General features: G+C 38.2%; 11 protein-coding genes and 2 long non-coding RNA genes across 15 annotated transcripts in view; 12 read left to right on the top strand and 1 right to left on the bottom strand.

Moving 5' to 3' along the window:
- Window positions 1-6,629: 6,629 nt before the first annotated feature.
- LOC122968155 (chemokine-like receptor 1) lies at window positions 6,630-12,751 on the top strand. The gene is made up of 3 exons (XM_044333160.1): window positions 6,630-7,373; window positions 9,323-10,098; window positions 12,610-12,751. Exons 1-2 carry the CDS (start codon window positions 6,865-6,867, stop codon window positions 10,020-10,022), a joined length of 1,209 nt encoding a protein of 402 aa, XP_044189095.1. The 5' UTR covers window positions 6,630-6,864; the 3' UTR covers window positions 10,023-10,098; window positions 12,610-12,751.
- Window positions 12,752-14,612: 1,861 nt separating this feature from the next.
- LOC122968162 (chemokine-like receptor 1) lies at window positions 14,613-17,777 on the top strand. Its single transcript, XM_044333167.1, has 2 exons — window positions 14,613-14,689; window positions 16,575-17,777. Exon 2 carries the CDS (start codon window positions 16,586-16,588, stop codon window positions 17,696-17,698), a length of 1,113 nt encoding a protein of 370 aa, XP_044189102.1. The 5' UTR covers window positions 14,613-14,689; window positions 16,575-16,585; the 3' UTR covers window positions 17,699-17,777.
- Window positions 17,778-26,895: 9,118 nt separating this feature from the next.
- LOC122968163 (chemokine-like receptor 1) lies at window positions 26,896-48,743 on the top strand. Its single transcript, XM_044333168.1, has 3 exons — window positions 26,896-26,972; window positions 28,855-30,082; window positions 47,802-48,743. Exon 2 carries the CDS (start codon window positions 28,866-28,868, stop codon window positions 29,967-29,969), a length of 1,104 nt encoding a protein of 367 aa, XP_044189103.1. The 5' UTR covers window positions 26,896-26,972; window positions 28,855-28,865; the 3' UTR covers window positions 29,970-30,082; window positions 47,802-48,743.
- Window positions 36,878-38,009, top strand: LOC122968974 (chemokine-like receptor 1). The gene has a single exon (XM_044334525.1). It carries the CDS (start codon window positions 36,878-36,880, stop codon window positions 37,979-37,981), a length of 1,104 nt encoding a protein of 367 aa, XP_044190460.1. The 3' UTR covers window positions 37,982-38,009.
- LOC122968973 (chemokine-like receptor 1) lies at window positions 46,573-47,803 on the top strand. Its single transcript, XM_044334524.1, has one exon. It carries the CDS (start codon window positions 46,573-46,575, stop codon window positions 47,686-47,688), a length of 1,116 nt encoding a protein of 371 aa, XP_044190459.1. The 3' UTR covers window positions 47,689-47,803.
- Window positions 48,744-52,828: 4,085 nt separating the features above from the next.
- On the top strand, window positions 52,829-56,955 carry LOC122968160 (chemokine-like receptor 1). The gene is made up of 2 exons (XM_044333164.1): window positions 52,829-52,905; window positions 55,647-56,955. Exon 2 carries the CDS (start codon window positions 55,658-55,660, stop codon window positions 56,771-56,773), a length of 1,116 nt encoding a protein of 371 aa, XP_044189099.1. The 5' UTR covers window positions 52,829-52,905; window positions 55,647-55,657; the 3' UTR covers window positions 56,774-56,955.
- A 3,219-nt stretch (window positions 56,956-60,174) lies between these two features.
- Window positions 60,175-81,611, top strand: LOC122968172 (plancitoxin-1-like). Its single transcript, XM_044333179.1, has 5 exons — window positions 60,175-60,180; window positions 78,927-78,971; window positions 79,161-79,343; window positions 79,428-79,637; window positions 80,958-81,611. The coding sequence occupies exons 3-5, from the start codon at window positions 79,169-79,171 to the stop codon at window positions 81,290-81,292; spliced, it is 720 nt and encodes a 239-aa protein (XP_044189114.1). The 5' UTR covers window positions 60,175-60,180; window positions 78,927-78,971; window positions 79,161-79,168; the 3' UTR covers window positions 81,293-81,611.
- Window positions 60,447-65,891, top strand: LOC122968161 (chemokine-like receptor 1). Its single transcript, XM_044333165.1, has 2 exons — window positions 60,447-60,491; window positions 64,689-65,891. Exon 2 carries the CDS (start codon window positions 64,700-64,702, stop codon window positions 65,810-65,812), a length of 1,113 nt encoding a protein of 370 aa, XP_044189100.1. The 5' UTR covers window positions 60,447-60,491; window positions 64,689-64,699; the 3' UTR covers window positions 65,813-65,891.
- LOC122968192 lies at window positions 75,410-78,245 on the top strand. The gene is made up of 3 exons (XR_006398769.1): window positions 75,410-75,510; window positions 77,221-77,318; window positions 78,068-78,245. It is a non-coding gene; the product is annotated as an uncharacterized LOC122968192 (long non-coding RNA).
- Window positions 81,612-96,565: 14,954 nt separating the features above from the next.
- LOC122968972 (deoxyribonuclease-2-alpha-like) lies at window positions 96,566-122,161 on the top strand. Its single transcript, XM_044334523.1, has 4 exons — window positions 96,566-96,811; window positions 97,924-98,021; window positions 120,878-121,061; window positions 121,922-122,161. The coding sequence occupies exons 2-4, from the start codon at window positions 97,930-97,932 to the stop codon at window positions 122,159-122,161; spliced, it is 516 nt and encodes a 171-aa protein (XP_044190458.1). The 5' UTR covers window positions 96,566-96,811; window positions 97,924-97,929.
- LOC122968193 lies at window positions 99,735-100,311 on the top strand. Its single transcript, XR_006398770.1, has 3 exons — window positions 99,735-99,761; window positions 99,951-100,115; window positions 100,201-100,311. It is a non-coding gene; the product is annotated as an uncharacterized LOC122968193 (long non-coding RNA).
- Window positions 122,162-122,184: 23 nt separating the features above from the next.
- On the top strand, window positions 122,185-124,668 carry LOC122968171 (plancitoxin-1-like). Its single transcript, XM_044333177.1, has 3 exons — window positions 122,185-122,385; window positions 122,471-122,683; window positions 124,236-124,668. The coding sequence occupies exons 1-3, from the start codon at window positions 122,193-122,195 to the stop codon at window positions 124,571-124,573; spliced, it is 744 nt and encodes a 247-aa protein (XP_044189112.1). The 5' UTR covers window positions 122,185-122,192; the 3' UTR covers window positions 124,574-124,668.
- A 5,149-nt stretch (window positions 124,669-129,817) lies between these two features.
- Window positions 129,818-144,179, bottom strand: part of LOC122968144 (serine/threonine-protein phosphatase 2B catalytic subunit gamma isoform-like) — a 33,349-nt gene continuing 18,987 nt past the window's right edge. The window contains exons 9-14 of one of the 3 annotated variants that reach the window (XM_044333146.1): window positions 143,936-144,061; window positions 141,855-141,932; window positions 137,495-137,579; window positions 134,824-134,921; window positions 133,303-133,329; window positions 129,818-131,904 (exon numbers count right to left, since the gene is read on the bottom strand). In XM_044333146.1, coding sequence (XP_044189081.1) covers window positions 131,723-131,904; window positions 133,303-133,329; window positions 134,824-134,921; window positions 137,495-137,579; window positions 141,855-141,932; window positions 143,936-144,061 — 596 coding nt within the window. In that variant the 3' untranslated portion in view covers window positions 129,818-131,722. Of the gene's footprint in view, window positions 131,914-133,302; window positions 133,330-134,823; window positions 134,922-137,494; window positions 137,580-141,854; window positions 141,933-143,935; window positions 144,062-144,179 lie in introns of all 3 variants that reach the window. The other 2 variants (XM_044333145.1, XM_044333147.1) reach the window with 2 other exon arrangements.

Genomic DNA, 144,179 nt, shown 5'->3' with positions numbered 1-144,179 from the left:
CTAGCTAACTGTATATAAAGTAGTGTAAACTAGCTCCACCTCCAGCAGCTACAACAGTAACATGCTGCTCTAACACTGATGCTTCACTATTAATAATCTAATGATGTCATATATAATAATATATCAGTCAGAGGGACCAAACCACTACTTTTACTGCAATACTTTAACTACATCAAGCTCATAATACTTATGTACTTTTACTGCAATACTTTAACTACATCAAGTTCATAATACTTATGTACTTTTACTGCAATACTTTAACTACATCAAGTTCATAATACTTATGTACTTTTACTGCAATACTTTAACTACATCAAGCTCATAATACTTATGTACTTTTACTGCAATACTTTAACTACATCAAGTTCATAATACTTATGTACTTTTACTGTAGGAGGATTTTTCATGCAGGACTTTTACTTGTAATGGAGTATTTGTACTTTGCTGTATTGCTACTTTTACTGCAGTAAAGTATCTGAGTACTTCTTCCATCACTGTTGGCCTTTGCATTGATACATCAAATAAAACGTGTATTCATGAATTGTAATGCAGGTTAATGAAGAGTGATGCAGATGCATCATAGAAAAAAATGAAAGTGTGTCCATAAAGACATAATATGAAGTATTTTAAACAGAGAACAAGAATAAATGTGATGACATCATGAGATTTTGTTTTTTAACCAGTAATATTGATAATTAAAGCTGCAAGCAGCGTTGGTCGGGACCTCGCACTCTGGCTCGTTGGGATCAGATCATTTTGCTTTTTAAAAATGAGGGATATTTCTTTCAAGTGTGGTGTGCTTTTATTTTGAAAGTTTGATTGAGAGGATGAGAATTTTCTGCTGTTTCATCAAAATCATGCAAGTTTTGGGCTCATTCACTTGAATTTCAATTAGTAAATTGAAAACTCTTGATGAGTTTGTGTGTAAAACAAATTAATTTCCTAATTTTCATCAAGTCTATTTTTAGTCAGGTGTGTAGAGACAATAAGTAACTGCAGCTGGACACAGAAAAATACTCATATATTTGAATGGAGAGTGTGAGCGAACCCACACCTTTTTGAACATTTACTGCTTCCACATAGTTTTAGATACAGACTTCATTTGAACTTTAGATGAGTCACAAGACTTTGACCTACAAATCTTGAATTTACATATTTTTTCTATCTTTTATTGTTTTTGAGATATTAGAGTGTGAGTTTTAAAGTCTTTTCTTGCTCCTCCTGTGATTTTATAATGAGTGTGTATTGTGGAATGTTTCACAGCACTGAGGGAGTGACATCACCAGGAGCAGTTGGAGAGGAGGATTTTAGAGTACGCTTCTTGTGAAATCTCCTCATAAATCCCATGACTTTGGCCAAATCTTACATTAAAAATCATACTTTTTTGTAGGAAATTTTGTTTGACATAAAGTTCATGCCCACATATTGCCTCCTCATTGTTTTACATTGTAAGGGTGATGTGGCAATGCAACTTTCGGGGGTTATGAAATCCAAACCGTTCCAGTTATTACAAAGTTTTTCACAACTTTTTTTCAGCACAGTGTCATAAGTCATGTATTAAAGTTTAAAACCGATACCATTAACGCCCTCAAAGGAGATAGCATTTGTTCAGGGTCCAAAATTGGGTCAAAGTCTTATTTTGAAATTGAGATTGAAGACTTCCTGTTGGATTTAGGTCAGGGGTGTCAGCATATGATTTGTAGGTCTTAATGAGATGAATAATTGAGTTTTGGTTTGATCTCTCTACGACATTCCTACGGGCTGTGGCAGCCATATTAGTTACCTTGGTGGCGCTCTAGAGCACATTTTGGCACTTTAGGATTAATATTTACATTTTATCAAATTTTTTACCAGACCTGATGTGCGTATTAAATTTGGTGAGTTTTTGAGCATGTTTAGGGTGTCAAATTAAGGTCTGATGTCCCGTAATAAGCCCTTTGGGCTCAGGCCCTAACAACAGGGTCCTTGCCCTGTTTGGACTGTCACCAGAGTAACTTGCTACAACTTTGCATAGTCAAGTCAAATCTTTGTGAACACCATCTTCATAGACTATTTTTGAGAGCTGAATGCATTTTCAAGTGTGTGTTGAAATATATATACACAGATAGATACAGGGGGAAACAACATTTATACTTCCTCTTACCATTGCAGATCTCAAGACAATGATTGACATGACTGCTACACCTTCCAATCACACCAATACAACAGGTGTGGATACACCTTCCCATTAAGTTGAATGAGAAAGTACGTCCAAACTTTTGACTGGTACTGTATCAAATTCCTTTTTTATTTCTTTTATTGTCTTTATAAAAGGACTTAGATTCCCAAATTGAAATATTGGAACCTGTTGAAGTTTGATTAATGTCAGTTTTATGATTAGCAAGCTGATTAGGTCAAGCAAAGTGTACTAGATCTTAACTCCACTTACAGTATTAACAATCTGGTTGAAGGGACTGATGGTAATATTGTACAATAAGGTAGCAGCTTCATAGTTAACTTGGGTTAGGTGTCCATTATTCCTTAACCTCAAGACAATATAAAACCACAGAAAAATGGAATGGCCCATTTATTTTATGTATGGCTGTGGATATGAATATTGTGACATGTACCATGAACCATGAATGATTGTTATTGCAATACTTGCTCATCATTATTTTTACATTGTCAAAATATTATTTTTGACTTGACTTGGCTTGTTTTACTGTATTTATGTGGTGGATTCATTTAACGTATTTGACTGATAATAAAGTGCTGCCATTTCGTGCATGCTTAAAACTTGCGTAACTGTCACCAGAGGCATTGTGAAATTTCTGAAGTAGTCTTATTGAAAGAGGAATAGAAATATTTGCCAATCTAGACCTATGCAATACCTTCAATAGTATATAAACTCTAAAACTATGTTAGAAAAGATATATCCTAGCTTCAGATCAGTTTTGCTTGCAGGGATACAGAGACACCACAGTTTGTGTCCAGCTTCAAGTGGACATCGGCAAGAATGGAGTTGTCTTCTATTTTAAATAGTATAAAGGGTACAGTTAGGGTATAATGTAGTACTATAGTGTATCCACGTAGTTCATCTATCAGTTAAGACACTGTAGGGTTTAAAAATTTTGAAAAATTTCATCAATCACAATGAAACAAGTTTGTTTTATTACCACATGATTAGACTGGTGGAATTAATATCAGTATAGATGGAATAGCTGTAACAATACATCACATACAACACTACTGCAAACATAAAGGACATAAGTGCAAAAGAAGAAACATACAGTAGCTTACACAGCTCCACATACCGTACAATACAATTAGACCAACTTTTGTGTATTCATCAACTGTACGGCTTTGGGGAAGAAGCTCCGGTTAAGGCGTTCTGTCCTGTCTCCTTGTGATCTGCAGGGTTGCAGTCAACCAAAGAAAATCTTGGTCGTCTGAAATCGTACATAATCTTCAACTAATTGATTAGTCGCGGGTGGGTTGGGGGGGGGGGGGGGTTTCACAGGTAATTTGTTAGTCTGTCCCTCCCGCCGCAGGAAATAATGGATTGATCCTGGAAGGCTACTGATGTAGCACTTTTCTTCTTATGAAAGTAACACGGAGATTATTCGACCAATGAGAATTTAGTCGGACGAGAGCATATCAACCAACTAGTCGACCAGGAGACTACAGCCCTAGTGATCTGTACTACATTGCCTCACACTTTTACTGTGTTGGTGCTCTTGTGTTGACCATTTTAATCAACATTTGGATGTAGGTTACATAATACATTATGTTGCAAGAAAGTCCGAGCAGCATCTGACAATCATTTAGGGTTGCCAAAGAGTTTTATGAAATGGAAGGCAACTCCCTTTCTTCCGCTATCCACTTGAAGCTGCACACAAACTGTGGTGCCTCTGTAAATCTGTCCCTGCAAACAAAAACAGATCTGAAGCAGGATTACATTTTTTCTAACATGTTTTTAGATGTAATATTACTACTGAAAGTATTGCACAGGCCTTGGTTGGCATATGTACCGATTGCTCTTTCAATCAGATTTCCTCAAAAATTTCAAAACACATGGGGTCCCCCCCCACCCCCTCTTGTCTTGCCTGTTTGTTTTTCATTTCCTTTTGAGGTATTTGCATTCTATATCTGCCGCCTCAGGTTTTACATACATTTTATCGTACTCAATACTAGGTAGATGTCAAGGCAGCTGAAAACTTTGTAAAGAAGTTGATGAACAGTGAAATTGCATCAAAGTTGTACTGTACTCATGGAATACTGAGGTAAAAATGAAAAAAAAAACAACAACTATGAGTTGTAAAACAACTGCTATGTCAATTACAATACAGTCAAAATCTTGATTAATCAATGTGTATGGTCAGGAAAGGTGTACTGGTCCAATTTTTACACAGCCATAATCCAGAGGATCCTGTTACTATCGATTACTGTCTAGTACGGAAACACATATAAGCACATATTAAAGAAAATGGATAGAATTATCACCAGAGCATCAAAGATAGGTGATAGGTTGTAACTCCGCACACTGGACTCCATATACGCACAGCATACCATCTCACAAGCTATCAAGATCACAGATGACCCTCTCCACCCAGCTCACCATCTGTTTCAGTATCTCCCTTCTGGCTGTGTAAAAATTGGACCAGTACACCTTTCCTGACCATACACACTGATTAATCAGGATTTTGACTGTATTGTAATTGACATAGCAGTTGTTTTACTACTCATAGTTGTTTTTTTTTTCATTTTTACCTCAGTATTCCATGAGTACAGTACAACTTTGATGCAATTTCACTGCTCATCAACTTCTTTACAAAGTTTTCAGCTGCCTTGACATCTACCTAGTATTGAGTACGATAAAATGTATGTAAAACCTGAGGCGGCAGATATAGAATGCAAATACCTCAAAAGGAAATGAAAAACAAACAGGCAAGACAAGAGGGGGGGTGGGGGGGGGACCCCATGTGTTCTGAAATTTTTGAGGAAATCTGATTGAAAGACCAATCGGTACATATGCCAACCAAGGCCTGTGCAATACTTTCAGTAGTAATATTACATCTAAAAACATGTTAGAAAAAATGTAATCCTGCTTCAGATCTGTTTTTGTTTGCAGGGACAGATTTACAGAGGCACCACAGTTTGTGTGCAGCTTCAAGTGGATAGTGGAAGAAAGGGAGTTGCCTTCCATTTCATAAAACTCTTTGGCAACCCTAAATTATTGTCAGATGCTGCTCGGACTTTCTTGCAACATAATGTATTATGTAACCTACATCCAAATGTTGATTAAAATGGTCAACACAAGAGCACCAACACAGTAAAAGTGTGAGGTAATGTAGTGCTATACTGTATCTACAGCACATATACATTATGTATCTCATCTATGAATGAAGACAATGTATGGTTTTAGAAAATGTGACAAAACTTATTTTAATCACAATGCATAAACAGCCAAAGTTTATGCAAAAGAGTTTATGGGCTTCTAAAGATAGAAGTGCATGCTGCTTGTGTCCCCGCCTCGATGACAAAACACATTTGTCCTCCACACATTAAGCTTTATTAACCTGTCAGGGTTTGATCAGAGTTATTTCTGCTGCAGACACATCCTCACCTGACTGGAGAGCTTTGAGAAAGGTACCTTTGTGTCTGTACCTTTGTTATTCTCAGAGTTTCATATTTGTAGCATAACATGAATCCACAAGGAAGAAATAAGACAATCAAAACATGAGATTTGGATAGAAAAAGAATACACCACTACATAAATAGTGAGCAGAACAGGGCCCAAAAGTGATGCCTGCGGCACACCCTTGGTAATAGGCAGTAATAGAGATTTGGGTGTGTCGGCCTTAATAAGAATACCAGTGAAATAACATAAAAATTGGTATGCTGTTGTTACGACCCAGCCTAGGAGAAACCCTGGAACAACATGAAAATTGTGAGACTCCCCTCTTCCCAACTCCCAAGAACCATCAGCCACAAGGAATTTGCAGCCCTTTAAGTTTTTTATTCAGAATGCCTTAAGCTTCAGGGTGGGCTAACAGCAAAATAACAAACAGAGGTAACTAAAGCTGAGGAGCCTAAACTTACCTACTCAAACAGAAGAAGAACAAAAAGACAAGCCACTAACCTAACTTCTAACCTAACAAAAACAGGAGAAAAATAGGATTAAACAAAATTGCTATCCACCCCTACGAAACCTGGGCTGGTATTTCACATGAGAAAAAAAACTACATACAACATCAGAACATGTTGGCTGGAAGTGGAGAGAGATGAGCCCCACAGAAGCTGGAAGGAGCTGGCCTTAAAACTGCAAGCCTGGAGGCTGGAACCAATCAGCTTCCTGGAACAACCCACAAACTCACACAGTCACAATCATTCAATTAGCCCCTGCACACCTGCATCCCAACACATACACACTTCAGCAGGAACCCTAGAGAGAGAGAGAGAGAGAGAGAGAGAGCAAGAGAGAGAGAGAGAGAGAGAGAGAGAGAGAGAGAGAGAGAGAGAGAGAGAGAGAGAGAGAGAGAGAGAGAGATCCACAACAAAGCACAAAATTAAAGCACATACAAAAGACACAGCAGAAAAATGCTCAAATGACCTCTGGGTCATAACACTGTTTGTATGTGGCTTTTCACTGTAGATTGTTGATTATGTTCAACTAAGTTGAGACTTGGAAGGAAAGTTAAGAAACATTACTCACCTTTTCTCCAAACACTTTGTTGGTTAACATGAAAATAGGATTAATGAAATAATAATAATAAATAATGAAGTAACCATTTGGACTGTCGACAGAGGAACTCGCTACGACTTTGCATAGTTCAAGTCAAATCTTTGTGAAAAGCATCGTCATAGGCTATTTTTGGGAGCTAAATGCATTTTCAATTGTGTGTTGAAATATGTATAGATAGATACATACAGGGGGAAATTACATTTATTCTTCCTTTTACCATTGCAGATCTCAAGACAATAATGGATATGACTGCTACACCTTCCTATTGCACCAATACAACAGGTGTAGATGAAGAAAATGGCTCTTCTGATGGCACCTATGCTGATCTGACAAGGTCTCTCAACATCATGTCTGTCGTTATCTACTCCCTGGATTTCATTCTGGGAGTGCTCGGAAATGGAGTGGTTATCTGGGTGACTGGGTTCAAGATGAAGAAAACAGTGAACACAGTTTGGATCCTCAACCTTGCTGTTGCTGACTTCCTCTTCACAGCATTTCTTCCTTTTAGTGTGATATACACAGCTCTGGATTTCCACTGGCCTTTCGGCAAGTTCATGTGCAAAGTGGACAACACAGTAAGGTTTCTGAACATGTTTGTCAGCGTCTACATTCTGGTAGTGATCAGTGTGGACAGATATGTGTCTGTGGTGTGGCCTGTCTGTCTGTGTCCCCGCCTCAATGTGTGCATTTATATAACACATTTGTCCACACATTAAGCTATATTAACCTGTTAGGGTTTGATCTGAGTTATTTCTGCTGCAGACACATCCTTACCTGACTGGAGAGCTTTGAGAAAGGTACTGTACCTTTGTTATTCTCAGAGTTTCATATTTGTAGCATGATATGAATCCACAAGGAGGAAATAAGATGATAAAAATATCAGATTTTGGATGGATGAAGTATAAGAATGGTGATATTAATTATTTAATCTATTTTGTTAAATAAGTTTGGCTGATGCTCTTTTGCAGTAATGCACTGTTAAAAGGTTGATAGAATAATAGAGGTATAATAACAAGGACAGACTGAGTCAATAAATGGACAGAAAACTGACAAGGTTTAGATTTAGTGGAAACAACCACAGGCAGGCAGAGAACCGTTAATAAGAACGGTTGTAGAGTTACAGAAAGGTAAAATATTTTTAGATGGCATTGCAGATTTTTCCATGAGATCGCTGCACTAACAGTAAAGGCAGTTTTTACCAGATCAGGTCTGGTTCGGGGCTCATGGAGCATCAAACAGTCACTGAAGCTGATTAAATATGGTCCACAGTGCCACAACAGTGGAAATGAGACATAAAATGAAGTTTTGCCTATGAGGATTTAGTAGAAATAAGTACTAGTGGTTACTATGTCTCTATGACAGGGAAGCCCAACCAATTTTATCATATTGTATGCAGTGATGAGTGTTGTAATTATCACTAGAGATGAACCTGTGGTCCCCAGAGGCAGCAGCATGTGGATATATGACATCCCCAAAATCCATAAATGAGAGAAAAACCTCAATCCTCTTTTACTACCCAAAGGGAAGCTGCTGTTTCTGTACAAGTCAAGCTTCAGTCACAGTTTATCAACAAAGTACATGATATTGAATTGTAAATATATCATCAAGCTAGATGGCAAGATACTTGTATTCTGTGACCAGATCATCGCTGCCATTATCACTGCTTTTTTCCTGTGCTGGGCTCCATATTACACCCAGAGTGGAGTATGTACTGTATATTATAGTAATTACTGTATGTCTTTGGATCTGGAGAAAAGGATTCATTTTGTTTTTGCCAGTAGTGTTTGTAGGAATGTTTTCTACATGATTAAATTTGTTTCGTAACTCATGAATAATGCGCCAAAATATGTTTCGTAATTTCTGAAGAAATCTGATAAAGAGTAAAAAACAGGATGCTGACAAAAAGAACATTTGACAACATAGACCTGTGAAATACTAGTAGTACTATACTATATATACAAATGCATTGAAAGATATTTTGCTGCAATGCCCTGTTAAGAGTTTAGTAGAATAATAAAACAAGGACGGACGGAGTCAATAAAGTGGAGAGGAAATAGAAAAGGCTCAGGTTCAGTGGCAGCAGTCACCAGCAGACAGAAAACCTTTAATGTGAATGGTGTTAAAGTTACACAAAGGTAAAGTGTTGTGGATTTTAGTTGACATTGCAGATTATTACATGAGACCAATGCACTAGCAGGAAAGGCAGTTTTTAATCAGTTCTGGTTTGGGACTCATGGAGCAACAGACAATCACTGGAGCTGATTAAGTATGGGCCAGAGCACTACAAATGGCAGAAATGAGAAAATGGCACTTTACCAACAAGGGCAATCTCATTTACATAAATAGTGAGCAGAACAGGCCGAAAAAGAGATGCCTGCAGCACACCCTTGGTAGCAGGCAGGAATAGAGGTTTGATCGTTCCCGCCTTAATAAAAATACTAATGAAATAACACAAAAATTGGTAGCTGTTTGTATGCATGTTTGTATTCAGTAAGTTCTATTAGATCCTCCAGATTATCCTCTATACATGATTGTACTATACCATTTGGTTGCACTGCATTTGGACAGTCAGCTTTCTCTGTGAAAGCCACAATTCAGTGGAATGTCTTGGGCCCAGAACCACCGAAATATATGCAAGGCGTCCTGTGTGGGTCTGGGCGTTTGGGTACTGGGTCTGATACTCAGCCTTCCATACTTCATTTTCAGGGACACTGGGCCATCATCTGATGATGAAACAATCATCAACTGCTACGACAACTATGCCTTTTCTGATGACTTCAATACACCATCTGTGAATCAGTTAGGACTGCTTCGTTTTAAGGCCATGACCATCATCCGCTTCCTTCTGGGTTTTGTTGTCCCCTTCACTGTCATCGTCTCCTGTTATGCTGTGATAATCCATCGTCTCAGGAGGAACCACACCAGGGCCAGCCGCTCAAGTCGCCCCTTTAAGATCATCGCTGCCATTATCACTGTTTTTTTCCTGTGCTGGGCTCCCTTTTACATCATGACTCTAATTGAGTTATGGTCTTACATTGATAATACGTCAAGTGGAGTAATAGAACTTGTCATCACTATCGGGGTCCCTTTAGCTACCAGCCTGGCCTATCTTAACAGTTGCCTGAATCCACTGCTGAATGTCTTCATGGGCCAAGATTTCAAGGATAAAGTCCGCAAATCCATCCTGAATGTATTTGAGACTGCTTTCCGGGAGGAGGTTTCCCGTTTGCACACTGACACAAAGTCAGTGGACACCAGTCAGAGCCTTGACATGTCAGTTCTTAATACTCAAGTATAAGGCTGTGACATGAGTAAACAAATACTGAAACTGCACATTAAAAAATAATTCTGACACAAATGTAAATGTACACACAGTACTGGTCAAAAGATTGGACATACTTTCCTATTCAACTGAATGGGAACGTGTGTCCAAACTTTTGACTGATACTGTATCAAATTCCTTTTTTATTAGGGCCTGACCCCAAAGGGGCGAAGACCCTCTTGTAATTGTCCCGTTTGTTTCTTCTTTCTTCTTTATTATTCCACCACTTAAACCCTAAATTTTCACCCCTAAACATGCTCAAAAACTCACCAAATTTGGCACGCACATCAGGTCTGGTGAAAAATTTGATAAAATGTAAAAATTTACCCCCAAAGTGCCAAAATGTGCTCGAGAGCGCCACCTATGTTACTAAAATGGCTGCCACGGCCCGTAGGAATGTCGTAGAGAGATCGAATCAAAACTCAATTATTTGTCTCATCAAGACCTACAAATCTGACATCCCTGACCTAAATCAAACAGGAAGTCCACAACAAGCCCATCAAAGTACCACCTTTCCCCAATTTTGGCCCCTGAATAAACGCTATCTCCTCCTTGGGCGTTAATGGTATCGGCTTCAAACTTTTATACATGACTTATGACACTGTGCTGAACAAAAGTTGTTTTGTACTAACTCGAACGGTTTGGATTTTATAAGCCCTGAAAGTTGTAGTGCCGCATCGCACCAATGTAAACCAATGGGAAGGCAATCTCTGGGCATGGACTTTGTGTCAAACTGATGCTTCTGATGTCTAAACTATTAGTCTGACCACTTTCAAACCTGTGTCAATGGATTCGCGACGAAATATCCTACAAACAGATGTGATTTTTAATAAAAGATTTGGCCAAAGTCATGGGATTTATGAGGATATTTCACAAGAAGAGGCCTCTAAAATTCTGCTCTCCAACTGAGAGGGAGAAGGAGGGAAGAAAGGGGGGGGGGGGGGTAAAGTCAGACCTATCAGCCCAGGTCTGACAACATCTACATGCTTGTGACAGAAACCATTGGACTGTGCCACGCCCCGAACAGTAAAGGATAGAAAACACATGTAAATTCAAGATTTGCAGGTCAAAGTCTCGTGACTCATTTAAAGTTCAAATTAAGTTTGTATCTAAAATTATGTGGAAGCAGTAAATGTTCAAAAAAGTGTGGGTTCGCTCACACTCTCCATTCAAATATATGAGTATTTTTCTGTGTCCAGCTGCAGTTACTTATTGTCTCTACACACCTGACAGTACACATGTCAATCAAACTTTGACCAGGTCATGTGGGTTAAAAGTCTTTATTTTCCTTAAAATAGATTTGATGAAAATTAGGAAGTTAATTTCTTTTACAAACAAACTCATCAAAAGATTTCAATTTATTTATTGAAATTAAAGTGAATGGGCCCAAAACTTGCATAATTTTGATGACACAGGTGTGAGCAAGACAGACATGTCTCACCCTGCAGAAAATTGACATCCTCACACCATTGAGATTTGATGTTTCACCATGACACAGGAAATTGCCATAACTTTATTGTAAATGCTCCAGTCTGCACCAAACTTTACATGTTTGTAAAGTCAGACCTGGCAGCCCAGGTCTGGAGACATCTACATGCCCGTGACAGAAGCCCTTGGACTGCACCGCGCCCTGACGTGCGCAAGGGTGCGAAGGCCCATTCAACACTGCTTGCAGCTTTAATTTCTTTTATTGTCTTTATAAAAGGACTTAGATTCCCAAATTGGAATATTGGAACCTGTTGAAGTTTGATTAATGTCAGTTTTATGATTAGCAAAATATTATTTTTGACTTGACTTGGCTTGTTTTACTGTATTTATGTGGTGGATTAATTTAACGTATTTGACTGATAATACAGTGCTGCCATTTCGTGCATGCTTAAAACTTGCGTAACTGTCACCAGAGGAGTTGTGAAATTTCTGAAGTAGTCTTATTGAAAGAGGAATAGAAATATTTGCCAATCTAGACCTATGCAATACCTTCAACACTATATTAAAAAAATAAACCTCAAGTGTTTGTTGTAGTGATAGGGCCAAGGTTAAAGAGGAAATCATGGTTGTGGTTTATCTTTCACTTTTAGATCTGGGGCACTGTGCTCAAGGTTTCCTCCCTTTTTCATCTCATGATAATTTATTGTAATTACAATGTTGTCAATCATAAGATATACTTTTTGTTGGTGATGGTCTCTTTCATTTTATGTTAGACTTTCTTCACAATATAAATTGACCAGCACAGGGAACTGTTTTACATTTCAGATCAAGGACATAGATGTAGATGAAGGACAGCAATCTTCAGACTTCTTAAGTGTATTCCAGTCATCATCAGTCATTTGTGATTATGTATAAATATGTTGAGTAGCTCTATTACTCTTTTACTATGATAATCTCAGTTGGATAACATTCATGATGAATTTGTTCATTTTATTTATAAAATAGTTTGGGCATCAAAGTAAATTTATAATAACTTGTTTTAGAATGAATTTCAATTTCAAACAAGATCCTTTAACAATATAATTTAAATAGTTTACACAAAGTATATTTGTATCCCTCTGTAACTGCATATCAGCTTTATGTTGTGTTTGAATTAAAAAGAGAAGTCAACTAGAACTGTGAGTGGATTGTGGAAACATTTTTGCCTTTACTGTATAGTGTATGTTTTACTGTATTCATGTGGTGGATTCATTTAACGTATTTGACTGATAATAAAGTGCTGCCATTTCGTGCATGCTCAAACCTTGTGTAACTGTCACCAGAGGAGTTGTGAAATTTCTTACTGAAAGAGGAATAGAAATATTTGCCAATCTAGACCTATACAATACCTTCAATACTATATTAACTCTAAAACTATGTTAGAAAAGATATATTCTAGCTTCAGATCAGTTTTACTTGCAGGGATACAGAGACACCACAGTTTGTGTCCAGCTTCAAGTGGACATTGGCAAGAATGGAGTTATCTTCTATTTTTATAAAACTCTCTGGAAATATGTAACTTACATTCAGATGTTGATTCAAACAGTCAACACCAGAACACCACTGAAAACATGAGAGGTGCTACAAAGGGTGTAATGTAATATAAATAGTATAAAGGGTACAGTTAGGGTATAATGTAGTACTATAGTGTATCCACGTAGTTCATCTATCAGTTAAGACACTGTATGGTTTTTAAAAATTGTAAAAATCAAGTTTGTTTTATTACCACATGATTAGACTGGTGGAATTAATGTCAGTACAGATGGAATAGCTGTAAAAATACATAACATACAACACTACTGCAAACAGTAGCTTACACAGCTCTACATACTGTACAATACAATTAGACCAACTTTTGTGTATTCATCAACTGTACGGCTTTGGGGAAGAAGCTCCGGTTAAGGCGTTCTGTCCTGTCTCCTTGTGATCTGTTCCTTCTGCCAGAAGGGAGATACTGAAACAGATGGTGAGCTGGGTGGAGAGGGTCATCAGTGATCTTGATAGCTTGTGAGATGGTATGCTGTGTGTATATATGGAGTCCAGTGTGCGGAGTTACAACCTATCACCTATCTTTGATGCTCTGGTGATAATTCTATCCATTTTCTTAAATATGTGCTTATATGTGTTTCCGTACTAGACAGTAATCGATAGTGACAGGATCCTCTGGATTATGGCTGTGTAAAAATTGGACCAGTAGACCTTTCCTGACCATACACACTGATTAATCAGGATTTTGACTGTATTGTAATTGACATAGCAGTTGTTTTACTACTCATAGTTGTTTTTTTTTTTTTCATTTTTACCTCAGTATTCCATGCGTACAGTACAACTTTGCAATTTCACTGCTCATCAACTTCTTTACAAAGTTTTCAGCTGCCTTGACATCTACCTAGTATTGAGTACGATAAAATGTATGTAAAACCTGAGGCGGCAGATATAGAATGCAAATACCTCAAAAGGAAATGAAAAACAAACAGGCAAGACAAGAGGGGGTGGGGGGGGACCCCATGTGTTTTGAAATTTTTGAGGAAATCTGATTGAAAGAGCAATCGGTACATATGCCAACCAAGGCCTGTGCAATACTTTCAGTAGTAATATTACATCTAAAAACATGTTAGAAAAAATGTAATCCTGCTTCAGATCTGTTTTTGTTTGCAGGGACAGATTTACAGAGGCACCAGAGTTTGTGTGCAGCTTCAAGTGGATAGCGGAAGAAAGGGAGTTGCCTTCCATTTCATAAAACTCTTTGGCAACCCTAAATGATTGTCAGATGCTGCTCGGACTTTCTTGCGACATAATGTATTATGTAACCTACATCCAAATGTTGATTAAAATGGTCAACACAAGAGCACCAACACAGTAAAAGTGTGAGGTAATGTAGTGCTATACTGTATCTACAGCACATATACATTATGTATCTCATCTATGAATGAAGACAATGTATGGTTTTAGAAAATGTGACAAAACTTATTTTAATCACAATGCATAAACAGCCAAAGTTTATGCAAAAGGGTTTATGGGCTTCAAAAGATAGAAGTGCATGCTGCTTGTGTCCCCGCCTCGATGACAAAACACATTTGTCCTCCACACATTAAGCTATATTAACCTGTCAGGGTTTGATCAGAGTTATTTCTGCTGCAGACACATCCTCACCTGACTGGAGAGCTTTGAGAAAGGTACTGTACCTTTGTTATTCTCAGAGTTTCATATTTGTAGCATGATATGAATCCACAAGGTAGAAATACGACGATAAAAATATCCGATTTTGGATGGATGAAGTATAAGAATGATAATGTTATAATTTATTTAACGTGTTTTGTTCAATAAGGTTGGCTGATGCTCTTTTGCAGTAACACACTGTTAAGAGTTTGGTAGAATAATAGAGGTATAATAACAAGGACGGACTGAGTCAATAAATGGACAGAAAACTGACATGGTTCACATTCAGTGGAAGCAATCACCAGCAGACAGAGAACTCTTAATAAGAATGGTGTTAAAGTTATAGAGAGGTAAAATATTTTGATTTTTAGATGGCATTGCACATTTTTCCATGAGATCACTGCTTTATTACAGTAAAGGCGGTTTTTACTAAATCAGGTCTGGTTTGGGGCTCATGGAGCATCAAATAGTCACAGTAACTGCAGCGCCACAACAGCGGAAATGAGATATAAATTGGAGTTTTGCCTACAAGGGCTTTGTAGAAATAAGTACTTGTGGTTACTATGTCTCTATGACAGGGAAGCCCAACCAATTTTATCATATTGTATGCAGTGGTGAGTGCTGTAATTATCACTAGAGATGAACCTGAGGGCCCCAGAGGCAGCAGCATGTGGATATATGACATCCCCAAAATCCATAACTGAGAGAAAAACCTCAATCCTCTTTTACTACCCAAAGGGAAGCTGCTGTTTCTGTACAAGTCAAGCTTCAGTCACAGTTTATCAATAAGATACATGATATTGAATTGTAACAATATTAAACCCAGAGTGGAGTATGTACTGTATATTATAGTAATTACTGTATGTCTTTGGATCTGGAGAAAAGGATTAATTTTGTTTTCGCCAGTAGTGTTTGTGGGAATGTTTTCTACATGCTTAAATTTGTTTCATTAGTCATGACTAACATGCCAAAAAGTGTTTCGTAATTTCTAAAGAAATCTGATAAAGAGTAAAAAACAGGAAGCTGATAAAAAGAACTTTTGCGATCATAGACTTGTGAAATGCCAGTAGTACTGGTAGTAATCTTTTGCAGCAACACCCTGTTTAGAGTTTAGTGGAATAATAAAACAAGGAAGGAGTCAATAAAATGGACAGGAAATAGAAGAGGTTCAGGTTCAGAGAAAGCAATCACCAGCAGACAGAGAACTCTTAATAAGAATGGTGTTAAAGTTATAGAGAGGTAAAATATTTTGATTTTTAGATGGCATTGCACATTTTTCCACATTTTTTACTAAATCAGGTCTGGTTTGGGGCTCATGGAGCATCAAACAATCACTGGAGCTAATTAAGTATGGGCCAGAGCACTACAAATGGCAGGAATGAGAAAATGGCATTTTACCAACAAGGACAATCTCATTTACATATATAGTGAGCAGAACAGGCCCCAAAAGTGATGCCTGCGGACACCATTGATAATAGTCAGGAACTGAGATTTGGGCATTCCTGCCTTAATAAAAATATTAATGAAATTAAATAAAAATTGGTATGCTGTTTGTAGGTGGATTTTCACTGTAGACTAATGATTATGTTGAACTAAGTTGAGACTTGCACAGAAAGTTGAGAATCATTCTTCACCTTTTCTTCAAACACTTTGTTGGAACAAGAAAATAGGTTTAATGAAATAATAATAATAAATAATGAAGTAACCATTTGGACTGTCAACAGAGGAATTTCCTACAACTTTGCATAGTTGGAGTCAAATCTTTGTGAAAAGCAGATTCATAGGTTATTTTTAAGAGCTAAATTCATTTTGAAGTGTGGGTTGAGATAGATAGATACATAGCTAGTTACATAGATATAGATAAGGGGGAAATTACATTTATTCTTCCTTTTACTGTTGCAGGTCTCAAGACAATGATGGACATGACTGCTACACCTTCCAATCACACCAATACATCAGGTGTATGTGAAGAAAATGGCTCTTTTAATGACACCGATGCTGGTCTGAAAAGGTCTCTCAACATCATGTCTGTCGTTATCTACTCCCTGGATTTCATTCTGGGAGTGCTCGGAAATGGAGTGGTTATCTGGGTGACTGGGTTCAAGATGAAGAAAACAGTGAACACAGTTTGGATCCTCAACCTTGCTGTTGCTGACTTCCTCTTCACAGCATTCCTTCCTTTTAGTGTGATATACACAGCTTTGGAGTTCCACTGGCTTTTCGGCAAGTTCATGTGCAAACTGGACAACACAGTAAGGTTTCTGAACATGTTTGTCAGCGTCTACATTCTGGTAGTGATCAGTGTGGACAGATATGTGTCTGTGGTGTGGCCTGTCTGGGCCCAGAACCACCGAAGTGTATGCAAGGCGTCCTGTGTGAGTCTGGGTGTTTGGGTACTGGGTCTGATACTCAGCCTTCCATCTTTCATTTTCAGGGACATTGGGCCATCATATGATGATAAAAATATCTTAAACTGCTACGACAACTATGCCTTTTCTGATGGCTGTGAAACACAATCTGAGAAAGAGTTAGGACTGCTTCGTTTTAAGGCCATGACCATCATCCACTTCCTTCTGGGTTTTGTTGTCCCCTTCACTGTCATTGTCTCCTGTTATGCTGTGATAATCCATCGTCTCAGGAGGAACCGCACCAGGGCCAGCCGCTCAAGTCGCCCCTTTAAGATCATCGTTGCCGTTATCACTGTTTTTTTCCTGTGCTGGGCTCCCTTTTACATCATGAATCTAATTGAGTTGCGGTATCACATTGATAATATGTCAAGTGGAGTATTAGAAACTGTCCTCATTATCGGGGTCCCTTTAGCCACCAGCCTGGCCTATCTTAACAGTTGCCTGAATCCACTGCTGTATGTCTTCATGGTCCAAGATTTCAAGGACAAAGTTCGCAAATCCATCCTGAATGTATTTGAGACTGCTTTCCAGGAGGAGGTTTCCCACTCGCACACTGACACAACGTCAGTGGACACCAGTCAGAGACTTGACGAGTCAGTTCTTAATACTCAAGTATAAGGTTGTGACATGAATAAACAATTACTGAAACAATAATATTGACATAAGTGTAAATGTATATACAGTACTAGTCAAAAGTTTGGACATACTTCCTCATTCAACTGAATAGGAAGGTGCATCCAAACTTTTGACTGGTACTGTATCAAATTCCTTTTTTATTTCTTTTATTGTCTTTATAAAAGGACTTAGATTCCCAAATTGAAATATTGGAACCTGTTGAAGTTTGATTAATGTCAATTTTATGATTAGCAAGCTGATTAGGTCAAGCAAAGTGTACTAGATCTTAACTCCACTTACAGTATTAACAATCTGATTGAAGGGACTGATGGTAATATTGTACAATAAGGTAGCAGCTTCATAGTTAACTTGGGTTAGGTGTCCATTATTCCTTAACCTCAAGACAATATAAAACCACAGAAAAATGGAATGGCCCATTTATTTTATGTATGGCTGTGGATATGAATATTGTGACATGTACCATGAACCATGAATAATTGTTATTGCAATACTTGCTCATCATTATTTTTACATTTTCAAAATAATATTTTTGACTTGGCTTGTGCCTGGAATCTCTTTCTCTAGTATTGTACACTGATATATATGGTGGATACAGATATTATAACCGATGCCACTCATCTGATGCAACACCTCATGACGATTTAAAAAAAACCTATGCAATACCTTCAATACTATATTAAAAAAATAAACCTCAAGTGTTTGTTGTAGTTATAGGGCCAAGGTTAAAGAGGAAATCATGGTTGTGGTTTATCTTTCACCTTTAGATCAGGGGCACTGTGCTCAAGCTTTCTTCCCTTTTTCACCTCATGATAATTTACCATAACTACCGAGCTGTCAATCATAAGACATACTTTTTGTTGTTGATTGTTCTTTTTCATTTTATGTTAGACTTTCTTCATAATATTAATTGACCAGCAGAGGGAACTGTTTTACATTGCAGGTGCCTCTTAGATCATGGACATAGATGTAGATCAAGCACAGCAAGCATCAGACTTCTGAAGTGTTTTCCAGTCATCACTCATTAGTGATTATGTATAAATATGTTGGGTAGTTCTTTTGTCTCAACGTCAGTTATTATCAGTAGCTTTTATATCATGTGCTATTACTCTGATAAGCTCAGTTGGATAACATTCATGATGAATTTGTTCATTTTATTTGGAAAATAATTTAGACATCAAAGTAAATTTATAATAAAAGTTTTCAAAATGAAAAACAAGATCCTTTAACAATATAATTTTACACAAAGTCTATTTGTAATCCTCTGTAACTGCATATCAGCTTTATGTTGTGTTTGAATTAAAGAGAGAAGTCAACTAGAACTGTGAGTGGATTGTGGAAACATTTTTGCTTAGGCAACATTGTGGAAGTGGATTCAATTAGATAGATGATTAGATAGATTGCTTGGTGTTCTTGTCTGTAAGGCTGCCTCCCCAGCACACTGCAGAAAAAAAGAGTGCACTGGCCACCACCGTGTGCTAGAACATGGTCATCATTTCCACACACACATCAAAGGACCTCAGTGTCCGCAGAAAGAACAGGCGGCTCTGCCCCTTCCTGTAGAGGGCATCGGTGTTAGAGGACCAATCCAGCTTGTCATCCACAAGGACCCCTAGATATTTGTAGGTGTGCACCACTTCAATGTGATTTTCACTGGCTCCAGAGGGGGCTTAGACCTGTGGAAATCCACGATCATTTCCTTTGTTTTTGAGGTGTTCAGTTGAAGGCGGTTTTTTCGACTCCAGTCAATGAAGGCTGTTATTAGATCCCTGTATTCGCATTCCTGTCCATTCCTGATACACGCTACAATAGCAGTGTCATCCGAGTATTTCTGGATGTGGCAGGACTCAAAGTTGTATTTGAAGTCTGAGGTATACAATGTGAACAGGAATGGAGCCAGTACAGTCCCCTGTGGAGCCCCCGTGCTGCTCATTACTGTCCCAGAAACACAGTTCCCCAACCTGACAAACTGTGGCCTCTCTGTCAGGTAATCAGTGATCCAGGAAACAAAGGAGGGATCAACTCCCATCTCTCTGAGCTTGTCTTTGAGTATGATGGGTTCATATTTCAGAGTTTCATATTTGTAGCATGATATGAATCCACAAGGTAGAAATAAGACCATAAAAATATCAGATTTTGGATGGATGAAGTATAAGAATGATAATGTTATAATTTATTTAACGTGTTTTGTTCAATAAGGTTGGCTGATGCTCTTTTGCAGTAATGCACTGTTAAAAGGTTGATAGAATAATAGAGGTATACTAACAAGGACAGACTGAGTCAATAAATGGACAGAAAACTGACAAGGTTTAGATTTAGTGGAAACAACCACAGGCAGGCAGAGAACCGTTAATAAGAACGGTTGTAGAGTTACAGAAAGGTAAAATATTTTTAGATGGCACTGCAGATTTTTCCATGAGATCGCTGCACTAACAGCAAAAGCAGTTTTTACCAGATCAGGTCTGGTTCGGGGCTCATGGAGCATCAAACAGTCACTGAAGCTGATTAAATATGGTCCACAGCGCCACAACAGCGGAAATGAGACATAAAATGAAGTTTTGCCTATGAGGATTTAGTAGAAATAAGTACTAGTGGTTACTATGTCTCTATGACAGGGAAGCCCAACCAATTTTATCATATTGTATGCAGTGATGAGTGTTGTAATTATCACTAGAGATGAACCTGTGGTCCCCAGAGGCAGCAGCATGCGGATATATGACATCCCCAAAATCCATAACTGAGAGAAAAACCTCAATCCTCTTTTACTACCCAAAGGGAAGCTGCTATTTCTGTACAAGTCAAGCTTCAGTCACAGTTTATCAATAAGGTACATGATATTGAATTGTAAATATATCATCAAGCCAGATGCCAAGATATTTGTATTCTGTGACCAGATCATCGCTGCCATTATCACTGCTTTTTTCCTGTGCTGGGCTCCCTATTACACCATGACTCTAATTGAGTTATGGTCTTACATTGATAATACGTCAAGTGGAGTAATAGAACTTGTTTTCACTATGGGGGTCCCTTTAGCCACCGGCCTGGCCTATCTTAACAGTTGCCTGAATCCACTGCTGTATGTCTTCATGGGCCAAGATTTCAAGGATAAAGTTCGCAAATCCATCCTGAATGTATGTGAGACTGCTTTCCGGGAGGTTTCCCGTTTGCACACTGACACAAAGTCAGTGGACACCAGTCAGAGCCTTGACATGTCAGTTCTTAATACTCAAGTATAAGGCTGTGACATGAATAAACAAATGCTGAAACTGCACATTAAAAAATAATTCTGACACAAATGTAAATGTACACACAGTAGTAGTCAAAAGATTGGACATACTTTCCTATTCAACCAAATGGGAACGTGTGTCCAAACTTTTGACTGATACTGTATCAAATTCCTTTTTTATTAGGGCCTGAGCCCCAAAGGGGCGAAGACCCTCTTGTAATTGTCCCGTTTGTTTCTTCTTTCTTCTTTATTATTCTGCCACTTAAACCCTAAATTTGAACCCCTAAACATGCTCAAAAACTCACCAAATTTGGCACGCACATCAGGTCTGGTGAAAAATTTGATAAAATGTAAAAATTTACCCCCAAAGTGCCAAAATGTGCTCGAGAGCGCCACCTATGTTACTAAAATGGCTGCCACGGCCCGTAGGAATGTCGTAGAGAGATCGAACCAAAACTCAATTATTTGTCTAATCAAGACCTACAAATCATATGCTGACATCCCTGACCTAAATCAAACAGGAAGTCCACAATAAGCCCATCAAAGTACCACCTTTCCCCAATTTTGGACCCAGAAGAAACGCTATCTCCTCCTTGGGCATTAATGGTATCGGCTTCAAACTTTTATACATGACTTATGACACTGTGCTGAACAAAAGTTGCTTTGTAATAACTCGAACGGTTTGGATTTTATAAGCCCTGAAAGTTGTAGTGCCGCATCGCATCTTACAATGTAAACCAATGGGAAGGCAATCTCTGGGCATGGACTTTGTGTCAAACTGATGCTTCTGATGTCTAAACTATTAGTCTGACCACTTTCAAACCTGTGTCAATGGATTCGCGACGAAATATCCTACAAACAGATGTGATTTTTAATAAAAGATTTGGCCAAAGTCATGGGATTTATGAGGATATTTCACAAGAAGAGGCCTCTAAAATCCTGCTCTCCAACTGAGAGGGAGAAGGAGGGAAGAAAGGGGGGGGGGGGGGGGGTAAAGTCAGACCTATCAGCCCAGGTCTGACAACATCTACATGCTTGTGACAGAAACCATTGGACTGTGCCACGCCCCGAACAGTAAAGGATAGAAAACACATGTAAATTCAAGATTTGCAGGTCAAAGTCTCGTGACTCATTTAAAGTTCAAATTAAGTTTGTATCTAAAATTATGTGGAAGCAGTAAATGTTCAAAAAAGTGTGGGTTCGCTCACACTCTCCATTCAAATATATGAGTATTTTTCTGTGTCCAGCTGCAGTTACTTATTGTCTCTACACACCTGACAGTACACATGTCAATCAAACTTTGACCAGGTCATGTGGGTTAAAAGTCTTTATTTTCCTTAAAATAGATTTGATGAAAATTAGGAAGTTAATTTCTTTTACAAACAAACTCATCAAAAGATTTCAATTTATTTATTGAAATTAAAGTGAATGGGCCCAAAACTTGCATAATTTTGATGACACAGGTGTGAGCAAGACAGACATGTCTCACCCTGCAGAAAATTGACATCCTCACACCATTGAGATTTGATGTTTCACCATGACACAGGAAATTGCCATAACTTTATTGTAAATGCTCCAGTCTGCACCAAACTTTACATGTTTGTAAAGTCAGACCTGGCAGCCCAGGTCTGGAGACATCTACATGCCCGTGACAGAAGCCCTTGGACTGCACCGCACCCTGACGTGCGCAAAGGTGCGAAGGCCCGTTCAACGCTGCTTGCAGCTTTCATTTCTTTTATTGTCTTTATAAAAGGACTTAGATTCCCAAATTGAAATATTGGAACCTGTTGAAGTTTGATTAATGTCAGTTTTATGATTAGCAAGCTGATTAGGTCAAGCAAAGTGTACTAGATCTTAACTCCACTTACAGTATTAACAATCTGATTGAAGGGACTGATGGTAATATTGTACAATAAGGTGGCAGCTTCATTGTTAACTTGGGTTAGGTGTCCATTATTCCTTAACCTCAAGACAATATAAAACCACAGATAAATGGAATGGCCCATTTATTTTATGTATGGTTGTGGATATGAATAAATAATATTATTTATATATAAATAATTCAATATATATATATTTTTTTTAATTAAATATTAATTTTGACTTGGTTTGTTTTACTGTATTTATGTGGTGGATTCATTCAACGTATTTAACTGATAATAAAGTGCTGCCATTTTGTGCATGGTCAAAACTTGCGTAACTGTCACCAGAGGCATTGTGAAATTTCTGAAGTAGTCTTATTGAAAGAGGAATAGAAATATTTGCCAATCTAGACCTATGCAATACCTTCAATACTATATTAACTCTAAAACTATGTTAGAAAAGATATATCCTACCTTCAGATCAGTTTTGCTTGCAGGGATACAGAGACACCACAGTTTGTGTCCAGCTTCAAGTGGACATTGGCAAGAATGGAGTTGTCTTCTATTTTTATAAAACTCTCTGGAAATATGTAACTCACATTCAGATGTTGATTCAAACAGTCAACACCAGAACACCACTGAAAACATGAGAGGTGCTGCAAAGGGTGTAATGTAATATAAATAGTATAAAGGGTACAGTTAGGGTATAATGTAGTACTATAGTGTATCCACGTAGTTCATCTATCAGTTAAGACACTGTATGGTTTTAAAAAATTGTGAAAAATTTGATCAATCACAATGAATCAAGTTTGTTTTATTACCACATGATCAGACTGGTGGAATTAATCTCAGTATAGATGGAACAGCTGTAACAATACATCACATACAACACTACTGCAAACATAAAGGACAAAAGTGCAAAAGAAGAAACATACAGTAGCTTACACAGCTCTACATACCGTACAATACAATTAGACCAACTTTTGTGTATTCATCAACTGTATGGCTTTGGGGAAGAAGCTCCGGTTAAGGCGTTCTGTCCTGTCTCCTTGTGATCTGTTCCTTCTGCCAGAAGGGAGATACTGAAACAGATGGTGAGCTGGGTGGAGAGGGTCATCCGTGATCTTGATAGCTTGTGAGATGGTATGCTGTGTGTATATGGAGTCCAGTGTGCGGAGTTGCAACCTATCACCTATCTTTGATGCTCTGGTGATAATTCTATCCATTTTCTTAAATATGTGCTTATATGTGTTTCCGTACTAGACAGTAATCGATAGTGACAGGATCCCCTGGATTATGGCTGTGTAAAAATTGGACCAGTACACCTTTCCTGACCATACACATTGATTAATCAGGATTTTGACTGTATTGTAATTGACATAGCAGTTGTTTTACAACTCATAGTTGTTGTTTTTTCATTTTTACCTCAATGTTCCATGAGTACAGTACAACTTTGCAATTTCACTGTTCATCAACTTCTTTACAAAGTTTTCAGCTGCCTTGACATCTACCTAGTTTTAAGTACAATAAAATGTATGTAAAACCTGAGGCGGCAGGTATAAAATGCAAATACCTCAAAAGGAAATGAAAAACAAACAGGCAAGACAAAAGGGGGGGGGGGGGGGGGGGGACCCCATGTGTTTTGAAATTTTTGAGGAAATCTGATTGAAAGAGCAATCGGTACATATGCCAACCAAGGCCTGTGCAATACTTTCAGTAGTAATATTACATCTAAAAACATGTTAGAAAAAAAAATGTAATCCTGCTTCAGATCTGTTTTTGTTTGCAGGGACAGATTTACAGAGGCACCAGAGTTTGTGTGCAGTTTCAAGTGGATAGCGGAAGAAAGGGAGTTGCCTTCCATTTCATAAAACTCTTTGGCAACCCTAAATTATCAATAAATGGACAGAAAACTGACAAGGTTCACATTCAGTGGAAGCAATCACCAGCAGACAGAGAACTCTTAATAAGAAGAGTTTGGGAAGCCCAACCAATTTTATCATATTGTATGCAGTGGTGAGTGCTGTAATTATCACTAGAGATGAACCTGAGGGCCCCAGAGGCAGCAGCATGTGGATATATATCAATCAATCAATCAATCTTTATTTATATAGCGCCATATCACAACAGAAGTCATCTCAAGGCACTTTTCACATAGAGCAGGTCAAGACCGTACTCTTTAATTTACAGAGACCCAACAGTTCCCCCATGAGCAAGCACTTGGCGACAGCGGTAAGGAAAAACTCCCCTTTAACGGGTAGAAACCTCAAGCAGACCCCGGCTCTTGGTGGGCGGCCATCTGCTTTGACCGGTTGGGTTGAGAGAGAGAAAGAGAGAGGGAAAGGGGGAGGGGGGACAGAAGAAAAACAACGACAACAACAAACAACAACAAGCACAAGCAGCAACAGCCAGGGAAGGATGCCATCAGGACTGTGAAGGACCGCGAAGGTTCGGCCCGGGAGTCAGGTTTTTCTGTGAGATGAGAAAGCACAAAAAACTCCGGGGAAGAAGCAAAGTTAGTAACATCCCCAAAATCCATAACTGAGAGAAAAACCTCAATCCTCTTTTACTACCCAAAGGGAAGCTGCTGTTTCTGTACAAGTCAAGCTTCAGTCACAGTTTATCAATAAGGTACATGATAATGAATTGTAACAAACCCAGAGTGGAGTATGTACTGTATATTATAGTAATTACTGTATGTCTTTGGATCTGGAGAAAAGGATTAATTTTGTTTTTGCCAGTAGTGTTTGTGGGAATGTTTTCTACATGCTTAAATTTGTTTCATTAATCATGACTAACATGCCAAAAAGTGTTTCGTAATTTCCAAAGAAATCTGATAAAGAGTAAAAAACAGGAAGCTGATATAAAGAACATTTGCGATCATAGACCTGTGAAATGCTAGTAGTACTATACTATATCTACAAAAGCACTGAAACATCTTTTGCAGCAACACCCTGTTTAGAGTTTAGTGGAATAATAAAACAAGGAAGGAGTCAATGAAATGGACAGGAAATAGAAAAGGTTCAGGTTCAGAGGAAGCAATCACCAGCAGACAGAGAACTCTTAATAAGAATGGTGTTAAAGTTATAGAGAGGTCAAAAATTTTGATTTTTCCACATTTTTTACTAAATTAGGTCTGGTTTGGGGCTCATGGAGCATCAGACAATCACTGGAGCTAATTAAGTATGGGCCAGAGCACTACAAATGGCAGGAATGAGAAAATGGCACTTTACCAACAAGGACAATCTCATTTACATATATAGTGAGCAGAACAGGCCCCAAAAGTGATGCCTGCGGACACCCTTGGTAATAGTCAGGAACTGAGATTTGGGCATTCCTGCCTTAATAAAAATATTAATGAAATTAAATAAAAATTGGTATGCTGTTTGTAGGTGGATTTTCACTGTAGACTAATGATTATGTTGAACTAAGTTGAGACTTGCACAGAAAGTTGAGAATCATTCTTCACCCTTTCTTCAAACACTTTGTTGGAACAAGAAAATAGGTTTAATGAAATAATAATAATAAATAATGAAGTAACCATTTGGACTGTCAACAGAGGAATTTCCTACAACTTTGCATAGTTGAAGTCAAATCTTTGTGAAAAGCAGATTCATAGGTTATTTTTAAGAGCTAAATACATTTTGAAGTGTGGGTTGAGATAGATAGATACATAGCTAGTTACATAGATATAGATAAGGGGGAAATTACATTTATACTTCCTTTTACTTAAAAAACTCTTTGGCAACCCTAAATTATTGTCAGATGCTGCTCGGACTTTCTTGCGACATAATGTATTATGTAACCTACATCCAAATGTTGATTAAAATGGTCAACACAAGAGCACCAACACAGTAAAAGTGTGAGGTAATGTAGTGCTATACTGTATCTACAGCACATATACATTATGTATCTCATCTATGAATGAAGACAATGTATGGTTTTAGAAAATGTGACAAAACTTATTTTAATCACAATGCATAAACAGCCAAAGTTTATGCAAAAGGGTTTATGGGCTTCTAAATAGAGAAGTGCATGCTGCTTGTGTCCCCGCCTCGATGACAAAACACATTTGTCCTCCAAACATTAAGCTATATTAACCTGTCAGGGTTTGATCAGAGTTATTTCTGCTGCAGACACATCCTCACCTGACTGGAGAGCTTTGAGAAAGGTACTGTACCTTTGTTATTCTCAGAGTTTCATATTTGTAGCATGATATGAATCCACAAGGTAGAAATAAGACGATAAAAATATCAGATTTTGGATGGATGAAGTATAAGAATGATTATGTTATTATTTATTTAATGTGTTTTGTTCAATAAGGTTGGCTGATGCTCTTTTGCAGTAACACACTGTTAAGAGTTTGGTAGAATAATAGAGGTATAATAACAAGGACGGACTGAGTCAATAAATGGACAGAAAACTGACAAGGTTCACATTCAATGGAAGCAATCACCAGCAGACAGAGAACTCTTAATAAGAATGGTCTTAAAGTTATAGAGAGGTAAAATATTTTGATTTTTAGATGGCATTGCACATTTTTCCATGAGATCACTGCTTTACTACAGTAAAGGCGGTTTTTACTAAATCAGGTCTGGTTTGGGGCTCATGGAGCATCAAATAGTCACAGGAGCTGCAGCGCCACAACAGCGGAAATGAGATATAAAATGGAGTTTTGCCTACAAGGGCTTTGTACAAATAAGTACTAGTGGTTACTATGTCTCTATGACAGGGAAGCCCAACCAATTTTATCATATTGTATGCAGTGGTGAGTGCTGTAATTATCACTAGAGATGAACCTGAGGGCCCCAGAGGCAGCAGCATGTGGATATATGACATCCCCAAAATCCATAACTGAGAGAAAAACCTCAATCCTCTTTTACTACCCAAAGGGAAGCTGCTGTTTCTGTACAAGTCAAGCTTCAGTCACAGTTTATCAATAAGATACATGATATTGAATTGTAACAATATTAAACCCAGAGTGGAGTATGTACTGTATATTATAGTAATTACTGTATGTCTTTGGATCTGGAGAAAAGGATTAATTTTGTTTTTGCCAGTAGTGTTTGTGGGAATGTTTTCTACATGCTTAAATTTGTTTCATTAGTCATGACTAACATGCCAAAAAGTGTTTCGTAATTTCCAAAGAAATCTGATAAAGAGTAAAAAACAGGAAGCTGATATAAAGAACATTTGCGATCATAGACCTGTGAAATGCTAGTAGTACTATACTATATCTACAAAAGCACTGAAACATCTTTTGCAGCAACACCCTGTTTAGAGTTTAGTGGAATAATAAAACAAGGAAGGAGTCAATAAAATGGACAGGAAATAGAAGAGGTTCAGGTTCAGAGAAAGCAATCACCAGCAGACAGAGAACTCTTAATAAGAATGGTGTTAAAGTTATAGAGAGGTCAAAAATTTTTCCACATTTTTTACTAAATCAGGTCTGGTTTGGGGCTCATGGAGCATCAGACAATCACTGGAGCTAATTAAGTATGGGCCAGAGCACTACAAATGGCAGGAATGAGAAAATGGCACTTTACCAACAGGGACAATCTCATTTACATATATAGTGAGCAGAACAGGCCCCAAAAGTGATGCCTGCGGACACCCTTGGTAATAGTCTGGAACTGAGATTCGGGCATTCCTGCCTTAATAAAAATATTAATGAAATTAAATAAAAATTGGTATGCTGTTTGTAGGTGGATTTTCACTGTAGACTAATGATTATGTTGAACTAAGTTGAGACTTGCACAGAAAGTTGAGAATCATTCTTCACCTTTTCTTCAAACACTTTGTTGGAACAAGAAAATAGGTTTAATGAAATAATAATAATAATAAATAATGAAGTAACCATTTGGACTGTCAACAGAGGAATTTCCTACAACTTTGCATAGTTGAAGTCAAATCTTTGTGAAAAGCAGATTCATAGGTTATTTTTAAGAGCTAAATACATTTTGAAGTGTGGGTTGAGATAGATAGATAAATAGCTAGTTACATAGATATAGATAAGGGGGAAATTACATTTATTCTTCCTTTTACTGTTGCAGGTCTCAAGACAATGATGGACATGACTGCTACACCTTCCAATGACACCAATACATCAAGTGAATGTGAAGAAAATGGCTCTTCTGATGACATCTATGCTGATCTGAGAAGATCTCTCAACATCATGGCTGCTGTTATCTACTCCCTGGATTTCATTCTGGGAGTGCTCGGAAATGGAGTGGTTATCTGGGTGACTGGGTTCAAGATGAAGAAAACAGTGAACACAGTTTGGATCCTCAACCTTGCTGTTGCTGACTTCCTCTTCACAGCATTCCTTCCTTTTAGCGTGATATACACAGCTTTGGATTTCCACTGGCCTTTCGGCAAGTTCATGTGCAAACTGGACAACACAGTAAGGTTTCTGAACATGTTTGTCAGCGTCTACATTCTGGTAGTGATCAGTGTGGACAGATATGTGTCTGTGGTGTGGCCTGTCTGGGCCCAGAACCACCGAAGTGTATGCAAGGCGTCCTGTGTGAGTCTGGGTGTTTGGGTACTGGGTCTGATACTCAGCCTTCCATCTTTCATTTTCAGGGACATTGGGCCATCATTTGATAATGAAAAAATCATCAACTGCTACGACAACTATGACTTTTCTGATAGCTGTGAAACACCATCTGAGTTAGGACTGCTTCGTTTTAAGGCCATGACCATCATCCACTTCCTTCTGGGTTTTGTTGTCCCCTTCACTGTCATTGTCTCCTGTTATGCTGTGATAATCCATCGTCTCAGGAGGAACCGCACCATGACCAGCCGCTCAAGTCGCCCCTTAAAGATCATCGCTGCCGTTATCACTGTTTTTTTTCTGTGCTGGGCTCCCTTTTACATCATGACTCTAATTGAGTTGTGGTATCACATTGATAATATGTCAAGTGTATTAGAACTTGTCGTCACTATCGGGGTCCCTTTAGCCACCAGCCTGGCCTATCTTAACAGTTGCCTGAATCCACTGCTGTATGTCTTCATGGTCCAAGATTTCAAGGATAAAGTTCGCAAATCCATCCTGAATGTATTTGAGACTGCTTTCCGGGAGGAGGTTTCCCACTCGCACACTGACACAATGTCAGTGGACACCAGTCAGAGACTTGACGAGTCAGTTCTTAATACTCAAGTATAAGGTTGTGACATGAATAAACAATTACTGAAACAATAATATTGACATAAGTGTAAATGTATATACAGTACTAGTCAAAAGTTTGGACATACTTCCTCATTCAACTGAATAGGAAGGTGTAACTCCACTTACAGTATTAACAATCTGGTTGAAGGGACTGATGGTAATATTGTACAATAAGGTTGCAGCTTCATAGTTAACTTGGGTTAGGTGTCCATTATTCCTTAACCTCAAGACAATATAAAACCACAGAAAAATGGAATGGCCCATTTATTTTATGTATGGCTGTGGATATGAATATTGTGACATGTACCATGAACCATGAATGATTGTTATTGCAATACTTGCTCATCATTATTTTTACATTTTCAAAATAATATTTTTGACTTGGCTTGTGCCTGGAATCTCTTTCTCTAGTATTGTACACTGATATATATGGTGGATGCAGATATTATAACCGATGCCACTCATCTGATGCAACACCTCATGACGATTTTTAAAAAATAAACTTCAAGTGTTTGTTGTAGTGATAGGGCCAAGGTTAAAGAGGAAATCATGGTTGTGGTTTATCTTTCACCTTTAGATCAGGGGCACTGTGCTCAAGCTTTCTTCCCTTTTTCACCTCATGATAATTTACAATAACTACCGAGCTGTCAATCATAAGACATACTTTTTGTTGTTGATTGTTCTTTTTCATTTTATGTTAGACTTTATTCATAATATTAATTGACCAGCAGAGGGAACTGTTTTACATTGCAGGTGCCTCTTAGATCATGGACATAGATGTATATCAAGCACAGCAAGCATCAGACTTCTGAAGTGTTTTCCAGTCATCACTCATTTGTGATTATGTATAAATATGTTGGGTAGTTCTTTTATCTCAAAGTCGGTTATTATCACTAGCTTTTATATCATGTGCTATTACTCTGATAAGCTCAGTTGGATAACATTCATGATGAATTTGTTCATTTTATTTGTAAAATAATTTAGACATCAAAGTAAATTTATAATAAAAGTTTTCAAAATGAAAAACAAGATCCTTTAACAATATAATTTTACACAAAGTATATTTGTAATCCTCTGTAACTGCATATCAGCTTTATGTTGTGTTTGAATTAAAGAGAGAAGTCAACTAGAACTGTGAGTGGATTGTGGAAACATTTTTGCCTAGGCAACACTGTGGAAGTGGATTCAATTAGATAGATAGATAGATAGATAGATGGATGGATGGATGGATGGATGGATGGATGGATGGATAGATGGATGGATGGATAGATGGATGGATGGATAGATAGATAGATAGATAGATAGATAGATAGATAGATAGATAGATAGATAGATAGATAGATAGATAGATAGATAGATAGATAGATAGATAGATGGATGGATAGATAGATCATTTCCACACACACATCAAAGGACCTCAGTGTCCGCAGAAAGAACAGGCGGCTCTGCCCCTTCCTGTAGAGGGCATCGGTGTTAGAGGACCAGTCCAGCTTGTCATCCACAAGGACCCCTAGATATTTGTAGGTGTGCACCACTTCAATGTGATTTTCACTGGCTCCAGAGGGGGCTTAGACCTGCAGAAATCCACGATCATTTCCTTTGTTTTTGAGGTGTTCAGTTGAAGGCGTTTTTTTCGACTCCAGTCACTGAAGGCTGTTATTAGATCCCTGTATTCGCATTCCTGTCCATTCCTGATACACGCTACAATAGCAGTGTCATCCGAGTATTTCTGGACGTGGCAGGACTCAAAGTTGTATTTGAAGTCTGAGGTATACAATGTGAACAGGAATGGGGCCAGTACAGCCCCCTGTGGAGCCCCTGTGCTGCTCATTACTGTCCCAGAAACACAGTTCCCCAACCTGACAAACTGTGGCCTCTCTGTCAGGTAATCAGTGATCCAGGAAACAAAGGAGGGATCAACTCCCATCTCTCTGAGCTTGTCTTTGAGTATGATGGGTTGGATGGAGTTGAATACACTTAAAAATCAAAGAACATGATTCTTACATAAGTGCCTGATTCCTCCACATGAGAGAGGGCATGGTGGAGCATGTAAAGGACAGCATCATCCACTCCAATGTGTTCTTTGTATGCAAAGTGCAGGGGATCTGGTTTGTCTTTGACCTCAAGCCTCAGTAGGCGTAGAAGCAGACACTCCAGGGTTTTCATGATGTGCGACGTAAGGGCCACCGGTCTGTAGTCGTTTAGTTCAGCCGGACATTTTATTTTTGGTATCGGTACAATACAAGATGTTTTCCACAAAGCCGGGACCCACCCCAACTGTAGACTCAGGTTGAAGATCTTCTGGAGAGGTTGACACAGTAGGGCAGCACAGTCCTTAAGTAGCCTTGGACACACATCATCTGGGCCAGCAGCCTTCCCAGAGCAAAGTCTCCTGAGCTCCAACTTCACCCCCATCTCAGTGACAGACAAGGGTGGAGGCACAGGTGTGACAACTGGAGTAGCTGCAGCAGTAGAGATGGACACATGTGTAGGAGGAGGAGAAGGAGGAGCTGTGGTGGAGAAACACACATGTGGAGGAGAAGAAGGAGCTGCGGGTGAGATGCATCTATGTGGAGGAGAAGGAGCAGCAGTGGAAGCGGGTGTGGCCACAGTGTCAAATCTGTTGAACTGGTTAAGTTCATTGGCTCTGTCCACATCACCCACTATTGGCTGTCTTTTCTTTTTGTTGTAGCCAGAGATGGTGTTGATTCCTCTCCACAACTCCCGGATGTTGCTGTGTTGTAAATTTCTTTCAGTTTTCTTTTTGTATTCCACCTTTGCCATCTTCAATCTCCTCTTCAACTCATGTTGCACCTGTTTGAGCTGTTCTTTGTCACCGTCTCTAAAAGCTTCCTTTTTCTGGTTGAGGATTGCTTTTATGTCACTTGTGATCCAGGGTTTGTTATTGGGGAAACATCACACAGTCTTTGTAGGTATGACTGTATCTCTACAGAAGTTGATATACTCAGTAAAACAATCAACCTGACTGTCAATGTCCATACTGTTCCCACCTGTTTCCAGCAGCATATTCCAATCTGTGCATTCAAAGCAGTCCTTTAGAGCCTCACTAGCCTCAGGTGTCTATTTCCTGACTGTGAGGGTAGTTGTAGGCTGACTCAGCACACAGGGCTTGTAGCAGGTCTGCAGAAAAACCAGGTTGTGATCTGACCGGCCCAGTGGTGGTAAGACAGTAGCTCTGTAAGCTTCTTTGACTTCGGCATATAGCAGATCAAGTGTTTTACTCTCTCTGGTAGGACAATTAACAAACTATGAAAATCCAGTCAGGTGGGAAGACAGTTTCACATGGTTGAAATCTCCAGATATTAATACAAGTGCCTCAGGATGTTTAGTCTGTATCCTGGCAACAGTTTCATTTGAGAACTTCACATGGAACTTCAGCAGTTGCCTTGGGAGGAATGTACACAAGTATTGTTATGATATGACTGAATTCTCTTGGTACATAGTATGGTCTCATACCAACTGCGAATAATTCAATATCTGGACAGCACATCTTCTCCTTGACAGTAATATGCGAAGGATTACACCATCTCTGATTCACAAATAAAGCCAGTCCTCCTCCTTTCTTCTTTCCACTAGCTTCAGTGTCTCTGTCCATCCGTATGAGAGTGAAACCAGGTAGTTCCACACAGGAATCAGAGATGTTTTGATTCAACCAGGTTTCAGTAAAACACATGAGGCTGCACTCATCATATACTTTCTGAGTCTTCACCAATATCTCCAGCTCGTCAGTTTTGTTGGGCAGAGAGTTGACATTTCCCATGATAACCGATGGTAGAAAGGGCTTATATCTCCATTTCCTGGCCTTCACCTTTGCACCAGCACGGCAACAACGAAAACACCTCTCTATCTCTATAATAGGGTGGTATCCTCCAGATTTGCCCCGCCTCAAAGAAAGAAGCTCTTCCCTGGAGTAAACTCTTCTCCCCACAGAAACATCCATCCCATCCTAACCCACAACAAAAATAAAGCAAAATTCAGCAAAAACTGAGAGCTCCTAGACTTTGCTGCTTGTTGAAGCGCATGTTCTAGAAAGCAGTTATTCACTCTAATAATAAAGAATAAACCCACCTTTAACGGTTGCTTTGTCATTAAATAATGATGTGGTTTATTTGTCAGTTAAAATCTGATGCATGCTCATCTTCCATGGGGTCACGTAACAAAACAAAGAGTTAAACATTAGGCATACAGGGACATTTTACTGTATACTGTATGTTTTACTGTCTGTATGTTGTGGATTCATTTGATGTATTTGACTGATAATAAAGTGCTGCCATTTCGTGCATGCTCAAAACTCCCACCGTCACCACAGATGTTGTGAATTTTCTGAAGAAATCTTATTGAAAGAGCAATAGAAATATTTGCCACTCTTGACCTATGCAATACCTTCAATACTATATTAATTTTAGAAAAGATATATCCTAGCTTCAAATCAGTTTTGCTTGCAGGGATACAGAGACACCACAGTTTGTGTCCAGCTTCAAGTGGACATTGGCAAGAATGGAGTTGTCTTCAATTTCATAAAACTCTCTGGCAATATGTAACTTACATTCAGATGTTGATTCAAACAGTCAACACCAGAAAACCACTGAAAACATGAGAGGTGCTGCAAAGGGTGTAATGTAATATATATAGTATAAAACGGTATAATAAGGTTATAATGTAGTTCTATACTGTATCTACAGTTCATATACATTATGTAGCTCATCTATCAATGAAGACAATGTATGATTTTAGAAAATGTGACAATATTTTTTAACCACAATGCATAAACAGCCAAAGTTTATGCAAAAGGGTTTATGGGCTTCTAAAGATAGAAGTGCATGCTGCTTGTGTCCCCGCCTCAATGTGTGTGATGACAAAACACATTTGTCCTCCACACATTAAGCTATATTAACCTGTCAGGGTTTGATCAGAGTTATTTCTGCTGCAGACACATCCTCACCTGACCGGAGAGCTTTGAGAAAGGTACTGTACCTTTGTTATTCTCAGAGTTTCATATTTGTAGCATGATATGAATCCACAAGGTAGAAATAAGACGATAAAAATATCAGATTTTGGATGGATGAAGTATAAGAATGATAATGTTATTATTTATTTAACGTGTTTTGTTCAATAAGGTTGGCTGATGCTCTTTTGCAGTAGCACACTGTTAAGAGTTTGGTAGAATAATAGAGGTATAATAACAAGGATGGACTGAGTCAATAAATGGACAGAAAACTGACAAGGTTCACATTCAGTGGAAGCAATCACCAGCAGACAGAGAACTCTTAATAAGAATGGTCTTAAAGTAATAGAGAGGTAAAATATTTTGATTTTTAGATGGCATTGCACATTTTTCCATGAGATCACTGCTTTACTACAGTAAAGGCGGTTTTTACTAAATCAGGTCTGGTTTGGGGCTCATGGAGCATCAAATAGTCACAGGAGCTGCAGCGCCACAACAGCGGAAATGAGATATAAAATGGAGTTTTGCCTACAAGGGCTTTGTAAAAATAAGTACTAGTGGTTACTATGTCTCTATGACAGGGAAGCCCAACCAATTTTATCATATTGTATGCAGTGGTGAGTGCTGTAATTATCACTAGAGATGAACCTGAGGGCCCCAGAGGCAGCAGCATGTGAATATATGACATCCCCAAAATCCATAACTGAGAGAAAAACCTCAATCCTCTTTTACTACCCAAAGGGAAGCTGCTGTTTCTGTACAAGTCAAGCTTCAGTCACAGTTTATCAATAAGGTACATGATAATGAATTGTAACAAACCCAGAGTGGAGTATGTACTGTATATTATAGTAATTACTGTATGTCTTTGGATCTGGAGAAAAGGATTAATTTTGTTTTTGCCAGTAGTGTTTGTGGGAATGTTTTCTACATGCTTAAATTTGTTTCATTAGTCATGACTAACATGCCAAAAAGTGTTTCGTAATTTCCAAAGAAATCTGATAAAGAGTAAAAAACAGGAAGCTGATAAAAAGAACATTTGCGATCATAGACCTGTGAAATGCTAGTAGTACTATACTATATCTACAAAAGCACTGAAAGATCTTTTGCAGCAACACCCTGTTTAGAGTTTAGTGGAATAATAAAACAAGGAAGGAGTCAATAAAATGGACAGGAAATAGAAAAGGTTCATGTTCAGAGGAAGCAATCACCAGCAGACAGAGAACTCTTAATAAGAATGGTGTTAAAATTATAGAGAGGTCAAATATTTTGATTTTTAGATGGCATTGCACATTTTTCCACATTTTTTACTAAATCAGGTCTGGTTTGGGGCTCATGGAGCATCAGACAATCACTGGAGCTAATTAAGTATGGGCCAGAGCACTACAAATGGCAGGAATGAGAAAATGGCACTTTACCAACAAGGACAATCTCATTTACATAAATAGTGAGCAGAACAGGCCCCAAAAGTGATGCCTGCGGACACCATTGATAATAGTCAGGAACTGAGATTTGGGCATTCCTGCCTTAATAAAAATATCAATGAAATTAAATAAAAATTGGTATGCTGTTTGTAGGTGGATTTTCACTGTAGACTAATGATTATGTTGAACTAAGTTGAGACTTGCACAGAAAGTTGAGAATCATTCTTCACCTTTTCTTCAAACACTTTGTTGGAACAAGAAAATAGGTTTAATGAAATAATAATAATAAATAATGAAGTAACCATTTGGACTGTCAACAGAGGAATTTCCTACAACTTTGCATAGTTGAAGTCAAATCTTTGTGAAAAGCAGATTCATAGGCTATTTTTAAGAGCTAAATACATTTTGAAGTGTGGGTTGAGATAGATAGATAAATAGCTAGTTACATAGATATAGATAAGGGGGAAATTACATTTATTCTTCCTTTTACTGTTGCAGGTCTCAAGACAATAATAGACATGACTGCTACACCTTCCTATTGCACCAATGCAACAGGTGAATGTGAAGAAAATGGCTTTTCTGATGGCACCTATGATGATCTGACAAGGTCTCTCAACATCATGTCTGTCGTTATCTACTCCCTGGATTTCATTCTGGGAGTGCTCGGAAATGGAGTGGTTATCTGGGTGACTGGGTTCAAGATGAAGAAAACAGTGAACACAGTTTGGATCCTCAACCTTGCTGTTGCTGACTTCCTCTTCACAGCATTCCTTCCTTTTAGTGTGATATACACAGCTTTGGGTTTCCACTGGCTTTTCGGCAAGTTCATGTGCAAAGTGGACAACACAGTAAGGTTTCTGAACATGTTTGTCAGCGTCTACATTCTGGTAGTGATCAGTGTGGACAGATATGTGTCTGTGGTGTGGCCTGTCTGGGCCCAGAACCACCGAAGTGTATGCAAGGTGTCCTGTGTGAGTCTGGGTGTTTGGGTACTGGGTCTGATACTCAGCCTTCCATCTTTCATCTTCAGGGACATTGTGCCATCACTTGATGATAAAAATATCATAAACTGCTACGACAACTATGCCTTTTCTGATGGCTGTGAAACACAACCTGAGATAGAGTTAGGACTGCTTCGTTTTAAGGCCATGACCATCATCCGCTTCCTTCTGGGTTTTGTTGTCCCCTTCACTGTCATTGTCTCCTGTTATGCTGTGATAATCCATCGTCTCAGGAGGAACCGAACCAGGGCCAGCTGCTCAAGTCGCCCCTTTAAGATCATCGCTGCCGTTATCACTGTTTTTTTCCTGTGCTGGGCTCCCTTTTACATCATGACTCTAATTGAGTTATGGTCTCACATTGATAATATGTCAAGAAGAGTATTAGAAACTGTCGTCATTATCGGGGTCCCTTTAGCCACGTGCCTGGCCTATCTTAACAGTTGCCTGAATCCACTGCTGTATGTCTTCATGGTCAAAGATTTCAAGGACAAAGTTCGCAAATCCATCCTGAATGTATTTGAGACTGCTTTCCAGGAGGAGGTTTCCCACTCGCACACTGACACAAAGTCAGTGGACACCAGTCAGAGACTTGACGAGTCAGTTCTTAATACTCAAGTATAAGGTTGTGACATGAATAAACAATTACTGAAACAATAATTTTGATATAAGTGTAAATGTATATACAGTACTAGTCAAAAGTTTGGACATACTTCCTCATTCAACTGAATAGGAAGGTGCATCCAAACATTTGACTGGTACTGTATCAAATTCCTTTTTTATTTCTTTTATTGTCTTTATAAAAGGACTTAGATTCCCAAATTGAAATATTGGAACCTGTTGAAGTTTGATTAATGTCAATTTTATGATTAGCAAGCTGATTAGGTCAAGCAAAGTGTACTAGATCTTAACTCCACTTACAGTATTAACAATCTGATTGAAGGGACTGATGGTAATATTGTACAATAAGGTGGCAGCTTCATAGTTAACTTGGGTTAGGTGTCCATTATTCCTTAACCTCAAGACAATATAAAACCACAGAAAAATGGAATGGCCCATTTATTTTATGTATGGCTGTGGATATGAATATTGTGACATGTACCATGAACCATGAATGATTGTTATTGCAATACTTGCTCATCATTATTTTTACATTTTCAAAATAATATTTTTGACTCGGCTTGTGCCTGGAATCTCTTTCTCTAGTATTGTACACTGATATATATAGTGGATACAGATATTAAAACCGATGCCACTCATCTGATGCAACACCTCATGACGAGGTTAACGAGGAAATCATGGTTGTGGTTTATCTTTCACCTTTAGATCAGGGGCACTGTGCTCAAGCTTTCTTCCCTTTTTCACCTCATGATAATTTACCATAACTACCGAGCTGTCAATCATAAGACATACTTTTTGTTGTTGATTGTTCTTTTTCATTTTATGTTAGACTTTCTTCATAATATTAATTGACCAGCAGAGGGAACTGTTTTACATTGCAGGTGCCTCTTAGATCATGGACATAGATGTAGATCAAGCACAGCAAGCATCAGACTTCTGACGTGTTTTCCAGTCATCACTCATTAGTGATTATGTATAAATATGTTGGGTAGTTCTTTTGTCTCAACGTCAGTTATTATCAATAGCTTTTATATCATGTGCTATTACTCTGATAAGCTCAGTTGGATAACATTCATGATGAATTTGTTCATTTTATTTGTAAAATAATTTAGACATCAAAGTAAATTTATAATAAAAGTTTTTAAAATGAAAAACAAGATCCTTTAACAATATAATTTTACACAAAGTATATTTGTAATCCTCTGTAACTGCATATCAGCTTTATGTTGTGTTTGAATTAAAGAGAGAAGTCAACTAGAACTGTGAGTGGATTGTGGAAACATTTTTGCTTAGGCAACATTGTGGAAGTGGATTTAATTAGATAGATAGATAGATAGATAGATAGATAGATAGATAGATAGATAGATAGATAGGTAGATAGATAGATAGATAGATTCAGTTTGCTCAGTGTGCCTCTCCACCACAGATCTTAACGGGTCCAATCTCCTGCCCAGCACTTAGCCCGCTTTTTTGACCAGCTTGTCTAATTGCTTGGTGTTCTTGTCTGTAAGGCTGCCTCCCCAGCACACTGCAGAAAAAAAGAGTGCACTGGCCACCACCATGTGGTAGAACATGGTCATCATTTCCACACACACATCAAAGGACCTCAGTGTCCGCAGAAAGAACAGGCGGCTCTGCCCCTTCCTGTAGAGGGCATCGGTGTTAGAGGACCAGTCCAGCTTGTCATCCACAAGGACCCCTAGATATTTGTAGGTGTGCACCACTTCAATGTGATTTTCACTGGCTCCAGAGGGGGCTTAGACCTGTGGAAATCCACGATCATTTCCTTTGTTTTCGTGTTCAGTTGAAGGCGGTTTTTTCGACTCCAGTCAATGAAGGCTGTTATTAGATCCCTGTATTCGCATTCCTGTCCATTCCTGATACACGCTACAATAGCAGTGTCATCCGAGTATTTCTGGATGTGGCAGGACTCAAAGTTGTATTTGAAGTCTGAGGTATACAATGTGAACAGGAATGGAGCCAGTACAGTCCCCTGTGGAGCCCCCGTGCTGCTCATTACTGTCCCAGAAACACAGTTCCCCAACCTGACAAACTGTGGCCTCTCTGTCAGGTAATCAGTGATCCAGGAAACAAAGGAGGGATCAACTCCCATCTCTCTGAGCTTGTCTTTGAGTATGATGGGTTCATATTTCAGAGTTTCATATTTGTAGCATGATATGAATCCACAAGGTAGAAATAAGACCATAAAAATATCAGATTTTGGATGGATGAAGTATAAGAATGATAATATTATAATTTATTTAACGTGTTTTGTTCAATAAGGTTGGCTGATGCTCTTTTGCAGTAATGCACTGTTAAAAGGTTGATAGAATAATAGAGGTATAATAACAAGGACAGACTGAGTCAATAAATGGACAGAAAACTGACAAGGTTTAGATTTAGTGGAAACAACCACAGGCAGGCAGAGAACCGTTAATAAGAACGGTCTTAAAGTTACAGAAAGGTAAAATATTTTTAGATGGCACTGCAGATTTTTCCATGAGATCGCTGCACTAACAGCAAAAGCAGTTTTTACCAGATCAGGTCTGGTTCGGGGCTCATGGAGCATCAAACAGTCACTGAAGCTGATTAAATATGGTCCACAGCGCCACAACAGCGGAAATGAGACATAAAATGAAGTTTTGCCTATGAGGATTTAGTAGAAATAAGTACTAGTGGTTACTATGTCTCTATGACAGGGAAGCCCAACCAATTTTAGTATATTGTATGCAGTGATGAGTGTTGTAATTATCACTAGAGATGAACCTGTGGTCCCCAGAGGCAGCAGAATGCGGATATATGACATCCCCAAAATCCATAACTGAGAGAAAAACCTCAATCCTCTTTTACTACCCAAAGGGAAGCTGCTATTTCTGTACAAGTCAAGCTTCAGTCACAGTTTATCAATAAGGTACATGATATTGAATTGTAAATATATCATCAAGCCAGATGCCAAGATATTTGTATTCTGTGACCAGATCATCGCTGCCATTATCACTGCTTTTTTCCTGTGCTGGGCTCCCTATTACACCATGACTCTAATTGAGTTATGGTCTTACATTGATAATACGTCAAGTGGAGTAATAGAACTTGTTTTCACTATGGGGGTCCCTTTAGCCACCGGGAGCTTTCCGGGAGGTTTCCCGTTTGCACACTGACACAAAGTCAGTGGACACCAGTCAGAGCCTTGACATGTCAGTTCTTAATACTCAAGTACAAGGCTTTGACATGAATAAACAAATGCTGAAACTGCACATTAAAAAATAATTCTGACACAAATGTAAATGTATACACAGTACTAGTCAAAAGATTGGACATACTTTCCTATTCAACCGAATGGGAACGTGTGTCCAAACTTTTGACTGATACTGTATCAAATTCCTTTTTTATTAGGGCCTGAGCCCCAAAGGGGCGAAGACCCTCTTGTAATTGTCCCGTTTGTTTCTTCTTTCTTCTTTATTATTCCGCCACTTAAACCCTAAATTTGAACCCCTAAACATGCTCAAAAACTCACCAAATTTGGCACGCACATCAGGTCTGGTGAAAATTTTGATGAAATGTAAAAATTTACCCCCAAAGTGCCAAAATGTGCTCGAGAGCGCCACCTATGTTACTAAAATGGCTGCCACGGCCCGTAGGAATGTCGTAGAGAGATCAAACCAAAACTCAATTATTTGTCTAATCAAGACCTACAAATCATATGCTGACATCCCTGACCTAAATCCAACAGGAAGTCCACAATAAGCCCATCAAAGTACCACCTTTCCCCAATTTTGGACCCAGAAGAAACGCTATCTCCTCCTTGGGCGTTAATGGTATCGGCTTCAAACTTTTATACATGACTTATGACACTGTGCTGAACAAAACTTGAACGGTTTGGATTTTATAAGCCCTGAAAGTTGCAGTGCCGCATTGCACCTTACAATGTAAACCAATGGGAAGGCAATCTCTGGGCATGGACTTTGTGTCAAACTGATGCTTCTGATGTCTAAACTATTAGTCTGACCACTTTCAAACCTGTGTCAATGGATTCGCGACGAAATATCCTACAAACAGATGTGATTTTTAATATAAGATTTGGCCAAAGTCATGGGATTTATGAGGATATTTCACAAGAAGAGGCCTCTAAAATCCTGCTCTCCAACTGAGAGGGAGAAGGAGGGAAGAAAGGGGGGGGGGGGGGGTATTAAAAAGACAATTACATCTGATTGACAAGAGCCGTGACACTGTTTACATAAAAGTTGGTAAACTCTTCAAGTAAAGGCGTGGACTGCCCGTCCACCTCAAGGTGTAATTATCAGTCTTTACAGCTTGAGCACCTGGTGTGGAAGTTAGTATGCACACAGACTATCTCAGTGGGCTTTTCAGTGCAGTACAGTGCATGTGTCAACCTGTCCCTTTATTTCATGACGAAATATACCAAAATAATAAAGGAAAAGGAGGGAACTACACCAGACCTATCAGCCCAGGTCTGACAACATCTACATGCTTGTGACAGAAACCCTTGGACTGTTCAAATGAAGTTCAAATGAAGTTTGTATCTAAAATTATGTGGAAGCAGCAAATGTTCAAAAAAGTGTGGGTTCGCTCACACTCTCCATTCAAATATATGAGTATTTTTCTGTGTCCAGCTGCAGTTACTTATTGTCTCTACACACCTGACAGTACACATGTCAATCAAACTTTGACAAGGTCATGTGGGTTAAAAGTCTTTACTTTTCTAAAATAGATTTGATGAAAATTAGGAAGTCAATTTCTTTTACAAACAAACTCACCAAAAGATTTCAATTTATTTATTGAAATTTAAGTGAATGGGCCCAAAACTTGCATAATTTTGATGACACAGGTGTGAGCAAGACAGATATGTCTCACCCTGCAGAAAATCGTCATCCTCACACCGTTGAGATTTGATGTTTCGCCATGACACAGGAAATTGCTATAACTTTATTGTACATGCTCCAGTCTGCAACAAACTTTACATGTTTGTAAAGTCAGACCTGGCAGCCCAGGTCTGGAGACATCTACATGCCCATGACAGAAGCCCTTGAACTGCACCGCGCCCTGACGTGCGCAAAGGTGCGAAGGCCCGTTCAACGCTGTTTGCAGCTTTCATTTCTTTTATTGTCTTTATAAAAGGACTTAGATTCCCAAATTGAAATATTGGAACCTGTTGAAGTTTGATTAATGTCAGTTTTATGATTAGCAAGCTGATTAGGTCAAGCAAAGTGTTCTAGATCTTAACTCCACTTACAGTATTAACAATCTGATTGAAGGGACTGATGGTAATATTGTACAATAAGGTAGCAGCTTCATAGTTAACTTGGGTTAGGTGTCCATTATTCCTTAACCTCAAGACAATATAAAACCACAGATAAATGGAATGGCCCATTTATTTTATGTATGGCTGTGGATATGAATATTGTGACATGTACCATGAATCATGAATGATTGTTATTGCAATACTTGCTCATCATTATTTTTACATTGTCAAAATATTATTTTTGACTTGACTTGGCTTGTTTTACTGTATTTATGTGGTGGATTCATTCAACGTATTTGACTGATAATAAAGTGCTGCCATTTTGTGCATGCTCAAAACTTGCGTAACTGTCACCAGAGGCATTGTGAAATTTCTGAAGTAGTCTTATTGAAAGAGGAATAGAAATATTTGCCAATCTAGACCTATGCAATACCTTCAATACTATATTAACTCTAAAACTATGTTAGAAAAGATATATCCTAGCTTCAGATCAGTTTTGCTTGCAGGGATACAGAGACACCACAGTTTGTGTCCAGCTTCAAGTGGACATTGGCAAGAATGGAGTTGTCTTCTATTTTTATAAAACTCTCTGGAAATATGTAACTCACATTCAGATGTTGATTCAAACAGTCAACACCAGAACACCACTGAAAACATGAGAGGTGCTACAAAGGGTGTAATGTAATATAAATAGTATATAGGGTACAGTTAGGGTATAATGTAGTACTATAGTGTATCCACGTAGTTCATCTACCAGTTAAGACACTGTATGGTTTTAAAAATTGTGAAAAATTTGATCAATCACAATGAATCAAGTTTCTTTTATGACCACATGATTAGACTGGTGGAATTAATCTCAGTATAGATGGAACAGCTGTAACAATACATCACATACAACACTACTGCAAACATAAAGGACATAAGTGCAAAAGAAGAAACATACAGTAGCTTACACAGCTCCACATACTGTACAATACAATTAGACCAACTTTTGTGTATTCATCAACTGTACGGCTTTGGGGAAGAAGCTCCGGTTAAGGCGTTCTGTCCTGTCTCCTTGTGATCTGTTCCTTCTGCCAGAAGGGAGATACTGAAACAGATGGTGAGCTGGGTGGAGAGGGTCATCTGTGATCTTGATAGCTTGTGAGATGGTATGCTGTGCGTATATATGGAGTCCAGTGTGCGGAGTTGCAACCTATCACCTATCTTTGATGCTCTGGTAATAATTCTATCCATTTTCTTAAATATGTGCTTATATGTGTTTCCGTACTAGACAGTAATTGATAGTGACAGGATCCTCTGGATTATGGCTGTGTAAAAATTGGACCAGTACACCTTTCCTGACCATACACATTGATTAATCAGGATTTTGACTGTATTGTAATTGACATAGCAGTTGTTTTACAACTCATAGTTGTTGTTTTTTTCATTTTTACCTCAATGTTCCATGAGTACAGTACAACTTTGCAATTTCACTGTTCATCAACTTCTTTACAAAGTTTTCAGCTGCCTTGACATCTACCTAGTTTTAAGTACAATAAAATGTATGTAAAACCTGAGGCGGCAGGTATAAAATGCAAATACCTCAAAAGGAAATGAAAAACAAACAGGCAAGACAAGAGGGGGGGGGGGGACCCCATGTGTTTTGAAATTTTTGAGGAAATCTGATTGAAAGAGCAATTGGTACATATGCCAACCAAGGCCTGTGCAATACTTTCAGTAGTAATATTACATCTTAGAAAAACATGTTAGAAAAAATGTAATCCTGCTTCAGATCTGTTTTTGTTTGCAGGGACAGATTTACAGAGGCACCAGAGTTTGTGTGCAGCTTCAAGTGGATAGTGGAAGAAAGGGAGTTGCCTTCCATTTCATAAAACTCTTTGGCAACCCTAAATTATCAATAAATGGACAGAAAACTGACAAGGTTCACATTCAGTGGAAGCAATCACCAGCAGACAGAGAACTCTTAATAAGAAGAGTTTGGGAAGCCCAACCAATTTTACCATATTTTATGCAGTGGTGAGTGCTGTAATTATCACTAGAGATGAACCTGAGGGCCCCAGAGGCAGCAGCATGTGGATATATGACATCCCCAAAATCCATAACTGAGAGAAAAACCTCAATCCTCTTTTACTACCCAAAGGGAAGCTGCTGTTTCTGTACAAGTCAAGCTTCAGTCACAGTTTATCAATAAGGTACATGATAATGAATTGTAACAAACCCAGAGTGGAGTATGTACTGTATATTATAGTAATTACTGTATGTCTTTGGATCTGGAGAAAAGGATTAATTTTGTTTTTGCCAGTAGTGTTTGTGGGAATGTTTTCTACATGCTTAAATTTGTTTCATTAGTCATGACTAACATGCAAAAAAGTGTTTCGTAATTTCTAAAGAAATCTGATAAAGAGTAAAAAACAGGAAGCTGATATAAAGAACATTTGCGATCATAGACCTGTGAAATGCTAGTAGTACTATACTATATCTACAAACGCACTGAAAGATCTTTTGCAGCAACACCCTGTTTAGAGTTTAGTGGAATAATAAAACAAGGAAGGAGTCAATAAAATGGACAGGAAATAGAAAAGTTTCATGTTCAGAGGAAGCAATCACCAGCAGACAGAGAACTCTTAATAAGAATGGTCTTAAAGTTATAGAGAGGTAAAATATTTTGATTTTTAGATGGCATTGCACATTTTTCCACATTTTTTACTAAATCAGGTCTGGTTTGGGGCTCATGGAGTATCAAACAATCACTGGAGCTAATTAAGTATGGGCCAGAGCACTACAAATGGCAGGAATGAGAAAATGGCACTTTACCAACAAGGACAATCTCATTTACATAAATAGTGAGCAGAACAGGCCCCAAAAGTGATGCCTGCGGACACCCTTGGTAATAGTCAGGAACTGAGATTTGGGCATTCCTGCCTTAATAAAAATATCAATGAAATTAAATAAAAATTGGTATGCTGTTTGTAGGTGGATTTTCACTGTAGACTAATGATTATGTTGAACTAAGTTGAGACTTGCACAGAAAGTTGAGAATCATTCTTCACCTTTTCTTCAAACACTTTTTTGGTTAACAAGAAAACAGGTTTAATGAAATAATAATAATAAATAATGAAGTAACCATTTGGACTGTCAACAGGGGAATTTCCGACAACTTTGCATAGTTGAAGTCAAATCTTTGTGAAAAGCAGATTCATAGGTTATTTTTAAGAGCTAAATTCATTTTGAAGTGTGGGTTGAGATAGATAGATAAATAGCTAGTTACATAGATATAGATGAGGGGGAAATTACATTTATTCTTCCTTTTACTGTTGCAGGTCTCAAGACAATGATGGACATGACTGCTACACCTTCCAATCACACCAATGCAACAGGTGAATGTGAAGAAAATGGCTTTTTTAATGACACCTATGATGATCTGACAAGGTCTCTCAACATCATGTCTGTCGTTATCTACTCCCTGGATTTCATTCTGGGAGTGCTCGGAAATGGAGTGGTTATCTGGGTGACTGGGTTCAAGATGAAGAAAACAGTGAACACAGTTTGGATCCTCAACCTTGCTGTTGCTGACTTCCTCTTCACAGCTTTCCTTCCTTTTAGTGTGATATACATAGCTCTGGGTTTCCACTGGCCTTTTGGCAAGTTCATGTGCAAAGTGGACAACACAGTAAGGTTTCTGAACATATTTGTCAGCGTCTACATTCTGGTAGTGATCAGTGTGGACAGATGCGTGTCTGTGGTGTGGCCTGTCTGGGCCCAGAACCACCGAAGTGTACGCAAGGCGTCCTGTGTGAGTCTGGGTGTTTGGGTACTGGGTCTGATACTCAGCCTTCCATCTTTCATTTTCAGGGACATTGTGCCATCATGTGATGGAAAAGAAATCATCATCATCTGCTACGACAACTATGCCTTTTCTGATGACTTAGATTCACCATCTGAGAAAGAGTTAGGACTGCTTCGTTTTAAGGCCATGACCATCATCCACTTCCTTCTGGGTTTTGTTGTCCCCTTCACTGTCATTGTCTCCTGTTATGCTGTGATAATCCATCGTCTCAGGAGGAACCGCACCAGGGCCAGCCGCTCAAGTCGCCCCTTTAAGATCATCGCTGCCGTTATCACTGTTTTTTTTCTGTGCTGGGCTCCCTTTTACATCATGTATCTAATTGAGTTGTGGTATCAAATTGATAATATGTCAAGTGGAGTATTAGAACTTGTTATCACTATCGGGGTCCCTTTAGCCACCAGCCTGGCCTATCTTAACAGTTGCCTGAATCCACTGCTGTATGTCTTCATGGTCCAAGATTTCAAGGATAAAGTTCGCAAATCCATCCTGAATGTATTTGAGACTGCTTTCCGGGAGGAGGTTTCCCACTCGCACACTGACTCAAAGTCAGTGGACACCAGTCAGAGACTCGACGAGTCAGTTCTTAATACTCAAGTATAAGGTTGTGACATGAATAAACAATTACTGAAACAATAATATTGACATAAGTGTAAATGTATATACAGTACTAGTCAAAAGTTTGGACATACTTCCTCATTCAACTGAATAGGAAGGTGTATCCAAACTTTTGACTGGTACTGTATCAAATTCCTTTTTTATTTCTTTTATTGTCTTTATAAAAGGACTTAGATTCCCAAATTGAAAAACTGGAACCTGTTGAAGTTTGATTAATGTCAGTTTTATGATTAGCAAGCTGATTAGGTCAAGCAAAGTGTACTAGATCTTAACTCCACTTACAGTATTAACAATCTGATTGAAGGGACTGATGGTAATATTGTACAATAAGGTAGCAGCTTCATAGTTAACTTGGGTTAGGTGTCCATTATTCCTTAACCTCAAGACAATATAAAACCACAGAAAAATGGAATGGCCCATTTATTTTAAGTATGGCTGTGGATATGAATATTGTGACATGTACCATGAACCATGAATGATTGTTATTGCAATACTTGCTCATCATTATTTTTACATTTTCAAAATAATATTTTTGACTTGGCTTGTGCCTGGAATCTCCTTCTCTAGTATTGTACACTGATATATATAGTGGATACAGATATTATAACCCACGCCACTCATCTAATGCAACACCTCATGACGATTTTAAAAAAATAAACTTCAAGTGTTTGTTGTAGTTATAGGGCCAAGGTTACAGAGGAAATCATGGTTGTGGTTTATCTTTCACCTTTAGAACAGGGGCACTGTGCTCAAGCTTTCTTCCCTTTTTCACCTCATGATAATTTACCATAACTACCGAGCTGTCAATCATAAGACATACTTTTTGTTGTTGATTGTTCTTTTTCATTTTATGTTAGACTTTCTTCATAATATTAATTGACCAGCAGAGGGAACTGTTTTACATTGCAGGTGCCTCTTAGATCATGGACATAGATGTATATCAAGCACAGCAAGCATCAGACTTCTGAAGTGTTTTCCAGTCATCACTCATTAGTGATTATGTATAAATATGTTGGGTAGTTCTTTTGTCTCAACGTCAGTTATTATCAATAGCTTTTATATCATGTGCTATTACTCTGATAATCTCAGTTGGATAACATTCATGATGAATTTGTTCATTTTATTTGTAAAATAATTTAGACATCAAAGTAAATTTATAATAAAAGTTTTTAAAATGAAAAACAAGATCCTTTAACAATATAATTTTACACAAAGTATATTTGTAATCCTCTGTAACTGCATATCAGCTTTATGTTGTGTTTGAATTAAAGAGAGAAGTCAACTAGAACTGTGAGTGGATTGTGGAAACATTTTTGCCTAGGCAACACTGTGGAAGTGGATTCAATTAGATAGATAGATAGATAGATAGATAGATAGATAGATAGATAGATAGATAGATAGATAGATAGATAGATAGATAGATAGATAGATAGATAGATAGGTAGATAGATTCAGTTTGCTCAGTGTGCCTCTCCACCACAGATCTTAACGGGTCCAATCTCCTGCCCAGCACTTAGCCCGCTTTTTTGACCAGCTTGTCTAATTGCTTGGTGTTCTTGTCTGTAAGGCTGCCTCCCCAGCACACTGCAGAAAAAAGAGTGCACTGGCCACCACCATGTGGTAGAACATGGTCATCATTTCCACACACACATCAAAGGACCTCAGTGTCCGCAGAAAGAACAGGCGGCTCTGCCCCTTCCTGTAGAGGGCATCGGTGTTAGAGGACCAGTCCAGCTTGTCATCCACAAGGACCCCTAGATATTTGTAGGTGTGCACCACTTCAATGTCCACATGCACAGATTTTCACTGGCTCCAGAGGGGGCTTAGACCTGCAGAAATCCATGATCATTTCCTTTGTTTTTGAGGTGTTCAGTTGAAGGCGTTTTTTTCGACTCCAGTCAATGAAGGCTGTTATTAGATCCCTGTATTCAGATTCCTGTCCATTCCTGATACACGCTACAATAGCAGTGTCATCCGAGTATTTCTGGACGTGGCAGGACTCAAAGTTGTATTTGAAGTCTGAGGTATACAATGTTAACAGGAATGGAGCCAGTACAGTCCCCTGTGAAGCCCCCGTGCTGCTCATTACTGTCCCAGAAACACAGTTCCCCAACCTGACAAACTGTGGCCTTTCTGTCAGGTAATCAGTGATCCAGGAAACAAAGGAGGGATCAACTCCCATCTCTCTGAGCTTGTCTTTGAGTATGATGGGTTGGATGGAGTTGAATACACTTAAAAATCAAAGAACATGATTCTTACATAAGTGCCTGATTCCTCCACATGAGAGAGGGCATGGTGGAGCATGTAAAGGACAGCATCATCCACTCCAATGTGTTCTTTGTATGCAAAGTGCAGGGGATCTGGTTTGTCTTTGACCTCAAGCCTCAGTAGGCGTAGAAGCAGACACTCCAGGGTTTTCATGATGTGCGACGTAAGGGCCACTGGTCTGTAGTCGTTTAGTTCAGCTGGACATTTTATTTTTGGTATCGGTACAATACAAGATGTTTTCCACAAAGCCGGGACCCACCCCAACTGTAGACTCAGGTTGAAGATCTTCTGGAGAGGTTAACACAGTTGGGCAGCACAGTCTTTAAGTAGCCTTGGACACACACCATCTGGGCCAGCAGCCTTCCCAGAGCAAAGTCTCCCGAGCTCCAACTTCACCCCCATCTCAGTGACAGACAAGGGTGGAGGCACAGGTGTGACAACTGGAGTAGCTGCAGCAGTAGAGATGGACACATGTGTAGGAGGAGGAGAAGGAGGAGCTGCGGGTGAGATGCATCTATGTGGAGGAGAAGGAGCAGCAGTGGAAGCGGGTGTGGCCACAGTGTCAAATCTGTTGAACTGGTTAAGTTCATTGGCTCTGTCCACATCACCCACTATTGGCTGTCTTTTCTTTTTGTTGTAGCCAGAGATGGTGTTGATTCCTCTCCACAACTCCCGGATGTTGCTGTGTTGTAAATTTCTTTCAGTTTTCTTTTTGTATTCCACCTTTGCCATCTTCAATCTCCTCTTCAACTCATGTTGCACCTGTTTGAGCTGTTCTTTGTCACCGTCTCTAAAAGCTTCCTTTTTCTGGTTGAGGATTGCTTTTATGTCACTTGTGATCCAGGGTTTTTTATTGGGGAAACATCGTACAGTCTTTGTAGGTATGACTGTATCTCTACAGAAGTTGATATACTCAGTAAAACAATCAACCTGACTGTCAATGTCCATACTGTTCCCACCTGTTTCCAGCAGCATATTCCAATCTGTGCATTCAAAGCAGTCCTTTAGAGCCTCACTAGCCTCAGGTGTCTATTTCCTGACTGTGAGGGTAGTTGTAGGCTGACTCAGCACACAGGGCTTGTAGCAGGTCTGCAGAAAAACCAGGTTGTGATCTGACCGGCCCAGTGGTGGTAAGACAGTAGCTCTGTAAGCTTCTTTGACTTCGGCATATAGCAGATCAAGTGTTTTACTCTCTCTGGTAGGACAATTAACAAACTGTGTAAATCCAGTCAGGTGGGAAGACAGTTTCACATGGTTGAAATCTCCAGATATTAATACAAGTGCCTCAGGATGTTTAGTCTGTATCCTGGCAACAGTTTCATTTGAGAACTTCACATGGAACTTCAGCAGTTGCCTTGGGAGGAATGTACACAAGTATTGTTATGATATGACTGAATTCTCTTGGTACATAGTATGGTCTCATACCAACTGCCAATAATTCAATATCTGGACAGCACATCTTCTCCTTGACAGCAATATGCGAAGGATTACACCATCTCTGATTCACAAATAAAGCCAGTCCTCCTCCTTTCTTCTTTCCACTAGCTTCAGTGTCTCTGTCCATCCGTATGAGAGTGAAACCAGGTAGTTCCACACAGGAATCAGAGATGTTTTGATTCAACCAGGTTTCAGTAAAACACATGAGGCTGCACTCATCATATACTTTCTGAGTCTTCACCAATATCTCCAGCTCGTCACTTTTGTTGGGCAGAGAGTTGACATTTCCCATGATGACCGATGGTAGAAAGGGCTTATATCTCCATTTCCTGGCCTTCACCTTTGCACCAGCACGGCAACAACGAAAACACCTCTCTATCTCTATAATAGGGTGGTATCCTCCAGATTTGCCCCGCCTCAAAGAAAGAAGCTCTTCCCTGGAGTAAACTCTTCTCCCCACAGAAACATCCATCCCATCCTAACCCACAACAAAAGTAAAGCAAAATTCAGCAAAAACTGAGAGCTCCTAGACTTTGCTGCTTGTTGAAGCGCATGTTCTAGAAAGCAGTTATTCACTCTAATAATAAAGAATAAACCCACCTTTAACGGTTGCTTTGTCATTAAATAATGATGTGGTTTATTTGTTAGTTAAAATCTGATGCATGCTCATCTTCCATGGGGTCACGTAACAAAACAAAAAGTTAAACATTAGGCATACAGGGACATTTTACTGTATACTGTATGTTTTACTGTATGTATGTTGTGGATTCATTTGATGTATTTGAATGATAATAAAGTGCTGCCATTTCATGCATGCTCAAAACTCCCACCGTCACCACAGATGTTGTGAATTTTCTGAAGAAATCTTATTGAAAGAGGAATAGAAATATTTGCCACTCTTGACCTATGCAATACCTTCAATACTATATTAATTTTAGAAAAGATATATCCTAGCTTCAGATCAGTTTTGCTTGCAGGGATACAGAGACACCACAGTTTGTGTCCAGCTTCAAGTGGACATTGGCAAGAATGGAGTTGTCTTTTATTTTATAAAACTCTCTGGCAATATGTAACTTACATTCAGATGTTGATTCAAACAGTCAACACCAGAAAACCACTGAAAACATGAGAGGTGCTGCAAAGGGTGTAATGTAATATATATAGTATAAAACGGTATAATAAGGTTATAATGTAGTTCTATACTGTATCTACAGCACATATACATTATGTAGCTCATCTATCAATGAAGACAATGTATGGTTTTAGAAAATGTGACAACATTTTTTAACCACAATGCATGAACAGCCAAAGTTTATGCAAAAGGGTTTATGGGCTTCTAAAGATAGAAGTGCATGCTGCTTGTGTCCCCGCCTCAATGTGTGTGATGACAAAACACATTTGTCCTCCACACATTAAGCTATATTAACCTGTCAGGGTTTGATCAGAGTTATTTCTGCTGCAGACACATCCTCACCTGACTGGAGAGCTTTGAGAAAGGTACTGTACCTTTGTTATTCTCAGAGTTTCATATTTGTAGCATGATATGAATCCACAAGGTAGAAATAAGACGATAAAAATATCAGATTTTGGATGGATGAAGTATAAGAATGATAATGTTATAATTTATTTAACGTGTTTTGTTCAATACGGTTGGCTGATGCTCTTTTGCAGTAACACATTGTTAAGAGTTTGGTAGAATAATAGAGGTATAATAACAAGGACGGACTGAGTCAATAAATGGACAGAAAACTGACAAGGTTCACATTCAGTGGAAGCAATCACCAGCAGACAGAGAACTCTTAATAAGAATGGTGTTAAAGTTATAGAGAGGTAAAATATTTAGATTTTTAGATGGCATTGCACATTTTTCCATGAATTCACTGCTTTACTACAGTAAAGGCGGTTTTTACTAAATCAGGTCTGGTTTGGGGCTCATGGAGCATCAAATAGTCACAGGAGCTGCAGCGCCACAACAGCGGAAATGAGATATAAAATGGAGTTTTGCCTACAAGGGCTTTGTAGAAATAAGTACTAGTGGTTACTATGTCTCTATGACAGGGAAGCCCAACCAATTTTATCATATTGTATGCAGTGGTGAGTGCTGTAATTATCACTAGAGATGAACCTGAGGGCCCCAGAGGCAGCAGCATGTGGATATATGACATCCCCAAAATCCATAACTGAGAGAAAAACCTCAATCCTCTTTTACTACCCAAAGGGAAGCTGCTGTTTCTGTACAAGTCAAGCTTCAGTCACAGTTTATCAATAAGGTACATGATATTGAATTGTAACAATATTAAACCCAGAGTGGAGTATGTACTGTATATTATAGTAATTACTGTATGTCTTTGGATCTGGAGAAAAGGATTAATTTTGTTTTCGCCAGTAGTGTTTGTGGGAATGTTTTCTACATGCTTAAATTTGTTTCATTAGTCATGACTAACATGCCAAAAGGTGTTGCGTAATTTCCAAAGAAATCTGATAAAGAGTAAAAAACAGGAAGCTGATAAAAAGAACATTTGCGATCATAGACCTGTGACATGCCAGTAGTACTATACTATATCTACAAAAGCACTGAAAGATCTTTTGCAGCAACACCCTGTTTAGAGTTTAGTGGAATAATAAAACAAGGAAGGAGTCAATAAAATGGACAGGAAATAGAAGAGGTTCATGTTCAGAGGAAGCAATCACCAGCAGACAGAGAACTCTTAATAAGAATGGTGTTAAAGTTATAGAGAGGTAAAATATTTTGATTTTTAGATGGCATTGCACATTCTTCCATGAGATCAATGCTTTACTACAGTAAAGGCAGTTTTTACTAAATCAGGTCTGGTTTGGGGCTCATGGAGCATCAAATAGTCACAGGAGCTGCAGCGCCACAACAGCGGAAATGAGATATAAAATGGAGTTTTGCCTACAAGGGCTTTGTAGAAATAAGTACTAGTGGTTACTATGTCTCTATGACAGGGAAGCCCAACCAATTTTATCATATTGTATGCAGTGGTGAGTGCTGTAATTATCACTAGAGATGAACCTGAGGGCCCCAGAGGCAGCAGCATTTGGATATATGACATCCCCAAAATCCATAACTGAGAGAAAAACCTCAATCCTCTTTTACTACCCAAAGGGAAGCTGCTGTTTCTGTACAAGTCAAGCTTCAGTCACAGTTTATCAATAAGGTACATGATAATGAATTGTAACAAACCCAGAGTGGAGTATGTACTGTATATTATAGTAATTACTGTATGTCTTTGGATCTGGAGAAAAGGATTAATTTTGTTTTTGCCAGTAGTGTTTGTGGGAATGTTTTCTACATGCTTAAATTTGTTTCATTAGTCATGACTAACATGCCAAAAAGTGTTTCGTAATTTCCAAAGAAATCTGATAAAGAGTAATTAACAGGAAGCTCATAAAAAGAACATTTGCGATCATAGACCTATGAAATGCTAGTAGTACTATACTATATCTACAAACGCACTGAAAGATCTTTTGCAGCAACACCCTGTTTAGAGTTTAGTGGAATAATAAAACAAGGAAGGAGTCAATAAAATGGACAGGAAATAGAAAAGGTTCATGTTCAGAGGAAGCAATCACCAGCAGACAGAGAACTCTTAATAAGAATGGTGTTAAAGTTATAGAGAGGTCAAATATTTTGATTTTTCCACATTTTTTACTAAATCAGGTCTGGTTTGGGGCTCATGGAGCATCAGACAATCACTGGAGCTAATTAAGTATGGGCCAGAGCACTACAAATGGCAGGAATGAGAAAATGGCACTTTACCAACAAGGACAATCTCATTTACATAAATAGTGAGCAGAACAGGCCCCAAAAGTGATGCCTGCGGACACCCTTGGTAATAGTCAGGAACTGAGATTTGGGCATTCCTGCCTTAATAAAAATATCAATGAAATTAAATAAAAATTGGTATGCTGTTTGTAGGTGGATTTTCACTGTAGACTAATGATTATGTTGAACTTGAACACTTTGTTGGAAGAAGGAAAAAAGGTTTAATGAAATAATAATAATAAATAATGAAGTAACCATTTGGACTGTCAACAGAGGAATTTCCTACAACTTTGCATAGTTGAAGTCAAATCTTTGTGAAAAGCAGATTCATAGGCTATTTTTAAGAGCTAAATTCATTTTGAAGTGTGGGTTGAGATAGATAGATAAATAGCTAGTTACATAGATATAGATGAGGGGGAAATTACATTTATTCTTCCTTTTACTGTTGCAGGTCTCAAGACAATGATGGACATGACTGCTACACCTTCCAATGACACCAATACATCAGGTATAGATGAAGAAAATGGCTCTTTTAATGACACCTATGCTGATCTGAGAAGATCTCTCAACATCATGTCTGTCGTTATCTACTCCCTGGATTTCATTCTGGGAGTGCTCGGAAATGGAGTGGTTATCTGGGTGACTGGGTTCAAGATGAAGAAAACAGTGAACACAGTTTGGATCCTCAACCTTGCTGTTGCTGACTTCCTTTTCACAGCATTCCTTCCTTTTAGTGTGATATACATAGCTCTAGGTTTCCACTGGCCTTTCGGCAAGTTCATGTGCAAAGTGGACAACACAGTAAGGTTTCTGAACATGTTTGTCAGCGTCTACATTCTGGTAGTGATCAGTGTGGACAGATGCGTGTCTGTGGTGTGGCCTGTCTGGGCCCAGAACCACCGAAGTGTATGCAAGGCGTCCTGTGTGAGTCTGGGTGTTTGGGTACTGGGTCTGATTCTTAACTTTCCACGCTTAATCTTCAGGGACACTGAGTCATCATATGATAATGAAAGAATCATCATCTGCTACGACAACTATGCCTTTTCTGATGACTTTGATTCACTATCTGTTTATGAGTTAGCTCTGCTTCGTTTTAAGGCCATGACCATCATCCGCTTCCTTCTGTTTTTTGCTGTCCCCTTCACTGTCATTGTCTCCTGTTATGCTGTGATAATCCATCGTCTCAGGAGGAACCGCACCAGGGCCAGCCGCTCAAGTCGCCCCTTTAAGATCATCGCTGTCGTTATCACTGTTTTTTTCCTGTGCTGGGCTCCCTATTACATCATGACTCTAATTGAGTTATGGTATTACACTGATGATACATCAAGTGGAGTATTAACACTTATAGTCCTCACTATCGGGGTCCCTGTAGCCACGTGCCTGGCCTACCTTAACAGTTGCCTGAATCCACTGCTGTATGTCTTCATAGTCAAAGATTTCAAGGATAAAGTTCGCGAATCCATCCTGAATGTATTTGAGACTGCTTTCCGGGAGGAGGTTTCCCACTCGCACACTGACACAAAGTCAGTGGACACCAGTCAGAGACTTGACGAGTCAGTTCTTAATACTCAAGTATAAGATTGTGACATGAATAAACAATTACTGAAACAATAATATTGACATAAGTGTAAATGTATATACAGTACTAGTCAAAAGTTTGGACATACTTCCTCATTCAACTGAATGGGAAGGTGTAGCCAAACTTTTGACTGGTACTGTATCAAATTCCTTTTTTATTTCTTTTATTGTCTTTATAAAAGGACTTAGATTCCAAAATTGAAATATTGGAACCTGTTGAAGTTTGATTGATGTCAATTTTATGATTAGCAAGCTGATTAGGTCAAGCAAAGTGTACTAGATCTTAACTCCACTTACAGTATTAACAATCTGATTGAAGGGACTGATGGTAATATTGTACAATAAGGTTGCAGCTTCATAGTTAACTTGGGTTAGGTGTCCATTATTCCTTAACCTCTAGACAATATAAAACCACAGATAAATGGAATGGCCCATTTATTTTATGTATGGCTGTGGATATGAATATTGTGACATGTACCATGAACCATGAATGATTGTTATTGCAATACTTGCTCATCATTATTTTTACTTTATCAAAATATTATTTTTGACTTGGCTTGTGCCTGGAATCTCTTTCTCTAGTATTGTACACTGATATATATGGTGGATACAGATATTATAACCGATGCCACTCATCTGATGCAACACCTCATGACGAGGTTAAAGAGGAAATCATGGTTGTGGTTTATCTTTCACCTTTAGATCTGGGGCACTGTGCTCAAGCTTTCCTCCCTTTTTAACCTCATAATAATTTACTGTAACTACTAAGCTATTCCAGTCATCATCAGTCATTTGTGATTATGTGTAAATATGTTGAGTAGCTCTATTACTCTATTACTCTGATAAGCTCAGTTGGATAACATTCATGATGAATTTGTTCATTTTATTTATAAAATAGTTTGGACATCAAAGTAAATTTATAATAACTTGTTTAAGAATGAATTTAAATGTTTTTACACTCTTCTCATGGAGTAAAAAACAAGATCCTTTAACAATATAATTTAAATGGTTTACACAAAGTATATTTGTATCCCTCTGTAACTGCATATCAGCTTTATGTTGTGTTTGAATTAAAGAGAGAAGTCAACTAGAACTGTGAGTGGATTGTGGAAACATTTTTGCCTTTACTGTATAGTGTATGTTTTACTGTATTCATGTGGTGGATTCATTCAACGTATTTAACTGATAATAAAGTGCTGCCATTTCGTGCATGCTCAAAACTTGTGTAACTGTCACCAGAGGCGTTGTGAAATTTCTGAAGTAGTCTTATTGAAAGAGGAATAGAAATATTTCCCAATCTAGACCTATGCAATACCTTCAATACTATATAAACTCTAAAATTATGTTAGAAAAGATATATCCTAGCTTCAGATCAGTTTTGCTTGCAGGGATACAGAGACACCACAGTTTGTGTCCAGCTTCAAGTGGACATTGGCAAGAATGGAGTTGTCTTCTATTTTTATAAAACTCTCTGGAAATATGTAACTTACATTCAGATGTTGATTCAAACAGTCAACACCAGAACACCACTGAAAACATGAGAGGTGCTACAAAGGGTGTAATGTAATATAAATAGTATATAGGATACAGTTAGGGTATAATGTAGTACTATAGTGTATCCACGTAGTTCATCTATCAGTTAAGACACTGTATGGTTTTAAAAAATTGCGAAAAATTTTATCAATCACAATGAATCAAGTTTCTTTTATTACCACATGATTAGACTGGTGGAATTAATCTCAGTATAGATGGAATAGCTGTAACAATACATCACATACAACACTGCTGCAAACATAAAGGACCTCCTCTCCATCTGTATGCATTCGTGTAACAACAATGCATGTCAATAACTTTGCTTCTTACCTGGAGTTTTTTGTGTGCTTTCTCATCTCACAGGAAACCCTGGATTCTGGGCCGAGCGTTCGCGGTCCTTCACAGTCCTGATGGCATCCTTCTCTGGCTATTGATACTTATACTTGTTGTTGTTGTTATGATTGTTGTTCTTCTGTCCCCCCTCCCCCTTTCCTTCTCTCTTTCTCTCTCTCAACCCAACCGGTCAAAGCAGATGGCCGCCCACCAAGAGCCGGGTTCTGCTTGAGGTTTCTACCCGTTAAAGGGGAGTTTTTCCTTACCGCTGTCGCCAAGTGCTGCTCATGGGGGAATTGTTGGGTCTCTGTAAATTAAAGAGTACGGTCTTCACCTGCTCTATGTGAAAAGTGCCTTGAGATGACTTTTGTTGTGATATGGCACTATATAAATAAAAATTGATTGATTGATTGATTGAAGTGCAAAAGAAGAAACATACAGTAGCTTACACAGCTCCACATACTGTACAATACAATTAGACCAACTTTTGTGTATTCATCAACTGTACGGCTTTGGGGAAGAAGCTCCGGTTAAGGCGTTCTGTCCTGTCTCCTTGTGATCTGTAGGGCTGTAGTCAACCAAAGAAAATCTTGGTCAACTGAAATTGTACATAATCTTCAACTAATTGATTAGTCACGGGTGGGTTGGAGGGGGGGTGATGTAATGGGACAGAGTGCACAGTGAACTCACATTTCTCCGTTTTGCCTCTTCAGGTTAGGCTAACCTATTGTTGCTAACTTTGGAGCTAACCACATTCACTTTCCAGCACTTTTCTTTATGTGTTTAGATATGTTTCCGTACTAGACAGTAATCGATAGTGACAGGATCCTCTGGATTATGGCTGTGTAAAAATTGGACCAGTAGACCTTTCCTGACCATACACACTGATTAATCAGGATTTTGACTGTATTGTAATTGACATAGCAGTTGTTTTACTACTCATAGTTGTTGTTTTTTTTTTCATTTTTACCTCAATATTCCATGAGTACAGTACAACTTTGATGCAATTTCACTGTTCATCAACTTCTTTACAAAGTTTTCAGCTGCCTTGACATCTACCTAGTATTGAGTACGATAAAATGTATGTAAAACCTGAGGCGGCAGATATAAAATGCAAATACCTCAAAAGGAAATGAAAAATAAACAGGCAAGACAAAAGAGGGTGGGGGGGGGGGGGGACCCCATGTGTTTTGAAATTTTTGAGGAAATCTGATTGAAAGAGCAATCGATACATATGCCAACCAAGGCCTGTGCAATACTTTCAGTAGTAATATTACATCTAAAAACATGTTAGAAAAAATGTAATCCTGCTTCAGATCTGTTTTTGTTTGCAGGGACAGATTTACAGAGGCACCACAGTTTGTGTGCAGCTTCAAGTGGATAGCGGAAGAAAGGGAGTTGCCTTCCATTTCATAAAACTCTTTGGCAACCCTAAATTATTGTCAGATGCTGCTCGGACTTTCTTGTGACATAATGTAATATGTAACCTACATCCAAATGTTGATTAAAATGGTCAACACAAGAGCACCAACACAGTAAAAGTGTGAGGTAATGTAGTGCTATACTGTATCTACAGCACATATACATTATGTATCTCATCTATGAATGAAGACAATGTATGGTTTTAGAAAATGTGACAAAACTTATTTTGATCACAATGCATAAACAGCCAAAGTTTATGCAAAAGGGTTTATGGGCTTCTAAATAGAGAAGTGCATGCTGCTTGTGTCCCCGCCTCGATGACAAAACACATTTGTCCTCCACACATTAAGCTATATTAACCTGTCAGGGTTTGATCAGAGTTATTTCTGCTGCAGACACATCCTCACCTGACTGGAGAGCTTTGAGAAAGGTACTGTACCTTTGTTATTCTCAGAGTTTCATATTTGTAGCATGATATGAATCCACAAGGTAGAAATAAGACGATAAAAATATCAGATTTTGGATGGATGAAGTATAAGAATGATAATGTTATTATTTATTTAAGGTGTTTTGGTAGAATAATAGAGGTATAATAACAAGGACGGACTGAGTCAATAAATGGACAGAAAACTGACAAGGTTCACATTCAGTGGAAGCAATCACCAGCAGACAGAGAACTCTTAGTAAGAATGGTCTTAAAGTTATAGAGAGGTAAAATATTTTGATTTTTAGATGGCATTGCACATTTTTCCATGAGATCACTGCTTTACTACAGTAAAGGCAGTTTTTACTAAATCAGGTCTGGTTTGGGGCTCATGGAGCATCAAATAGTCACAGGAGCTGCAGCGCCACAACAGCGGAAATGAGACATAAAATGGAGTTTTGCCTACAAGGGCTTTGTAAAAATAAGTATTAGTGGTTACTATGTCTCTATGACAGGGAAGCCCAACCAATTTTATCATATTGTATGCAGTGGTGAGTGCTGTAATTATCACTAGAGATGAACCTGAGGGCCCCAGAGGCAGCAGCATGTGGATATATGACACCCCCAAAATCCATAACTGAGAGAAAAACCTCAATCCTCTTTTACTACCCAAAGGGAAGCTGCTGTTTCTGTACAAGTCAAGTTTCAGTCACAGTTTATCAATAAGGTACATGATATTGAATTGTAACAATATTAAACCCCGAGTGGAGTATGTACTGTATATTATAGTAATTACTGTATGTCTTTGGATCTGGAGAAAAGGATTCATTTTGTTTTTTCCAGTAGTGTTTGTGGGAATGTTTTCTACATGCTTAAATTTGTTTCATTAGTCATGACTAACATGCCAAAAAGTGTTTCATAATTTCCAAAGAAATCTGATAAAGAGTAAAAAACAGGAAGCTGATAAAAAGAACATTTGCGATCATAGACCTGTGACATGCCAGTAGTACTATACTATATCTACAAACGCACTGAAAGATCTTTTGCAGCAACACCCTGTTTAGAGTTTAGTGGAATAATAAAACAAGGAAGGAGTCAATAAAATGGACAGGAAATAGAAAAGGTTCATGTTCAGAGGAAGCAATCACCAGCAGACAGAGAACTCTTAATAAGAATGGTGTTAAAGTTATAGAGAGGTAAAATATTTTGATTTTTAGATGGCATTGCACATTTTTCCACATTTTTTACTAAATCAGGTCTGGTTTGGGGCTCATGGAGCATCAGACAATCATTGGAGCTAATTAAGTATGGGCCAGAGCACTACAAATGGCAGGAATGAAAAAATGGCACTTTACCAACAAGGACAATCTCATTTACATAAATAGTGAGCAGAACAGGCCCCAAAAGTGATGCCTGCGGACACCCTTGGTAATAGTCAGGAAGTGAGATTTGGGCATTCCTGCCTTAATAAAAATATCAATGAAATTAAATAAAAATTGGTATGCTGTTTGTAGGTGGATTTTCACTGTAGACTAATGATTATGTTGAACTAAGTTGAGACTTGCACAGAAAGTTGAGAATCATTCTTCACCTTTTCTTCAAACACTTTGTTGGTTAACAAGAAAATAGGTTTAATGAAATAATAATAATAAATAATGAAGTAACCATTTGGACTGTCAACAGAGGAATTTCCTACAACTTTGCATAGTTGAAGTCAAATCTTTGTGAAAAGCAGATTCATAGGTTATTTTTAAGAGCTAAATTCATTTTGAAGTGTGGGTTGAGATAGATAGATAAATAACTAGTTACATAGATATAGATGAGGGGGAAATTACATTTATACTTCCTTTTACTTAAAAAACTCTTTGGCAACCCTAAATTATTGTCAGATGCTGCTCGGACTTTCTTGCGACATAATGTATTATGTAACCTACATCCAAATGTTGATTAAAATGGTCAACACAAGAGCACCAACACAGTAAAAGTGTGAGGTAATGTAGTGCTATACTGTATCTACAGCACATATACATTATGTAGCTCATCTATGAATGAAGACAATGTATGGTTTTAGAAAATGTGACAAAACTTATTTTAATCACAATGCATAAACAGCCAAAGTTTATGCAAAAGGGTTTATGGGCTTCAAAAGATAGAAGTGCATGCTGCTTGTGTCCCCGCCTCGATGACAAAACACATTTGTCCTCCACACATTAAGCTATATTAACCTGTCAGGGTTTGATCAGAGTTATTTCTGCTGCAGACACATCCTCACCTGACCGGAGAGCTTTGAGAAAGGTACTGTACCTTTGTTATTCTCAGAGTTTCATATTTGTAGCATGATATGAATCCACAAGGTAGAAATAAGATGATAAAAATATCAGATTTTGGATGGATGAAGTATAAGAATGATTATGTTATAATTTATTTAACGTGTTTTGTTCAATAAGGTTGGCTGATGCTCTTTTGCAGTAACACACTGTTAAGAGTTTGGTAGAATAATAGAGGTATAATAACAAGGACGGACTGAGTCAATAAATGGACAGAAAACTGACAAGGTTCACATTCAGTGGAAGCAATCACCAGCAGACAGAGAACTCTTAATAAGAATGGTGTTAAAGTTATAGAGAGGTAAAATATTTTGATTTTTAGATGGCATTGCACATTTTTCCATGAGATCACTGCTTAACTACAGTAAAGGCGGTTTTTACTAAATCAGGTCTGGTTTGGGGCTCATGGAGCATCAAATAGTCACAGTAACTGCAACGCCACAACAGCGGAAATGAGATATAAACTGGAGTTTTGCCTACAAGGGCTTTGTAAAAATAAGTACTAGTGGTTACTATGTCTCTATGACAGGGAAGCCCAACCAATTTTATCATATTGTATGCAGTGGTGAGTGCTGTAATTATCACTAGAGATGAACCTGAGGGCCCCAGAGGCAGCAGCATTTGGATATATGACATCCCCAAAATCCATAACTGAGAGAAAAACCTCAATCCTCTTTTACCACCCAAAGGGAAGCTGCTGTTTCTGTACAAGTCAAGCTTCAGTCACAGTTTATCAATAAGGTACATGATATTGAATTGTAACAATATTAAACCCAGAGTGGAGTATGTACTGTATATTATAGTAATTACTGTATGTCTTTGGATCTGGAGAAAAGGATTAATTTTGTTTTTGCCAGTAGTGTTTGTGGGAATGTTTTCTACATGCTTAAATTTCTTTCATTAGTCATGACTAACATGCCAAAAAGTGTTTCATAATTTCCAAAGAAATCTGATAAAGAGTAAAAAACAGGAAGCTGATAAAAAGAACATTTGCGATCATAGACCTGTGACATGCCAGTAGTACTATACTATATCTACAAACGCACTGAAAGATCTTTTGCAGCAACACCCTGTTTAGAGTTTAGTGGAATAATAAAACAAGGAAGGAGTCAATAAAATGGACAGGAAATAGAAAAGGTTCATGTTCAGAGGAAGCAATCACCAGCAGACAGAGAACTCTTAATAAGAATGGTGTTAAAGTTATAGAGAGGTAAAATATTTTGATTTTTAGATGGCATTGCACATTTTTCCACATTTTTTACTAAATCAGGTCTGGTTTGGGGCTCATGGAGTATCAAACAATCACTGGAGCTAATTAAGTATGGGCCAGAGCACTAAAAAATGGCAGGAATGAAAAAATGGCACTTTACCAACAAGGACAATCTCATTTACATAAATAATGAGCAGAACAGGCCCCAAAAGTGATGCCTGCGGACACCCTTGGTAATAGTCAGGAACTGAGATTTGGGCATTCCTGCCTTAATAAAAATATCAATGAAATTAAATAAAAATTGGTATGCTGTTTGTAGGTGGATTTTCACTGTAGACTAATGATTATGTTGAACTAAGTTGAGACTTGCACAGAAAGTTGAGAATCATTCTTCACCTTTTCTTCAAACACTTTGTTGGTTAACAAGAAAATAGGTTTAATGAAATAATAATAATAAATAATGAAGTAACCATTTGGACTGTCAACAGAGGAATTTCCTACAACTTTGCATAGTTGAAGTCAAATCTTTGTGAAAAGCAGATTCATAGGCTATTTTTAAGAGCTAAATATATTTTGAAGTGTGGGTTGAGATAGATAGATAAATAGCTAGTTACATAGATATAGATAAGGGGGAAATTACATTTATTCTTCCTTTTACTGTTGCAGGTCTCAAGACAATGATGGACATGACTGCTACACCTTCCAATGACACCAATACATCAGGTGTATGTGAAGAAAATGGCTTTTTTAATGACACCTATGATGATCTGAGAAGGTCTCTCAACATCATGTCTGTCGTTATCTACTCCCTGGCTTTCATTCTGGGAGTGCTCGGAAATGGAGTGGTTATCTGGGTGACTGGGTTCAAGATGAAGAAAACAGTGAACACAGTTTGGATCCTCAACCTTGCTGTTGCTGACTTCCTCTTCACAGCATTCCTTCCTTTTAGTGTGATATACATAGCTTTGGATTTCCACTGGCCTTTCGGCAAGTTCATGTGCAAACTGGACAACACAGTAAGGTATCTGAACATCTTTGTCAGCGTCTACTTTCTGGTAGTGATCAGTGTGGACAGATGCGTGTCTGTGGTGTGGCCTGTCTGGGCCCAGAACCACCGAAGTGTACGCAAGGCGTCCTGTGTGAGTCTGGGTGTTTGGGTACTGGGTCTGATACTCAGCCTTCCATCTTTCATCTTCAGGGACATTGGGCCATCATATGATGATAAAAATATCTTAAACTGCTACGACAACTATGCCTTTTCTGATGGTGATGATGAAACACAACCTGAGATAGAGTTAGGACTGCTTCGTTTTAAGGCCATGACCATCATCAGCTTCCCTCTGTTTTTTGCTGTCCCCTTCACTGTCATCGTCTCCTGTTATGCTGTGATAATCCATCGTCTCAGGAGGAACCGCACCAGGGCCAGCCGCTCAAATCGCCCCTTTAAGATCATCGCTGCCGTTATCACTGTTTTTTGTCTGTGCAGGGCTCCCTTTTACATCATGACTCTAATTGAGTTGTGGTATCACATTGGTAATATGTCAAGTGTATTAGAACTTGTCATCACTATCGGGGTCCCTTTAGCCACGTGCCTGGCCTACCTTAACAGTTGCCTGAATCCACTGCTGTATGTCTTCATAGTCAAAGATATCAAGGATAAAGTTTGCGAATCCATCCTGAATGTATTTGAGACTGCTTTCCGGGAGGAGGTTTCCCACTCGCACACTGACACAAAGTCAGTGGACACCAGTCAGAGACTTGACGAGTCAGTTCTTAATACTCAAGTATAAGGTTGTGACATGAATAAACAATTACTGAAACAATAATATTGACATAAGTGTAAATGTATATACAGTACTAGTCAAAAGTTTGGACATACTTCCTCATTCAACTGAATAGGAAGGTGCATCCAAACTTTTGACTGGTACTGTATCAAATTCCTTTTTTATTTCTTTTATTGTCTTTATAAAAGGACTTAGATTCCCAAATTGAAAAAATGGAACCTGTTGAAGTTTGATTAATGTCAATTTTATGATTAGCAAGCTGATTAGGTCAAGCAAAGTGTACTAGATCTTAACTCCACTTACAGTATTAACAATCTGATTGAAGGGACTGATGGTAATATTGTACAATAAGGTGGCAGCTTCATAGTTAACTTGGGTTAGGTGTCCATTATTCCTTAACCTCAAGACAATATAAAACCACAGAAAAATGGAATGGCCCATTTATTTTATGTATGGCTGTGGATATGAATATTGTGACATGTACCATGAACCATAAATGATTGTGATTGCAATACTTGCTCATCATTATTTTTACATTTTCAAAATATTATTTTTGACTTGGCTTGTGCCTGGAATCTCTTTCTCTAGTATTGTACACTGATATATATGGTGGATACAGATATTATAACCCACGCCACTCATCTGATGCAACACCTCATGACGAGGTTAAAGAGGAAATCATGGTTGTGGTTTATCTTTCACCTTTAGATCAGGGGCACTGTGCTCAAGCTTTCCTCCCTTTTTCACCTCATAATAATTTACTGTAACTACTAAGCTATTCCAGTCATCATCAGTCATTTGTGATTATGTGTAATTATGTTGAGTAGCTCTATTACTCTATTACTCTGATAAGCTCAGTTGGATAACATTTATGATGAATTTGTTCATTTTATTTATAAAATAGTTTGGACATCAAAGTAAATTTATAATAACTTGTTTAAGAATGAATTTCAATGTTTTTACACTCTTCTCATGGAGTAAAAAACAAGATCCTTTAACAATATAATTTAAATGGTTTACACAAAGTATATTTGTATCCCTCTGTAACTGCATATCAGCTTTATGTTGTGTTTGAATTAAAAAGAGAAGTCAACTAGAACTGTGACTGGATTGTGGAAACATTTTTGCCTTTACTGTATAGTGTATGTTTTAATGTATTCATGTGGTGGATTCATTCAACTAACACAACTGTTATTTCCTTGAAACAAAACACTGTTAGGTAATCTTAACATGTATATTCAATTGTGGGAGATGTCACTAGGTACTCAGGTGTCCATAGAGTCTTTAAAATGGTATTTGTGGATGCGTACTTGTCTGTAAAGGATCCAATAGCCCACCTCAGTCCACTTTGCATCACAAGTCCACTGGCCCAAAGGGCTTTGGATGCAGGTCCGGAGCCGCCGGGTGATTTCACTTTGATCTTCCACTGCTGCTTTGTGTTCTTCAGCAAATTGGATGACAGCTACTGTAGATGATAAAAAACAAAAATGTTTAACCATTACTGTCAGTGTAATAACCAAGCTATGATCAAAACACATGTTTTTAAGACTCTCAAAGTAAGCTTTTGTAGAATAGGCTACACCTAACAAGATTTTAATTACCTATTGTAACAAACATTTAAATACATCTTAACAGCAATCTTAACAATCACAGGGAAAATGCAAGTAAAATGAATCTTGTTGTGGCCATTTGTTTGCGTGCTGGACCTCAAATGAGTTTCTTGCGCTTGATTTGTCACCTGAGTCTGGACGTCAGCTTTTACTGATGTTTTAGGAATCTGATCCTGTGCCCTTTCCTTTGGACGAACAACCAGTGGTGGAGGTAAGATGTCACTTAGCTCTTTTTTAGGAAAGTAAGAGGCAGCAGAAGGATTGAGAGCACTGATGGATTGAGCATTAGCCTTTTCAAAATAAGAGTGCATTCTATCTGATACTCTAGATCCACTCCTTGATGCACCAGCTTCCAATACACTGATTTTAGCATTAGCAGCTGCCATCTCAGTTTCCAACTCCAATCTTTCCTTTTCCCTCCTCAGTTGTTCCTCTTGTTCCTCTATTATATGTTTTTTCTTTAATGCTGCAGCACGTTCTCTCAGCTTCAGCCTTGATGCGGGCAGATGATGTTGTAGAGATGCGTGATAACTGAGATGGAACTTTTACATGGCTTGATTTAGAGCATGAGATGTTAGAAATACTATCCCCAGGTCCAATTTCCTCATGATCAACATCAACTTGCTCAGAGCATCCAACATCAGGTTGTTCATATGACTGACCAGCATCAACAAGCTACTTTTTCACCTTTTCCACAAAGTCATTATAGAGTGTCATTTGTGTGTGAAACCACTTATTTTGCCTTTCCACTTCATCCTGGGGTATAGGCAAGCTTAAGAAAGACTCATGCTCCTCATTTGCTTCATCACAGCACTTGATGAAACTGGACAATTCATTTTGCACATCAGTGACATTTTCCTTTGATTCCATAAGCATCCGAAGACTTTTCATAAGTTTGCTTGTATGCTTGCATTTTGATTTTCTTGCTGCTTGATACCTTTCTATACAGTATGTCAGACCCTTTGCAGTGACCTTGATATCTCTTTCTTCTGCTGGCATGGACATGTTACCGTCAGGCTTTGCATTAGTAACGTCAGACATTGTGTGCGCCTCCACTTTAACGCACGCGTCAAACTTAGCAGCATAACCATAAACAATTCATGGTGGCAACATCAACCTCAGTGCACACCTCTTCCACTGTAGGCTATGCAATACCACATCCACAAACTGTAGAGAAACTTAATTGAAGCAATATATCACACCACAACCGGAACCAGACCAAACAGAAACGATGTGTCGCTCAGTCAACAATCATTTGCGCAGCGCCATCAACAACCACACTGACACATATTACGTCACATTTCACGATAATAAGACCCACAAATAAGCACAGCAGCGACAATTCAAATAATCAGCACCAGTCTCATTCATGTCCAACACAACTGACAACGCCAAAGACAATATTGCGCAATGGGAACATGACAGTCAACTCCAGTCGTTGCGCTGCTTTCCAATACAGCTTTACAGTCAATATTTGTCTCATGCACATACCATCTCTGTGCGATGTTTATTAATTGTGAACTCCCTCTGGTTTTGATGTGCCTTGATATTGTGTGGCTGCCAATCCTTTGTCTGGTTTATCGGTGAAAGCTTTCCTTTTCGCGCGCCTCCAATGCGCATTCATTCACGAAATCCAAAGAACCAGTTTTTCCCAGAAATGATCCTCATATCCTGTTTTCTTGTTCCGAGGTCGGGTTTGATGTCGGTTACTCCAAAGGTGTTTTTTTTTTTTACTTTATGTTGTGGACGTTTGTTCAAAAGGCAAAAAAGGAGAAATCAAGAGCTCCTTCAAAAATATCAAAATTCAAGAAAAATCAAAAAAGGGCCACAAATGCACCAGGTTAGTTAGGCTTACTCAGACAGTCAAAGAATTCATTTTCCAGGCCAAAAGTTCCGTTCAGAGGGTTTAATTTCAGCTTTCAACAGCAAACAAACATGTTAAAAAATCATGCTGCCTCTCTGCTTTGTCCTGCTGGTAAAAAAAAACCCAAAACATTTCCCCTTCCCGGTGCATTTCCTGCCTCTAACACCTGGCTACTTATATCACCTGCTGTCTGATGCCCCCACTGTTTACCCACAAAACAAAATAAATACAAATAAACAACATAAACAAAAATAATAATAATCTAATCAACTAATGAAATAGCTTCCTCAATCTAAAAGAAATAGGATGTAAAAATGTTGATGAGCAATACATTTTGAACAGACTCCAGCGATGTCATTGTTTCCTCTTGATATTCAACTGTGAACCTTTAGCAAGATGTGAAGAGAACAGCCAGGGTGGTGGTGAAGTCAGGTCTCCATCAGCTGCATCCATTTGGTCGCACACAGGATCTCAGGTTCAGGTTCTCAATGAGTAATAATCAAACACTGAATTAACAACAATTCTATAACCTTAAAGTACTGTTTTCTCTGTGAAAACTAAGAAACTTACACAACGAGACAATATCGTTCTTGACTTAGCACATGAGAACAGATCTAAGCAGATGACTGCTGAGATGCTTGTGGTTAAGCCAAAATAAATATAAAATATAAATATAAATTAAAGCTGCAAGCAGCGTTGAACAGGCCCTCACGCCACCGCGCACGTCAGGCCGCGGTGCAGTCGAAGGGATTCTGTGACGGGCATGTAGATGTCTTCAGACCCGGCTGTTTTCAGACGGTGCAAGAAGGAGACAAACATCACTTCCTTTGTTCACTATTTTACCTGCTGCTGGGGCTGCTTTGCTGAAATGTCGTAGGGGGCGCTATTCAGCCAGTTTGCATCACTGATGAATATTGTCATGTAGACGTGTTCAGGCCGGGACTCTTATCAAACATGTAAAGTTTGGTGCAGACTGGAGCATTTACAATAAAGTTATAGCAACTTCCTCTGTCATGGTGAAACATCAAATCTCAACAGTGTGAGGATGAGAATTTTCTGCAGGGTGAGACATGTCTGTCTTGCTCACACCTGTGGCATCAAAATTATGCAAGTTTTGGGCTCATTCACTTGAATTTCAATTAGTATATTGAAAACTCTTGATGAGTTTGTGTGTAAAACAAATTAATTTCTTAATTTTCATCAAGTCTATTTTTAGAAAAGTAAAGACTTTTAACCCACATGACCTGGTCAAAGTTTGATTGACATGTGTACTGTCAGGTGTGTAGAGACAATAAGTAACTGCAGGTGTATATATATATATATATATATATATATATATATATATATATATACATACATACACCAGATTTAAAGGATCAGGTCACCAAAATTACACACAAAAACGTATTTTTTCACATTTGTTTTTCTGATTTTAAAGCAGCAGTTCAGTTTATTAACCAGCAAGTTAAACAGTTGATTTTATAGCTGCTAATCAGAAATGTGTCCCGTCAGTATCAGACACTGTTTGTCCACTTTACTGTCAGAGGAAGCAAAGCGTCTGTGTTGGATCAAATGAATCCTTGTTTTCCTCTCGTCCTTATAATCATCACTTACTTGCCTTTTCTTTCTCTCTCCATCAAACTATGTTAATAAAAAATATTATAAAAGAAATATGAAAACGTCTTAATACGACTCTTTTAAGTAGAAGGTACTTAAAGCTTGACTACAGCAGTGCTGTGAGATCAGCTGTACTGACATTTAAAATGAGTGATCAGTCAGTATTGATAAGGATTGATGAGGGAAACTTCCTACAGGTAAATATGTATCTGTGCAGCCAGCAGAGAGAAAACACCAGTCTCCTTTTGTATTGTATTTGTGTCCTGATGGGTTTTCCTGTTTAAAGTCTGTTTCTTATCTTGTGAGGATTTATTTTGTTTTTATGTGTAAAATATAATTACGTGATTTAGGTTTGGTGATAATATGCACGCCAATAAATCTTATTTGAACATGAGACAGAGTGTAACAGTCAGTCCTCTGCTGGTGAAGCAAAGAGAAAACATCCTCTATCACAGAATTATCTCAACAACATCTGACTATACCGACTGAAGCTTTTTCATTATCCATTAATCTGACAATTATTTTCTCAGTTATTTAATTCATTGTTTCTTCTATGAAATGTTTAAATAAATAGTGAGCTCACAGTGATGTCTTCAATTTGTTTGCAGTCTAAAAAATCAATTTACTGGAAGCTGAAACCATCAAACGACTCAAACAACTATTCAAAAATAGTTTCCCATTAATTTTCTGACAACAAATGGAGCAGAAAGACTCAATATAAACTGAGGACATGATGCATTTATGGAAACACTGGCGGTGGCGTCAGAGAGGAGGATGATGTCATCGTAGACAATGTCTCCCATCCACTCAAATTCTAATTCAAATAAGCTTTATTGACAGATCAGAAATCTATATTTCCAAAGCAATACAGAAAATTATACACATTGACAGATGATTAATAATTATGCAATAATATGCAAATATCAACAATAATACAATTTACAAATGTAATCACACAGAAACATGTACTATAGAGCTTGTTACTCTCAGATTATGACAAGATTTAACATATTTTGCAGCTGTTACTGCCCACATAGATAGGACAGCTTCTGAAGATCAGGGAGGCAGATAAACTCAGGATATATATCTATACTCTGCGTGACGTGGAGAGCATTCAGTTCCACCGAGACGCAGCACAGAGCGCCACAGGAAGTCCTTCAGACGCTCTGAGTCACTTTTGGACTTATGTCACCTGTCAGCAGCTCATAACCCCATCATTTATTTATCATTTATATATTCGACTGTGTAGCACTCTGCTGTATATTTATACTGCATTAATACTGCATTTATATTGCATCTGATATTACTTATTTATACTCTTCCTGCATTTAACACATAGATTTTTACATACTTCTTATTTTTCTTATTTTCTATCTTTCATATAATTTCTCTATGATTATACATATATTTATATTCTACAATGTGATCAACTGTAATATGACCCAACTTCCCCCTCAGGGATCAATAAAGTATTTCTGATGCTTTATCAACTTCTGTAATAAAACTGAAAAAAGTAAATGTCATCAAGAGTAAATATGGTAGTTTTTATTATTATCGGCCTGTTATATTAAAGGTGCACAGTGCAGACTGGATGAACTGTGGTTAAAGCTCCTGAAAGCCAAACAGAGAGAGAAACGTTCCAGCGTTCTCAGAGCTGACAGACTGTAAACTGAACAAACAGCTGTGGAGCTCCACCTGCTGGACGGAGGGAGTCCTCCTCTTCCTCCTTTCTATCTGTCCTTCCATCCTTCCCTCCTCCTCTTCCTCCTTTCTATCTCTCCCTCCATCCTTCCCTCCTTCTCTTCCTCCTTCTTAAACGAAGGCAGATAGGAAGTAAAATCACTTTGTACTGAAGCAAAGAGGACATGAAGAAGCAACTTCAATGTTCCACATAGAAACATATCAATAAAATAATAAATGATGATCAAACAATCTTAGAAAATAATCCAAAATCATATTGTGCAATTATTCATACAGAAAATCTATAATTTACTCAAAACTGTAAAGTTTAACAGCAGCATCAGTTAGTTTGATCAACTTTGAACTGAAATAACAATAAATGTGACGTGTGCAGTAATTAAGGTTACAGCTGTTTTATACACTGTTGGATCAGATTCATCTGTAACAATAATCATGTTTTTATTTATTATTTTTTAATAAAATCATGTTTAATATGTAACATTTCAGTCTTCTGCTGGGGCTGCTTTACTGCAATTTGGTAGGGGGCGCTATTCAGCCAGTTTGTATCACTGATGGAATATTGTCATGTAGATGTTCAGACCGGGACTCTTATCAAACATGTAAAGTTTGGTGCAGACTGGAGCATTTATAATAAAGTTATAGCAACTTCCTCTGTCATGATGAAACATCAAATCTCAACGGTGTTCTGACGGGTGAGACAAGTTGACAGTTGCAGGTAGAATGATTGACAGCTGTAGGTAGAATGATTGACAGCTGCAGGTAGAATGATTGACAGCTGTAGGTAGAATGATTGACAGCTGCAGGTAGAATGATTGACAGCTGCAGGTAGAATGATTGACAGTTGCAGGTAGAATGATTGACAGCTGCAGGTAGAATGATTGACAGCTGCAAGTAGAATGATTGACAGTTGCAGGTAGAATGATTGACAGACAGATGCAGGTAGAATGATTGACAGCTACAGGTAGAATGATTGACAGCTACAGGTAGAATGATTGACAGCTACAGGTAGAATGATTGACAGTTGCAGGTAGAATGATTGACAGCTGCAGGTAGAATGATTGACAGCTACAGGTAGAATGATTGACAGCTGCAGGTAGAATGATTGACAGCTGCAGGTAGAATGATTGACAGCTGCAGGTAGAATGATTGACAGACAGTTGCAGGTAGAATGATTGACAGCTGCAGGTAGAATGATTGACAGTTGCAGGTAGAATGATTGACAGCTGCAGGTAGAATGATTGACAGCTGCAGGTAGAATGATTGACAGCTGCAGGTAGAATGATTGACAGCTGCAGGTAGAGGTGTAACTGTCACAGTCAGTCATGTTGTAGCTCCGTCAGGCAGAAGCGCAGCAGCAGCACAGTTATCTTCTGTACTGAGGCTGAGATGGAGACGCCGGGAATGTTAACTGTTCTTTACATTCTGCTGAATCTGCACCATTAAAAGTCACACTGTTTGCACTGTAACCATGGTAACCGACTACAATTACTGGAATACTTTGATAGTGAAGTTTATAACCACAGACACATCAGACTCGTGTTCCCTGGACCTGGATGAAACTTATCTGAAGTGATTTGAATGGAGAGCAGCTGGAGTACTCGCAGGTCTCTAAATGTATGAAGTGACATTTGTCACAGAAAGCTCTGAATGCAAAACACAGAATAAAACATGGAAAGAAGTTCAGATAATCAGGTTAAACTAAAGGAGACATTGTCTCATTAAATGATGAAGACTCTGCTGTTTAAGAGTCGGGCAGAGACCGATATAAAATATAAAATACTCTACACATCCATTTTCATCACTCTCACAGCAACATACAGTATATAAATATACACAGACAGTATATAGATACTATATATATATATATATATATATATATATATATATATATATATATATGCATCATTTTCATACTCATAAAACCATCCAGTGACCCCTTGTGACCTGTGAATTGGGGCATCATCATCCTGGAAGAGACCACTCATCATCATCACAGGATAAAGGTGATCACTCACAACTACTTTGTATTGATTAACAGTGACTCTTCCCTCTAAGGTGACAAGTGGACCCAAACCATGCCAGCAAAATGCCCCCCACAGCATAACAGAATCCACAGACCCCCTCACTGTAGGGGTCCAGCATTCAGACCTGGACCAGTTTTTCCTTTCATGTGTCACCCATCTGTCATATATATATATGTCCGTCAGTTAATAAGTCCCTCTGGAAACAACCTGAGAGCAGCTTCAAACAGCCCATAAACAAATGATGTCCAACAGTAATTAAAGAGGCCATGTGCAGGTTTCTAATAAAAACATAAAACTCATGTTAAGAGATTTAGTTACTCACTAAATCACACTGAATGTTTCCTTTAGCTCCAACAAACGTGTTTCATGCATTTTCTCTCATAAAACATTTGTAAAACCAGCTATTGAAGTGTTTTGAATCCTGCTTTGTTTACATTCATGTTTTCTAGCTCGCAGTTTTCTTCTTCTATGGTGCTTTCTTCACAGTTATCAATACTAGAGGTCAGAAACCTTTAATGAGTCTAACAGTCAGATTTGAGGAGAAACAACAGACAGTTTTTTGCACCTCGACCCTCACAGGAACATGAATATCTCGTCTGTCTGTTACACTTTACTTCAGTGTCTTTCATGCAGAGCTGTGTGTGTCATACTGTCAGTTCTCACCTGGCTCTTATCTGAATCTCATTCAAATGTGCCTGCTGAAAACTGAAATGACTTTACGATGTTAGATAACATTCAGCTGCATGGATGTCTGTTAGTGATATGCAGGAGGTGGAGAGGGATGCAGGTATATAGCAGGTGGGCTCAGGTGCAGCAGTGAGCGACACTCTGGAGCAACAGAGAAGAGGACGAAGCATCACTGCTGACTGAAACTGAGGCTGCAAACAGGTGATATGTTTTTACTTTTTCGCTCCAGTTGGTTTAGTGTGTTTAACCTTCTTCATCTTCTTCCAGACAGAAGGTTGATATCTGTATTAAAACTACTTTTATTACTAGTGGACAGAAAAGAGCATCTCAGAAATACATCATGTATGAGCTATAAAACACTTTAAACTGCAATGAGGAAAACTATACTGATAAAATACATGTTTTGTCATATTAAATTAAAAAAATATATCACATTCCTGGTAAAAAAAAAAGTTTGATCAAAACTTAATAAGAAAACAGACAAGGACTTTAAAGGATAAGTTCAAACTTTTTCAAGTTTCATCAGTCAGGAGCTCAAATGAACAGACTACATGTTTACAACATGTTTGTCTTGCTGTCATCAGTCAATTAAAGTTTAACTTGTGTTGGCTTTGAGTCGTAGAAAGTAACTACATACTTTTATTCAAGTACTGACTTACTTGTACTTTACTTGAGTATTTCCATGTGATGCTACTTTCTACATTTCAGAGGGAAATATTGTACTTTCTACTCCACTACATTTATTTGACAGCTTTAGTTACTTTTCAGATGAAGATTTGACACAATGGATAATATAACAAGCTTTTAAAATACAACACATTGTTAAAGATGAAACCAGTGGTTTCCAACCTTTTTGTCTTTTGACGTCTTACAAAAAGCAGTGTGTAGTCGGGGTCACATTTCACATGTCTATGAGTTGTTAACAGCTCCACCAAATAGTGATTTTTCCCTCTAAACTTCTCACATGCTTTCATTTCAATAAATGTTCAAATGATCCAATATTTCAGCAAAAATCAAAGATTAGAGAAAAAGTCCAAAAACTGAAAACAGATTTGTGTATCAGAACTTTGTTTTTTCTTCTTTCCTCTCCCATTAATCATCTCACCACCCCTCAGATTTATCTGCTGACCCTTTGGAGGGGCCCGACCCCTAGGTTGGGAACCACTGGACTAAACTAGCTAACTGTATATAAAGTAGTGTAAACTAGCTCCACCTCCAGCAGCTACAACAGTAACATGCTGCTCTAACACTGATGCTTCACTATTAATAATCTAATGATGTCATATATAATAATATATCAGTCAGAGGGACCAAACCACTACTTTTACTGCAATACTTTAACTACATCAAGCTCATAATACTTATGTACTTTTACTGCAATACTTTAACTACATCAAGCTCATAATACTTATGTACTTTTACTGTAAGAGGATTTTTCATGCAGGACTTTTACTTGTAATGGAGTATTTGTACTTTGCTGTATTGGTACTTTAACTGCAGACAAGCATCTGAGTACTTCTTCCATCACTGTTGGTCTTTGCATTGATACATCAAGTAAAAAGTGTATTAATGAATTGTAATGCAGGTTAATGAAGAGTAATCCAGGCTCATTATAGAATAAATGAAAGTGTGTCCATAATGACATAATGTGAAGTATTTTAGACAGAGAACAAGAATAAATGTGATGACATCATTCTCATTTATATTGTTGGTTTAACGTGATGTAATATGTGATTTTGTGTTTTTAATCAATAATATTGATAAAGACTCAGTAAATATCTTGATCACTATTCTTTCATCAAATGTAAGAATTCTTATGATGCAGTTTGTTGATGTTAAAAAGCTTCAGAGACTTTAAATGTGTTGACTGAATGAAAGGAGGCAGAGCTGATGTGCTGCTGTGTGTTTCAGGGAGTCATGTGGAGGTTGGTGCTGACGGTCAGTCTGCTGTGCTGCAGCTCTGAGGGCTCAGTGACCTGCAAAGATAAGGACGGAAAGGACGTGGACTGGTGAGACAACACTTGCACGTCTACCAGGCAGCCATGTTGGTTTGTCCTCTAAGAAAACAATAAAACACAGATTAGTTGGTCCAGCAGCAGCAGATGTTTGCTGTCTGTCCTTCAGCATGAAACCACACAAGTTAAAGTAGCACAAACAGTCACAATCAGCCAATCAGAGCAAACTTAGACACAGTTCATTCAGTTCTTAGCCTCGCTAGCAGCGTCTCTATAGATGTCTGTCGCTCCGTCACTTCTCAACAACTATTGGATGGATGATCAGTGATCCTCTGACTGTTCCTCTACTGCCACCATGAGGTTGACATGTTCACAATCACAATCAGCTTTGAAAGGATGTTTAAAGCATCATTAACTGAACTGTCAACAACATTTCACATCAGTCCATCCAACAGTCGTTGAGATATTTGAGTCTAAAGCAAAGTTATGAACCGACAGACTGACCTCACAATGTGGATGAAACTAGAAGAAACATATCAGTAAAAACACTTAAAACAAGGAGTCCTGGTTCATAAATAAGCTCTGATTAATGACCGGCTGCTGCATATGTGGGTTTACAGTAAGCAGGTTACTATAGTGCATGTATTTCTCATCTGCATGTAAATATACTGATAAACAAACAGTTGAATGTTTTTTAGGTCAGTTAAAGTTATTAATGTCTGTTTGATCCTGTAACTGCCACAGTTTACTCTTCAGAGTCTCTGTTATGTTCTGATTTCTGTCTTCTCTGACTGTTTCCTCAGGTACATCTTATACAAGACACCCAGAATTAATAGTAAAGGGCTGGATGGTTTGGATTATATTTACATTTATCCAGGTGCAAATGATGAGGCAAAGTCTCTGCGTAACAATAAAAAGATCAACGATCCTGAAGGCATCCTGGCAAACACCCTGCAGCCGCTCTTTGAATTCGACAAAAATAATCCAGTGAGTATTATTTTAGAGACTCAGCCACCTGTTACTATTTTCCCTTCTTTACAGTAATTGATTGTGCTCTCTGTACACCGTCAGTCAATAACACCTTAATATGCTCCATTCAAACACAGCAAGTGAGTAAAACCACAGAGTAACACAGACAAATAAACAGCAGCCACAAGTTTTAATTTTCACAATGACAGAAATATTATTAAGTCCAGCACTGACAATAAAGCATTTAAATAACTGAAACATATTTCAATTCCATTTGTCATAACTGTGCAAATATATAACAACATTTTAATTAAAATTAGCTCACATCATTATTGTCAGAATGTAAACTAAAACTCCAGCCAAATCAGAGTTACCATGATGATCCACCCTGGTTACCATGGTGATCTACCCCAGTAACCAAATAGTAAATGTGAGCCAGCTTCATGATAGCAGAAAGTCTGAATTGAACCCAAAGATAGCAGGTTAACCTTCATCTCTGTGTTTTCTTTAAGCAGCACATCATTGCAGACAAGTTGTGGTTGTTTCTCTGCTCAACATGTGACGATCAACAGATCCAGAAAACTTTAAAAAGTTGTTTCTTCTGTTTTCACTCACAGCCAAAAAACTTTGGATTCATCAGCTACAATGATGGGGTTCCAGAGGGTTATTCTGCTTCTGCTTCTGCTTCTGCAGACACATCTGGAGGTTCTGCTCCTTCTTCATTCGGTCACAGTAAAGGTAAACAGAGAAAGCTTCTCTCTCACAGGGAACATGTCTTTCTGTTCTCTGCTGATTTACTTTCAATAATCAGACTTCAGATTTGTCCAGCTGGTCCATTACCTTGTGTTTGGATCAGTTGGGGTTCAGCTCTGTCAGTCTGGTGTAGCTGCTTCAGATGAGCTGCTGTCTGACTGTTCATGTTCACAGGGGTTGTGATGGTGCAGAAGGACGACACTACAGGCACTACAGGCACTGGAGTCTGGCTGTTACACAGCACACCAAAGTTCCCTTACAAGAGAGATAAAGATCATTTCTGGCCTGAAAGTGGAGCAAGAAACGCTCAGACATTCATCTGTGTAACGTTTCCCTACAAAACATTTAAAGATATAGGTAATCCATCTTCATATTTACTGTGTATTAGTTTTAGTGTTTGGATTGAATGTTACTATAAATGTGTTGTCTTAATGTTTTCAGGTGAACACCTGCAGCGCATCAGAGCTTTCCCATTCGATTCTTATATTCCACAAGGCTTTCATGAAACGCTTCAGGAAGTTAAAAACAAGGACACCAAAATCCACAGTACTCCAAAAAAACCTAAGGTTGTTCCTACGTTCCACCGGCTGATATCTAGTGGACAGAAGGATTTTTACAGCATTGCTAAACAAGTGTCGAGTAAACCAGAGGGTGAGTTTCCTTCATGTTTCTGTTTAAGCTGTTGGGATGTGTATCATCACTACTACCAATTCAATTCAGAAAACTTTATTCGTCCCTAAAGGGTCAACATGAGGCAAGAGAACACAAATACATGCAGACATTTCATTTACACACATAAAAGACCATCTGAAAATACTTCAGTCAGAGACACAAGTTGACATGAATTCAGTTTTATTAAATAATCTTTGGCATCGACCTCATCCATTAAATGGATATATAAGAATGTAGCCCTATAAATAACATCCAATAACAGAGTTTGTGGAGTTTAAACTCCAAAAATTGAAAATATGAACAACCACAGGTGGATGGAATCACATCTATAGTGAGCAGTGTGGGTGATTAGTCTCAGCTGTTAGAAGAGTATTTCTGATAGATGTTGGTTTTTTTACTGTCGTTCACTTGTTCAGTGTCGAGTGAAGAAAGTTTTCATGTAGTTCACAGTAAAAGAAAAATAGTTGATGGTAGAAAATCAACCAGCATTAGAAAATATCTGGTTTTTTAGTAAATCAAAACTACAAGACTGTTGACATAAAAACTGAAGGAGAGAAGTCAACTACAACTCCCAGGGTGCATTTCAGCAAGAAACAGCCAATCACAGAGCTTAAAATTCAGTCAGAATCAGGGTTGCTACCAAAAACAAAGTGCAAATAATGCAAACTGGTGTCAGAATATAAACCAGTAGGATCTTTACATTATCAGGAAAGTCCTGAGTTTCTGTGTTCAGTCACATCGAGATCAATTAAAGAAAAAGCTGAAATAAGAAAACAAAACGAGGAAAAACACTTCCTGACAAATTTGATCCATTCGGTCTGATAACATTTAGAAAGTCTAAAAGAGCTGCACGATTAAATCATTTTATCCCATTAAAGTTAGCGGAGGGCTAAATTGGGAGTTAGCTAGAGCTGCTCAGTTTGCATCCAGGTAATTTCTTTACATCAGAAAGTGGCTTTTTTGGCTTCATGTGAGTAACTTTCATAGGAATGAACGAGGCCTCCAACCTGCATCCAGATATTATAAAACATCCATGTGTAACTTAGCTAAGCTGGCTAGCATACATCCCTGAGCTACAGCTAAGTGGTGCCCTGCCAAAATGTTCCAGGTGGAACTCACACTCTAGAATAATTGTTCTGCATATCAAAATCAGTGGATTATTAAAGTGTTTTGACAGTAATTGTTTGTGTCGGGGAGCGTATCGAACTGAACATCCTGTACCGAACGGTTCAGTACGAACACACAAACCGTCTGTAACGTGTAACGTTTCTCCTGTTGTTGTTGTTGTTGTTCTTGCAGACGGAGATCTTTACGTCAGTATTTCAGAGGAAATTGACAGTGATGTGAATGTCCAGAGCTGGGGCTGCCAGCCAGAGCGAGATGGTTCCTTCTGCTCTCAAAAAGAAAAAGTGCAAAATATCCTCTTTGTAAACATTGGTTGGGGTAAATGGGACCCTGGCAGTGATCATTCAAAGTGGTGTGTAGCTGTGGATCAGAATAAACCCTGGACCTGTATTGCTGATGTAAACAGATCAGAGTCACAGTATAACAGGCTGGGAGGAGCGCTGTGCATTAACGATGAGAAAGTAACAAACCTTTTCAAGGGCTTTGCAAAGTATGTGGAGGAATGTTGAGATCCAGATCCAAAAAAAAAGACCATGTCCTCATAGATCACACTCAGGCTGGCACTTCAATAAAGAAATTATTAAATAGTGGAGCTCACTCTTCATCCTGTTTGGATGAATCACTTTTTAAATGTTGTTAGATTCTATCAAACATACGGTGGTAAAATGTTAGATGGTCTGATAGACTTCATTAATCAGACAGCAGGATTGGCTGATGTTGTGTTGAATGATGATCTGTAACTCTGTCTGTACTGAGTGAAGTTTCTCCATCAGAGGAACCAAAGTGTTTGTGTTGGATGAATTCAATAAAATCTGACAGAAACACCTCGTTGTCATTGTGATCGTCATGTTTGTGTTCAGTCACACAGCTACAGAGCTCTCACCACTTCACCCACTGAAAAGATGAATTCATCAAGTCCTGAGTTGAACTTATGAGCAAACAACCTTTAAATATCTGGTATTTTGGCCTTTTTTGACTTAATTTGATAAATACTGAGTTTATTTTAAACATATCTGACATTTTATTCACCAAAAGTTGTTTAGATTTCTCTAAATCCATCTTTCCTTACAGCCAGATTCCTCTCTGTCCTCCATCAGGTGTTTCTGAAGATATTTACATAAAATCTGCATTATTAATGAGCTCCTACTCTGATTGGCTGGAGGTGTGACTCCCACCTTCACCCCTAGCCAATCAGAATACAACCTAATGAATGCAATACAATTCCAGCCCTTTAAATTATGAGGTTAATCAGTAAAACTGAAACATGAGACACAAACAGCTTCAAGTTAAGTTTGTAGATTCATGTGAAGGAAATTTAATATAACTTGTTGCCGTCTCAGTTATAGTTTGTAGTTGAGTACTATAATACACTTGAAGTACTTGAAGTCTTCACAGTTTAAACAGTTTATTCTTCTTGTAATATCAGTTCAGTCTGCTCAGGTTTCCTTCAGTCCACATCAGTTGTGGCTCCATCTAGTGGTCACTACAGAAAACATCATTATCCAGAGTTGATGTAATATTCTTCAGGATATGTTCATTATGATGATGTGAGCTGTGTTTTCTTTGAGTCTCTGTCAGACTTGCTTCTCAGAATAAAGTCAAACAGACATTTAATGAACAAAGTTCAGCAACAGACTCAGAAAGCAGCTGATGATCCAGTGAAGACACTCTGAGCAAACTGGTTTAATCAAGATCACATTTTATTCATGATTCATAGAAAAATGCATCAAGCAGGATATGATTTGATGTAGAATAACACAATAACTTTCACATCATATTAATCTCATCACAAAAGTTGAAAAAAAAGTTGTCTGACCTCAGAGTCTCCAGTCTACAGTGTGGACTCTCGAGAAAATTACACAGAAACGTCACTCCTGAAACCTGCCGCTTGTTGTAGCTCAGCAGAAGCTTTCTCAGATGGGTGGGTAAGCTAAGATTTTATTCATGATTCACAGAAAAATGCATCAAGCAGGATATGATTTAATGTAGAATAACACAATATACTGCAATCACTCAAAAATAACTTGTTAGAAAATAAAGAACATGAATGAATACAAGTTTTCCCACATGACCTATGTCATATGAAATACTAAACTAATCATTACAAGCTGTATGATTCAAATACACGTGAAGAAAATCTCATCAAACAGAAGCAAATGAGATTTCATGACTCAGGAAGTTGGATTCACGTCCAACACAGCAGAATATTTCTACGTTCTGTAACATCGTCTGAACAAACGCATTCAAATGAGAAAATCAATCATGTGTACCAGTTTCTATATGATGTCAGTAACATGTTACTGTCCCTCCACCAGTTTACTGACACTTCTGTCAGCATGAGTCACTTCAGAAAACATCTCAGCCTCGTATTGACTGAAACACACAAGAAAAACCATTTAAATCATTCAAGTGGAAAAAGCTAAAGAAACATAATGTGTGTGTGTAGAAGATGATGTGACTGGTGTTTCTCTGTAACAGCAGGGAGGCTGTTGTACTCCACATGAAGCACCAGGGGGCGTCTTCACTCCGTATTAAACCTGAGCTGTTAGCTGTGTTCACTTCTTCTCTACTCTTTATGCTTCATTCTTGACCTCAGAAACAGCAGCTGATGAAAACTGTCTCAACTCAAGGTCCACTTACTCGCTTGTTCTGGAGCTTTTTCGACTGTATCACATGGTCTTCATCAGCAGGTTGAGTTTGTTCAATTGTTACAAAGCTGGAGGACTTCTCATCCATGCTGCTGTGTGATACGGTTGAAAGGTCCAAAACAAGAGAGTAAGTGGACCTTGAGTTGAGATAATTTTGTCAGTTATTGCAGTACAAATATGTATAAACCAGTTTTTGCTTTAAATTATGCAGTTAAAGTTTGTACTTTGTACTAACGTGAAGTTATACAAGACATTCGCTGGCAGATGTTGAACCTCACTGGAAATAAATTTTAATAACTTTGTTTGACTTTATTTTTTTTTTTGTTTTGTCAAAAATATTCATTAACAACCTTTTTTCACAATAAAAACTCAACTAAAACTCAACTAAAAGTCACCTTTGAAAAAAGAGATCTATACTGAAATGATTTACATTTTTCATCAACACAATGATCATGTGACAGACAGACAAATGGACAAATAACTTAATAACTGTTTTAATACAAAGTCATATTAAATGAGCTGCATGCATGTGTGGAATCACATCATCCCTCTAGTTACTGAAACTGTTTCCTCTGCAGCAGCTCAGTTTGACTGTTTTACATTATTATTGAACTGCAGCCCTGTTCACACCAGAGCTTCATTCCACTTCCCTTAAACTGCATCCATGTTTCCCTCACCTGTGTCTGAGTCCCTCCCACTCAAGGAGAGAGGAAATGAGGAAATTATTATTATTTTGTATTTGTATTTCTTTTTATTGAGCATAAGGAAAATGTACAGAAGAAGATTGGGAATAGCTATACATGATGAAGGATGGAATTAAATCAACAATGGTTGACTGAATGAATGGTTTTCAGTGACTTAAAGTAGTTGGTAAAGTTATGCATGAACACAGTGAAAGAGGAAGTGCTGCCATTCCAGTTACAAGTATATATATGATATTTGACCAAAATAATTACAACATTAACAGGATCTGAAATGTTTGCATCCAAGTTGCCCATAAAATAAATAATGTCATTACAAGTAAACAGAGGTATGTTATCCATTATTAGTATCAACCAGTTATGAATATTGGTCCAAAACTAGTTGGTGTATGAGCATTTAAAAAATAAATGGTTGATGGTTTCAGCCTCTAAGATTCAAGGATCCACTTCAACTTTAAATCTTTAGTGAAGAAAATCACTAACATGATATATTGCTGATACTATTTTAAAGTGAGTTTCTTTGACTTTAGGAACAATAAGACATGATAAATAAAATGAAAGAGGGAATGTTTGTATGAGAGGGTCAGTCTATAACCTATGAAAATGACCTGGAACCTTATGATCATCTAAACAGCATTTATTCTATAATCTCCAATATTTTTTCAATTATTTTATATAGAAATTCAGCCGACAGCAGGCGGACCATAAATCAGCTGACTGGTCAAACTAATTCACATCTCATACCAGAGATAAAGAAATTCAAATGAAGTTAGATTATTTTTATTCAGTGTAATTCTGTTTATTTTGTATTTAGTATTCAGGAGATGTCTTTAAGCTTTTAGCTTCCTGCCTCCTGCACAGATGTTTATTTACTTTAAATTAATATGTAGCTGAGTATATGCAGGGAAAAGTTTTTTGGGAAATGTTTTTTAACATATATGTGAATGACTTTGTGTGCATATCAAATCTTTGAATATTTTATTAAACCTGTATTTTGTAATGTGCAAAAAAAATAAAGGAATAAAGTAAAACACCAATCAGTAGTCAAAATGCAAGAGGACAGGAGCAGAAATAGACATGATATCATTTATCTGTCAAATATTCAGACTGTCAGACATCACATCTGTACAGAGGACAATCTTCATGTCACAATTGTTAACAAAAGTTTGATGTTATTTCAGTTCATAATACTGACGAGAATGAAATAATGACATCATGTTCATATTGTGTCTGTCTGTAATATTTGATTACTGAATGTTTTCTTTCTCTTTGGCTGATCAAAGGTCATCAACACATCTGAATTCTTTGTACAGATTTTGATTTTATTAGTCTGATTGTGTACAAACTGAAAATGAAGAGTTTCTAAAACCCAACCAGTCCAAGCAGATGGGGCCCACTTAAAATCCGGTTCTGCTTGAGGTTTCATCCTGTTAAAGGGGAGTTTTTCCTTGCTGCTGTCACCAAGTGCTTCTGATGGAGGAATGTTGGGTCTCTGGAAATTAAAGAGTTCGGTCTACACCTGCTCTATGTGATAAGAGCCCTGAGATAACTTCTGTTGGGATTTGGCGCTATAGGAATAGAACTGAATTGAACTGAAATTCAATTGAATTGAACTGTAGGACTGACAGCAGGACCCTGTTCTTATGGAATAACCTCCCTGCTGACGTCAGACAATGGATAAAACTGGATAAAACTGAACAACTGGTTGATGCTTCAGAAACCAGAACTGATTACTTGAAAATGTCCATCTTATAACTCATCTTTGCTGCTCTGATTCTCTGGATAAAACTGAACATGCTCCATTAACTGGGTGATCCTTCAGAAACCAGAACTGATCCAGGAGAGACTGTCTTTGCTGTTAGTGCAGCAATCTCATGGAATAATCTGCAATGTTGCCTAAAAATCTGTGTGTGACTGCTTTCACTGAGCCTACACACTGTATACTGTCTGATTTCTGTTTTTCTCATGTGTCTGTTCATCCTTGTTACTTTGTACTGTAATTTCATTTAACTGTAAACAGGGCGTTACTGTAAAAGAGCCTGAATGCTCAGCAAACCTGCCCTGTGCAAATAAAGGTCATCTTAAATAAATACCATAGAATTGGATCTGTGTCAATAACAATTATAACATCACGCAGTAAATATGTAATTAGAATTATTACCTGTCACGGGTGTATGTGTATGGGACAAATGGGACGAGGACACAAATACAGACACGAAAGACTAAGGACAGGTTGAGGAAAAGGGGCTTTAATAATCAGGCTTACAGGTCAGTAAGGCGCAGGCAGTCCAAAACAGGCAAACAAGTCCAAAGAGGCAAAGCAAGCAGGTCACAAACAGGTGGAAGGTCTAAACCACAGAACAGCAGGTTCAGTTTCTTTAGGACATGGTTTGGTTACTTTGGCTTTAATTGCTTTTATACTTTTTAACTATTTAAGTTTTTGTTGTTTTTCTGTTTGTGTGACAGACAGACAGGCATATTTTTGTAATGAAGATGAGGTGTGGATATTATCTGAAGACACAAATATCACAGTGAAAGCTTCACAACAACAACTCAACACACAACCAGACGCTGCTGGTTCCTGATGTTGCATGACGACCTCAAAAAGTCTGATCATGTCTCTGAAATCACATGACAAACATCACACACAAACAGCTACTGGCAAAGTTTGACACGTGGCTTTAAAACGTCTCCTTATCATGCTGCATGTCAGAGGGAAATGTTGTTCTCTTTACTCCATTATGTTCATTTGATGGTTGAGGGCAGCTGTTTCACAGTTTCAGTTCAGGGTGTGTTTGTTTTTTACAGTTTTCACACATTTCTCTCTACTATATATATTATATTTATACATTTGAGCTCATCTATATCATACTTGATGTCGTCTTTTTTACGTTATACACCTGAGTAGGTCCTCAACTAAAATGGAAATAAACTTTTTGACCTTTTTATTTGTCCTTTTTTCCTATTTTTTAAATGTAGAAGTAAGAAAATGTAGAAGGTTTATAACTGGTAACATGCATTTCTCCATATTTTGATTCACATTTTCAAATGTCTTCACACATTCAGCACAACAGAAGTCACTGTGCACTAAACTTTTCATTGTTGTGACACAAAATGCATTCAGTGGGCACATCTTTCAAAGAATAAGAACTGTTGTCTCACTCAAACTCAACCATCACCAAACCTCTGTGCATTTACACTCTACTTTGCACATTCTACTATTGTCCAAACTGGTAAATTTACATTCAAAACCAACGTAAAACAAATTACTGTATCATTTCTCATTAACGTCTGTTACTGCACTGAATATACTGTAAGGTAACACAATCCATACATAAGACATGTTGTGATGGAATCTTGGTTCATGATAAATAAATGAATAAATAAATAAAAGATAGAGGGATACATGTTGTGATGCTGTCTGTTTTTAGTGTTTTTTAGGTCAGTGTGTGATGAGCGATAAAGTTTAGTTTCTCTCTGCTGTCAGAGATAGAAAACAGAGACAGATCCTAACAAGTACAGGTTCAGTGCAACACAGAAAACAAAAGAAAAGAGAATCTGTTGGACAGGTGAGGCTGAGACAGAGACGCACTTCCTCCTACAATGTAAAACATTCAAGGAAATAAAGAACATTTACTTTAACAAGTTCAACTCAAAGAGCTTAATGAGCTCTCAACATTAAAACTACTCAAACACACACACACACACACACACACACACACACACAGTGTGATGTGATCTGTTGAAATGTAATTATTATCAAATATTCTTAACTGGGGATTCATTTCTATATGGCTGCTGTATCCCTTCATCCTTCCCTAAAAACACACACACACACACACACACATAGGATATACTGTATATAATTAATATATATTAATCTTAATGTGTTATTGATCCGCAAGTATGGATGAAGTGTTTTGGATGTGAGGTGTACTTTTACTGCAATACTTTAACTACATCAAGCTCATAATACTTATGTACTTTTACTGCAATACTTTAACTACATCAAGCTCATAATACTTATGTACTTTTACTGCAATACTTTAACTACATCAAGCTCATAATACTTATGTACTTTTACTGCAATACTTTAACTACATCAAGCTCATAATACTTATGTACTTTTACTGCAATACTTTAACTACATCAAGCTCATAATACTTATGTACTTTTACTGCAATACTTTAACTACATCAAGCTCATAATACTTATGTACTTGTTAAAAGTTTCACTATATGTGGATGAGACAAACTCCACTCAAGCCTACTTTCTTTAATTTTAATTAATGAAAAATATAACATAGTTTAATGTCTTGCACCATAAGTGCAGAACTTGCACAATTTGAGCAGTTGGTGTTGAGCTGGATCTGAACCATCAAGAATGACTAAACAAACACAAACAAACATCAGAAACATAAAAAATAGTTGTGAAACTTGAGGCCAAAGGAGAAGCTGCGGTTTTCTGCATCTAGCAGATATCCCTAAACTGTCATCTTTAATGTAAAAGAAGAAGTTCAAATGTTCCACATGTCAGCGTTCAGCTGGGTTGAGATCTGGTGACTGTGAAGGCCATAGTATATAATTCACATCATTTTCATACTCATCAAACCAGTAGAAAGTACAATATTTCCCTCTGAAATGTAGTGGAGTGGAAGAAGAAAGTAGCATCACATGGAAATACTCAAGTAAAGTACAAATACCTCAAAACTGTACTTCAGTACTTGAGTAAATGTACTTAGTTACTTTCCACCACTGAAGGCCAACACTAGTGAAACCTTAACTAATTAGATTAATTAAAGTCAAATTGTTTCCTTCAGAAGTAATAATTTGATTCCATGTTCTTGTATTTTCCTCTTGTCATGTTTCTTTTTGACAACATTATCTCATATAATGTTGGTGTGATGAATAAAACTTCACAGACAATAAATCCAGCTGGTTTGAAATGACGGCACGTTGTGACTCCACATCCTACAGTCTGAACTTAAAGCTGTCAGCTCTCTGTTGAACAGTAGAGATCCTGTTTCTACATACAATTTAATACATGCAGTATATTAGGTATATATGCACCAAATGCACATTGTACAATATCAAATTTAACACAAAAGACAGGAAATAAAAAGAAAGAAATTCCATTTCAAAACTCATCAAATGTTTTCTCAGCAGCAGGAAAACTGAGGATCTTATTTTACAGTGTTTATGAAGTATTTTAAAAACTGTTGAATTTGAGCTAGAAAGCTAACATAACATTACAGTTTTTAACAGTTGGTAACTCACTTTTGTCTTTGCGGGGTTCATTTATTCAAAGTGTTCACAGTTTTCTTTACTAACATGAGGCTCAGCACAACAGTTCACCTCACATCCAAAACACTTCATCCATACCTGCGGATCAATAACACAACATTAAGATTAATATATATTAATTATATACAGTATATCTTATGTGTGTGTGTGTGTTTTTAGGGAAGGATGAAGGGATACAGCAGCCATATTGAAATGAATCCCCAGTTAAGAATATTTGATAATAATTACATTTCAACAGATCACATCACACTGTGTGTGTGTGTGTGTGTGTGTGTGTGTGTGTGTGTGTGTGTGTGTGTGTGTGTGTGTGTGTGTGTGTGTGTGTGTGTGTGTGTGTGTGTGTGTGTTTGAGTAGTTTCAATGTTGAGAGCTCATTAAGCTCTTTGAGTTGAACTTGTTAAAGTAAATGTTCTTTATTTCCTTGAATGTTTTACATTGTAGGAGGAAGTGCGTCTCTGTCTCAGCCTCACCTGTCCAACAGATTCTCTTTTCTTTTGTTTGCTGTGATGTTTTGTGTCGTCCTTGTTGGATCGGCAGTTTGTGGTCACAGAGTCTGTACTTGTTAGGATCTGTCTCTGTTTTCTATCTCTCTATCTCTTCACAGTTTTCTTTACTAACATGAAGCTCAGCCAGCACAACAGTTCACCTCACATCCAAAACACTTCATCCATACCTCTGGATCATTAACACAACTTTAAGATTAATATATATTAATCATATACAGTATATCCTGTGTGTGTGTGTGTGTTTAGGGAAGGATGAAGGGATACAGTAGCCATATTGAAATGAATCCCCAGTTAAGAATATTTGATAATAATTACAACGCTCGCCCCCACAGAGCGGGGTTTATCAGAGACCACCTCCAGAATTTGGGAGTGGAGAGGATGGAACGGCCTGCCAGCAGTCTTGACCTCAACCCCATTGAACACTTGTGGGATCAGTTTGGGTGTGCTGTTCATGCCAGAGTGACCAACACAACTACGCTGGCTGCCTTACGACAAATGCTGGTTGAAGAATGGGACGCCATCCCACAGCAGAGTGTGACCAGGCTGGTGACCAGCATGAGGAGGAGGTGCCAGGCTGTTGTGGCTGTGTATGGTTCTTCTACACGCTACTGAGGCTCCTGTTTGTTAAATGAATAAATTGTTAAATTGCCAATATGTCTTGTTTCTTCAATCATCCAATCCACCAAACACCAAACAAGAGTCAATGGCAGAATAAGCTGTTTGGCATTGGCAGAGAAGATTTGGCAAATTTTTCAACCCACATACTCAGCTCTGTTGCTCACCCCACAAATGCATGTTCCTTACAAATGTGGCTCCATTTCAAAGGGAAATAAACAGGCTTTCCAACGGTATAAGATTTATTTCCCAAGAAGCATTGTTACAACAAAGACATAATCTACCAAACACAAATATCCTTACTTTTTGTGCTAAGTTTACATATATACATGACAACAAGCCCAAAGTGTGTGAGAGCAGCAGGTATCTGAGAGCCTGTCCATCCGTTAATAAGTCCCTCTGGGAACAACCTGAGAGCAGCTTCAAACAGCCCATAAACAAATCACACTGATGTCCAACAATAATTAGATTAATCACTAATTAGTAATAAATACTTTAACTACATCAAGCTCATACTACTTATGTACTTGTTAAAAGTTTCACTATATGTGGATGAGACAAACTCCACTCAAGCCTACTTTATTTTATATTAATTAATGAAAAATATAACATGGTTTAATGTCTTGCACCATAAGTGCAGAACTTGCACAATTTGAGCAGTTGGTGCTGAGCTGGATCTGAACCATCAAGAATGACTAAACAAACACAAACAAACATCAGAAACATAGAAAATAGTTGTGAAACTTGAGGCCAAAGGAGAAGCTGTGGTTTTCTGCATCTAGCAGATATCCCTAAACTGTCATCTTTAATGTAAAAGTAGAAGTTCAAATGGACCGGTTTTTCCTTTAATTTGTCACCAGTCTATATAAAAACCTAACACAAAAAGTAAGGAAATGTGTGTTTGGTAGATTATTTCTTTGTTGTAACAATGCTTCTTGGCAATAAATCTTAGACCGCTGGAAAGCCTGTTTATTTCCCTTTTAAATGGTGCCACATTTGTAAGGAACATGCATTTGTGGGATGAGCAGCAGAGCTGAGTATGTGGGTTACACCTGTGAGCATGGGCCCTGCTACAGTGGTCAGTAGGTGTCTGCTCCAAGAATTAGCATGCCACGTTTGACTAATCTGGATTGGGCTCGTACAATAGGGCAACTTCAAGCTGGTGTTCCACAAGACCAAGTTGCGGCATTATTTGGAGTGAGCCCTAGTACCATCTCCAAAGTGAAGGCCAAGTTCCATATAACAGGGGATGTCAGAGAAGGGCCGCAAAGTGGGTGTTCCAAGAAGACAACAACCCAAGAAGACCGTTTCATCACCCTGTCAACAGCGAGGTACCGTAGGCTGTCTTCTACAGATTTGCAGTCAAGGTTTGCAGGATGATATGGCCAACAGCTCTCTGCCCAGACAATCCAGACAAACAGATTGCACGCAGCCAATCTCCAGTCTCATAGGGCTGCCAAGAGGCCTGCCATGACTGCCCTTCACTGTCAGGCCCGTTTGCGCTGGTGTCGGCAACACATGCACTGGAACCTGAACATGTGGAGGAACGTTATGTTCAGTGATGAGTCCAGATTCTGCCTACAGCAGTTGGATCATAGGGTCAAAGTGTGGAGAAGACGCAGAGAACGCTATGCTGATTGCTGCACCGATAGAGTAACATCTTTTGGTGGAGGCAGTGTGATGGTGTGGGGCGGCATCTCTCTCACTGGAAAAATGAGGCTTGTCATCATTGGAGGCAATCTCAATGCAGAGAGATATCAAGATGAGATTCTGCAACCAGTGGCAATCCCATATCTCCACAGTCTGGGACCGAACTCTATCCTCCAAGATGACAACGCTCGCCCACACAGAGCGGGGTTTGGGAGTGGAGAGGATGGAGGATGGTCACTGAATGGTTTGATGAGTATGAAAATGATGTGAATCATATACTATGGCCTTCACAGTCACCAGATCTCAACCCAGCTGAACGCTGACATGCGGAACATTTGAACTTCTTCTTTTACATTAAAGATGACATTTTAGGGATATCTGCTAGATGCAGAAAACCGCAGCTTCTCCTTTGGCCTCAAGTTTCACAACTATTTTTCATGTTTTTGATGTTTGTTTGTGTTTGTTTAGTCATTCTTGATGGTTCACCTATGGTGCAAGACATTAAATTGTGTTTTATTTTCCATTAATTAAAATTAAATACAATAGTCCAAAGTAAGCTTGAGTGGAGTTTGTCTCAGCCACATATATTGAAACTTTCAACAAGCACATAAGTATTATGAGCTTGATGTAGTTAAAGTATTGCAGTAAAAGTACATAAGTATTATGAGCTTGATGTAGTTAAAGTATTGCAGTAAAAGTAGTGGTTTGGTCCCTCTGACTGATATATTATTATATATGACATCATTAGATTATTAATAGTGAAGCATCAGTGTTAGAGCAGCATGTTACTGTTGTAGCTGCTGGAGGTGGAGCTAGTTTACACTACTTTATATACAGTTAGCTAGTTTAGTCCAGTGGTTCCCAACCTAGGGGTCGGGCCCCTCCAAAGGGTCAGCAGATAAATCTGAGGGGTGGTGAGATGATTAATGGGAGAGGAAAGAAGAAAAAACAAAGTTCTGATACACAAATCTGTTTTCAGTTTTTGGACTTTTTCTCTAATCTTTGATTTTTGCTGAAATATTGGATCATTTGAACATTTATTGAAATGAAAGCATGTGAGAAGTTTAGAGGGAAAAATCACTATTTGGTGGAGCTGTTAACAACTCATAGACATGTGAAATGTGACCCCGACTACACACTGCTTTTTGTAAGACGTCAAAAGACAAAAAGGTTGGAAACCACTGGTTTCATCTTTAATAATGTGTTGTATTTTAAAAGCTTGTTATATTATCCATTGTGTCAAATCTTCATCTGAAAAGTAACTAAAGCTGTCAAATAAATGTAGTGGAGTAGAAAGTACAATATTTCCCTCTAGCTAACATAACATTACAGTTTGTAACAGTTGGTGACTCACTTTTGTCTTTGCGGGGTTCATTTATTCAAACTGTTCACAGTTTTCTTTACTAACATGAAGCTCAGCCAGCACAACAGTTCACCTCACATCCAAAACACTTCATCCATACCTGCGGATCATTAATACAACATTAAGATTAATATATATTAATTATATACAGTATATCCTATGTGTGTGTGTGTGTTTAGGGAAGGATGAAGGGATACAGTAGCCATATTGAAATGAATCACCAGTTAAGAATATTTGATAATAATTACAACGCTCGCCCCCACAGAGCGGGGTTTATCAGAGACCACCTCCAGAATTTGGGAGTGGAGAGGATGGAACGGCCTGCCAGCAGTCCTGACCTCAACCCCATTGAGCACTTGTGGGATCAGTTTGGGTGTGCTGTTCGTGCCAGAGTGACCAACACAACTACGTTGGCTGACTTACGACAAATGCTGGTTGAAGAATGGGATGCCATCCCACAGCAGAGTGTGACCAGGCTGGTGACCAGCATGAGGAGGAGGTGCCAGGCTGTTGTGGCTGTGTATGGTTCTTCCACACGCTACTGAGGCTCCTGTTTGTTAAATGGATAAATTGTTAAATTGCCAATATGTCTTGTTTCTTCAAACTTCAATCATCCAATCCACCAAACACCAAACAAGAGTCAATGGCAGAATAAGCTGTTTGGCATTGGCGGAGAAGATTTGGCAAATTTTTCATGAGCGCAACCCACATACTCAGCTCTGCTGCTCATCCCACAAATGCATGTTCCTTACAAATGTGGCACCATTTCAAAGGGAAATAAACAGGCTTTCCAACGGTATAAGATTTATTTCCCAAGAAGCGTTGTTACAACAAAGACATAATCTACCAAACACAAATATCCTTACTTTTTGTGCTAAGTTTACATATATACATGACAACAAGCCCAAAGTGTGTGGGAGCAGCAGGTATCTGAGAGCCTGTCCATCCGTTAATAAGTCCCTCTGGAAACAACCTGAGAGCAGCTTCAAACAGCCCATAAACAAATCACACTGATGTCCAACAATAATTAGATTAATCACTAATTAGTAATAAATACTTTAACTACATCAAGCTCATACTACTTATGTACTTGTTAAAAGTTTTACTATATGTGGATGAGACAAACTCCACTCAAGCCTACTTTATTTAATTTTAATTAATGAAAAATATAACATAGTTTAATGTCTTGCACCATAAGTGCAGAACTTGCACAATTTGAGCAGTTGGTGTTGAGCTGGATCTGAACCATCAAGAATGACTAAACAAACACAAACAATCATCAGAAACAGAAAATAGTTGTGAAACTTGAGGCAAAAGGAGAAGCTGTGGTTTTCTGATGTTGGGACTACATGTGGACCACAGTTTACCACATGTTTCAAGACTCCAAGAAACCTGAGCCCTGGGGGTTCATACCTAAAGTATGAAGCTCCTCCCATGGATCCAGGTTATCAAAACCAGAGTTTCCCTTCTTATCTGCCTCTCTTTCTCTCCTCCATCTGTGGCTGGAGCAGCTCTTTTTTTCTCCTCCAGCTGTGGAAGGAGCAGCTCCTTGCTCTCTTTCTCCTTCAGCTGCAGGAGCAGCTGCTTGCTCTTTCACATCTCCAGCAGCTGCTGGAGCAGCTCTCTGCTCTCTTGTGTGGCCTGCTCACAGCAGACACACACAGTCTTTTCTTTACGGCCTAAGACTCAGAAACTAAGTTTCCTTGTGCCAGCAGCTACCACGCAAGTCTGCTGGCTAGTTTAACAAGTACAGGAGCCGTGAAACAGAGTTAGCTTGCTGCTAACTCTACACAAAGGAGTGACCTGGGTCTTCTGACCTGAACGACTGAAGTGCTCTCTCCCCAGCAACACCTGCATCTTTCAGCTTTGGAGCCAAAGCCTTCTCAGCCTGTCTCATCTACGGATTCACCAGCTAAGAAGCACAACGCCACAAAGCATCTCTTCCTTCATGGACTCGGTAACAACTGGGTATAGCCTAGCAACACAGTGAAGCATAGTACGGCTAAGCAAGAATGTTTAACTCAAACAATGTACTGTATGTGTATTGATTTGGTTAAGGTTATACATTGAACTGTTGTTGTGATGTCCCTGTTGCCTATAGTCAGGTTACTGCATAGCCACACCGCTAGGTTAATGTTAGCATGTTTAACACATGTTACATCCAGTAACTAGGCCTTGCATGCAACTAACCTCGTTTTAACCTGGCACCTTTAGCCTACACCAATTGGTCTTAAACAGAGAACCACACAGTTAAGAGGTTTAAAACACAGTTTATCAGCCAAATTGTTGGCACGCCATGTGCTCAGTCACCAGGTGACTGCAGCCATCTTCCCCACACACACACACACTCACACTTGTATATAGATACCCTTAGCTAGATTAGTATTGTGTGTTTTGCTTTTACCCTTTGTTAAATAAATGCTTTTGGATATACCTGTTGTCTGTTTTAATGTTGCACATGAATACGTTTTGCCAACCTCTGCTCTGTAAAGAACTCCAAATCCTTCAACCATAACTAGCTATTGATATGGTGATTTTGTTTATAGTTATTAAGTTAATTATTAATCAAAGTTCCAAATTCATAGGTTAGTACACTTTGAGACTGAAGTGGCTACCTTTTTTCCCTGACTTTAGGATGGTGCCCTGTTATTATTAATTCTTATTAATAATTGTATTGATTTTAATAATTAATAATTATCTTGATAATCATTAGGCCTAATTATTGGTGATAGCCAAACTTGTAGCCAAGGCCCAACACTGATATCCATAAAATGTCATCTTTAAGTAAAAGAAGTTCAGATGTTTCACATGGTGTGAAGTAAGTGACAGCTGAAGAAAACGTCATTATTTCATGTAATGTCATGTAACATAAGCATGAACTGATAGATGTCACAGGGATAAAAACTGTACGTGGAAATAAGAACGTCAAGAAGAGGAAGTTGTAGAGTTATAAAAAGAAAAGCCAAGAGAGACTCGGGGTTCCTTTTTCTTTTTGTGGGACCCTCCTTTACCTCAGGCCTTTTTTTGAGATCTCCTTTTCTGAGTCTCTTTCAGAGTCATCATTTGAGGTCTTTTTTTATTTCATTTTTGCTTTTTAACTTTTACTTAAATTCTTGTACTTTATTTTTGCCTTATTTTACTCATTTTGTAAAAACCAAATAAAACTGGTTTGTATTTTTATACACTCCAACCAAAGTTCTTGACTCGTGCTCATCTCTGAGGTCTTCTGGTATCTTCGTCAGGTAAGCAGAGCGCCTCCCTTGGGATAAGCTGACATTAGTCTTAAATTTATTTAGATTATAAATTATGGTGATTTTTGCTTAAGATAAACTTACAGTGTTTATTGAATAACAGAAGTGTAAAAGATTAGATTTAATGATTGAGGTTAACTCACTACACATGTGATAGAGGTATGATTTCAGTGTAGAGTTAGGTTAAAAAGTTTATCTGTAGGGGTTTAATTGGCTAAACTGTTAGGGCTCTGAATCTGCCCTATAAAACCAGGCGAATGCCCCCAACTGTCAGAGTGGGTCTCCTCCAGTTATGACCTGTTAGAAGGCTCTTGGAGTACTTTCAAACCTCCAGCACATATTTGCACTGATACACTTCGTTGTGACCTGGCTGTTAGGAATCCTGACTAAATAAGCCCAACAACAGCTGGTGATTATAGACGCCAGACTGAATCTGGTTCCCTAAGCAAGGCTTGGATGGTCTCATGTCTAGATTTTGGGAACTAAGTTCAATACTTCAGTCAGAGGTAGAGGACAACCGTTCCTTACCCACATCAGCAGGGGGCAGAAACTATTACATACTTTTACTGCAATACTTTAATTACATCAAGCTCATAATACTCATGTACTTTTACTGTAGTAGTATTTTTCATGCAGGATTTTTACTTGTAATGGAGTATTTGTACTTTGCTGTATTGCTACTTTTACTGCAGTAAAGTATCCGAGTACTTCTTCCATCACTGTTGGTCTTTGCATTGATACATCAAGTAAAAAGTGTATCAATGAATTGTAATGCAGGTTAATGAAGAGTAATCCAGGTTCATTATAGAGTAAATGAAAGTGTGTCCATAATGACATAATGTGAAGTATTTTAGACAGAGAACAAGAATAAATGTGATGACATCATTCTCATTTGTGTCGTTGGTGTAACGTGATGTAATATGTGATTTTGTGTTTTTAATCAATTATATTGATAAAGGCTCAGTAAATATCTTGATCACTATTCTTTCATCAAGTGTAAGAATTCTTATAATGCAGTTTGTTGATGTTAAAAAGCTTCAGAGACTTTAAATGTGTTGACTGAGTGAAAGGAGGCAGAGCTGATGTGCTGCTGTGTGTTTCAGGGAGTCATGTGGAGGTTGGTGCTGACGGTCAGTCTGCTGTGCTGCAGCTCTGAGGGCCAAGTGACCTGCAGAGATGAGAACAACGGTGAAGTGGACTGGTGAGACAACACTTGCACGTCTACCAGGCAGCCATGTTGGTTTGTCCTCTAAGAAAACAATAAAACACAGATTAGTTGGTCCAGCAGCAGCAGATGTTTGCTGTCTGTCCTTCAGCATGAAACCACACAAGTTAAAGTGACACAAACAGTCACAATCAGCCAATCAGAGCAAACTTAGACACAGTTCATTCAGTTCTTAGCCTCGTTAGCAGCGTCTCTATAGATGTCTGTCGCTCCGTCACTTCTCAACAACTATTGGATGGATGATCAGTGATCCTCTGACTGTTCCTCTACTGCCACCATGAGGTTGACATGTTCACAATCACAATCAGCTTTTAAAGGATGTTTAAAGCATCATTAACTGAACTGTCAACAACATTTCACATCAGTCCATCCAACAGTCGTTGAGATATTTGAGTCTAAAGCAAAGTTATGAGCCGACAGACTGACCTCACAGTGTGGATGAAACTAGAAGAAACATATCAGTAAAAACACTTAAAACAAGGAGTCCTGGTTCATAAATAAGCTCTGATTAATGACCGGCTGATGCATATGTGGGTTTACAGTAAGCAGGTTACTATAGTTCATGTATTTCTCATCTGCATGTAAATATACTGATAAACAAACAGTTGAATGTTTTATAGGTCAGTTAAAGTTATTAATGTCTGTTTGATCCTGTAACTGCCACAGTTCAGAGTCTCTGTTATGTTCTGATTTCTGTCTTCTCTGACTGTTTCCTCAGGTACATCTTATACAAGACACCAGGTATTCAACAGATGGATGGTTTGGATTATATTTACATTTATCCAGATGCAAATGATGAGGCAAAGTCTCTGCGTAACAATAAAAAGATCAACGATCCTAAAGGCGTCCTGGCAAACACCCTGCAGCCGCTCTTTAATCCAGTGAGTATTATTTTAGAGACTCAGCCACCTGTTACTATTTTTTCCAGTAATTGATTGTGCTCTCTGTACATCATCAGTCAATAACACCTTAATATGCTCCATTCAAACACAGTAAAACCACAGAGTAACACAGACAAATAAACAGCTGAGTTTCCATTTTCACAATGACAGAAAGATCATTTTCAGTGCACTACTACTGTAAATGAAAGATAAGTGGAAACAAATGTAAAGTTAATGTCTTTCATGAAAGGTCGACTCAGTTTTGTTCTGATGGTCGGGGTCCTGCTTTAAACCCACAGAGGACACAAGCTTCTGCAAATGTCTCTTCTGTCTCTGACATCAGTATCATAGAGAGCAAAGTGACTCATCTATAAAAATGTCTTGATCTTCATAACTTCTCACTTAAACTCTGTTGATCTGATTGGCCAGCGGTCTGCCTGTCGTCAGGTTTGGATCTGATCCACTGAAGTTAATCTGCTTCAAACTGATGCCCAGCAGCATAGTTACCATGGTGATCCATCCTGGTTACCATGGTGATCTACCCCAGTAACCAAATAGTAAAAGTGAGCCAGCTTCATGATAGTAGAAAGTCTGAATTGAACCCAAAGATAGCAGGTTAACCTTCATCTCTGTGTTTTCTTAAAGCAGCACATCATTGCAGACAAGTTGTGGTTGTTTCTCTGCTCAACATGTGACGATCAACAGATCCAGAACACTTTAAAAAGTTGTGTCTTCTGTTTTCACTCACAGCCACAAGACTTTGGATACATCAGCTACAATGATGGGGTCCCAAAGGGTTATTCTGCTGCTCCTTCTTCATTCGGTCACAGTAAAGGTAAACAGAGAAAGCTTCTCTCTCACAGGGAACATGTCTTTCTGTTCTCTGCTGATTTACCTTCAATAATCAGACTTCAGATTTGTCCAGCTGGTCCATGACCTTCTGTTTGGGTCATTTGGGGTTCAGCTCTGTCAGTCTGGTGTAGCTGCTTCAGATGAGCTGCTGTCTGACTGTTCATGTTCACAGGGGTTGTGATGGTGCAGAAGAACCGCAGAGGAGTCTGGCTGTTACACAGCACACCAAAGTTCCCTAACGATAGAAAGCCAAATAATTTCTGGCCTGACAGTGGAGCAAGTTACGCTCAGACATTCATCTGTGTAACGTTCAACTACAACCAGTTTGAACATATAGGTAATCCATCTTCATATTTACTGTGTATTATTCTTAGTGTTTGGATAGAATGTTACTATAAATGTGTTTGTCTTAATGTTTTCAGGTGAACACCTGCAGCTTATCAGAGCTTTCCCATTTGATTATCATATTCCATCAGACTTTCATAAAACGCTTCAGGAAGTTACAACCATGAACACCAAAATCCAGAGTACTCACGATCCTACGTTCCAGCCGCTGACATCCAGTGAAGGGAAGGAGTTTTACAGCATTGCTAAACAAGTGTCGAGTACAGTAGAGGGTGAGTTTCCTTCATGTTTCTGTTTAAGCTGTTGGGATGGGTATCATCACTACTACCAATTCAATTCAGAAAACTTTATTCGTCCCTAAAGGGTCAACATGAGACAAGAAAACATAAATACATGCAGACATTTCATTTACACACATAAAAGACCATCTGAAAATACTTCAGTCAGAGAAGACACAAGTTGACATGAATTCAGTTTTATTTGATAATCTTTGGCATCAACCTCGTCAAATAAATAAATAGCCCTATAAATAACATCCAATCACAGAATTTGTGGCGTTTGAACTCATATCCACAAATTGAAAATGCATCTAAAAACAGGTGGAAGCACATCTATAGTCTCAGCTTTTAGAAGAGTATTTCTGACAGATGACCAAAGCATCTTTTCCACGCTACAGTTTTGGATAAAATATGTTTTGGAGCAGGTTATGAATAAATTCCTCTTGTACATTGGCTGTAGCAACTCCCGCCCTTCAAAACATCATCCAATAGATTTCAAGTCCTGTTCAACCAACTACCCAATGACAATCATCAGAACAAAAGATGAACGACTGCATTAGAAAATATCTGGTTCTTTAGTAAATCAAAACTACAAGACCTATGACATAATAACTGAAGGAGAGAAGTCAACTACGACTCCCAAGGTGCATTTCAGCAAGAAACAGCCAATCACAGAGCTTAAAATTCAGTCAGCATCAGGGTCGCTACCAGAAACAAAGTGCAAATAATGCAAACTGGTGTCAGAATATAAACCAGTAGGATCTTTACATTATCAGGAAAGTCCTGAGTTTCTGTGTTCAGTCACATCGAGGAGATCAATTAAAGAAAAAGTTGAAATGAGAAAACAAGATGAGGAAAAACACTTCCTGAAGCAGCAGCTCCTCACACTTCACAACTCTACTCTAAGTTGATCATATATTAGGGGTGTAATGGTACACAACCCCGGTTTTGGGATGACAGGAGAGAAAAAGAAAGGCAGAAAATAACATTTTGGTTCTTTATTTTAAAAATAAACACATCCAAAAATGGCTCAATGGCTGTAACTATTACTGACACAGTTTACTTGGACGGTTCAGTATGAATACTGTCTCACCACAGATGTGATTAGTCTGTGTAATGTGGCTCCTGTTGTTGTTGTTGTTCTTGCAGTTGGAGATCTTTACTACAGTATTGCAGTCGACCAGAAAGTCAACAGTGATGTGAATGTGCAGACCTGGGGCCGCCAGAAATACCGAGATGGTTCCTTCTGCCCTACAAATGGGAAAAAAGTGGAAAATATTGAATCTGTAAAAACTGGTTTGGGTGATTGGGACCCTGGCAATGATCATTCAAAGTGGTGTGTAGCTGTGGATCAGAATAAACCCTGGACCTGTATTGCTGATGTAAACAGAGCAAAGTCACAGTATGAGAGGCCGGGGGGAGCGCTGTGCGTTAAAGATGCAGAAATAACAAACATATTCAAGAGCTTTGTCAAGAGTTTCAAGGAATGTCAAAATCCAGGACAAAAACGTGATGGCCCAAATGTAGTCATTGGAGTCAAACAGAAAAAATCCAAACCGGGTAAATAAATGATTAAATAAAGTTGACTCTGACAGTGGAGCTCACTCTTCATCCTGTTGAATCATTTTTTAAATGTTGTTAGATTCTGTCAAACATACGGTGGTAAAATGTTAGATGGTCTGATAGAGTTCGTTAATCACACAGCAGGATTGGCTGATGTTGTGTTGAATGATGATCTGTAACTCTGTCTGTACTGAGTGAAGTTTCTCCATCAGAGGAACCAAAGTGTTTGTGTTGGATGAATTCAATAAAATCTGACAGAAACACCTCGTTGTCATTGTGATCATCATGTTTGTGTTCAGTCACACAGCTACAGAGCTCTCCCCACTTCACCCACTGAAAAGATGAATTCATCAAGTCCTGAGTTGAACTTATGTGCAAACAACCTTTAAATATCTGGTATTTTGGCCTTTTTTGACTTAATTTGATAAATACTGAGTTTATTTTAAACATATCTGACATTTTATTCACCAAAAGTTGTTTAGATTTCTCTAAATCCATCTTTCCTTACAGCCAGATTCCTCTCTGTCCTCCATCAGGCTGTTTCTGAAGATATTTACATAAAATCTGCATTATTAATGAGCTCCTACTCTGATTGGCTGGAGGTGTGACTCCCACCTTCAACCTCAGCCAATCAGAATACAACCTAATGAATGCAAACTGAGGTTAATCAGTAAAACTGAAACATGAGACACAAACAGCTTCAAGTTAAGTTTGTAGATTCATGTGAAGGAAATTTAATATAACTTGTTGCCGTCTCAGTTATAGTTTGTAGTTGAGCACTATAATACACTTTAAGTACTTGAAGTCTGCACAGTTTAAACAGTTTATTCTTCTTGTAATATCAGTTCAGTCTGCTCAGGTTTCCTTCAGTCCACATCAGTTGTGGCTCCATCTAGTGGTCACTACAGAAAACATCATTATCCAGAGTTGATCTAATATTCTTCAGGATATGTTCATTATGATGATGTGAGCTGTGTTTTCTTTGAGTCTCTGTCAGACTTGCTGCTCAGAATAAAGTCAAACAGACATTTAATGAACAAAGTTCAGCAACAGACTTAGAAAGCAGCTGATGATCCAGTGAAGACACTCTGAGCAAACTGGTTTAATCAAGATCACATTTTATTCATGATTCATAGAAAAATGCATCAAGCAGGATATGATTTAATGTAGAATAACACAATAACTTTCACATCATATTAATCTCATCACAAAAGTTGAAAAAAAAGTTGTCTGACCTCAGAGTCTCCAGTCTTCAGTGTGGACTCTCGAGAAAATTACACAGAAACGTCACTCCTGAAACCTGCCGCTTGTTGTAGCTCAGCAGAAGCTTTCTCAGATGGGTGGATAAGCTAAGATTTTATTCATGATTCACAGAAAAATGCATCAAGCAGGATATGATTTAATGTAGAATAACACAATATACTGCAATCACTAAAAAATAACTTGTTAGAAAATAAAGAACATGAATGAATACAAGTTTTCCCACATGGCCTATGTCATGTGAAATACTAAACTAATCATTACAAGCTGTATGATTCAAATACACGTGAAGAAAATCTCATCAAACAGAAGCAAATGAGATTTCATGACTCCACTCAAAAACACAAACATCAGAAAGTTGGATTCACGTCCAACACAGCAGAATATTTCTACGTTCTGTAACATCGTCTGAACAAACGCATTCAAATGAGAAAATCAATCATGTGTATCAGTTTCTATATGATGTCAGTAACATGTTACTGTCCCTCCACCAGTTTACTGACACTTCTGTCTGCATGAGTCACTTCAGAAAACATCTCAGCCTCGTATTGACTGAAACACATGAGGAAAACATTCAAATCATTCAAGTGAAAGAAGCTAAAGAAACATAATGTGTGTGTGTAGAAGATGATGTGACTGGTGTTTCTCTGTAACAGCAGGGAGGCTGTTGTACTCCACATGAAGCACCAGGGGGCGTCTTCACTCCGTATTACACCTGAGCTGTTAGCTGTGTTCACTTCTTCTCTGCTCTTTATGCTTCATTCTTGACCTCAGAAACAGCAGCTGATGAAAACTGTCTCAACTCAAGGTCCACTTACTCGCTTGTTCTGGAGCTTTTTCGACTGTATCACATGGTCTTCATCAGCAGGTTGAGTTTGTTCAATTGTTACAAAGCTGGAGGACTTCTCATCCATGCTGGTTTAAACACTGAGACTGATGTGCTGCTGTGTGATACGGTTGAAAGGTCCAAAACAAGAGAGTAAGTGGACCTTGAGTTGAGATAATTTTGTCAATTATTGCAGTACAAATATGTATAAACCAGTTTTTGCTTTAAATTATGCAGTTAAAGTTTGTACTTTGTACTAACGTGAAGTTATACAAGACATTCGCTGGCAGATGTTGAACCTCACTGGAAATAAATTTTAATAACTTTGTTTGACTTTATTTTTTTGTTTTGTTTTGTCAAAAATATTCATTAACAACCTTTTTTCACAATAAAAACTCAACTAAAACTCAACTAAAAGTCACCTTTGAAAAAAGAGATCTATACTGAAATGATTTACATTTTTCATCAACACAATGATCATGTGACAGACAGACAAATGGACAAATAACTTAATAACTGTTTTAATACAAAGTCATATTAAATGAGCTGCATGCATGTGTGGAATCACATCATCCCTCTAGTTACTGAAACTGTTTCCTCTGCAGCAGCTCAGTTTGACTGTTTTACATTATTATTGAACTGCAGCCCTGTTCACACCAGAGCTTCATTCCACTTCCCTTAAACTGCATCCATGTTTCCCTCACCTGTGTCTGAGTCCCTCCCACTCAAGGAGAGAGGAAATGAGGAAATTATTATTATTTTGTATTTTTATTTCTTTTTATTGAGCATAAGGAAAATGTACAGAAGAAGATTGGGAATAGCTATACATGATGAAGGATGGAATTAAATCAACAATGGTTGAAGTGATGTTACAATACATTCAGGTAATCATAGCACACAAAGAGGTATCACACCGAAAATCAAGAGAAAGGAAATATTTCTTTACAAACAAAAAAAAACAAAAACTGATAAACCTATAGGAGCACAAGAGAGCAACATAAGAGACATTAAAAAAGCAAGGGATGCCATATAGATGTATATAATTTCTGAGCTTTAAAGTTAATTTTTCCCATATTTTTCAGTGACTTAAATTAGTCGGTAAAGTTATGCATGAACACAGTGAAAGAGGAAGTGCTGCCATTCCATTTACAAGTATGTATATGATATTTGACCAAAATAATTACAACATTAACAGGATCTGAAATGTTTGCATACAAGTTGCCCATAAAATAAATAATGTCATTACAAGTAAACAGAGGTATGTTATCCATTATTAGTATCAACCAGTTATGAATATTGGTCCAAAACTAGTTGGTGTATGAGCATTTAAAAAATAAATGTCTGATGGTTTCAGCCTCTAAGATTCAAGGATCCACTTCAACTTTAAATCTTTAGTGAAGAAAATCACTAACATGATATATTGCTGATACTATTTTGTGAGTTTGTTTGACTTTAGGAACAATAAGACATGATAAATAAAATGAAAGAGGGAATGTTTGTATGAGAGGGTCAGTCTATAACCTATGAAAATGACCTGGAACCTTATGATCATCTAAACAGCATTTATTCTATAATCTCCAATATTTTTTCAATTATTTTACATAGAAATTCAGCCGACAGCAGGCAGACCATAAATCAGCTGACTGGTCAAACTCGTTCACATCTCATACCAGAGATAAAGAAATTCAAATGAAGTTAGATTATTTTTATTCAGTGTAATTCTGTTTATTTTGTATTTAGTATTCAGGAGATGTCTTTAAGCTTTTAGCTTCCTGCCTCCTGCACAGATGTTTATTTACTTTAAATTAATATGTAGCTGAGTATATGCAGGGAAAAGTCTGTTTTGTAACATATTTGTGAATGACTTTGTGTGCATATCAAATCTTTGAATATTTTATTAAACCTGTATTTTGTAATGTGCAAAAAAAATAAAGGAATAAAGTAAAACACCAATCAGTAGTCAAAATGCAAGAGGACAGGAGCAGAAATAGACATGATATCATTTATCTGTCAAATATTCAGACTGTCAGACATCACATCTGTACAGAGGACAATCTTCATGTCACAATTGTTAACAAAAGTTTGATGTTATTTCAGTTCATAATACTGACGAGAATGAAATAATGACATCATGTTCATATTGTGTCTGTCTGTAATATTTGATTACTGAATGTTTTCTTTCTCTTTGGCTGATCAAAGGTCATCAACACATCTGAATTCTTTGTACAGATTTTGATTTTATTAGTCTGATTGTGTACAAACTGAAAATGAAGAGTTTCTAAAACCCAACCAGTCCAAGCAGATGGGGCCCACCTAAAATCCGGTTCTGCTTGAGGTTTCTTCCTGTTAAAGGGGAGTTTTTCCTTGCTGCTGTCACCAAGTGCTTCTGATGGAGGAATGTTGGGTCTCTGGAAATTAAAGAGTTCGGTCTACACCTGCTCTATGTGATAAGAGCCCTGAGATAACTTCTGTTGGGATTTGGCGCTATAGGAATAGAACTGAATTGAACTGAAATTCAATTGAATTGAACTGTAGGACTGACAGCAGGACCCTGTTCTTATGGAATAACCTCCCATTGACGTCAGACAATGGATAAAACTGGATAAAACTGAACAACTGGTTGATGCTTCAGAAACCAGGACTGATTACTGGAAAATGTCCATCTTATAACTCATCTTTGCTGCTCTGATTCTCTGGATAAAACTGAACATGCTCCATTAACTGGTTGATCCTTCAGAAACCAGAACTGATCCAGGAAAGACTGTCTTTGCTGTTAGTGCAGCAATCTCATGGAATAATCTGCAATGTTGCCTAAAAATCTGCGTGTGACTGCTTTCACTGAGCCTACACACTGTATACTGTCTGATTTCTGTTTTTCTCAGGTGTCTGTTCATCCTTGTTACTTTGTTCTGTAATATCATTTAACTGTAAACAGGGCGTTACTGTAAAAGAGCCTGAATGCTCAGCAAACCTGCCCTGTGAAAATAAAGGTCATCTTAAATAAATACCATAGAATCTGATCTGTGTCAATAACAATTATAACATCACACAGTAAATATGTAATTAGAATTATTACCTGTCACGGGTGTATGTGTATGGGACAAATGGGACGAGGACACAAATACAGACACGAAAGACTAAGGACAGGTTGAGGAAAAGGGGCTTTAATAATCAGGCTTACAGGTCAGTAAGGCGCAGGCAGTCCAAAACAGGCAAACAAGTCCAAAGAGGCAAAGCAGGCAGGTCACAAACAGGTGGAAGGTCTAAACCACAGAACAGCAGGTTCAGTTTCTTTAGGACATGGTTTGGTTACTTTGGCTTTAATTGCTTTTATACTTTTTAACTATTTAAGTTTTTGTTGTTTTTCTGTTTGTGTGACAGACAGACGGGCATATTTTTGTAATGAAGATGAGGTGTGGATATTATCTGAAGACACAGATATCACAGTGAAAGCTTCACAACAACAACTCAACACACAACCAGACGCTGCTGGTTCCTGATGTTGCATGACGACCTCAAAAAGTCTGATCATGTCTCTGAAATCACATGACAAACATCACACACAAACAGCTACTGGCAAAGTTTGACACGTGGCTTTAAAACGTCTCCTTATCATGCTGCATGTCAGAGGGAAATGTTGTTCTCTTTACTCCATTATGTTCATTTGATGGTTGAGGGCAGCTGTTTCACAGTTTCAGTTCAGGGTGTGTTTGTTTTTTACAGTTTTCACACATTTCTCTCTACTATATATATTATATTTATACATTTGAGCTCATCTATATCATACTTGATGTCGTCTTTTTTACGTTATACACCTGAGTAGGTCCTCAACTAAAATGGAAATAAACTTTTTGACCTTTTTATTTGTCCTTTTTTCCTATTTTTTAAATGTAGAAGTAAGAAAATGTAGAAGGTTTATAACTGGTAACATGCATTTCTCCATATTTTATTCCACATTTTCAAATGTCTTCACACATTCAGCACAACAGAAGTCACTGTGCACTAAACTTTTCATTGTTGTGACACAAAATGCATTCAGTGGGCACATCTTTCAAAGAATAAGAACTGTTGTCTCACTCAAACTCAACCATCACCAAACCTCTGTGCATTTACACTCTACTTTGCACATTCTACTATTGTCCAAACTGGTAAATTTACATTCAAAACCAACGTAAAACAAATTACTGTATCATTTCTCATTAATGTCTGTTACTGCACTGAATATACTGTAAGGTAACACAATCCATACATAAGACATGTTGTGATGGAATCCTGGTTCATGATAAATAAATGAATAAATAAATAAAAGATAGAGGGATACATGTTGTGATGCTGTCTGTTTTTAGTGTTTTTTAGGTCAGTGTGTGATGAGCGATAAAGTTTAGTTTCTCTCTGCTGTCAGAGATAGAAAACAGAGACAGATCCTAACAAGTACAGGTTCAGTGTAACACAGAAAACAAAAGAAAAGAGAATCTGTTGGACAGGTGAGGCTGAGACAGAGACGCACTTCCTCCTACAATGTAAAACATTCAAAGACATAAAGAACATTTACTTTAACAAGTTCAACTCAAAGAGCTTAATGAGCTCTCAACATTAAAACTACTCAAACACACACACACACACACACACACACACACACACACACAGTGTGATGTGATCTGTTGAAATGTAATTATTATCAAATATTCTTAACTGGGGATTCATTTCTATATGGCTGCTGTATCCCTTCATCCTTCCCTAAAAACGCACACACACACACACACACATAGGATATACTGTATATAATTAATATATATTAATCTTAATGTGTTAATGATCTGCAGGTATGGATGAAGTGTTTTGGATGTGAGGTGAACTTTTACTGCAATACTTTAACTACATCAAGCTCATAATACTTATGTACTTTTACTGCAATACTTTAACTACATCAAGCTCATAATACTTATGTACTTTTACTGCAATACTTTAACTACATCAAGCTCATAATACTTATGTACTTGTTAAAAGTTTCACTATATGTGGATGAGACAAACTCCACTCAAGCCTACTTTATTTAATTTTAATTAATGAAAAATATAACATAGTTTAATGTCTTGCACCATAAGTGCAGAACTTGCACAATTTGAGCAGTTGGTGCTGAGCTGGATCTGAACCATCAAGAATGACTAAACAAACACAAACAAACATCAGAAACATAGAAAATAGTTGTGAAACTTGAGGCCAAAGGAGAAGCTGCGGTTTTCTGCATCTAGCAGATATCCCTAAACTGTCATCTTTAATGTAAAAGAAGAAGTTCAAATGTTCCACATGTCAGCGTTCAGCTGGGTTGAGATCTGGTGACTGTGAAGGCCATAGTATATAATTCACATCATTTTCATACTCATCAAACCAGTAGAAAGTACAATATTTCCCTCTGAAATGTAGTGGAGTGGAAGTAGAAAGTAGCATCACATGGAAATACTCAAGTAAAGTACAAATACCTCAAAACTGTACTTCAGTACTTGAGTAAATGTACTTAGTTACTTTCCACCACTGAAGGCCAACACTAGTGAAACTTTAACTAATTAGATTAATTAAAGTCAAATTGTTTCCTTCAGAAGTAATAATTTGATTCCATGTTCTTGTATTTTCCTCTTGTCATGTTTCTTTTTGACAACATTATCTCATATAATGTTGGTGTGATGAATAAAACTTCACAGACAATAAATCCAGCTGGTTTGAAATGACGGCACATTGTGACTCCACATCCTACAGTCTGAACTTAAAGCTGTCAGCTCTCTGTTGAACAGTAGAGATCCTGTTTCTACATACAATTTAATACATGCAGTATATTAGGTATATATGCACCAAATGCACATTGTACAATATCAAATTTAACACAAAAGACAGGAAATAAAAAGAAAGAAATTCCATTTCAAAACTCATCAAATGTTTTCTCAGCAGCAGGAAAACTGAGGATCTTATTTTACAGTGTTTATGAAGTATTTTAAAAACTGTTGAATTTGAGCTAGAAAGCTAACATAACATTACAGTTTGTAACAGTTGGTAACTCACTTTTGTCTTTGCGGGGTTCATTTATTCAAAGTGTTCACAGTTTTCTTTACTAACATGAGGCTCAGCACAACAGTTCACCTCACATCCAAAACACTTCATCCATACTTGCGGATCAATAACACAACATTAAGATTAATATATATTAATTATATACAGTATATCCTATGTGTGTGTGTGTGTGTGTGTGTGTGTGTGTTTTTAGGGAAGGATGAAGGGATACAGCAGCCATATTGAAATGAATCCCCAGTTAAGAATATTTGATAATAATTACATTTCAACAGATCACATCACACTGTGTGTGTGTGTGTGTGTGTGTGTGTGTGTGTGTGTGTGTGTGTGTGTGTGTGTGTGTGTGTGTTTGAGTAGTTTTAATGTTGAGAGCTCATTAAGCTCTTTGAGTTGAACTTGTTAAAGTAAATGTTCTTTATTTCCTTGAATGTTTTACATTGCAGGAGGAAGTGCGTCTCTGTCTCAGCCTCACCTGTCCAACAGATTCTCTTTTCTTTTGTTTGCTGTGATGTTTTGTGTCGTCCTTGTTGGATCGGCAGTTTGTGATCACAGAGTCTGTACTTGTTAGGATCTGTCTCTGTTTTCTATCTCTCTATCTCTTCACAGTTTTCTTTACTAACATGAAGCTCAGCACAACAGTTCACCTCACATCCAAAACACTTCATCCATACCTCCGGATCATTAACACAACATTAAGATTAATATATATTAATTATATACAGTATATCCTATGTGTGTGTGTGTGTTTAGGGAAGGATGAAGGAATACAGTAGCCATATTGAAATGAATCCCCAGTTAAGAATATTTGATAATAATTACAACGCTCGCCCCCACAGAGCGGGGTTTATCAGAGACCACCTCCAGAATTTGGGAGTGGAGAGGATGGAACGGCCTGCCAGCAGTCTTGACCTCAACCCCATTGAGCACTTGTGGGATCAGTTTGGGCGTGCTGTTCGTGCCAGAGTGACCAACACAACTACGTTGGCTGACTTATGACAAATGCTGGTTGAAGAATGGGATGCCATCCCACAGCAGAGTGTGACCAGGCTGGTGACCAGCATGAGGAGGAGGTGCCAGGCTGTTGTGGCTGTGTATGGTTCTTCTACACGCTACTGAGGCTCCTGTTTGTTAAATGGATAAATTGTTAAATTGCCAATATGTCTTGTTTCTTCAAACTTCAATCATCCAATCCACCAAACACCAAATAAGAGTAAATGGCAGAATAAGCTGTTTGGCATTGGCAGAGAAGATTTGGCAAATTTTTCAACCCACATACTCAGCTCTGCTGCTCATCCCACAAATGCATGTTCCTTACAAATGTGGCACCATTTCAAAGGGAAATAAACAGGCTTTCCAATGGTATAAGATTTATTTCCCAAGAAGCGTTGTTACAACAAAGACATAATCTACCAAACACAAATATCCTTACTTTTTGTGCTAAGTTTACATATATACATGACAACAAGCCCAAAGTGTGTGAGAGCAGCAGGTATCTGAGAGCCTGTCCATCCGTTAATAAGTCCCTCTGGAAACAACCTGAGAGCAGCTTCAAATAGCCCATAAACAAATCACACTGATGTCCAACAATAATTAGATTAATCACTAATTAGTAATAAATAATTTAACTACATCAAGCTCATAATACTTATGTACTTGTTAAAAGTTTCACTATATGTGGATGAGACAAACTCCACTCAAGCCTACTTTCTTTAATTTCAATTAATGAAAAATATAACATAGTTTAATGTCTTGCACCATAAGTGCAGAACTTGCACAATTTGGGCAGTTGGTGTTGAGCTGGATCTGAACCATCAAGAATGACTAAACAAACACAAACAAACATCAGAAACATAGAAAATAGTTGTGAAACTTGAGGCCAAAGGAGAAGCTGCGGTTTTCTGCACCTAGCAGATATCCCTAAAATGTCATCTTTAATGTAAAAGAAAAAGTTCAAATGTTCCACATGTCAGCGTTCAGCTGGGTTGAGATCTGGTGAGTGTGAAGGCCATAGTATATAATTCACATCATTTTCATACTCATCAAACCATTCAGTGACCCCTCGTGTCCTGTGAATTGGGGCATTGTCATCATGGAAGAGACCACTCCCATCAGGATAGAAATGTTTCATCACAGGATAAAGCTGATCACTCACAACCACTTTGTATTGATTAGCAGTGACTCTTCCCTCTAAGGGGACAAGTGGACCCAAACATGCCAGCAAAATGCCCCCCACAGCATAACAGAGCCCCCAGACCTCCTCACTGTAGGGGTCCAGCATTCAGACCTGGACCGGTTTTTCCTTTAATTTGTCACCAGTCTATATAAAAACCTAACACAAAAAGTAAGGAAATGTGTGTTTGGTAGATTATTTCTTTGTTGTAACAATGCTTCTGGGCAATAAATCTTAGACCGCTGGAAAGCCTGTTTATTTCCCTTTTAAATGGTGCCACATTTGTAAGGAACATGCATTTGTGGGATGAGCAGCAGAGCTGAGTATGTGGGTTACACCTGTGAGCATGGGCCCTGCTACAGTGATCAGTAGGTGTCTGCTCCAAGAATTAGCATGCCACGTTTGACTGATCTGGATTGGGCCCATACAATAGGGCAACTTCAAGCTGGTGTTCCACAAGACCAAGTTGCGGCATTATTTGGAGTGAGCCCTAGTACCATCTCCAAAGTGAAGGCCAAGTTCCATATAACGGGGGATGTCAGAGAAGGGCCGCAAAGTGTGCGTTCCAAGAAGACAACAACCCAAGAAGACCGTTTCGTCACCCTGTCAACACTGAGGTACCGTAGGCTGTCTTCTACAGATTTGCAGTCAAGGTTTGCAGGACGATATGGCTGACAGCTCTCTGCCCAGACAATCCAGACAAACAGACTGCACGCAGCCAATCTCCAGTCTCATAGGGCTGCCAAGAGGCCTGCCATGACTGCCCTTCACTGTCAGGCCCGTTTGCGCTGGTGTCGGCAACACATGCACTGGAACCTGAACATGTGGAGGAACGTTATGTTCAGTGATGAGTCCAGATTCTGCCTACAGCAGTTGGATCATAGGGTCAAAGTGTGGAGAAGACGCAGAGAACGCTATGCTGATTGCTGCACCGATAGAGTAACATCTTTTGGTGGAGGCAGTGTGATGGTGTGGGGCGGCATCTCTCTCACTGGAAAAATGAGGCTTGTCATCATTGGAGGCAATCTCAATGCAGAGAGATATCGAGATGAGATACTGCTACCAGTGGCAATCCCATATCTCCACAGTCTGGGACCGAACTCTATCCTCCAAGATGACAACGCTCACCCACACAGAGCGAGGTTTGGGAGTGGAGAGGATGGAGGATGGTCACTGAATGGTTTGATGAGTATGAAAATGATGTGAATTATATACTATGGCCTTCACACTCACCAGATCTCAACCCAGCTGAACGCTGACATGCGGAACATTTGAACTTCTTCTTTTACATTAAAGATGACAGTTTAGGGATATCTGCTAGATGCAGAAAACCGCAGCTTCTCCTTTGGCCTCAAGTTTCACAACTATTTTCTATGTTTCTGATGTTTGTTTGTGTTTGTTTTGTCATTCTTGATGGTTCACCTATGGTGCAAGACATTAAATTATGTTTTATTTTTCATTAATTAAAATTAAATACAATAGTCCAAAGTAAGCTTGAGTGGAGTTTGTCTCAGCCACATATATTGAAACTTTCAACAAGCACATAAGTATTATGAGCTTGATGTAGTTAAAGTATTGCAGTAAAAGTACATAAGTATTATGAGCTTGATGTAGTTAAAGTATTGCAGTAAAAGTACATAAGTATTATGAGCTTGATGTAGTTAAAGTATTGCAGTAAAAGTACATAAGTATTATGAGCTTGATGTAGTTAAAGTATTGCAGTAAAAGTACATAAGTATTATGAGCTTGATGTAGTTAAAGTATTGCAGTAAAAGTACATAAGTATTATGAGCTTGATGTAGTTAAAGTATTGCAGTAAAAGTACATAAGTATTATGAGCTTGATGTAGTTAAAGTATTGCAGTAAAAGTACATAAGTATTATGAGCTTGATGTAGTTAAAGTATTGCAGTAAAAGTACATAAGTATTATGAGCTTGATGTAGTTAAAGTATTGCAGTAAAAGTACATAAGTATTATGAGCTTGATGTAGTTAAAGTATTGCAGTAAAAGTACATAAGTATTATGAGCTTGATGTAGTTAAAGTATTGCAGTAAAAGTACATAAGTATTATGAGCTTGATGTAGTTAAAGTATTGCAGTAAAAGTACATAAGTATTATGAGCTTGATGTAGTTAAAGTATTGCAGTAAAAGTACATAAGTATTATGAGCTTGATGTAGTTAAAATATTGCAGTAAAAGTACATAAGTATTATGAGCTTGATGTAGTTAAAGTATTGCAGTAAAAGTACATAAGTATTATGAGCTTGATGTAGTTAAAGTATTGCAGTAAAAGTACATAAGTATTATGAGCTTGATGTAGTTAAAATATTGCAGTAAAAGTACATAAGTATTATGAGCTTGATGTAGTTAAAGTATTGCAATAAAAGTACATAAGTATTATGAGTTTGATGTAGTTAAAGTATTGCAGTAAAAGTACATAAGTATTATGAGCTTGATGTAGTTAAAGTATTGCAGTAAAAGTACATAAGTATTATGAGCTTGATGTAGTTCAAGTATTGCAGTAAAAGTACATAAGTATTATGAGCTTGATGTAGTTAAAGTATTGCAGTAAAAGTACATAAGTATTATGAGCTTGATGTAGTTAAAGTATTGCAGTAAAAGTACATAAGTATTATGAGCTTGATGTAGTTAAAGTATTGCAGTAAAAGTACATAAGTATTATGAGCTTGATGTAGTTAAAGTATTGCAGTAAAAGTAGTGGTTTGGTCCCTCTGACTGATATATTATTATATATGACATCATTAGATTATTAATAGTGAAGCATCAGTGTTAGAGCAGCATGTTACTGTTGTAGCTGCTGGAGGTGGAGCTAGTTTACACTACTTTATATACAGTTAGCTAGTTTAGTCCAGTGGTTCCCAACCTAGGGGTCGGGCCCCTCCAAAGGGTCAGCAGATAAATCTGAGGGGTGGTGAGATGATTAATGGGAGAGGAAAGAAGAAAAAACAAAGTTCTGATACACAAATCTGTTTTCAGTTTTTGGACTTTTTCTCTAATCTTTGATTTTTGCTGAAATATTGGATCATTTGAACATTTATTGAAATGAAAGCATGTGAGAAGTTTAGAGGGAAAAATCACTATTTGGTGGAGCTGTTAACAACTCATAGACATGTGAAATGTGACCCCGACTACACACTGCTTTTTGTAAGACGTCAAAAGCCAAAAAGGTTGGAAACCACTGGTTTCATCTTTAACAATGTGTTGTATTTTAAAAGCTTGTTATATTATCCATTGTGTCAAATCTTCATCTGAAAAGTAACTAAAGCTGTCAAATAAATGTAGAGGAGTAGAAAGTACAATATTTCCCTCTAGCTAACATAACATTACAGTTTGTAACAGTTGGTAACTCACTTTTGTCTTTGCGGGGTTCATTTATTCAAAGTGTTCACAGTTTTCTTTACTAACATGAAGCTCAGCACAACAGTTCACCTCACATCCAAAACACTTCATCCATACCTATGGATCATTAACACAACATTAAGATTAATATATATTAATTATATACAGTATATCCTATGTGTGTGTGTGTGTGTTTAGGGAAGGATGAAGGGATACAGTAGCCATATTGAAATGAATCCCCAGTTAAGAATATTTGATAATAATTACAACGCTCGCCCCCACAGAGCGGGGTTTATCAGAGACCACCTCCAGAATTTGGGAGTGGAGAGGATGGAACGGCCTGCCAGCAGTCCTGACCTCAACCCCATTGAACACTTGTGGGATCAGTTTGGGCGTGCTGTTGCCAGAGTGACCAACACAACTACGTGGGCTGACTTACGACAAATGCTGGTTGAAGAATGGGATGCCATCCCACAGCAGAGTGTGACCAGGCTGGTGACCAGCATGAGGAGGAGGTGCCAGGCTGTTGTGGCTGTGTATGGTTCTTCCACACACTACTGAGGCTCCTGTTTGTTAAATGAATAAATTGTTAAATTGCCAATATGTCTTGTTTCTTCAATCATCCAATCCAGCAAACACCAAACAAGAGTCAATGGCAGAATAAGCTGTTTGGCATTGGCAGAGAAGATTTGGCAAATTTTTCAACCCACATACTCAGCTCTGCTGCTCACCCCACAAATGCATGTTCCTTACAAATGTGGCACCATTTCAAAGGGAAATAAACAGGCTTTCCAACGGTATAAGATTTATTTCCCAAGAAGCATTGTTACAACAAAGACATAATCTACCAAACACAAATATCCTTACTTTTTGTGCTAAGTTTACATATATACATGACAACAAGCCCAAAGTGTGTGAGAGCAGCAGGTATCTGAGAGCCTGTCCATCCGTTAATAAGTCCCTCTGGGAACAACCTGAGAGCAGCTTCAAACAGCCCATAAACAAATCACACTGATGTCCAACAATAATTAGATTAATCACTAATTAGTAATAAATACTTTAACTACATCAAGCTCATACTACTTATGTACTTGTTAAAAGTTTTACTATATGTGGATGAGACAAACTCCACTCAAGCCTACTTTATTTAATATTAATTAATGAAAAATATAACATAGTTTAATGTCTTGCACCATAAGTGCAGAACTTGCACAATTTGAGCAGTTGGTGCTGAGCTGGATCTGAACCATCAAGAATGACTAAACAAACACAAACAAACATCAGAAACATAAAAAATAGTTGTGAAACTTGAGGCAAAAGGAGAAGCTGTGGTTTTCTGATGTTGGGACTACATGTGGACCACAGTTTACCACATGTTTCAAGACTCCAAGAAACCTGAGCCCTGGGGGTTCATACCTAAAGTATGAAGCTCCTCCCATGGATCCAGGTTATCAAAACCAGAGTTTCCCCTGTTATCTGCCTCTCTTTCTCTCCTCCATCTGTGGCTGGAGCAGCTCTTTTTTTCTCCTCCAGCTGCGGAAGGAGCAGCTCCTTGCTCTCTTTCTCCTTCAGCTGCAGGAGCAGCTGCTTGCTCTTTCACATCTCCAGCAGCTGCTGTAGCAGCTCTCTGCTCTCTTGTGTGGCCTGCTCACGGCAGACATACACAGTCTTTTCTTTACGGCAGAAGACACGAGAGCCTGCCTAAGACTCAGAAACTAAGTTTCTTTGTGCCAGCAGCTACCACACAAGTCTGCTGGCTAGTTTAACAAGTACAAGAGCCGTGAAACAGAGTTAGCTTGCTGCTAACTCCAACAAAGGAGTGACCTGGGCCTTCTGACCTGAACGACTGGAGTGCTCTCTCCCCAGCAACACCTGCATCTTTCAGCTTTGGAGCCAAAGCCTTCTCAGCCTGTCTCATCTACAGATTCACCAGCTAAGAAGCAGAACGCCACAAAGCATCTCTTTCCCTCCATGGACTCGGTAACAACTGGGTATAGCCTAGCAACACAGTGAAGCATAGTACGGCTAAGCAAGAATGTTTAACTCAAACAATGTACTGTACATGTATTGATTTGGTTAAGGTTATACATTGAACTGTTGTTGTGATGTCCTTGTTGCCTATAGTCAGGTTACTGCATAGCCACACCGCTAGGTTAATGTTAGCATGTTTAACACATGTTACATCCAGTAACTAGGCCTTGCATGCAACTAACCTCGTTTTAACCTGGCACCTTTAGTATACACCAATTGGCCTTGAATAGAGAACCACACAGTTAAGAGGTTTAAAACCCAGTGTCACAAACTTTGGTTCAGGCAGCACATGTGGTTCAAGACACCACATGGTCTGGCCTTTTATCTCTGTAGTTCCCTTTATCAGCCAAATTGTCGGCACGCCATGTGCTCAGTCACCAGGTGACTGCAGCCATCTTCCCCACACACACACACACTCACACTTGTATATAGATACACTTAGCTAGATTAGTATTGTGTGTTTTGCTTTTACCCTTTGTTAAATAAATGCTTTTGGATATACCTGTTGTCTGTTTTAATGTTGCACAAGAATGAGTTTTGCCAACCTCTGCTCTGTAAAGAACTCCAAATCCTTCAACCATAACTACCTATTGATATGGTGATTTTGTTTATAGTTATTAAATTAATTATTAATCAAAGTTCCAAATTCATAGATTAGTACACTTTGAGACTGAAGTGGCTACCTTTTTTCCCTGACTTTAGGATGGTGCCCTGTTATTATTAATTCTTATTAATAATTGTATCGATTTTAATAATTAATAATTATCTTGATAATCATTAGGCCTAATTATTGGTGATAGCCAAACTTGTAGCCAAGGCCCAACACTGATATCCATAAAATGTCATCTTTAAGTAAAAGAAGTTCAAATGTTTCACAGGGTGTGAAGTAAGTGACATCTGAAGAAAACGTCATTATTTCATGTAATGTCATGTAACATAAGCATGAACTGATAGATGTCACAGAGATAAAAACTGTACGTGGAAATAAGAACGTCAAGAAGAGGAAGTTGTAGAGTTATAAAAAGAAAAGCCAAGAGAGACTCGGGGTTCCTTTTTCTTTTTGTGGGACCCTCCTTTACCTCAGGCCTTTTTTGAGATCTCCTTTTCTGAGTCTCTTTCAGAGTCATCATTTGAGGTCTTTTTTATTTCATTTTTGCTTTTTAACTTTTACTTAAATTCTTGTACTTTATTTTTGCCTTATTTTACTCATTTTGTAAAAACCAAATAAAACTGGTTTGTATTTTTATACACTCCAACCAAAGTTCTTGACTCGTGCTCATCTCTGAGGTCTTCTGGTATCTTCGTCAGGTAAGCAGAGCGCCTCCCTTGGGATAAGCTGACATTAGTCTTAAATTTATTTAGATTATAAATTATGGTGATTTTTGCTTAAGATAAACTTACAGTGTTTATTGAATAACAGAAGTGTAAAGGATTAGATTCAATGATTGAGGTTAACTCACTACACATGTGATAGAGGTATGATTTCAGTGTAGAGTTAGGTTAAAAAGTTTATCTGTAGGGGTTTAATTGGCTAAACTGTTAGGGCTCTGAATCTGCCCTATAAAACCTCCAGCACATATTTGCACTGATACACTTCGTTGTGACCTGGCTGTTAGGAATCCTGACTAAATAGGCCCAACGACAGCTGGTGATTATAGACGCCAGGCTGAATCTGGTTCCCTAAGCAAGGCTTGGATGGTCTCATGTCTAGATTTTGGGAACTAAGTTCGATACTTCAGTCAGAGGTAGAGGACAACCGTTCCTTACCCACATCAGCAGGGGGTATCGGTTGTCTGTAGGCAGAAACTATTACATACTTTTACTGCAATTACTACTTTAACTACATCAAGCTCATAATACTCATGTACTTTTACTGTAGTAGTATTTTTCATGCAGGACTTTTACTTGTAATGGAGTATTTGTACTTTGCTGTATTGCTACTTTTACTGCAGTAAAGTATCCGAGTACTTCTTCCATCACTGTTGGTCTTTGCATTGATACATCAAATAAAAAGTGTATTAATGAATTGTAATGCAGGTTAATGAAGAGTAATCCAGGTGCATTATAGAGTAAATGAAAGTGTGTCCATAATGACATAATGTGAAGTATTTTAGACAGAGAACAAGAATAAATGTGATGACATCATTCTCATTTGTGTCATTGGTGTAACGTGATGTAATATGTGATTTTGTGTTTTTAATTAATATTGATAAAGACTAAATATCTTGATCACTCTTCTTTCATCAAGTGTAAGAATTCTTATGATGCAGCTTGTTGATGTTAAAAAGCTTCAGAGACTTTAAATGTGTTGACTGAATGAAAGGAGGCAGAGCTGATGTGCTGCTGTGTGTTTCAGGGAGTCATGTGGAGGTTGGTGCTGACGGTCAGTCTGCTGTGCTGCAGCTCTGAGGGCTCAGTGACCTGCAGAGATGAGGGAGACAACCCAGTGGACTGGTGAGACAACACTTGCACGTCTACCAGGCAGCCATGTTGGTTTGTCCTCTAAGAAAACAATAAAACACAGATTAGTTGGTCCAGCAGCAGCAGATGTTTGCTGTCTGTCCTTCAGCATGAAACCACACAAGTTAAAGTAGCACAAACAGTCACAATCAGCCAATCAGAGCAAACTTAGACACACTTCATTCAGTTCTTAGCCTCGTTAGCGGCGTCTCTATAGATGTCTGTCGCTCCGTCACTTCTCAACAACTATTGGATGGATGATCAGTGATCCTCTGACTGTTCCTCTACTGCCACCATGAGGTTGACATGTTCACAATCACAATCAACTTTTAAAGGATGTTTAAAGCATCATTAACTGAACTGTCAACAACATTTCACATCAGTCCATCCAACAATCGTTGAGATATTTGAGTCTAAAGCAAAGTTATGAACCGACAGACTGACCTCACAGTGTGGATAAAACTAGAAGAAACATATCAGTAAAACACTTAAAACAAGGAGTCCTGGTTCATAAATAAGCTCTGATTAATGACCGGCTGCTGCATATGTGGGTTTACAGTAAGCAGGTTACTACAGTTCATGTATTTCTCATCTGCATGTAAATATACTGATAAACAAACAGTTGAATGTTTTATAGGTCAGTTAAAGTTATTAATGTCTGTGTTTGATCCTGTAACTGCCACAGTTTACTCTTCAGAGTCTCTGTTATGTTCTGATTTCTGTCTTCTCTGACTGTTTCATCAGGTACATCTTATACAAGACACCCAAAAATCCACAGCTGACTGGTTTGGATTATATTTACATTTATCCAGATGCACAGGGTAGGGCTAAATCTCAGCGTAATGACCAAAATAAAAACATCGCCAGTCCTAACGGCGTCCTGGCAAACACCCTGCAGCCGCTCTTTAAACTCAACCAAAATAATCCAGTGAGTATTATTTTAGAGACTCAGCCACCTGTTACTATTTTTTCCAGTAATTGATTGTACTCTCTGTACATCATCTCTCAATAACACCTTAATATGCTCCATTCAAACACAGTAAAACCACAGAGTAACACAGACAAATAAACAGCTGAGTTTCCATTTTCACAATGACAGAAAGATTATTAAGTCCAGCACTGCCAATAATACATTTAAATAACTGAAGCATATTTCAATTCCATTTTTCATAATTGTGTAAATATATAACTCACATTATTATTGTCAAAACTAAAACTCCAGCCAAATCATTTTCAGTGCACTACTACTGTAAATGAATGTGGAAATAGTTAATGTCTTTCATGAAAGGTCGACTCAGTTTTGTTCTGATGGTCGGGGTCCTGCTTTAAACCCACAGAGGACACAAGCGTCTGCAAATGTCTCTTCTGTCTCTGACATCAGTATCATAGAGAGCAAAGTGACTCATCTATAAAAATGTCTTGATCTTCATAACTTCTCACTTAAACTCTGTTGATCTGATTGGCCAGCGGTCTGCCTGTCGTCAGGTTTGGATCTGATCTACTGAAGTTAATCTGCTTCAAACTGATGCCCTGCAGCATAGTTACCATGGTGATCCATCCTGGTTACCATGGTGATCTACCCCAGTAACCAAAAAGTAAAAGTGAGCCAGCTTCATGATAGCAGAAAGTCTGAATTGAACCCAAAAATAGCAGGTTAACCTTCATCTCTGTGTTTTCTTAAAGCAGCACATCATTGCAGACAAGTTGTGATTGTTTCTCTGCTCAACATGTGACGATCAACAGATCCAGAACACTTTAAAAAGTTGTTTCTTCTGTTTTCACTCGTAGCTAAAAAACTTTGGATACATCAGCTACAGCGATCAGCCTCCAGAGTATATAAGGAAGAGTGTTTCTCCTTCATACGGTCACAGTAAAGGTAAACAGAGAAAGCTTCTCTCTCACAGGGAACATGTCTTTCTGTTCTCTGCTGATTTACCTTCAATAATCAAACTGACTTCAGATTTGTCCAGCTGGTCCATGACCTTGTGTTTGGATCAGTTGGGGTTCAGCTCTGTCAGTCTGGTGTAGCTGCTTCAGATGAGCTGCTGTCTGACTGTTCATGTTCACAGGGGTTGCGATGGTGCAGAAGAACGACACTACAGGCACTACAGGCACTGGAGTCTGGCTGTTACACAGCACACCAAAGTTCCCTTACAAGAGAGATAAAAATAATTTCTGGCCTAAAAGTGGAGCAAGAAACGCTCAGATATTCATCTGTGTAACGTTCAACTACGACCAGTTTGGACATATCGGTAATCCATCTTCATATTTACTGTGTATTAGTTTTAGTGTTTGGATTGAATGTTACCATAAATGTGTTTGTCTTAATGTTTTCAGGTAAACACCTGCAGCTCATCAATGTGTACCCATTCATGTCTGATATTCCATCAGACTTTCATAAAACGCTTCAAGTTAAAAACTGGGACACCAAAATCCACAGTACTCTAAAACAACGCAGGGTTGATCCTACGCTCCAGCCGCTGAAATCCAGTAGAGGGAAGGATTTTTACAGCATTGCTAAACAAGTGTCGGCTGATGGTAAACCGGAGGGTGAGTTTCCTTCATGTTTCTGTTTAAGCTGTTGGGATGTGTATCATCACTACTACCAATTCAATTCAGAAAACTTCATTCGTCCCTAAAGGATCAACATGAGGCAAGAAAACACAAATACATGCAGACATTTCATTTACACACATAAAAGACCATCTGAAAATACTTCAGTCAGAGACACAAGTTGACACGAATTCAGTTTTATTTAATAATCTTTGGCTTTGACCTCGTCCATTAAATGGATATATAAGAATGTAGCCCTATAAATAACATCCAATAACAGAGTTTGTGGAGTTTAAACTCCAAAAATTGAAAATATGAACAACAACAGGTAGATGGAAGCACATCTACAGTGAGCTGTGTGGGTGATTAGTCTCAGCTTTTATATGGCAGTTTTTTACTGTTGCTCACTTGTTCAGTGTTGAGTGAAGAATGTTTTCATGTAGTTCACAGTAAAAGAAAAATAGCTGATGATAGAAAATCAAACAGATTTCCTCTATTTCCTCTTTGTATGACCAATGTATCTTTTCCACACTGCAGTTTTAGATAAAATATGTTTTGAAGCAAGTTATGAATTAATTTCTCTTGTTCATTGGCTGTAGCAACTCCCGCCCTCCAAAACATTATCCAATAGATTTCAAGTCCTGTTCAACCAACTACCCAATGAGAACACAGTGGGAGGAGTTTGGATCAACATGAAATTCTCCTGGTTGAATCATCAGAACAAAAGATGGACGACTGCATTAGAAAATATCTGTTTTTTTAGTAAATCAAAACTTCAAGACTGTTGACATAAAAACTGAAGGAGATAAGTCAACTACAACTCCCATGTTGCATTTCAGCAAGAAACAGCCAATCACAGAGCTTAAAATTCAGTCAGCATCAGGGTCACTCTCAGAAACAAAGTGCAAATAATGCAAACTGGTGTCAGAATATAAACCTGTAGGATCTTTACATTATCAGGAAAGTCCTGAGTTTCTGTGTTCAGTCACATTGAGGAGATCAATTAAAGAAAAAGCTGAAATGAGAAAACAGAACAAGGAAAAACGTTTCCTGACAAATTTGATCCATTCGGTCCGATAACATTTAGAAAGTCTAAAAGAGCTGCACGATTAAATCATTTTATCCCATTAAAGTTAGCGAAGGGTTAAACTGGGAGTTAGCTAGAGCTGCTCAGTTTGCATCCAGGTAATTTCTTTACAGCAGCAAGTGGCTTTTTTGGCTTCATGCACCACTGAGTAACTTTCATAGGAATGAACGAAGCCTCCAACCTGCATCCAGATATTATAAAACATCCATGTGTAACTTGGCCGGCTAGCATACATCCCTGAGCTACAGCTAAGTGGTGCTCTGCCGAAATGTTCTGGGTGGAACTCGCACTCTAGAATAATTGTTCTGCATATCAAAATCAGTGGATTATTAAAGTGTTTTGACAGTAATTGTTTGTGTCAGGGAGCGTATCGAACTGAACATCCTGTACCGAACGGTTCAGTACGAACACACAAACCGTCTGTAACGTCTAACATGTCTCCTGTTGTTGTTGTTCTTGCAGTTGGAGATCTTTACGTCAGTATTTCAGAGGAATTGAAGAGTGATGTGAATGTCCAGAGCTGGGGCTGCCAGCCAGACCGAGATGGTTCCTTCTGCCATCTAAATAAAAGAAAAGTGCAAAATATCCTCTTTGTAGACATTGGTTGGGCTAAATGGGACCCTGGCAGTGATCATTCAAAGTGGTGTGTAGCTGTGGATCAGAAGAAACCCTGGACCTGCATTGCTGATGTAAACAGATCAGAGTCACAGTATGAGAGGCTGGGAGGAGCGCTGTGCATTAACGATGAGGAAGTAAGGAACATATTCAATGTCTCTGCAAAGTATAAGGAGGAATGTTGAGATCCAGATCCAAAAAAAAGACCATGTCCTCATAGATCACACTCAGGCTGGCACTTCAATAAATAAATGATTAAATAGTCGAGCTCACTCTTCATCCTGTTGAATCACTTTTTAAATGTTGTTAGATTCTGTCAAACATACGGTGGTTAAATGTTAGATGGTCTGATAGACTTCATTAATCAGACAGCAGGATTGGCTGATGTTGTGTTGAATGATGATCTGTAACTCTGTCTGTACTGAGTGAAGTTTCTCCATCAGAGGAACCAAAGTGTTTGTGTTGGATGAATTCAATAAAATCTGACAGAAACACCTCGTTGTCATTGTGATCGTCATGTTTGTGTTCAGTCACACAGCTACAGAGCTCTCACCACTTCACCCACTGAAAAGATGAATTCATCAAGTCCTGTGTTGAACTTATGAGCAAACAACCTTTAAATATCTGGTATTTTGGCCTTTTTTGACTTAATTTGATAAATACTGAGTTTATTTTAAACATATCTGACACTTTATTCACCAAAAGTTGTTTAGATTTCTCTAAATCCATCTTTCCTTACAGCCAGATTCCTCTCTGTCCTCCATCAGGCTGTTTCTGGAGGTATTTACATAAAATCTGCATTATTAATGAGCTCCTACTCTGATTGGCTGGAGGTGTGACTCCCACCTTCAACCTCAGCCAATCAGAATACAACCTAATGAATGCAAACTGAGGTTAATCAGTAAAACTGAAACATGAGACACAAACAGCTTCATGTTAAGTTTGTAGACTCATGTGAAGGAAATTTAATATAACTTGTTGCCGTCTCAGTTATAGTTTGTAGTTGAGTACTATAATACACTTGAAGTACTTGAAGTCTGCACAGTTTAAACAGTTTATTCTTCTTGTAATATCAGTTCAGTCTGCTCAGGTTTCCTTCAGTCCACATCAGTTGTGGCTCCATCTAGTGGTCACTACAGAAAACATCATTATCCAGAGTTGATCTAATATTCTTCAGGATATGTTCATTATGATGATGTGAGCTGTGTTTTCTTTGAGTCTCTGTCAGACTTGCTGCTCACAATAAAGTCAAACAGACATTTAATGAACAAAGTTCAGCAACAGACTCAGAAAGCAGCTGATGATCCAGTGAAGACACATAAGACATGCTGTGTTTTCATGTTGGATTCATGTTGGGGATTCTCTAATAATAAAACTTTATTTGTGTAGCGTTTTCTTAAAGTTACAAAGTGCTTCACAGAGAGAGAAAAAGCAAATAAAAGAAAATGTAGGAATCAATCACCAACTATTTATCAAGCAAAATGTCAAATATTTGATGGCTGCTGGTTCTCAAATGTGAGAACTTGCAGCTTTTCTTGGTCTCACATGAAGATAAAATGAATATTTTTGGGTTTTGGACTGTTAGTCGGACAAAATAAGACATTTAATGACATAGTTTTTGCTGTTTCTTAATGATTTATAGACCAAACGACTAGTTGATTAATAGAGAAAATAAAGAGAATTGTTAGTTGCAGCTCTGAGCAAATGCAAGTAACAAAACAAACAATTAAAATCATTTTATAAATGATGTAATTATTACGTCATTATCTTGGTTTTGTATTTGAATTAAAACAATAAATAACATCTGTAAATGTGCTGACAGTTTTCACTGGAACTACTTTCTACTGAAGAAATAGTCCCAGTTTCATCAGATGGTTTCCGGGGTAACAGACCAGCTGTTCCATTTTAAAGCGTCAATAATCAATGTTTTTCTACATTAAGAGTAGATCAAGTGTTTGTGTGTATAAACGTGTCTGATGGTGTTTTACAGCTTGTTCTGCTGCCTCCAAGTGGACAAAAATAAAAATTAAAGCAGCTTTGAGAACATAATGTTTTAAATCTGATAACTTTTCTGCATCACTGTTCGATGTTTGGAGGATTAAAAGTTAAAGACGTTAGAGATGATGGATGTTTGTTTGTTTTCACACTGACTGTTTAAATCTGAACGGCAGCAACGTTAACAGAGGAAAAATGTGATAATTTAGGTACAAATTCAAACTTTAAAGATCTTCTCCAGACATGTTTTAAGACATAAAAAACTCTGCTTTGAATAATAAATTGTGTCTGATGTGTCAGTTACCTTGTTAAAAACCTTTAAAACATCATCTTCTCCTGCTTCTCTTCTCTGTTTACCTGCTGGACACCAGACGTCTCCTCCTTCACTGTAAACTTCTCAGTGTTTGTTCTCCGGAGGCTTCGAGTTTCCACATCACACTTGTGTGTACGTTGAACATCGGACCGCGAATGGCTCCAAAATAGTTGTGATGTCACACACACGATGCTGAAACTGTTGTTTGTAACAGAACGATCACCGTTGTGAAGCTGCATGTTCACCGTTGAATAAATATAAAGTGTAACAAGACATCAGTTTCTGTTTTTTTCCTCTTTTTAAATGAAAAAGATCTTTTAATAAACTTATTAGCATCAAAACTCACTGAATATCTGCCTGACGTACCTGCAAGTACAAGTACTTCATTTACTCAAGTACTTCACTTAAGTACAATTTTGAGGTACTTGTACTTTACTTAAGTATTTAAATTTTCTGCTACTTTGTAGTTTTACTTCACTACATTTATCTGACAGTTTATGTCATGTGTTTATGACCCTCTTGGCTTTCCATACACTGAGGCACATTTGACCTCCCTGCCTCTTTTTCAAGTGTCTTGAAACAACAGTCAGGAGCAAAAAATGTATTTAAAAGTTGATCTGAAGCTAATATGAAGCTTCAGCGTCCAAATGAGTCAAATCAAGTAGATATCTTTCAACGTTACAGTCTTTTTAGTGCCAAAGTTCCTCTTTTTGTTACTATACTTCCACCTGCAGCTCAACAGGGAAACACTGTCCGAGGAAACACAAAGAGGGAATTTGATGCTAAAAAGACTGTAAATGTGTCAGATATCCACTTGATATGACTAACTCAGACTGATGAAGCTGAATAGAAGCTTCACACAGACTTTTAAATGACTGTGTGGACACACTGTGGATTTTATCCTCCATCACTTCCATTGAAAACACATTTGAAGGATCTTTTAATATCCAGTATGAACAGGAGGAATGATTACAGACACCTGACTGCTGGTTTAACACACTGGGAACACTGGGAATTTGTCCTTTAAAATAAGCCGGTAGGATTTGTGAAGTTTAATCATTTAACTCTTCGTTCTCAAAGCAGAACCAGAAATGCGTCACTGATCATTTTTGACCAGTTTGTAGTGATTTCCTGCTCTGAGAAGCTTGATGATGGACTTTACTACCAGAGATCTCTTAACAATCCCATAATGATTCATCTTTGCTGTTTCTGTTATTATTCATTAGAATCAGCAGCACAATATTCCTCAATATTTTTTTTTTTTTTTACTACCATATCACATCTTCCTCTCCCCTTCTTATCTTTTTTTTTTCACAGCTATCGTCGTGACAGGTTCAGCTGTAGTGCTGCAGCGTCTCCGTGGTGTTTGATTTAAACACCCCCACGTCTGAATTATCACAATCAACCTTTTCTCTGTCTGTCTCTCTCTCTCTGTCTCTCTCTCTCTCTGTCTCTCTCTCTCTCTCTCTCTCTGTCTCTCTCTCTGGCAAACTTGAGCAGTGCAAACACTGGATCAGCATCAGCGAGCTGCAGGTAATAAAGTGGAGGCTTCGTGTTGCTAAGAAACATACGGGCCCACACATTAGAGCGAGGAGCTGAGCTGGCCGTGTTTCAATGCCACTCGTCTCCCGCCGGATGGAGCTGCACAAAGCAACACCTCCCACGCCGGCTTTTGATTGGCAGCCGCTCGGACAGAGAGAGAGGGATAGAGAGAGAAAGAGAGGGATAGAGGGAGAGAGAGAGAGAGAGAGAGAGAGACAGAGAGGGATAGATAGATGGTAAATGGTAAATGGACTGTACTTGTATAGCGCCTTTCTAGTCTTTCGACCACTCAAAGCGCTTTTTACACTACGAATCACATTCACCCATTCACACACATTCATACACTGATGGCACAGCTCTAGAGAGAGAGAGAGAGAGGGAGAGAGACAGAGAGAGGGATAGAGAGAGAGGGAGAGAGAGAGAAAGAGAGGGATAGAGGGAGAGAGAGAGAAAGAGAGGGATAGAGGGAGAGAGAGAGACAGAGAGAGAGAGACAGAGAGAGATAGAGAGATAGAGAGAGACAGAGAGAGAGAGATAGAGAGACAGAGAGAGAGACAGAGAGAGAGAGAGAGACAGACAGAGAGAGACAGATAGAGACAGAGAGAGAGAGAGATAGAGAGATAGAGAGAGATAGAGAGACAGACAGAGAGAGAGATAGAGAGGGAGGGAGAGAGAGAGAGAGAGAGAGAGAGAGAGAGAGAGAGAGAGAGAGAGAGAGAGAGGGAGAGAGAGATAGAGACAGACAGAGAGAGGGAGAGAGAGACAGAGAGAGAGAGAGAGAGAGAGAGAGAGAGACAGAGAGAGAGAGGGAGAGAGAGATAGAGACAGACAGAGAGAGGGAGAGAGAGACAGAGAGAGAGAGAGAGAGAGAGAGAGAGAGAGAGAGAGAGAGAGAGAGACAGAGAGAGAGAGGGAGAGAGAGATAGAGACAGACAGAGAGAGGGAGAGAGAGACAGAGAGAGAGAGAGAGAGAGAGAGAGAGAGAGAGAGAGAGAGAGAGAGAGACAGAGAGAGAGAGGGAGAGAGAGATAGAGACAGACAGAGAGAGGGAGAGAGAGACAGAGAGAGAGACAGACAGAGAGAGAGAGATAGAGAGGGAGGGAGAGAGAGAGAGAGAGAGAGAGAGAGAGAGACAGAGAGAGAGAGAGAGAGAGCGTCCTTGAGTACTGAAAGCAGGAGAGAGACACTCAACAAAAACAGGAGCAGTTTTACTTTTCTGTTTTTTATTTGAATGGAGTGAAACATCTACATAAATGAGGCCTCTCAATACATGTACTCGACAAAAAGTTCCTCTTTTTTTTTTTCTCTTCAAATTTTAGCTGTAAAGATTTTCTTCTTCTTCTTTTTTTTTTTTTTTTTTTTGTAACTGCTTCTGTACATTCTGTGTGAGATATGTTTCCGAGACCCCGAACAGAAGTCAGAAATGAGGCCTCGCTCCCGACAAAGAAAAAAAAAAAAATCCCAAAACATAAGCCCACACACCTCTCCCAGAAAACAAAGAAAATGATGAGAGCAAACCCACCGACAGGTCCTACTGAACCCCTGAAACACCTCCAACAACCTCACTGTCGCTTCTCTGCTTAAAGAAGAATTCCAGTTTGTTACAACTCTCGTCTCTTTTGGGGTTTTTTTTTTTTTTTTTTGGACTTTTATCCGTCGTTTCTATCGGAGCTGCAACGATGAATTGATCCTTTCGATCTTTTTTTTTCAAGCAAAGACAAACATGTTCTTGTTCCGGCTTCTCATATATGTGACTAGTTGCTGTTTTTTCCTTCGTCATGTAAAGACAGTTAAACTGGACGTCTGAAGGTTTCGGACTGTTAACGAAGACAAAACAAGCAGAATGAAGACATCGACGTGGCCTCTGAGTAACTGTGAATGCAAAAAAAACCAAAAAAAAAAACATTAAAGACCGAACGATTCATTGAGAAAATAATCGTTATTTGCAGCTCTAATTTCTAATCAGTAATAACAACGTCGTGAGTTAATATCTGAGATCTGTGACGCCACTGATAAAGATGGAAATGTGTTTAAACCTGCAGGTCGAGATGAATGTAAACAGTCACGAGATGATTAATGGATGGAAAAAACTAAATAAATGTTCGTTTGTCGATACTGTGAATGATATTTATACTTTTACCACTAAAGACAAAGTGGTAAAAGTGTCAAATCAACTCACAGACATGCAGGTGATTAGTTGTGATTAGAGCTAATCAATAAATCAGAGATCGTTTATGTTTTAATATCTATTTGATGAGATTTTAAATACTCTCAATTATCAATATCAGCCTTTTTTTTTTTTAAATCTACAGGAGTGTGAGACGTGGCTGTTCACCAGGCGACGAGGCTCTAATGAAAGACACTGTCCAGGTGCATTATGGGAAATGTAGGATTCAGTGTTTTTGACATAAAGTCACAGTCTGACTATTTCACGACTGAATCTCTGCTTCAAAACGTTGATTAAAAAGTGATGAAGAGGCTCGAAGATGAGTCTGTAAACTACGATGTTTGGTTTGTTTCCAACCTGCTTCTTCTTCTTCTTCTACTACTAACGTTATAGTGACGTCACAGATCTCAGCAAACATAACTGGAGATTATATCTGTTATCATAACGGATAGAAAGCTACTACAACGAGCTCGTTTCAAGGTCCACTGACGAGCTTTCAACTACAGTTTGTAGAGATCGCTCAGCATCATCGTCAAGCAGGAAAAGCGAGGAAGGCTTTTTTTTTTATTATTATTATTTTTTTTTTATTTGGTCAACATTAATAATCAACACTCCAGACTCGAGTTGTAATAAAGCGGAATAACCCTTTAATTAAACTCTTTCTCCATCACCGTTTCCCTTCCTCTCCCCCCCCCCCCCGCCGCCCCCCTCCCTCGCCCGCTCTGGATAATTAAGCCTAAATCTATGTGCGGTAAAAAAAAAAAAAAAAAAAAAAAAAAAGAAAAAAACACCAAAAAAAAAAAAAAACAAACAAACATCACATTGAAAAGAGGGAACAATTAAAATATACATATATAATATAAATGTCAATACTTGCTCCTTAGAGCTCAGTCACACTATCATTGGCATAAGAAAGGATGGATTTTATGCAATTTTCTAAATCGAGCTTTATCGCGTCACGTCTGCAAACGAAGGTGTTGTCCCAAATACCAGCTCGCCATTATATAGAAAATGGATTTTGCTTTGATTCGAGCGGCGGCGGCGGCGGCGGCCGCCGTCAGCAAAAGTCCACGTCAGCTGTACGCTTTGAGATTTTATCCTGTTCAGTCTTAAACTATGATATTAGATCTTTAATAGATGATAAAATAAATTAAGCGTGGTGAGAGTCGCTCGGACTGAACTTCTCCTGCTCTTGGTGGAGAAAGGAGGGAAGGAGGGAAGGAAGGAAGGAGGGAGGGAAGGGAGGAAGAAGAAGAAGGGCAGATGAAGGGAGGAGAGAGAGAGAGAGAGAGAGAGAGAGAGAGAGAGAGAGAGGATCTAGGCCTGTGTGTTGGTGCCGTTCTTGTCCGGGGGTCCGGCGCTGGCCGGCAGGTTGTTGAGGGAGGGGGGGGCGGCGGCCTCCGGCTGCTTGCTGTCGCGGCGGGGGGGCATCCTCTCGTTGATCCGGTCCAGACCTCGGGCCTCCTCGAAGCTCTGGATCTTGTGCTGCGGGTTGAAGCCTTGAATGGCTGCGAGGAAACAAGACAGCAGTGTGAGAGCGGAGCCGCCGAGAGAGACGACACAACAAAACATCTTCATGATGCTGGATCACAATCTGAAGATCTGGATCAAAAGGAGGATCCGCTAATAATCTAATAGATCCGTCTGGTGATTTTCTATATTTGTCAGGCTTTGATACAAACATGAAGACGAAAACAGAAAACCACCAGACGGATCAACAGCTGCATCGGCCTTCTAAAGCTGCAACGATCAGTCGATTAATCGATTAGTTTATGGACAGGAAATGAATCTGCAACTATTTCAATAATCAAATAAATGTTTCAGTCATTTTCTTTTAAGTTAAAATGACATTTGAAGGTTTTCATGACGGTAAACTGAAGATCTTTGTTTGGGAAATTATAACAAGCGTTTCTCACTATTTTCTGACAAAAAGATTGACGGATTAATGGAGGAAATTACTGGTAGATCAATTGAAATCATCAGTTTGTTGCAGTGCAGAGAATTATCCTCCGATCTGTTTTTGTCGTCTTGTGTTTGAATCTGTGAAAGAGCTCATTTTAACCGATTTTAGGACTCTTGTCAATCATTTTTATGAATAAATGTGTTGTAATAAATCTCTGCTAATAAAACAGATGATCTCCTATAAACCACTTTGTTGACTGCAGACTGATTCTGAGTATTTTGTCTCTTTATTCGATACAGAAACATGTTTTTACATCATCTATCTGAATGTCGACGCCAAATCGTTTCTTTTTAACGTCTTTTCAAAGTGTTTGAAACTGTTGGCGGGAGGAGACGAAGGAAAGCACCTCTAGTTGTTTAAACTCTTTGAGGACTGTCGCAGTAATAACTAGTATTTCATTTCTGACCCTGCTGAACACACACAGATGTTTCCAGCACATGAAGAAACACAGAATACTGTAAAATCACTGTTTGTGATCAGGAGACAAAACTTACTTCAAAAAACAAACAGGACGAGGGCAGCATGAAAGCAAAGAAACAGACTTTCATTAAAGGGGCCGTTTGACAGGCGTTAGTGTGGATCATTCTTCAACAATTACAGAAACAAAAAGGAGACGCTTCTCTGCCAAAGTGGAAACCAGTCGGGCAACCAGTTAGCATCCAAAATATCTGATACTGATGTGAAAAGCATCGTGTTAAACCATAAGACATGTGTCTGTATATCGCTAATGAGCCTCATGCATGAACATTGCATGAGGCCCAACATCTCGACCAGATATTAGCTTCAACTAAAACAAATTTTATCAGTCAGATTTTTCTCCTTCTGTCTGCGACGACAGGCTGAACAGAGAAGCATCCAGAATCATTCACAAAGTTAAAAAACAAACATACACATGACACAGAAGAAGACAAACAAGACAAAGATGGTTGCATACCTCGTGCCTCTTCTGCCTCTACGGTGGCTGTGTAAGCGTGAGTAGAAGTGCCATGCCCAAAACCAATGGAGAGAGAGTGGGAACGTTATATCAGTGCATTTAGTCACGTTATCACAGCAATCAGTCAGTCCTGTTAACATTCAGTCAATCATCATACAAACCCCTCCTCTTCCTCCCAAACCCCGCCCCCCCCGCCCACCACCACCACACCACCCTCCATCCATCCAAACAGGTCAAGACGACAGAGGTTAGAACATTATTTTATCATAATCATCATCATCATCACCACCATCATCATTATCATCATCATCATCATCATTATCATCATCATCATCATCAGGATTTATGAGGGTTTGTTAGAGGAATAAATAAAATGTGTGTTTTACATCACGCTGCCGTAAAAAGATCAAACATCACGTATGTAGTTCAACACTGAGGACGGGGTTAGCTTAGCTTAGCATAAAGACTGGAAGCAGAGGGAAACTGCTAGCATGCTTCTGTCTACAGTTAGAATAAAATTTAAAAAACTATGTTATAAACATAACAAACATCCGACATTATAACAGAATATATGATTATTCTAATATAATAATATTTTTTATCACAGTAATAATCTCCATTTGATCATCATTACATCTTTCTTTTATTATCATTATTATTTAATTAACTTTATTATATTTGGGCTTTTTTTTGTTAGTTTTATCATGTTTCTGTCTGAATGTTATGGAAAACTTTTTTCCTTTATATTTTATTTCTGTATAATTTATGATTTAAAACTGCTTTTCAACTGACGCTTCTTGTCTTTGAAAAAATACAGCAAAAATTAAATAAAATCTTATTGTAAAACATATAATAATAATAATAATAATAATAATAACAACAACAACTACTGGTAGTTTTGAACCAATACCTTCATTATCAAGAAATTTGTAAAAAATGCTAAATTTTGAGCTACATCTGTTATTTTATCATTATATCTTCTGCAGCGATGGATGTTAAATAATGATCTTTACTTGTATACTGAACATCTTTAATCAGGATTAATAACTACAGCAGCTGTGTCTTCACATTGGACTCTTGTGCAAACTGGAAATTAATAACTTGAGCGTATAAATTGGTAATTTATAATGTGTTAAATTAAAAAACAAAAAAACTAATTTGCATAAAGTTATAATTTGTGCTCTCAAATGTATGACTCGTCCATATAAATGAGTAAGTTGTAAGAATCAATAAGAGCAGATATCAGTTATTGAACTTTAAATATGTAAAATGAAGCTTTTTGAAAAGGTCGACAGTCTCTTCTGTCTCTGCGGCGGTTTGTCTTTGTAGAGCAGCGTGATGGTGACATTTGAACACAACGGTCCTTCAGAGGAGGAGCGGACTCCCTGCGTGTGTGTGTGTGTGTGTGTGTGTTTCTTGGCCGGTTAGTCTCAGTGTGAGTGCAGGCACAGGGAGTTAGTGTTAGCTGGACTCTGCTGTGTTAGTGTGTTTGGTGGGATGCTCGGCTGCGTTCACACTCACCGCTTTCCAGAGACGGCCGACCTCCGGACAAAACTCCCAGAGGCAGCGTGCCGGTCGGAGTCAGACCCTTCAGCTGTAACACACACTCGTTCTCCTCTCTGTCGACACACACGCACGCACACGCACACACACACACACACACACACACACACACACACACACACACACACACACACACACACATCAGAGTGATCAAACGTTACGATCAACAGCGATTCAAAAGTAAGAGATTCAGACACTGATCACTGATTTCACACTAGAGCTGCAATAATTAGTTGTTGATAATCAATAGTTATTTTTCAAGAAAAAAAAGCCAAATATTCTTAAACATGAGGATTTTAAGCTTTTATTTAAGATTTTTGAGTTTTGGACTGTTTATCTCGGGCTGTTTGACATTTTAACGTCATTTAAAGACAAAACGATCAATCACTTAATCGCTAAAATGATTGGCAGATTAATCAATAATGAAAATAATCGTTACTTGCAGCAACTCCAGCATAATTTCAAACACCAATTAAAACAAATGTACTAATCTAAAGTAACTAATGTAGAACTGATCATTCATTCATGAAGCGACGGTGGAACACAACATGTACGGAAGATTTAAAGCGCCTAAATAAAAACAAATCAATGAAATAAGTACATTACACATTATTTGCGTTTCCTTTTCATGTTGCATTTACTGTGTCATAATTTAATAAAAAAAAACATTTTAAAAAGGACAATTATTTAGCTTTTATGGTTATTCATTGTTATATTAATTTTTTATGCCACATTAAAATCAAATCACAGCACGAAAAACTGTAAATTTATGTCACAATGAAAAACAAATCATTCACAAAAAGCTAAATAATTCATTTAACATGTTTTGATTTAATTAGGACAGTAAATGCCAACATAAACAGCAAATATAAATAATGTCTATTGTATTGCCCTTTTTTTTATCATTTGATTTTTATTTAATCGTCCCTAACTGTGGAGAATAATCAGATTAACACACTGCGTTAGTGATGATCAGTTCACTAATAAGTGGATGTGGAAGAGGAACTTCACATGCTTGTGCTGCTTTTCTAGGCCTTAAAATAACTCGCAGACATTTTCTGAACAAGAGCATCCATCATTAAAAAAAAGACAAATTATTCTGACACACTTCCACCGGATTAAAAGGAGGACACGTGTAAATCAAGGAAGAAGTCATTAACCTTTTACTGTAAGTGGAGCAAGACTGGAAAACAGGATAAAACTCCACAGTCGTCTGAAGTCTGAAACACCGTATTTTCTGTCCAATAACACTTTTTACTGGACTCATAAATCTATCTTCACTGACCAGAAAGGCAGCAATCACCATCCTCGTCAGGAAGAGGGTCCAATTTAAACTTCATTAGTCCTTATTAGGGACTATTCGGTCAAGGACCCTGTTGTTTTTCGTGTTTGTTTGTTTCTTTCTTTATTATTCCGCCACTTAAACCCTAAATTTGACCCCCTAAACATGCTCAAAAACTCACCAAATTTGGCACGCACATCAGGTCTGGTGAAAAATTTGATAAAATGTAAAAATTAACCCCCAAAGTGCCAAAATGTGCTCTCTAGCGCCACCTATGTAACTAAAATGGCCGCCACAGCCCGTAGGAATGTCATAGAGAGATCAAACCAAAACTCAATTATTCGTTTCATCAAGACCTACAAATCATAAGCCGACACCCCTGACCTAAATCCAACAGGAAGTCTGCAATTAGCCTTTCAAAATAAGACTTTGCCCCAATTTTGGCCCCTCCTCCGAGGGCGTTAATGGTATCGGCTTCAAACTTTAATGGATGACTTATGACACTGTGCTGAAAAAAGTTGTTAAAAACTTTGTGATAACTTGAACAGTTTGGATTTTATAAGCCCTGAAAGTTGCAGTGCCACATCACCCTTACAATGTAAAACAATGAGGAGGCATGAGCTTTGTGTCAAACAGAGGCTTCTGACATCTAAACTATAAGTCTGACCACTTTCAAACTTGTATCAATGGATTCGCCACAAAATTTCCTACTAAAATATGATTTTTAATGTAAGATTTTGCCAAAGTCATGGGATTTATGAGGAGATTTCGCAAGAAGCGTACTCTAAAATCCTCCTCTCCAACTGCTCCTGGTGATGTCACTCCCTCAGTGCTGTGAAACATTCCGCAATACACACTCATTATAAAATCACAGGAGGAGCAAGAAAAGACTTTAAAACTCACACTCTAATATCTCAAAAACAATAAAAGATAGAAAACACATGTAAATTCAAGATTTGTAGGTCAAAGTCTTGTGACTCATTTAAAGTTCAAATGAAGTTTGTATCTAAAACTATGTGGAAGCAGTAAATGTTCAAAAAGGTGTGGGTTCACTCACACTCTCCATTCAAATATATGAGTATTTTTCTGTATCCAGCTGCAGTTACTTATTGTCTCTACACACCTGACAGTACACATGTCAATCAAACTTTCAAAATAAAAGCACACCACACTTGTAAGAAACATCCCTCATTTTTAAAAAGCAAAATGATCCCATCCCGACGGGCCAGAGTGCGAGGTCCCGACCAACGCTGCTCACAGCTTTAATTTAGTCTTCATGTTCACACAATAACTGAAAATATTACTTAAAGTAAAATTCAATCAAGTGGTCCGAGCGCTAAAACACACCTGAGCACAGAGAAGACTCGAGCCATCTTTCCAATCGCCCGGATCTTATTCCTGATCACCTCCTTCCTGACAGCCGGAGCTCCACCTGTAAAAAAAACAGAATAATAGGACATGAGGCGAAGGAGAAAATCCCACTACAATCACATCTCTGGATGTTTTTTTACTTCACAGACCTCAGCTGACTAATAACTGAAGCAGTGTTGTATCACACCAGCATGTAAAACAACTCCTCCACTAAAAATCTGAACTACATGCAGCAATTCAGGTGTGATTTTATGTTATAGATACGATAAGATAAGTAACTGCTCTCAAATCAATAACTTAAGCACACCAATCAGAAATGTATAACTTGTGCGTGCAAATGAGTAATTTATAATTTGCATGTAAAAAATCAGTAATTTGTGCTCTCAAATGTATAATGTGTACAAATTGGAAATAAATCATTTGTAGGAAAAATGTACAAATTACTAATTTGTGCTCTCAAATGTGCATACAAATAAGTAATTAATAAAAATTGTATAGTACCATTCAGAAGTGAGTGGGAAGACTGAATTTATGTGTAAATTAGAAATGTATAGTTTGTGCATTCAAATTAGTGAGTTATAAAGTTGAGAGGACATTACTGGTATTTACAAATTAATTTTTTAACACACAAATTGCAAACTTGTAAGCACACACTGAATTAATAGTACAAATATTGAATTAATCTCTTCATGTTAATACCTGCAGATGTAGTTTTGAGTCTTAATCTGAATGAGCCACTTCAGTTTAACACATATACTTCATGTTTTGCCTGTTTAACAAATTGCGTCGTCTTTGAAATCATTTGAACACATGTTAACAACATATTGTATTGTGTTAGTTCATGTGCACAAATTTCAGAGAACAAATGAAGTGCTGTTGACTTAATAGAGCAGGATTATTAGATATTACTCATTCAAGAGCGCTAGCAATTAAGTTTTCTGTTGCCATGACACCTGCCAGGCTCCATCAGGACTTGCAGCACTTGTGGTTCAACTAGAACCAAAGTGAACAGTCATATATATATATATATATATATATATATATATATATATATATATATATATATATATATATATGAGAGCAGAGAGATGGCGCTCTGGCAGCGAGCCGCTCTGTGTGGGTAAACACTGCGGTGAGTTGGCATCAGCTCCCGTATGAGAGAGCACGCCGCTGGTCAACGCTTCACCATCACGCCGACACACACAGGACGACTCGTTTTCCACACGTCAACGGTTTAGTCGACACCACGCTTCACTGCGTTCAGGGTTTCACTTCCTCCTCAGGCTCTACTGTATTTGATTAATGATATTCAGTGTTGAACAGTAGGGTTGCCATAGCAACATGCTAATTTTTTTTTTTTTTTTTTTTATACCAGTGGTGGAAGAATGAGAGATGAGATGAAGAAATCCTCCATTATTAAGAAACAGGACATAAAGTATTGGGAGCAAGATGTACATTTTTCATATATTTAATTGTAATATTGATGCAGATTCACTGACTTGTACATGTAAGCAGAATTTTAATATTGTTATTGTTGAGCTAATTTTAACAATTTACACTGTTGGATGGTTTTATGATGAATATTTTATAATCTTATATGTTTTATGTATAAAATATTGATCTGCAAAATAAGCTGCAAAATAAATGTAGTGAGTAGAGGTAAAAAGTACAAGTACAAAATTTCATAAAATGCAAATACTGATGTAAAAGTACCTAAAATGGTACTTTAGTAAAACACTTGAGTAAATGTGTTTGTTACTTTTCACTACTGATTTTTACTGATATTCTGTTTTTACAGTTTCTGTGACTCTGCTCATTAACGGCTCAGCAGATAACAAGACTAACAGTCTCCATGTGTTAACGAAGCCAGGAGCTAAAGGCTAATGTTAGCATGCAAACATTTGCAAATTAGCACTAAACACAAAGTACAGCTGAGGCTGATGGGATATCAGAATAAGTTTCAGACACACAGCAGCTAGCAGGTCTTAATATGTATTCATGCTACAGCTGATAGTTGATTATTCAATTAGTTTAACACCTGTTTTGATGATCAGGTTCTTCAAGCTAAAATAATATAATCATAATATCTTATATATCATAATATATTTTGGGGGTTTTGGACTTCTGGTCAATCAAAACAAGACATCTGAAGACATCTGAGAATCAATAATTGTATTTTTCTTAAATTTGCTAGACTAAACAATTACTTGCAACTATGATATGCAGATAAATCAATAATATTATTCATGATGTGTTTTAGATCAGCTGTATGTAAACCATCAGTAGATCTTGTGTTACGACTGATAAACTGATAAATGAACCTTTGACATGAAGCTCCTCGGTGCTGTTGATCCTGTTGGTCGTCGCCTCTAATCGTTGTGTATTTAAACTCTTTCTAACGTCGTCATATTTGTATTTTTAGACTGTTTCCATGTATGTTGTGATGACCCCTGAGTCATCTCGCATTGCTGTGTGGTTCACTCGTCTCTTTGCTCACCCTGCAGGTGGATCGTTACGGTAACCAGGAACACCTGGAGGCCGCGGGCTGTTCCCAGGTTATTTAAGCCTGACTGCAGTGCATCTGTCTGTCTGTCTGTCTGTCTGTCTGTCTGTCTGTCTGTCTGTCTGTCTGTCTGTCTGCATGTCTGTCTGCATGTCTGTCTGTCTGTCTGTCTGTCTGTCTGTCTGTCTGTCTGTCTGTCTGTCTGTCTGTCTGTCTGTCTGTCTGTCTGTCTGTCTGTCTGCATGTCTGTCTGTCTGTCTGTCTGTTTGCAGTGCATCTGTCTGTCTGTCTGTAGTGCATCTGTCTGTCTGTCTGCAGTGCATCTGTCTGTCTGTCTGTCTGTCTGTCTGTCTGTCTGTCTGTCTGTCTCTCTGCCATGTGGCGGTGGCAGCAGCTGCTCTCTCTCCCCTTCAGGCACCCGTTTGTTTAGTTAGGAAGCTGTTTTAAGTTATTCTTATGTCTTTGTTTTGTAACTAAATACACACATCTCACACTCGTGCACACGTGCACCACTGAGCCTTTAGTTCTTTAATTAAGCTCAATTTGGTTTAATGTGGATTCAATAGACGTTATCATAGTGTCTCCTCTTTGTTGTGAGTCGGATTATAACAACGTAAATAAATTATCTGTGTTTTTCTGTTTGAAAACCTTCTCGCCTTGATATTTTTGTCCTTGTATAATATTCAGTTGTTCAGATAATGACGTCATGTATGAGTACATGTGGTGATGAATCGGCGGCTCTTATAGTGAATAAACCGGGTGTTTAGTTGTTGTGATCGTGGCCGTCGCCAATAAAACAGCTGCTAGTTGAGTAACATGTTCCTTCATCACCATGAACACACACACACACACACACACTCTAGTTTATTTACACTATTCTGAGTCCCACACACACACACACACCGAAATACTCACTAGAGCAGCAAAATGTGGATTCATCCGCCTCTGAAAATAGTCCCCTTTAGTTTGTTAAAAAGCTTTCAAACAAACTGGAACTACATATTTGTTAGAAGGAAAATATTAATTATATCCTTTACATTTTATGGAATAACACCAGAATCCTTCATGCTTTTAAGACTTTCTGGATTGATCCTTCCTTCCTTCCTTCCTTCCTTCCTTCCCAGCAGCCACTGGTTTCCAGTTATTTCACAACGGAATAAAAATCAACTTGAGAAACAAAAGCTTTTAGTTTTTTGTTTTTTTTTCCAGTTACTTCATTATTATGTGGCAACGCTGCTGCTGAAAGAGGAGACCGTTTGGAAACTGTCCTCGACGGTGCGTTCGAGGACATTGTGACACCCGGTCGTTAATGAATCCTCCCTCAGAGAGCACGCACGCACACACACGCAGACACGGAACGAACCGAAGAGGAAAGTGTGAAGTCTCACACGTCCGACGACGAGAAGAGTTTTCAGAAACAACCACGTGACCATATCATCACAGAAAAAAAAAAAAAACTAAAGGTGACAAACTGTTGACTGTGGCTGCAAGTTGTTCTTCACTAAAAATGACTCGAAGTAAACGTTTGTAATTAAAGGATTCGAGGCGTTCCCCCCCCCCCCCGAAGGCCAGAGGTCACATGACTGCAACGTCTCCTCTTATATCCTGTCGTCTCTCACCTGTCGCTGTCCAATAAAAAGGCCCCCAAAAAAAAAATATATATATATATATATATATATATATAAAAGAACGAGTTGAAACAAACATCTGTGAGGTGTTTGAGAGTTCAAAGTTCAGTTACAGAAGGTGGAAAAATACACAAGTTGACTAGTAACACCGAGAGAGAGATTCTAACAGGAAGGTGTGATATGAGAAGGTGCGACATCCTCTTACCCTCACATGTGTCGTCCCCTTCTGACATCAGCTCGTCATCGGAGCAGATGTTCAACACGTTCACCAGCATCTCCGTCACTGTGTGAAACAAACACACACACACACACACACACACACACACGTAGCGCTCACTGATCTGCTTTGCAAGAAAAGACCCGACGACGTGATCACGAAACAAATCACACATATTAAAATATTATTTAAATAAGGGCAGATGTTATTATTACAGATGCAAACATGTGAAGATGACAAAACATTTAACAAGCTTATATAATATAAACACTGAGACGTCACCGTCCCTACAATAAACAAAACAAAACATTTATTTGTTGTAAACTTCTTCCCAAAAAAAATGCAAATAAAAGATGAATCCGTCGGTTATTTTCTCCGTTAATCAGAAAACTTCAAAATAAAAGCAGCAAATTCTCACATTCAAGAACCTGCAACCAAAAAAATAGTTGCAGATTAATGTTCTCTGATTGATTTATAATGTAGATTAATGAACATCAGAGCATCGTCTCTGCAGGTGTTCAGGCTGCACACAGTAGAAGAACTTTATATTCTGATTAATAGTTCTCTAAAGTCATTAAAACCTTTCAGATATGTGGCTCGTTTGGGCTCAATCATAACATGTATTTGATTGTAGCTTGTTATAATAAGTTATAATAAGCTTTTAGCAACAAAGCGACCCTTGATTACTCTTTGTCTTTTTTTTTAAAGGTGCATCCTGAGTTATAGATGAATCCTCTCTGTGATTAGTGTGTTTGTTTTCATTCCTGTGGAGTCGCTCGTTAAACCAGCAGGAATTAAAATCATCAAACTCCTGATTTCTGTTAATCAGAAGAAAAATGCATCGTTTCATTTCAGATGTGTGGAAACAACAACACGTGATGCTGTGATTTCAGTCAGGAACAGAGAGATCTTTAACGCTCTCTGCTCGGGTCTTTGTCTGCTCGCCGCTCTCAGAATGAAACACGAGGATTTAACGGAGATTTATATTAAAGTCAAACAGATTTCATGGAGCGGCGGCGGTGGCGGCTTGTGGAAGTTTAACAAGCGACGGAGGCTCGTTCTCTTCCACCTACAACAGAGCGCGAGGCTCAGATCAGCAGAGGATCCGTCTAATGCTGCTACCAGAACCTCCTAACAGGCTGCTGGTCTGGAACCCAGCAGGCTAACGGGGGGGGGGGGGCGTCTGCTGCCCAAATTAATCCGAACGGCGTCGGAGGGAAACAGTAAACCTAATTATGTAGCGCAATTATCCAAAGAGCTGAGAAGTCACGATGACGTCCCTCCTCTGATACTGTCGCTATGTCACATGACGCATAACTCACGTCTGTGTCACTAGATTGGATTTAGATTTTCCCGCCGGTGTCCTCTGTCCCCCTTTAAGACTAAAGGCTACATTAGCTGCTACTAGCATAACACGCTCCGTGTTGCATTGTGGGTAATGTAGGTTTAACAAAGAAGAAGAATGTGTGTCATGAAAAAGACGATAACGATTAATCGCTTAATCACTTAGTTTGAAACTATTCAATTAATCACCAACTACTTTGATAATTAATTAATCATTTTGAGTCATTTTTAATTAAAAAAAGATTCTTAAATATGAATATTTTCTGGTTTCTTCATTCTTCTATGACAGTAAACTGAATATCTTACTAATTGATTAATTGAGAGAATAATAGATAATGAAAACAATTGTTAGCTGCAGCCCTGATCTGAGTGCGACAGTGTTATAGGAGTGAAATAAAAGATCTGCTGATGACTCTTTAGTCATTTTTAAGTAAAAATACCAACATTTTACTGGTTCCTGCTTTTATAACGTGAGGATTTTCTGTTTTATTCTGTTTTAAATCTTTGTTAACTGAATATTTTTGTGGTTTTAGACTGTTGGTCGGACAAAACAAGACATCTGAAGACGACCAAAACACCTTTGGACAGGACATTTAACACTTTTTAATACCTTTCTAAGGATTGTTTGTAGTTTGAGGGGTCTGGATTAAATGCTATAAGACCTGCTGATAGACACACACACACACACACACACACACACACACACACACACGACGGCGCTCTACCTTTCTCTCCAACGAAGGGCAGAGACCAGGTGAAGACGTCCATGAAGTTGGGCAGCCAGTAGGGGTGAGGGGAGCAGTTAAACTGCCGGATGTTCATCACATTATTCTCATATTTCAGCACCGCAGCTGAGGACGAAACACACACACACACACACACACACACACACACACACACACACACACACACACACACACACACACACACACACATGAACATTTCTACTTCACCATCCTGTTGCCAAGG

Source organism: Thunnus albacares, chromosome 18 (genome assembly GCF_914725855.1).
Source record: "Thunnus albacares chromosome 18, fThuAlb1.1, whole genome shotgun sequence".
Lineage (NCBI taxonomy): Eukaryota > Metazoa > Chordata > Actinopteri > Scombriformes > Scombridae > Thunnus > Thunnus albacares.
This window is presented reverse-complemented; position numbering and strand designations above follow the sequence as displayed.

Coding starts and splice junctions, on each gene's coding strand:
- LOC122968155 (XM_044333160.1), top strand. CDS start 6,865: ATGCATTTTCAATTGTGTGTTGAAATATGTATAGATAGATACATACAG. Junction 7,374..9,322: donor GACAGATATGTGTCTGTGGT/GTGGCCTGTCTG, acceptor GCCACAATTCAG/TGGAATGTCTTGGGCCCAGA.
- LOC122968162 (XM_044333167.1), top strand. CDS start 16,586: ATGATGGACATGACTGCTACACCTTCCAATCACACCAATACATCAGGT.
- LOC122968163 (XM_044333168.1), top strand. CDS start 28,866: ATGATGGACATGACTGCTACACCTTCCAATGACACCAATACATCAAGT.
- LOC122968974 (XM_044334525.1), top strand. CDS start 36,878: ATGACTGCTACACCTTCCTATTGCACCAATGCAACAGGTGAATGTGAA.
- LOC122968973 (XM_044334524.1), top strand. CDS start 46,573: ATGATGGACATGACTGCTACACCTTCCAATCACACCAATGCAACAGGT.
- LOC122968160 (XM_044333164.1), top strand. CDS start 55,658: ATGATGGACATGACTGCTACACCTTCCAATGACACCAATACATCAGGT.
- LOC122968161 (XM_044333165.1), top strand. CDS start 64,700: ATGATGGACATGACTGCTACACCTTCCAATGACACCAATACATCAGGT.
- LOC122968172 (XM_044333179.1), top strand. CDS start 79,169: ATGGTGCAGAAGGACGACACTACAGGCACTACAGGCACTGGAGTCTGG. Junction 79,344..79,427: donor CAAAACATTTAAAGATATAG/GTAATCCATCTT, acceptor TAATGTTTTCAG/GTGAACACCTGCAGCGCATC. Junction 79,638..80,957: donor AGTGTCGAGTAAACCAGAGG/GTGAGTTTCCTT, acceptor TTGTTCTTGCAG/ACGGAGATCTTTACGTCAGT.
- LOC122968972 (XM_044334523.1), top strand. CDS start 97,930: ATGTGGAGGTTGGTGCTGACGGTCAGTCTGCTGTGCTGCAGCTCTGAG. Junction 98,022..120,877: donor AACAACGGTGAAGTGGACTG/GTGAGACAACAC, acceptor CTGTTTCATCAG/GTACATCTTATACAAGACAC. Junction 121,062..121,921: donor AACTCAACCAAAATAATCCA/GTGAGTATTATT, acceptor TTTCACTCGTAG/CTAAAAAACTTTGGATACAT.
- LOC122968171 (XM_044333177.1), top strand. CDS start 122,193: ATGTTCACAGGGGTTGCGATGGTGCAGAAGAACGACACTACAGGCACT. Junction 122,386..122,470: donor CGACCAGTTTGGACATATCG/GTAATCCATCTT, acceptor TAATGTTTTCAG/GTAAACACCTGCAGCTCATC. Junction 122,684..124,235: donor GGCTGATGGTAAACCGGAGG/GTGAGTTTCCTT, acceptor TTGTTCTTGCAG/TTGGAGATCTTTACGTCAGT.